This window comes from Macrobrachium rosenbergii, chromosome 47 (assembly GCF_040412425.1).
Source record: "Macrobrachium rosenbergii isolate ZJJX-2024 chromosome 47, ASM4041242v1, whole genome shotgun sequence".
NCBI lineage: Eukaryota > Metazoa > Arthropoda > Malacostraca > Decapoda > Palaemonidae > Macrobrachium > Macrobrachium rosenbergii.
In genome coordinates, this window is record NC_089787.1 from 37,308,797 (window position 1) to 37,452,975 (window position 144,179).

Here is a 144,179-nt window from a genome sequence, read left to right on the forward strand (position 1 = left end):
TATATATATATATATATATATATATATATATATATATTCATACATATAAGTATATATATATATATATATATATATATATATATATATATATATATATATATATATATATATATATATATATAGATATATATATGTGTGTATATATATATAAATATATATATATATATATATATATATATATATATATATATATATATATATATATATATATATATATATATATATATATATATATGAAAACGTACCAGCTTGTCCACATGGAAAGCTTAGGTAAAGAGGAGCACATTGTTTTTTTCAAGAAACGGCGCATAGGTTATCATCTTCATCGGCACCAATACTTGGAACTCCGACACTCATTCTTTCCTGTGCTTTATCTTCCCCAAATCTCCATTCCTCTCCAGCCTCCCGTCTCAGTTCTCACTTAAATAGACCTGGGTCTTTCAACTCTCCTGGTGTCCACAGGAGTCTAACTGACGCTATTGCGTTTTACTTTCCCTGGGGCTGTGAGAAGAATATGTACAATAAGTTCCAAAAGTGAAGCTACAAATTTCAAAATTGATCGTACGTCCAACTCTCGTGGGGTTGCCAGTTAGTATACTTCGAACGAAATCCTCTGAAATTTGTAGCTTCACTTTTGGAACTTACTGTACAAGTCAGTTCCATATCACATTCATCATTATCTCATCTACATTCATGTCCCTTGTGGTATTATTTCTCACTCTATTCTTCCACCTGACTCATTACATTCTTCTTAATGCTTATTTTCAAATCCATTAAATCGTTTATATTTTATTTCGTTGCCATACATGATTCATGTCCTATGGCAATGCATATCATAAGATGTATGTATATTCCTATTCCCAATATGCAATTTCAATTTGTTAGACTTCCAGATTTCATTCAGCCTGGCCCTCGTCTGGTTTAATCTTTCATTAAATACCAACTTAAGAGAACCTGCGCTGGAAATCATTCGTCCTACATTTCTGTATCTAATGCTATTTCTTCTAATTGTTCTGACTCTGTCCTCGTAAGTTCTATTTTTCTTAGATCTACTTTAAATTCACTCTCTGTAGACGTATGCAGCATTCTATTAAGCGAGCTTTGCAAGTGATGTGGTGCTTTGCTGACTAAAGCAGCATCATACGCTTATTTTAAAGTGTCTTAGGTTTCCGTCTGTACCCTTGTTTAAATTTTATCGTTCATCTCCGACCGCCTTTTTTCATTATTAAATCCTTAAGAAGGACAAACAGCCCAGGTGAAATAACATTCCCTCGCGGTACTTGTAACATCTTATTATTTACTGGCACAGTTAAATATATATATATATATATATATATATATATATATATATATATATATATATATATATATATATATGTATATATATATCTACATATACATATACATACATATATATATATATATGTATGTGTGTGTGTGTGATTGTGTTTGTATGTGTATCCTAATAAAGTTGGTTCTAGGTATTACCTTACTGTTCTATGTAGGTATTTGGGAATGAGTTTGCTAGCCCATGACCCACAAAAGTTGACCAACTACATGGTACTTAATTTACTGCTAAGGTAAACATGAGCATAGTGGATGGTTTCTCTCGGGATCGATACAGCCTGTGTGTTTTGTGTGCATAATTATTTGTTTAAAGTCTCGTGTTCGTTCAGTGAGCACCAACGATTAATTTTTTAACAATACAAAGTTTGGACTGATTATTTGCACGTCTGCTGGGTTCCACTCGGTATTCGATTACGTAAATAATTAAACACAAAGGACAGACAGCTTTCTCGCACCATTTCCCGGGTAGCTGACAGTCTTCTAAAACCGCATTTGACAATAAGTTTTTGCAGATCGCGATTTACATGTAAAACATTACCTGCAACCCCTAGCTCTTCATTTACACGTTCGCTAAACGCTTCGAGATAATCGTGCATTACTAAAAAATTTCCTTTTAATACGATGTTTTGAGGAATGCAATTATGATATTACATCTCAACTCAAGGGAAATATGCCTCTGTATTTTTATAACGTGCTGGAATCAGACCTGGATAAAGGAAGGGGTTAAACTTCAATGATCATTGGTAATTACCATGTGTCGTTGGCGGCATGAGCTCTGATGATCCACACTGAAACTTGCAGCAAACATTTGACGTCTGGTGGGAGAGGCAATCGATTATTAATGACAAAAATCAGTCACCTCTGAAACATTATGACATATATCATTATTCTGTTTTCTTTCGTTTCATCTGTTTTCCTTCCATATTATGATTTCTTTAAGTTGAAATGCAAAATTAAAAGGAAACACTGTAACCTCAGCCTTTTATTACTTAGTTTAAGCATTTAAATTATATACAGTCATTAAAACATTTAGATCATATTCAGCCATTTAAATATTTAAATCATATACAGTCATTTAAACATTTAAATCATACGCAGTCATTTAAACCACATACAGTCATTTAAATATTTAAATCATATACAGTCATTTAAACATTTAAATAATATGCAGTCATTTAAACATTTAAATCACGTACAGTCCTTTAAACATTTAAATCACATACAGTCATTTAAATATTTAAATCATATACAGTCATTTAAAAATTTGAGTCATACACAGTCATTTAAACATTTAAGTTATGTACAGTAATTTAAACATTTAAATCACATACAGTCATTTAAACATTTAAATCACATGCAGTAATTTAAACATTTAAATCATATACAGCTATTTAAGTATTTAAATCATATACATTCATTTAAACATTTAAATCATATACACAGCCTTTTAAACACTTAAATCATATACAGCCATTTAAACATTTAAATCATATACAGCCATTTAAACATTTAAATCATATACATTCATTTAAACATTGAAATCATACACAGTCATTTAAACGTTTAAATCATATACAGCCATTTAAATATCTAAATCATATACATGTCATTCAAACATTTAAATCACACAGTCATTTAAGCATTTAAATCATGTACATTCATTTAAGCATTTAAATCACATACAGTCATTTAAACATTTAAATCATATGCAGTCATTTAAACATTTAAATCATATACAATCATTTAAACATTTAAATCATATACAGCCTTTTAAATATTAATCATATACAGTCATTTAAACATTTAAATCATATACAGTCATTTAAACATTTAAATCACCTACAGATATTTAAACATTTAAATCACATAGTCATTTAAACATTTGAATCATATGCAGCCTTTTAAACATTTAAATCATATGCAGTCATTTAGATATTTAAATCAAATACATTCATTTAAACATTTAAATCATATACAGTCATTTAAATGACTGTCGCCGTTGCTATGTAACATTATGTTCCGTATTGGAGACGCTTTTTTGTTTACACTCTTTGAGCTAAAAAAAAAATTGTCTTTTGCAACGTTGTTTCTGTTGGAGTCCAGTTCGGTCATTCACTTTTTACCATCTCGTTGCATATACATATACACACACATATATATATATATATATATATATATATATATATATGTATATTATATATATGTATATATTTATATGTGTGTGTATTTATATATGTACATATATATATACATGATATATATAAAGTATGTATGTGTATATACACACATATATATATATATATATATGTACTGTATATATATATATATATATATATATATATATATATATATATATATATATATATATATATATATATATATATATATATATATATATAGAGAGAGAGAGAGAGAGAGAGAGAGAGAGAGAGAGCTGAGCCAGAAGTTTCTTCAATTGCAGTTGTGAGCCCGCAAATTGTCCTTGACCTTCGATTTTCCACTTGAACTCTTACCGAGTTTATTCAACTTTAACATGAACCTAAAGCTATAGTTAACAAAATGAATGACAGGATCATAAGATTTTGAAGTGCATTTCCATAATAAAATTTCATGGTATTTTAAAAATGGAATCGAAGATGAGACCTGTCACTGGTATTTATTTATTATCAAGAAAGGATATTGTAATTGTTTCAGTTTGATCTTTCGTAGGCCTACTTTTCGAAAATTTCATATTCCTCTAAATTATTCGAGACTTTATCCCATATACTTTACAATCCCAGTTTGATTTGCATTTGTTTTTACCGTTTTAAAGGCTTATCGAACAACTACGTTTATGCTGAAGTGAAGACGATCTCGGTTTTACGTACAGGAATGGCTACCTCACAACCTCATTTACTAAACGCGTACGTTCTGTACATACATCTCTCCACAGAAATGGGTTGTCGTGGTAACAGTCTTATGTCAGAGAGGAAGAGAGATCATATCTGCTTGCGCCAGCGCAGTAAAAGTCAAGTCATACATCTGGTTCTGTATTCAGACAGGATAGGGAACGCGTAATCGAAGAACTGTGGGAGCACACTCCCGGTAGAACCATCCTCCACTCCCATTCGGCGTCATCCCAACAGCACCCTCCCGTCGCAGTCCCTCCCTCGCTGTCTCTGTAGTTATCCCTAATCCACAAGCCCCACCAACACCTACGTCTGTCATTCAGATTACCACTCATTTCCCATTGTCCCTTTTATCCATTGTGCCGTGTTTTTTCTCTCTTTGATTGTCCTCCATGTGAATTAGTAGCTATTGATGCTTGTATTTTACTCTTTTTTTTTAATTCTTCATGAAAGACGGTCTACATTTGTTAGTATTATTCCCACCGTGGCGTCACATGAATTCGATTTTTTTACCTTTCGTTTTTCCTGTTCATTGTATGTTTTCAAAGTGTGTAAATCCGTATTTGTTTGTGGCTGCATTGTACCCAATGTATATATTGGAAATAAAGTTTATTATTATCACTCATCACATGCATTCTCATCTTTATTTTCCTTACCTGCTCCACGGAACTGTTTTTACAGCCGCAGCTTTTGGACACTCGTCATGGAATATCTACCATGCTCACACACTGACAAGTAAACTCATGCAAGGAGATGCGGTGTTAGTCATTGACAGGATCGATCTGTGCATTATAGTACTTATCTGACCAATTATCTTTTTTTAATTTTATATCCGCTTCTCTCTCTCTCTCTCTCTCTCTCTCTCTCTCTCTCTCTCTCTCTCTCTCTCACACACACACAAAAAGCTAGTTGAAAGGTGTTTTCTCGTCTGGAAAATAAATGGAGTATGTAATTGTTGCTGTAATGACAAGGCCAAACACTTTAGGAATCACTACCGTGTACACGTGGATTTTCTGGTTTTAAATCCGAATTCTCTCTCTCTCTCTCTCTCTCTCTCTCTCTCTCTCTCTCTCTCTCTCTCTATTTTACAGTCACGCACACTAATGCATGTCCACGCTCACAAAAGCACAATGTGCACAAGTACACGGTCGAGCCTGCATACTGCGTTTGTAAATGGCGCAACATGCCACTCATCTGCACGCGTATTACTTGTGTTTATTCACCCATCTGGTTTTTCTTACTTATTTACCTATAAATTTTACAGTATATCTATCCATCAGTGTATTTCTCCACTCCATATACACAGTCTATTTCTATCTTTGTTGTAATCAAGCAAGCAAGATTGAAAGGAGAATTTATATTTATCCATTCATCTGTTTCATACCTATTCATTCATGTACATTGTCTATAGTTAATCTATTTCATCCCTATCTCATTATTGTAAGGAGAAAGAATGAAAGGTAGTTTATTTATAAATATATCTATCAGTTTTATTCTTATCCACATCCGTATTTTATACGAGTCCACCCATCCGTTTTATTCATGCGTACCTGATAGTCCATCGTTCTACCTCATATCTATATTTGGATTAAGGCAACACGCAGGACAGAGGAATTGATCTGTTAATGCATTCATACCCACATTTGTATTTCATACGAATCCATCTATTTGTTTTATTCATACTCACCTAACAGTCTATCTGTGCACCTCATAACTATATCTATATTTGAATTAAGGCAACAAGCAGGACTGAAAGAAATTTATCTACTGACAGTCTATCTATTTTATTTATACCCACATTTGTATTTTATACAAATTCATCAATCTGTTTTATTCACACACACCTAACAGTCATCTATCTACCTTACATCTATATTTGAATTGTGGCAACAAGCAGGACTGAAAGAAAGATATTTATCTATTGATCCATCTATCTATTCTATTCATAACCACATTTGTATTTTATACAAATCCATCAATCTGTTTTATTCACATTCACCTAAAAGTCCATCTATCTACCTCTATATTTGAATTTTTTATTTATTGATACATCTATTTATTTTTTATATACCCACATCTGTATTTTATACAAATCCATCAATCTGTTTTATTCACTATCACCTAACAGTCCATCTATCCACCTCATAGTTATATTTGAATTGTGGCAACAAGCAGGACTGAAAGAGATGATGCGAGAGAGGGGAGATCCGAGGGAGTGACTGCTGCTGCTGCAGGAAGTCCTTTATAATCTGAAGGTGAGATCAAGGGGCAAGTGTTCAGCCCAGAGAATGCCTCCCTTCACTCCGGCGAGATTACAGGTACCCCCAGTGTTTGCGCCCTTCCTTTAGCTACCCAACGGGAGGGCCGTTCCCTTCCCCCACCCACCTCCCCCATGCACGCAGTGACTAAGGTAATACCTTGAGTCTAGTGCCCCTCGTAACCACAGAACGAAAGTTCTCTGTTGCAAGTGCGTTTGGTCTAATCGCTCAGAGGCGCTCGAGAGTTCATATTTTGTCTTTTCGTTTCCGCTTCAATGACGGGAGTTGCCACAACTGTGAATGCGAATGATGATTATTGAGTGTCTATAATTATAGAGTTAGCACAGGTTTTGGCGAAGTGTCCCGGTTTGTGACAGATGAGGCATCTACCTTCACTTCCGTCTGTCTGCTTCTGCGTAGCTGTATTCTTAAATAACCTCTCTCTCTCTCTCTCTCTCTCTCTCTCTCTCTCTCTCTCTCTCTCTCTCTCTCTCTCTCTCTCTCTCTCTCTCTCTCTCTCTCTCTTGCATACATGCATACGTGACTAAAATTTATAACCCATACTATCTATCTATCTATCTATCTGTCTATATATATATATATATATCTATCTATATATATATATCTATCTATCTATATATATATATATATATATATATATATATATATATATATATATATACTGTATATACAGTATGTGTGTATAATAATCTTCCTCTCTGTAGGAAATTAATTTTTGAGGTTTTTCAGTGAGTTTAAGCTTCACTTCTAAAAATAGTTTGCCAAGTTTCATGTAAGCAATTACAGAGGGAAACTTTAGTTTGTTCACCAATCAATAGATGGCGCTGCTGGCTTTTGCTTTTTTTTTACAGTTTCACTCCTTGCTTTCCTCCTTGGCTCTCCTCAAGGAAAATTGTACTCAAGAACAAGGTGGAAAAGGAAGGCAATCAGGAGTCAGTCCTGGTTTTATACAATTTAGTACTGGTTTTTGTCTGGAAACCAGCAACCTGCCTTCATTTCTTGACTCGATTAAACTCTACATTACTAAGCACCCTCCATTGCTAGCCAACCTCCAGGACTACTGACATTGACCTACAAAGTGATCACTGTTATCTACTCGCCTCCTTGGTCACCAAAACTGCGTTTCATTCCTACAGCTATTCCATGGTAGCTATCACACAAGAATTGAAGACCATTCTAATGAAGCAAGAGTCCAAGGATATGGCCTCTCCTAGCTCTGTAAGTTCCCAGTGATTGTTACACTATTTGAAACTTGAACAGAGAAATGTTCAGAGATATTTTCATATAATTTTGTCCAATTCAAAAAATCTCAATAAATTATTTTCTCCTTTTTTGAATTTATTGACTAGGCTGGCTTCTTCGGCTTTTTGGTTAAGTTCCTTATATTTTCATATAATTTTGTCCAATTCCAAAAATCTCAATAAATTATTCTCCTTCTGAATTTATTGACTAGGCTAGTTAGGCTTTTTGGTTAAAGATTAATGGCAGTAGCCTATAGGTTATTGTGTATTACTCCTACAGATTTTGTAGGAGATTTTCTGAAACACACTGGAAGTGAGCTTCATTTTTGGCTGGTGAATAAACTGCTAGGTTTTATTTTGTATGTCTTATTCCCACTTATTTGTCTGGCAATGTTTTTGAAAGTGTGCATGATGTTTGTCAAGCGGGTATTTGCATAACTAAACACGTAAACTCACTTGATTATAATCCTTCAAGTTACTTGCGTTACTTTTTTTTTTTACTCCATGCTGAATCTGAGTCTTGAGTGAAGAAATGAAGGCAGGTTGCTAACTTCAGATTACTTGACCAAACATAGATTTGGCCTTGATCGTAGCCAGCGTTGGGCAGAGTGGTTGCTTGGCCCACCCCTGCAGATTTGAGCAGATAATTTAGTAAAATCACAATCATTACTACCTACAATAAAGAAAAGGCATAGTACGTACTCTGTGACTGGAAACGAATACAAAGTGTCAGCATCGCTGTATGAAAATATATGAAAAGTTTTTGTTTAGGTAAAATTTCACACCATTTTTCCTGACTAACTAAAATCCTGGCATCCAATTTTCAGAAGCTCGCTGAACCAAAGATATGAGATTTGTTCATTTTTTCCCGTCAATGTCCCGTTTATTTCTCATTTGCGGCTGTCTGCCTGTCTGTTCTGTGCCCACCTAAACAGTTGGCAGGCAAGGTAAATAAACCAAGCTATGTATTCTTGGAACTGGAATATGAAATTTAGGCCAAAGGCCAAGCACTGGGTCCCCTGAGGCCATGCAGTGTTGAAAGGGAAATTGAGAGTAAAGGTTTGAAAGGTGTAACAGGAAGAAAACCTTTGCAGTAGCACTAAAACAACTGTTCTGGGAGGATGGAAAGTAAGATGGAAGAACGATAATATCCACAGAAGTACTGGAAAAGGAATGGAAAGGGCAGCAGCTAAGGGCCTAAGGGACGCTGTCAAGAAGATTAAGTAATGCCTGCAGTATAGCTATATATTCTTAGAAAAATCTGAGTCACTCATTTCGTAATCAACGGGTGTAAGTCTGACGACTTTATGCTAACATTGTCTGGAACCTTGGGGCAGACCTTATAAGTTTCGTGTTGGGGATAATGCGTCACAATGAGACTAAAGAGGCTACCTGACTGAACATCGCTATTCCTGTAATGCCTCTTGAAAGGGTAGAAATTTAGGTTGATGTTCCATTTTAGTTGGAGAGCATAAACTGAACACCTGAAAGAAATTATACAGCACCGAAGCTAAATATAGATGGTGAAATTCGTTTACAAGCGGGAAATATATTGGAACTTAGGATTGTATGTATGCATGTATGTATGTATGATGTATGTATGTATGTATGTATGTATGGTATAAATATCATTCCATTACCAAGAGTGAAAATAAATGATTGGCTCAGTCTTTTATTTTTTCCTTGTGGTAATGAGTGATATGTAATTCATGTCAGGTGTTATAAATATATATAAATATCTATATTTCTGTATATAAATACATACATGTATGTATGTATGTGCGCGTATACATTTCAAAAACGCTTTCACGAATACCAGCAAACTCGCGGTTGGACTAATAATCGCATTCGTCGTAAGTATTACAAAGAGTCAGTGACCCTGATGTTCATGTTGGTATTTTCGTAACGCCCGCAGTTTTATTTTTTATTTTTCTACCTCGTAAATAATGTACAATAGACATTCTTCTGATTACCTTAATTTATTCATGTCTTCCTTGTCCACTTATTAGTGGATATTAAAGTTCTTATTTCTCTCTGCATTGTTAATTATAGCCAGCAGGCGTTCAATGACTTCATTCCTATTTAGTCCTAACTCCTTTGTTTTAATAGGTGGATATTTCCGTTTTCTATTCTCTTCTTGGAGAAATTAGAATATAAGCAACATATTTTCTTTAGACATTCGGAATGTTTGTGTTCCCTGGGTTAAATACCTATGGTAATCCTTTTTTTTTTTCTCTCTCTTTCCCTTCTGTACTTTCAAACTTGAGTTAAATAACTGCGGAGGAATGTGACTTAGAAAAGACTCACAATATTTTTTTTCTACGGTGTCATCTTTCTGCTCCGTGGGAACGCGATGGGGCGTTTTGGTTGTTAGACAGTCATCGGGATTTTCGTACTCTCTCTCTCTCTCTCTCTCTCTCTCTCTCTCTCTCTCTCTCTCTCTCTCTCTCTCTCTCTAAGCAGACAAAATTTGATATTTGAGTTGTTTTATTCTCTTTCAATCATTAGCAAAATTTGATAGCAGAGTTTTTACTTAATTTGTAAAAACCATCGCAAAGCTGTAACCATATTGGCAATAGTAAGAAACACTTGTGTTTGGTTCACCGTTGTTTTTTAGTTTTATTTATTTTATTGTTTATATTTCCCTTCTTCCTATTAATATGCTTTTCCCTCGCCCTTGATCGCCTTTCTCTTAATCCATGCCTATTATGATGATGGAAAATGATACTGTCAAATAATACATGCCCAGTAGGGGTTAGTGTCGTCAGTGCACCTCACGGGTTGAGTTGTATGCATTACTGAAGATTCTTTACAGCGTTCCTTCGACCCTTGGCTGCAACCCCTTTCGTTACTTTTACTGTACCTCCATTCATATTTCGTTCATCTTGCTATCCACCCTGAATGACTTCTTGGGTCTCAGAGCTTGGCCATTGGCCTAAACTCTAATATCCTCGCTGGGCAAGCGGGTTCCGTTCCCAGCTACCACTATGTTGGCCGCGGGTTCGAATCTCCGAGCGGCCAATGAAGAATAAGAAGAATTTATTTCTGGTGATAGAAATTCATTTCTCGCTATAATGTGGTTCGGATTCCACAATAAGCTGTAGGTCCCGTTGCTAGGTAACCAATTGGTTCTTAGCCGCGTAAAATGAATCTAATCCTTCGGGCCAGCACTAGGAGAGCTGTTAATCAGCTCAGTGTCTGTTTAAACTAAGATATACTTAACTTGGCCTAAACTCTATATTCCATTCCATTCCTATTGGAACCTACAGATTCCACCTTAGACGTCATCTGAGTATCTTACCCAGTGACTTTCCGCCAGTGACCTTTCAATTTAATTTTCCAGTTCACCAACTTCATTCTTCCCGCCTCGGAATCAGATATTCCAAGATATTCCAAGATATTCCAAGCCCATGGAGGAGGCGACCTCTGCGGGGGGTATCAGATCAATCGATTCTCACTTCCTGTGTTGGCGTTTCGCTCGGGTACGCCCCCGCCTTATTTTTCTCTTTTCATCTATTCTTTGGTTTTATTTCATTTTCTATAGGAATACGGAAGACCTGATACGTTACTGTCTGCTAGAAATATATTCGTTTTCTATACGTTCGGTTTATGCATGTGTTCGACTATGTATGCCATGTATAGATATTTTATATATATATATATATAATATATATATATATATATATATATATATATATATATATATATATATATATATATATATATATATATATATATATATATATATATATAATTAGTTTTCAGCGTAAACAGCTAAAATCTTATCTGTCAGATTTGCTAGTTATAACAAGCACTTTTTTTTTTATTAGCTAGCCTTAACGACATAACACCTGCGTACCGCCCAGTGAGGATAAATAGGATGCAGTTCTATTGCATTTTTTCATGAGTGAATCTCTTGAAATTTTTCTTACTAGAAAGCATCATTTGGAAAGTATCAGCTGGTTTTTCATATTTATTAAACTCATTATCAAGGAGAGAGAGAGAGAGAGAGAGAGAGAGAGAGAGAGAGAGAGAGAGAGAGAGAGAGAGGTCTTTCTAAAAAGCGGCTGACTTATAACATTATCATATATTTCTATTCTTGTGTATTGAATTTCCTTTACATTGTATACATACACACACTCACAGATATATATATACTGTATGTATATATATATATATATATATATATATATATATATATATATATATAAACATGTGTATTATCTGTTTATGTATGAATTCATATGTATATATATAGGCCTACATATATGTATGTGTGTATCAGTTTCACTTAAATATTTAGTAAGATATTTCAAATCCTGCTTATTATTTGTCACATTCAATACGACAAATCCTTTCTTTCCTTCTCCATAAATTTACATTCTATTCTGCAAACAATTGATCAGCAAGTTTGTAGCCGTCCGGTTGGTTCTAACAAAAAGCATGAGTTGCAAGATCACGAATACAAAGACTTAGAAAAAGAAGAAGAAGAAGAAGAAGAAGAAAGAGAATTTGAAATCCTCTTAACCTTCGTACGGCTGACATGATCAGAGTGTCGGGGGATTTTTGTCGAGATCCATGACGTCATAAACCGGCCGAGTAGGGAAGACAAACAAACGCCACTGTCAACATTGCCATTAATGACTCATCTAGCCATTCCACACACAGAGAGAGAGAGAGAGACAGCGAGAGATAGAGAGAGAGAGAGAGAGAGAGAGACAGCGAGAGATAGAGAGAAAGGTGTTGCTTATCAAGCTAATATTTAAAATTCAGTTGAAGTTTTGCATTAATGGATAGTTTCGAACTTCATTAAAACCGTTGGACTTGCATTAAAATGAAACATTACTGAACCATTAGACGGAGAGAGAGAGAGAGAGAGAGAGAGAGAGAGAGAGAGAGAAAGTGATCCTGAAATTCAGCTGAAGTTCTGAAATTACACTTAGTCAGTCAAAGCATGAAAACAAAATAGCAACGATTTCACCTCAGAGGAACATTTACTTTGATCTTGCCAAATCATCCGATGATAAGTTTTACACATTTTCAAATTTCATTTTTAATAGTACTTTGAGTATCTCTTTCCCAGAAGAGAAATTAATTATGGAACATCCATCCCTAATGTGAAGCAATTATTGCAAACAGGAAGGAAATAAGTAAGTGACTTCCGAAAAAAATAATTAATGTAACATCATGGCGTAAGATAGAACAGTAACGTTTAGTCTAATGTGATATTTATTACATTCTTGCTAGGAAACTTTCTTCCATTCTAAACCATAAACTAAAGAATATAGATATTTTTTCTCAGTGGAATATGAAAGGAGTTAATTACGATAAAAAAAAAAAGTCTAGAGTGGAAGGCGTGTCTCTTCAGCCTATTCGTGTCGAGCTTTGGGAATCGTGCGTCAATCCTAATGCCGTCATGATAGGGGTGAGGCGGAAAAGAAAATCCTGGAATCTCTCGGATAGTTGTGGGCCACGCAACACGCAGAAAAAAAACACACAGATATATAGGCAGATATATACAGTAGATAGGATATATAGATACGAATGTGTGTGATTTCTTAAAAGTCTGTTTAGAGCCAGAGCTTAGCATTAGACCCTTGTTATCTTAGGGCAAAAAGCTTGAAATTATTGCATTCTATTGCTATCGAAAAAATAAACACATTACCTTTAAACCGAGTCCTTTGAAACACCATCTTCTATAACAAAACAAAGAAACAGACTGAGCAGATTACACTGACGACATCCATAGCATGAGAACAAAATGCTATCTGCGCCTGCCCACTGACCTCAGCCATGAATTCTGATCATGACTGCCACCGGTTACTTCCTGGGTATCTTGGCACTTTCTTTATTCCTCTCCGTCTACCCATCATCTGGTGAGAAGTTATTCACTTCACAGCCATCGGAATTCGATATCTCTTTTTCGAGCCTCGTTACTTTAATAATGATGACGTAGTCGTTTCCCGATGACGTAATTTTCTCGAGATGCGAGGGGGCAGATGTAGCGGCTCGTGTGGACGGCCTCCCGGTGCCTCTTAGTGATCGATGCAATGAGCAAGGCCGTGTAAAAACTACACTTATGCTAAAGCGCATTGCGGGTGAAATTGCTGATGCACAGAGTTCCTTCTTAAGAATAATATTCCCAGGTAGAGGGAAATTTTCCTCCAAGGGCACAGGAGTTTGGGGACGACCCAGCATTTGCTTTGATGTGCAAAGAATCTTTTTTTTTTTTTTTTGACGTGAAAGTTTTTAGCAGAAACTGTTCATCTAAAGAGGACACATTCTTTGCTGTAATATACTAAACAGATTACATGATTTACATAAATAATACCTCAAAAAAAGGGTCATCGGTCTAAATGGAATACGGGACTGATGGCAGTTAGACTGAAATCCCTCCGAGATTATCACTGTACTGAGTCATTCCCGAGCGCTCCTGAGAATACTAAGTAGTCTTAGCAACAGCCTGTTGCATCCCTATCAGTGTTTCGTCCTATTTATGAGTAGGGTATGGTAACCTCCCTAGGCTTAACTCCGAGAACAGGTTATTGCGTAACTGTTAATGTTATTCCTTCCGTTGCTACACTGAAACAATATCTGTAAACTTACCAGATGTCAATGGCTTGCTATTGGCATTTCACTTTTTGCCATTTAACCGGTAATATTGATCTAAATTTGATTTATATGAATATCATGATAGCTCCAGCTAAAGTTTTGTTTGCAAGTTCAGCACAAAGTTCCTGTGTTTTTAACCGAGAGGAAGAACACGATAAGGAAGCATTGGAAGTCTCGTCAAATATAATCCTCGAAGCTTCGGATAAAACATGCATTCTCAAATATGATTGGCGTTAGGTCAACATGCACCCCAACTCAATGGAAAAGGAAAAAAACATTCTAAAGCGGATCTAGACTTTAATGACGCAAGAGTGTAATTATAACATGAGGTGTATTTATACTTGTATTATTGTCTAACACGTAAACAACATTTTGATTAATTTAGCTCTCGCTTTGACGTATCTTCTAGTAAAGATGATCATTACACTGCATTTTCTAAAAGTCAAATTTCGTTAGTCTATAGCTTCCATTTCTATTAATAGAAAGGAGATTTTAATCTCTCTTTTTCTGTCTCTCTGTCTGTTTGTCTGTGTCTCGTTTGAGGACGAAGTCACGCCTCTTATTTTTACATATCTAGATCCCCTATGTATTCAATGCTTGACTCCTAATTCTTTTTGTAACAACATGTTCCTAATTTCAGTTGTTCACAATTAAAGGAAACATTTTTCGCTTGTCACCCTTATGTAGCTTTACTTCAGCGAAAATGTGTAAGGGAAGTTGCTTCTCTTATGTTTGACCCACATCCGGATAAAAGAGAAGCGAAAAGCGCATGGTGATCGTTCTTGCCATGTAAAAAAATCCACCTGGTCTGTACAAGCGGCTATGAGTAATACTGAGAGCCTGAAATCCTAAAAATGTGTAAAAGCGTGATTAAGCAAGATTCTTTAATTAAATAAATTAAATAAATTAAAAGACTTAAAGGTGGAGAGACTGTCAATTGATATTTGTCAAACAGCGCCTCAGTAGAAGGGTTCCAACAGAGAATCGGAAGAGTTGAGATCAGATAACCAAGGCCTATCACCTTCATTCATTCAATGAAACTAGTTTTAGTTTTTACACATTATATATATATATATATATATATATATATATATATATATATATATATATATATATATATATATATATAATATGTGGGTATACTGTTTCTATATATATATATATATATATATATATATATATGTGTGTGTGTGTGTTTGTTTTGTTTGTAAAGAGAGAGAAAAATACAAATAAAATATGTTTATCTTTATATAAAAATATATATGAACCGGAGTACATTCATACATTATGCTACAAATTATGCTTTTATGTGTAAATAAAATTTGAATGCATATCATTCTGATGCGACCGCTTAAATGTACATTTAAACCTTCTACGCAGGTAACACCTGGCGGCTACCTTTAAACCTTGCGGAATCCTATCACCGCTTTCTTAAGTTCCCTGTTCCGATACCGAGCATTCCAGCGGTGAAACCAGCTTCTCCCGCCGAAACCAGCTTCACCCGAGTCCGTCTTCTCATGCAAAAAACATGACATCTACCCCACCCACACCCATACCAGGGCATATGGACGGTGGTATCCACGATACCCCGCATGGATACAGTAAAATATGCATCCACTCATTCTGTTAACCCTTTATGATACAGTCGTTTGGACCAAACTGCTCGGTTCCGGAACATAAGCCTAACGCTCAAGTCTCACCTTGCAACGGGCTGTGAGAAATATAATCCGTCACTGTAGTTCAAGATTCGCGTAGATTAGCAAAGAAAAGCGAATTGTCAATGTGTCATTCTTGAATAAGATAAATATATTCTCGGAATTTATAAGGGACATCAGTTTAAATAGATTTCAGAATGAAACAAATGACCGCCTGGAAGCGTTTGGTACGAAAAGAAAACTTACAAGTGTTGGCAAACCTAAATGAATTGGGTTCCCCATATCTTTTGTTAACTCTAAGATTCTTTAGTTCCTGATTCCCAAATACAAAGTAAAGTTAAGGAAAAAAGGAACCGCATTGATCTTTGTTTCTTCCATTTTTTAATCCATCACTTTTTCATTTAAAAAATGGTATCTTGCACCACCACTGACTTTAGAAAACGGTTCCTAATAAACTTTTTTTTTTCGTTGCACTGTTCCTGCTGAGAATGAAGTTACCACATTCTTCCGCATTCAGTTTTGATGTTATTGTCGACACTGGTGTTGTAAATCTTGAATGGATATTTTCATGCAATTTTTCCAAGATATACTTGGTGTTTTCAAGTGTTAGAGCTCTAATATTACTTCAGTCTTTCCAACCACAGTGTTCTAACATATGGACTGTCAGTCATTAAAAGAAAATAGAATATTTTTAAAGAGTATTTTACCGTTGGAATGTTACTTTGCTATAGTGAACACATTCACTTTGGTAATGTACTTAGAGGTCTAAGTGACGCCAGTTTCACTTACCTAGTTATGCGTTGCTTCTTTACTTCTCCTTTTTCACACAGTATTTTGGCTCTCCAGTAATGCAGCCTCAAAATCTTCCAAAAAATATTTGCGTAGCAAACCCGTGATTTGCCACAGAGATGATCGCATAAGAAAACCTTTGATCATCGATGCGATTTTGTTTTCAAAACATGATTTTCGCTTCAAAGACCGAAATGTTAACGGATGAGAGAGGATGGACTCTTCAGCTCAAACATCTGTCGAAAGTATGAGAAAGTATATTTCTTCTGAATCCTTCTTCATATATATATATATATATATATATATATATATATATATATATATATATATATATATATATATATATATATATATATATATATATATATATATATATATATATATATCTGATTAACCTTGTTCTTTCCGTTGGTAAATGTTTTCTGAAAATCAACAAGACATTTATTATTATCTTCTTTGACAGCTTGATACCTAGGCTTCTTTTCAAGTTGTATTAGCTTTATTTGAGAGATCTGATCATAAAACAACGCAAAAAAGGAGCATATTACAGTTGCCTCACAGTATCATTGCAAAACATTTCTTATATAAAACCTTTGCTCATGCGGTGGACATAGCATTCTCTCTCTCTCTCTCTCTCTCTCTCTCTCTCTCTCTCTCTCTCTCTCTCTCTCTCTCTCTCTCTCTCTCTCTCTCATGGAAGCAGGTTTCCGAGAAAACTGGAAAGTAACATCCTAACAGAATATACAGATGACAGCCGGAATAGCGCTCGACACCAATGCATTCACCAAATCGCAAGCAATAACGTTGCACAGTATCGTTGGAAACAACGGGATGCCGTTACTGGTTTTGCATTCAATCTGTTCTTGGTCCTTCTGGTGTCCTGGAATCTTTCGTTCGCCCTCCTCCACCCACGGACGCTGGGCGTTTAGCAATGCTAAGCATTCGGGGATTCCTCTTTGGCCAGCTGCTGTCAGCTGCGACCGCGTGGGTTTGGGACCTTTAAAGCAAGTTATTCGTGAGTTTCGTTGTAGAGGAGAGCTCGAGTTTAACTGGGATAGAAATGGGTGACAATTGCCCAGAGCGTGAGAGTTAGATGCACGTGGGGAGAGAGAGAGAGAGAGAGAGAGAGAGAGAGAGAGAGAGAGAGAGAGAGAGAGAGAGAGAGAGAGAGAGATTTTAGTCTTATGTGGATGGGAGGATGTCCCAGCTTTTCAAGGAAGAATATCCACAGTAGAAAATTACAATAAGCAATTAAAACTACGAATAAATCTTATAATACACTTACGAAGAGAATGCATACGATTTTTAAACTGGCATGTTATGCAAACGTAATTTTTACACTAGACCATGTGAATGAAGACCCCCACCCCACCCCAGCGGTAAAGTTTTCGAAAAGGTTTTGCTCCGTTTGGTTTTGAAAAATTCCAAAAACTATTATTGTATTTTGCAATTTTAAGGAAAATAGTCCATGTTATAGTTATCCACCAATCATAAAGTCCCATTCCGTATTTTCTATCTTTTATTCAGTTACAATTTTCGGGGTCCCAAGAAATGGACAGTTATTAGAAAACAACAAACATTATCAAGTTGTGTTTTTGGAGATCTTTAAAAAATTCCAAAGATTATAACTGATAGAAGGTATCTTACCTTCGAGTTTTTTTTTTTTTTTTTTAATAAAAGTCACTTTGGAAACATATAGACGAATTGCACATCACAAGACAACGAACAATAATATCTGCGTCATTCAGGTTAAGTCTGTCGATATCTCAGCAGATGAAATAGCTCATCTCCTGCTTTAATATCAAATAGAAATAGCCATATCAGGTGACTGAAGAGGTTAGATGAAACTCTAAACGATTCAGAAGACTGTCGCTCCGTCACCAGGATGAGAGAATACTCGTAGGAAGAAGGCGTTAGTCTCATTGAGCGCCCACCACCCTCCTCTTCCCTCCGTTGCAATGACTCAACCACTTTTGGCCGCTGGTCAATACAACTTACCATCCTCTCCCAAGATGAGACTCGTTATTGAAAAGCAACTGCCCTCCCGGGAAATTTTCGGATGATAATTTAAAATTGTTACGAATATTGACAAGTTTCTTCTTTTTTTTTTAACCAGGTGCGTTCTTTACAATAACTTCGATTTGGATATCGCAATATTTCAAGGATTTCCTAACCTTCACTCAGGGTTAAGACGCATAACCAGTTCTTCCTTAACATTTTCTTTTGCTTTTCCACTCCAGTATAAATACGGACGACTGCAGTTTGGCCACGAAAGAAGCAAAACTAATCCCAGGTGGGAGGGAAACTCGTTTGAGCAGAAGCGAAACAAATGAAACGACATTCCAATGACGAGGTCGGGGGAACAGGTAGGCGTAATGTGTTATTGCGGTCTCAAACTTTCACACAGTCTTGGGGACATCGCGTCTAAACAAACGCTCTTTAACTCCGTTGTTTGTTTTCGTCTTACTACGCTATTTTGTTTGTTTGGCTCACACTACGCTTATTGGCCAGCTTCTGTCTCTGCCAAAATTCTTCGAGGACGCTCTATCGCGTGTGATTTAACCGCACGCGTATATTTTTAATGACTGTTCCGTAATGTGCTCTACGCAGTCGTAGATACGTACTTATGTGTGCTATAATTTATTACAATTTTTCTAGACAATTGTTTATATATATATATATATATATATATATATATATATATATATATATATATATATATATATATATATACATATATATATATAGTATATATATACTTATATACATATATATATATATATATGTATATATGTTTATGTTTATATATGTGTGTGTATACATATATTAAAATTAAGTTAAAGTCCTCCTGGGTCTCTGTAGGCTTATAGGGCAGGCGCTGATCTCCTGTTTCTTAGGCCGACAACCAGTGGGGGGAGAGGTCCCAATGCATATATATATATATATATATATATATATATATATATATATATATATATATATATATATATGTGTGTGTGTGTGTGTGTGTGTGTGTGTGTGTATGTATTTATAACAGGAGAGATACCCCGATTTCGATTTAGGATCGATTAAAAACGCATTAGGCATGATCCGTCAAAACCTACAGTGCCTTTGCTAACATAAGCATTGAATTGAGTACGGGAGGAAGGCGGGGGCGGGGGCTAGGGCATGGAGCTGCCTGACTAATGAATGCGTCCACAGTTTATGAACTGGGTTCAGTAATGAAGTAACTTGAGAAAAGTAAAACACGGGGCTGCGATGCAGATTGATTCTGGTTGAAACTGAGATGACACCCTGTCTACTAATTAGACTGTTGTGCAGAATATGGAATGAGGAAACAAAGTCTGATGATTTGAATTGGAAGTTATGGCAAAGGTAACAAAGAAAGGAGACTTGACTGAGGCATTGCACTTACGTTGCTTGTAATAATAATATTTTATATGTTTATTCTTAACAGGCTGGAGAAAGAATATTAAAAAGCTTGGATATGAACAACCTGTTTTTTTCAGAAAATGACAGGTGTTGCATGGATCAAATATTTGTGCCAATTCCTATTTTGCAGAAGTGTACTGAAATTCAACAACTAAAAAATGAGGCGAAGTTTCTCCGGCGCAATCGAGTTTTCTGTACAGCGTATATTCAAGGCCACCGAAAATAGATCTCTTTTCGGTGGTCTCGGTATATTGCTGCATGAGCCGCGGCCCATGAAACTTTAACCACGGCCCGGTGCCGGCCTGTCCTATATCGTTGCCAGGCGCGCGATCATGGCTAACTTTAACCTTAAATCAAATAAAAACTACTAAGACTAGAGGTCTCCAATTTGGTATGTTTGATGACTGGAGGGTGGATGATCAACATACCAATTTGCAGCCCACTATCTTCAGTAGTTTTTAAGATCTGAGGGCGGACAGAAAAGATGCGGACGGACGGACAAAGCCATCCCAATAGTTTTCTTTTATAGAATACTAAAATCCCCTCTGGTGGCTTTGTTGATTACGAGAAGGATTTTTCAGAGACTATTAAATTACGTAAGGTACTGAGTCGCTATGGCAATTCCGCTAAATATGCAAAAGCAAATTGAAATTATCCATGAAGTAGATGCAATGATAATTTCGATGGAATCTTGTCAAGTGAATAACTGTAAAAAGTGGAGTGCTACAGAGAAATGATATGTCACCTTTACTGTTGCCATTCTTATTTATTTTAAAAGTTAATGGAGACGGTAGAGGACGTTTAGACTGGAGAAACGATAGAAATGGGACATACGTAGAAAATGCAGGGGACAACTGTTTTAATCAGCTCAACACCACAGGCTTTACAAAGCTTGCTGAATAGAATGCCATACATATCTAGAGAGATGGGAATCAAGATAATCAAGAAAAACAGAATAAGAACGGAGTATACACAAAGGGATAAAAATAACAATGAATGGGGAGAGGATTTATAAGCCTGAATTTTCCAAGTTTTTAGAAACAAAGGTATCCAGCACAGGCCCTTTTGAACTGGAATTCAGTGAAATGATTGAAAAACGCCCGTCCAGTCAAACAATGGGCAGGCTGTATCAGAATATGACAAAGAAACTATCAAAAAGACTTTGATCGATTTGAAGAGAATATCAGGAGTAAGATCGCAGGATATTGTGAAATGATACCATCAGGAAAATTACGAAGATCTGTGTGTAGACGGGTTAATGACGAAATGGTGATGGAGATGGCTTGGACGGGTCCTTCGCACACCCCCCTGGATAAGAGGGCGTGATAGTGGCAGCAGAGTTGCTGTAGCAAGGCCAGCGAAAATTTAGATGAGAACTGTAACACTAGAGATTAGTGTGTATAAATGTGTGTGTATATATATATATACAGTATGTGTGTATATATATATATATATATATATATATATATATACATATATATATATATATATATATATATATGTATATATATGTGTACATATGTACATATATATATATATATATATATATATATATATATATATATATATATATATATATATATATATAGAGAGAGAGAGAGAGAGAGAGAGAGAGAGAGAGAGAGAGAGAGAGAGAGAGAGAATATAGCTAATTCAAGTAAAACTATGAAATAATTAATTGAAATATGAAATAGATGACACTCTGAAGAGGAATACGAAGAAATAAAATTACTGCATTCAAAGAGAGAGAGAGAGAGAGAGAGAGAAGCAAAGAAACTAAACACTGAGACAGTGACTAATTAAAACACGCAGCAGAAAACCTACTGTAGTTTCCTTTTTAAGTCCACGAAAATATTTTGGAAGCGATGCGTCACTCATCCCGAGCCACGCCCACCTTTTTTCCCCTAGAAGGAACGAAAGCAAATGAGGCTTATCACCTCATACACTTTCCTAGCCCAGGCCCGAAGCAACCCGGAAAATGGAAAGTTACGGTGATTATCCCGAGAGGGGTCAAAGTTTGGTCTGACCTGCCTGCCACGTTTCGGTAACAAGGCCATTAGCGTTTTATGACCCATAATATCGATCCTTCTTTTTTGCAGCCGAGGTCTGTGGTGTCACAGTCAATGATCTAACGTCCTAATCGGAAAATCAAGAAGAATCATTTCATCAGATATTTGCATCGGTTACACCCGTAGCATGATGTGAGCGGACATTTTTATCAACTTCCGTCAAGTAGAAAAGTTTAAGAAGATGATGAATTTCAATTCGATAAAAATGGCAGGTGAGAAGAAGCAGAATTCAATAAAACAGTGAAATAACTTAGCCCACTTATTTATTATTATTATTATTATTATTATTATTATTATTATTATTATTATTATTATTATTATTATTATTATTATTAGAACATAAACACGATTCCTATTGAACAAGCCCACAGGGGCCACTGACTTGAAATTCAAGCTTCCAAAGAAAACTATGAAACAATTCAGTGAAGTATGAAACAGACGAGAAATATTAAAGAAGAATACGCAGAAATAAAAGTGTTGCTGAACTCACTTCAATGAGAATCAAGTGAATTCACACGAATTCCTTCCAGAACAGAAAGAGGTAAAGAACAAACCTAAGCTGGAACCACGCACAAACCTTCTGCTGGAAACAAACCACAGATAATTTATAGAATGGTCAACAGGTAAGGTCATTCAATTAAGGTATGGTCGACGTCATTAAGTGGGAGAAGTCAGTTCGTTCTTTGTTTATTTATCTAAGGAAGAGCTTTTTAAAATGATTAATTAACTAATTGTGTATTTTTTAAAGCATCTTATTTTTTCAAATCTTGAAATCTATTTTATTTTGTAAAAGGAAAATATGTAATTTACTCAATATTTTAAATTAATAATTAGTTTCAGTATAAATTTGTTAAGCTATTAATGAGAGAGAGAGAGAGAGAGAGAGAGAGACCTGGGGGGAGGGGAGGGGGGGGCGAGGAAGCGGGTTTTACCTCTCACAACATATTATCACAAGACTCCAGAGCCTGCATCAGTTCCAAATATGCACAGGACAGAAAATCTTCAAGCAAGAGAACTATTTTCGGTCAAATATTCCCAGTTGACAGGTTTTGATAAAACCGGTTTAATCTGATCATATTGTCCTTTTTTACATGACCTATAGGCAGCTAATGACGTCGTGACGTCATTGCCTCTATCGGTCTACCCTTACCTGGCCACTGAGCCGATTAAGATAAACACTGAGACTATGTTTGGTAAGAGAGATAAATCAGAGAAGAAGAAGAAGAGGAGGAGTAGGAGGAGGAGGAGGAGGAGGAGGAGGAGGAGGAGGAGGAGGAGGAGGAGGAGGAGAGAGAGAGAGAGAGAGAGAGAGAGAGAGAGAGAGAGAAATTAATTGTTTCAGGTTCATCACGTGGATTTTAGGATTTCCTCTCAATGGGGAAGAATCTATTGTCTATCAATAAACCGTTTAAGGTGAAACTTAACAAGTAAAGATATTTTTTTCATTACCGATGAACTCTACATAGATTATCGACAAGAAAAGTAGGAAACAATAATAAGAATAGCACGAACTATAACAAAACAATAACTAAAAATGATAAAAACGTCACGGAGGCGATGATACACAACACAGAGAGAGAGAGAGAGAGAGAGAAGATGAACGAAAAAAGAAACCACGCTAAATGGAATAGCCTAAAGGCAATTCGCAGGTCCAGCAGGGGAGAAAAAATTATCCATAAACGGTGTGCCTGCACCCTCCGTAACTGGCACACTGCAGAGATAAGTCACAGATAACTGGAGATTTAGTCTTGCGGCTTCTTCCACACAGATAGCTGTTTATAGGTAACAGAGCTTCAGATACGTGGATACGCACAGCTGCATACTCGTGGCTATTATTGACTGTTACATGAACTGTATATTCAGGGCTGCTTCATATAGCTGAAGTTTTAGACCTAAGATTATTTACCGTTAGCTGGAATTTTAGACCCTAGGCTACGTATAGTAAATGGAACTTTTGACACTATGGGTACTTCCAAGTAGAATGAGCTTTAGACCTATGGCTGCGAAAATGTGGCTGGAGCTTCAGATCGTTGCCTACTTACAATAACAAAATCAAGATCTGAAAATAAAGCTTTAGACTCACTGCTATAAATTTTACAGTTCTGAAGAATGAGCTTACGAAATATTTCCACTGCCCCTATTTATTCTTTTATACAGGAGCTTCACTGCCAGTCTTTTTTTTTTTTTCTCGCCATGCAAAATTTCCAAGTTTTCCGTTCAGCGGGTTAAGTAAAAGTACTGAAAGGCCCTAGCAGCCACTCTCATAATGTGACATAGAAAACTGTTATAAACAATGTAATCACTTCGAGCATAATTATAAAGTATTTAGTATCTTAGAACTAATCACCGCGGTCGACTCTTGGTTTAAAATTTCTTCGCGTTATTTTTGAGAATATGAATCTGTACGCTACCGGGTAAATGGTGGCCATGATTACTGTCTGCATAAGAGAATAAACTAAAAAAAAAAATTATATTCTTTCTAAAAGGACAACTAACCTAAATTTCTGGTCACGCACTTGCGTGTTATCAAACCTGAGCCTTGTTTATACGATTATCACGATTTTATAATCTTCATTCTTTGCATTTTGAATCAGAATGTTTTAGAAAAATGTTACAACAATCTAATAAGCTTTGCTGAAAATTTTCAGACATAGAAATTACCAGCGTGCAGTGGACAAGTTTAGTGCTGAACCTTAGCAGTACATTTTACTATCTTCTTATAAGCTTTTTGACATCAAATATTTTTCACTCCTCAGGGCTCATAACAAGATGCCCAGCGTCTATAATTACGTGGATTTTAGCTTTGTTTAACAATCTACAGCCAACCTCATATCGATAGCCAATGGTCACAAGATGAATGATGAATTAACATGACCATTCCTATCATGAATAAGGAGGAATAAAGGGCAAGAAATTGTATACTTATTCAGCAAGTGGCATTTTCTGACCTACTGTATGATTTCCAACAAAACAAAAAGATGAGAGGAGAAAAACTTCATATTAACCTTCTACCTAGAAAGGAATTTTGTGTAAGTATTGCAGGAAAAATGATATTACAGTGTTACAAATAACATATTTACAAACAGTACCTCAATGTTCTTAAATCTTCCCCTGACTTCACATATTACTAACATTGGTCTAATGAATTCCATCTAAGGTTTCCGTTAATGCGTTGTTGCACAAAAATGTATAAGATAATAATAGACTACATTTTTTATAGATTGAAAGACAATGATACAAGTCTGTGCTCAGCTTGGAAATATCACAGATGTTTATAACTCATTTTCTGTTAATCATTCCCTCTGAATGTTTATATTTCTGTCTGTGAGCCAACTCCCGCCTACCCCACCACACCCTCTCTCTCTATCTCTCTCTCTGCCCAGAATTATTCTTTACAGTTGTTGCTCTCAGTAGGTTAGCTGTGCGTTGCCGGCTCTTCCTTCGTCACGAATAATGGCCGTTGCCGATATTCGAAACTACCTTGCGTGTAGGTCAGGAGGGAGGGGCTTTCGATTCGAAAACTTCACAACTGACCCTTTTTTCGTTTACCAGACTTGGGACTCTTTTACTCCTTATAGGATTCCTGAGACCGTTATGATGTTTGATATTGCTTTTGTTTGATATATTTTATTTTGTCCACTTGAACATTCATTTATCTTCTTCTTCTTCTTTATCCTCAGCTTTTCCCATCTTTATATGGGGTCGCTGTTTGTTATTAGTCTTCTCCATCTTCTGCGATCATGCACCATTACATTCATTTATCTGTCTCTAATAAATGAATAAGTAAAGGAACAGATTAGTCAGTATATATATATATATATATATATATATATATATATATATATATATATATATATATATATATATATATATATATATATATGTATATATATATATTGTGTATATATGCAAAAAGCGAAGTTTACTTGTAAAATACCAAAAGAAAAATTAGAAAGATAATATGGTGCTGGCCAATGTCACCTCTGAGCAAGATGATATGAGTCTCACTTCATAGTTTATTTGTTATTTGTCTTATTGATTTACTTTGTCATTTATTCATTTATTTAATTTGTTCCTCCTTGTTATTTCTCTTTCATAGATCATTCTTTTCTTCTCAGTTTCCATAACAATGAAGTAAAGGTATCCTTGTGTACACTGATGAAGAAATAGATTTGAACAGAATGATAGGCAGGATATCTAATTACCCTGATACTGAACGCCAATCAGCCTGTTTATGATAAAAACAAAAGAGAGACGTAAAGTATGTCAGCTTCTTAAAACATTGTCAAAGATATTCCCCATTCACCTAAGAAGCTTAGAGATAATGTGGCACTTTTGAAAAAATCACTTGTATGAAAGAAATGTCTCGAAAATAAAAGAATGTGGATCAAATCCCATGTAAGTCTTGTGACAATTTTTCATTAGTCAAGCTGGAAAAACATTGAGAGAGGAATATAATAACATCAAAAATATATAAATTATGCACATAGTTACAGGGGCAATTTTCGTTCAAGTCAGTGAAAATAATTATGCCATCAGTTTGACACGTGCTCAAAGGTGGTTTATTTTATCGATCTGTTAGGAAGAAATATAACTGGAATCAGTTTGTGAAAAGAAGTTTCCGCAAGGGATATTAAATCTGAGCCATTTCTTTAAAAGTAATCGGGAAAACTTATAAAATGTCAGGGAGGCAGTTCGTCAGGTCTTAATGGCAAAGGTGTGGGCTCACCTGGTCGAGACAGCCGAGATTTGTCAATGGAGCATTGACCTTTGTCACAAATGAGGTGACGCGTCCCTCTCCTTCTTTTAGGTACTAATCATTTTTCACCCTCTTGTACGATCATTTGTACTGTCTCCTTAGCATGTGTAATGTAGATTTCTTTCATCAAATATCTGTTTTCTTGAAGGTGTCTTAATTAAAGGCGCGTACTTCGTGCTTCATCGTGGTATCTGCATATATGCAGTGCGTGTTCAAGTGATTCCAAGCTAACTTACATCTCTCTCTCTCTCTCTCTCTCTCTCTCTCTCTCTCTCTCTCTCTCTCTCTCTCTCTCTCTCTCTCTATTTATATATATATATATATATATATATAGGCTATATATAGTGTATATATAAATATATATATATATATATATATATATATATATATATATATATATATATATTATATATATACAGTATATATATATGTGAATTTTATCACATCACCGTGATTCATATACAAGCATTAGAAAGGGAGAGAGAGGTATATGTATACATACATAATTACATGTATGCATATACATTGCATTATTCAGTAACATGTTAATTTATTTCTAGACTTACGAATTCACTAATGAAAAAATAAAGACAAATCTATTTATACTTACGTGGCAACAGTTTCCCACGGTTACAGGACCAGACGTGTTGATAACTATCGCCATATCACTGCACGCCCTCAGTGCCGAAGGTGAGCATGTTGCAATGGGCATTCACGATTGGACACGGCATCTTCTGAATGGGCTTTCTCTCTCTCTCTCTCTCTCTCTCTCTCTCTCTCTCTCTCTCTCTCTCTCTCTCTCTCTCTCTCTCTCTCTCTCTCTTTCGCCCCTGTGTATATGTTGTGTATATGTGTATCTGCTTACGTTTGTGTATGTGTCTATTGCTAAACAGGAGTTTTAACGTTTAACGTATCGTTGCTAAGTAACCAGTTAGTTCTTAGCCACGTAAAGTAAGTCTAATCCTTCGGGCCAGCCCTAGGAGAGCTGTTAATCAGCTCAGTGGTCTGGTTAAACTAAGATATACTTTTTTTTAACGTATGGTACAAAATCGCAATTTCTTGTAAGATGGAAAATCAAATTGTTGCACTGATATTGTTTATTAGGTAATTTCAACAACGCATTTTGTGTTATGAAAAAATTCCGCCGCAAAATCATTATTCTTCATTTCTAACATCTCAGAATCAAAATGAACGAAGCTACTTTTATTAATATCATCAAGTAAATGTGTTCATTAAGAATAAATGGGACACCTTTCAAAACGTAAATGAACCACATGGTAATGTTAAAACAGTGGATTATTAAAAACCGATTTTTCCCCAAAAATCTCCGATAAAATGAATTGGCAATTGCAAGGAAATATCAACACCTACCACAATAACGTAGATGACGGTAATACCTTCAAGCATGCAGTATTTAATGGTCACCCACGACTGTAGTCTATCTTAATAACTATATTATCTTCATACTGAACGGTTTATTCATCAGGCTTTAATAGTGTTGTCATAAACAATATGTATATCTGCATTTTTATTTACATATATATTATAACAAATATATAACAAATATATATATATATATATATATATATATATATATATATATATATATATATAATATATATAATTTTATATATAATGTATATAATTTTCGTGTTTACGTCTCTATAGTCTATATAATTACAGCGTATCTCGCAGATGCTGCGGGTGAGTCAAGAACTCGAGAATCAACCGGCCAGAACAACCTTTTTGTTACCATTCACCTCAAGATTGTAGAATGCTCCATTTTCGTCTGTATCCACTCAGCCATTTAACCTGTCTCTTCCTACAAGGCGGCTAGGCGGTGACTAGACATAATGTGAGCATTCATGCCCGTCTCGGTGTCTTCAAATGTGAAGTAAATAAATTTCTGAGACATCCCCCTCTCTCTCTCTCTCTCTCTCTCTCTCTCTCTCTCTCTCTCTCTCTCATACACACCGTTTTGACAGTTTCTTTAAACAAATCAAATTTTGACTCGAGTTCCGATGGCAGCAGACGACTTTGTTAACTCCGACAATAGTACTATCTCCGGCTGATAATAAAACACCGAAACTGTGTCGCCAGCTAATATCAAATCGGTCAGGCAACCGGTGCCACCCACCAACGAGATAAGTTTTCAAACAGGATGCATTGTCGCCAAGATCTTGTGATTTATTGATTTATGCACGCTCAAAGTGTGCACGCGCCATGTGCATAGCGATGCACCAAGAGAAGATGTTGTTAACTTTCGTCGCATTCCCTTGCCGTTGTTAAAACAAGTCAGACTCATCTTACCATTCATGTCCTAATCTCTCAGAAATTCATTTATGAATCTTTAACCAAACTGTGGTTCTATTGATGGTTAATTTTTATCCAGCGTGGCTAGAAAATCATTCGTGTATCCTCCCCACTCTTGCTTCTTTTCCTTTTCCTTCCTAAACTCATAAATGTTACCCTCTCGCGCATTTGAACCACTGGTTTTATTCTCTCGCCGAAGCCAGGCTAATAAATCTGTTACTATATTTTCAGTTCGTCCTTTTCAAGTCTGTAAGTGTGTAGATGGTTTCTTTACATCACAGTTTGAATGTCTTCCTTATGTCACTTTTTCCCATACCTTTTCATATTCGTACACCATTTCATTACTCTAAGGCCGATAGAGATTCCTGATTATCCTTGCAGTAGGCGTAGCGCACCTATTCTAAATGTGTCCTTCAGGTATCTATTATGCATCCGTCTCATATTTTACTGAGCATCAGGTCCATATTAACTGGTCAGATCTGTTGAAGTGTCACATACTTTCCACCTGGTTTTGAATTAGTAGTTAGGCGCCTCCTTTATATTTAAGACGTGTTGGTATTTATGGGCCAATTTGCAAAACGTTCTTCAAAATGCAGCCGAAATACTGTTAAACTTCACATGTCCTTACTTTAATGGGACTTCTTTAAACCTGAATTTATTTTGTTGCGAAACCTTTTAACAAATCATTGCTAGGACATACACTGTTACATATAAACTAATAGCATTTTGGCAACAATCAGATAAATGATAGAACAAATGATGCGTTGAGCTAACACATTTTGAAAAATATATTGAGAGAGAGAGAGAGAGAGAGAGAGAGAGAGAGAGAGAGAGAGAGAGAATATTTATTTTAGAGGAATCAAAGATGAACAAGTATGATAATGATAACTGTTTCTTGTGCAATTCTTTGAACAATTATCCATTTGTTTAATCACCAAATAAGATATTTCGCTCACTGTTGCTCTATAAGCAAAAATATCATTGATGCTGGATCGCTATTAAGTACTTTTAATGAGTTAATATTTTAAGTTACTTCAAGTTTATTACTTCCTCAATTTTCTCAGAAAAACTGGACAGGAAGTGTTGCGTTGCAACTTGTTACAATTTCTGAAGGCGTAGTAGGTTAAAATAACAATTCCATGTCGTTAACGGTGAAATGTATTGATTTTTTAGACAAATGAACGCCAAAATACGACGGAGTTGGTATAAGGAAATTATAAGGAAGCCGCTCCTAATGAATGGAACGGTGTACAGGTGACGGTATAACCGGGAGTGACTCACCCCAGGCCAAATGACGTCATTCTTCAAGGGTCATCCTGTGGTTGCAAAGCAATGCAAATTATTTTTGCTGGATGATATAAATCAAAATACTCGGTACTAAAAAGAACTACGGCCTATAAATACGAAGAGCTGTATTAAAATGCATGTCACGAGACTTTCAAGATTTTAGAGTCTATTTTGCAGGATTGTGATAATTAGGAGTACTGCAAACAATAGATAGCTTAAAATTTGTCGAATATATATTTTAATGGCTCATTTGTTTTCAATATCTTGATTAAAGTGCGTATAATCGAAAAAAATGCATTTAGTCGATCGTATTTTGTTTTGTTTTCCTTGGTAGAATCGAGGAGTCTTTCGTCTATAGTTTTTGTTGTAAACCTTACATCATTGGAACGTAGTTTTGGTCATGAGAATATGGCGCTGAATGGGGAAAGGTCAGCCCTTTCAGGGCTTTCCGACCTCAGAAAAGAGAAAGCCGAAGAGAAAGAGAACCTCTGGTGAGTTGTTTAGTTACTAGTGATGAATTGTAATCCAGAATTACGGTGTGAAATGGCTCTGAAAGGAAACTACTGGATGACAGCTATGGTGGGAGCGGCTTTCGTCTGTTGACATACCAACCACATTGAACATCTGAACAACAAATGAACGAGTTTCCTCACATAACGGTGGCTATCGAACTGTGTGAAGTGGTATGCTGGAAAGTGGCGCTGAAACATCATTGTGCTTTGATGAAATTGCCCTTTGTTGTCAAACATTCTCACAAAGGATTTACGAGTTGTGACGGGAAGAAAGGGGCGGAAGGCGTTCGCAGGTCGTATTGCTTCTTATTATGGTTTTGATTTTCCATTCGGTGAACAACTTATTCGGTTTGACGGCGTTCGGTATTTTCCAAGTCGGTATTTCTTAGGTAGAAGTCGTCAGCGCTCGGCAGGTTAGGCGTAGCATATTCGCACTAAGTAGAATCTCGGGTTCAGAAGTCACTATTCAAGTCTTAAGTTGCCGGTAGCTTAGGCAGCAAAGGTGAAAATGTTAGTGTTATCCTTTGTCCAGTTTAATGATTGATAAGTATGCCTAATTTAAACACTAGCCACTAACCCTGCTAATAATTAAGTATGCCTAATTTAAACACTGTAGCTACTAGGCTAGGCTAGCCCAACTAAGAATTAACAAGTATGCCTATTTTAAAAACTACGAGCCCAGCTTAGAATTAACAAGTAGGGTGTATCTAATTTCAAAACTAGTTACAAGCCAGTCTAGCTGTAAATGGATTATTCTTGTAATACAGTGTAACCTTCTTACAGGCTAGACTTGCACTAACCTAGCTTATGCTTATGATGTTAGTGTAAGCTTTAGTATGGCAGGCAAAGTTGCTTTAGGTATATTAAGCTTACGTGTTAGTAGGCAGAGGCTAAACCACTGTTCATTATGTTTCCATATCAAGTGTCGCCCAGCATTTGATGGGTAAAAACAGTTTTGCTGTACCCTAAGCTTCATCATGTTTCCCATCTCCAGAAAATGTGGTCACTTGTGCATTTGTTTAATCCAAGTTGAGTAATCAGTGTAGGGTACCTTAAAGATATTTCCTTATTGAAAGCGAAGGGGTAAGTTAACCCATTATCAAGACCCGGGCTACTGTAGGAATTAAAAAATTTTTTTTGGACCTCTTCTGCTTTTTGTACATCATCAGCTGCTGTTCTAAATTACAACCCTAAGAATTAGAATTCTTAGGGTTGAACAGTTCATGTTTTGTATTTCCCATTTCATTTTCCACATTTTGTAATAGGTTAGTTATGTTTTTCCAGTAAAAATTTCAATTTTTTTTTCTAGAGTTTAGACTATAACTTCTGACACTACCCACTTTTCCTTGTACAAGTCTAGTAAGATTAGGTTTCATTCCTTATGCATAATAAATGTAATGTTAGTCTAGTAAGATTAGCTTTCATTCCTTCTGCTTAATAAATGTAAACAAACAAATCATAAAGCTTAATATGTGTGTATAATTGAATTGTGATTTGCTGAAAGTTTCAGTAGGGTACCAAATCTAGAAGCTTCTTGTAGGCTTGTAAGGTGGTAACAGAATTGCTTTAAGTGTGAGGTTTTAAACACACTGAAGTCGTAATACAGTTTCATCCTTGTTTTAACACATTTCATAATAATAAAACCATACAATGCCCAAATTATAAAACATTCAGATATCAGGCTATGTATTGTACTCACCTAAATGGTGTAGAGGATGATGAGTACTGTAAATTGCGAAGTTACAAAGAATTAAAAGGTTCTTTTAACATTAGCTAGCTTACCCATCTGTTAACTCCCAAAGCTTTGACATTTTGTTAACAGTACAACGTAATGAATTTTTATTCAGTGTATTGTAATGTTAATGCATTTCAGTGTTTTATACTATTATATAAGTATCATTCAATATATTAATATACCATACTGTACTTTAAATGGAAAACTAAGAGGCAGGAGGCCAAGTTTATTGAAATTAAATTTTTTAATTTTAAAACTTGAACTATTGAGTTATTTTGATCTGTACTGTATTGTTTGGTTGTTGAGGTATGATTGTTTTGCAAAATATCTAATTATTAAAACTTTAACAATAATTGTAGAAAATACTTTGATAAAGTTATGAAAACAATGAGTACTCTACATTAATTATTATTGGAAAGTTATAATTGAATAAAAGGTGCAATGTAAAACATTATTATAATACCCTGTAGAAATTTCATAACCATACCAAACACAAATAGTATATAATTGGAAAACAAAAACATACAGCAATTATTTCAGACTAGCCTAGTCTATCGAGGATGGTGGACAAAATGCACCAAGTGTCAGTCTGATTGCAGTACTTTTGAGACTGGATGCACTCATTACAACCCCCCCCCCCTTGAGTATAACAACAGTAATGGGAAGCAAGTTTTTGAGCGGGAGAATACCGAAATCAATGGTTTAAAGGGCCACCTCCTAACTTAACCTAGGAGTCCAGGCTCTACCTGACTGCAGCTTGGGGAATAGGAATCTTTGTTGTATAACCTGTAAGTTGTAGGCTATGTGCAGTTTATATTTCACAGTGACCATCAAGCCTATCAGCAGAAAAAAAACAAAAAATTATTTGGACCACAATATGGGGGAACCTGCTGTAACCAGATAAGAAAAATACCTGTTTGTTTGCATAGGAAGTCTTTTGTGATTCTTGCAATAGGTGTGTGGTCTTGAGGAATGTAACTTCAAAGTGAACTGTAGTAATTGAGTTATTTGACAACTCCAGGTGCTCATTGTGTACAAGTGACTCCTGTGGTGGTGTAAGTAAGAATATGAGCAAGTAAGTGCTGTATTTGACAACTCTTGGTGCTCATTGTGTACAAGTGACTCCTGTGGTGGTGTAAGTAAGAATATGAGCAAGTATTTGCCAAGTAAGTGCTGTAGGCCTATTTGACAACCCTTGGTGCTCATTGTGTACAAGTGACACCTGTGGTGGTGTAAGTAAGAACATGAACAAGTATTTGCCAAGTAAGTGCTGTACCTGTTACTGTTCTGTACGTCTGAAGTTCACATGTTACTTCTGTCATGTTTTTATTATCAGAAATTCAACTTGTGGGAACTGCTTTGTGAGCCACTTCAGTAGGCTAAGGTCCTGGAAACAAGGCTAGAATAACAACAGTGATATTTTTTCCATCAGTAATCTCTTAGTCACAGTGCTCTGTTATGTAAATGGAGGTTGTTAGATTATAATTAGGTTAAAATGGGTAGACTCTTTAATTTCCTAGCATTCAGCTTGGGTCAGTATCTTAATGTTGTATCCAGTCTGAACTCGCAATAATCCTTACTAATCTACAGTGGTGGCTTATACAAGGTAAATTGTATCACAGTCACTCCTGAATATGTTGACAGTTGTGAATTATCTTGTAATGTTTTTACATCGAGAGATATGAAAGAATTGGTGTGGAAGCTGTCTATGGCTGTTGTTGGTAATATACAGTTGCTCTTAATCCTGTTATTAGCCCATATAAATTACAATTAATCAGTTCTGGAGATTTTTTTTTTACATTGTTTTAAAGAAAAAAGGATTGCCATATATATGTAGAGAAAGAAAAGTGGTTTTCATTGCCTTTATTCTAGCTTTGTCCGATGCTTTTTCACTAAGGTGAATAACCCCCAGCTTATACCAGGATTATTATTTTTGACTCCCTCAGGAACCTGGCTTTTTTAAATTTATAAAATTTTTTGCTTTTTTCAAGAAAGTTTATTTTTTAAATTGTATTTTTTAAAATCTTGTTGGCTGTAAGTGCAGTGGTCACAAGACAAGTACTGTATGAAGAAAGTATATACCGATGGTATCTTTATATTTCGAGAGTTTTTTATGTTATATCCATATTACAATGTTCAGAACAAAGGAACATGTGAATTCAATGCCCTCAGTGAATCCCAGAATAACAGTTATGGTACTGTATTCATATTTTAGGATACTATGTTATTGCATATTATAAGACATTTTGCATTAAATGTAGGAGCTTTGAGGTGAAATCTGAGGAAATCTCTTCATATTTCAGGGCAAACTATTCTCTTGTTATTTAAGCATTTATTAATGTGATGTTTAACTTTTAAACAACCATTTAAGAGTTTTGAATATTGATGCAATTTTTCTCTATTTCAGGAAAAAGATCTTAGGAGAGGTTCAGTCAAGTGAGCGCAACAAACTTCCATCGTGCAAATCTGTTCTCGTTTTAGGTTAGTTTAATTAACTTCTTTTTTTTTTACTAGTGGGAAGGTTAGGTGTAATTTGTTTACTTGGAGTTGTTTTGGATGCAAGTTTCTTTGGAGGGTTCTTATGTTCATAAAATGTTCCAAAGCACAGGTTGATGGTGCAAGTGTCAGCCCTGGTTTTTATGCAATTTATGTCGTCAGTATACGAGCAGTGAGCAATGTTAATTGATACCTAGTTTACCCCCTGACGATTTTATTTCCAGCATTCCTTGGTCAGTGCCCTCCTGAGATATCGAAAACTTAATTGAGTAACACCTCTTTCCATCCATAATGAGGTAGACATCTACATGTGATGTACAGAGACAAACCTGGGATAAGTCTGAAGGAAATGTTAATGCTGGTTAGATGGGGATATGTCTTCTGGTTACTGAAAGTAACTTTAGCTGTTTTTTACTATTCTTCCAGAGTTACCATTCTAATCCAGGCTCTTGTCAAACTCTCATAAGTTGTATCACTATGATTTTAATTTTTGACCATCAAAGTGCAGACACTACTTTTCTCTCAAAATTATTCAAGAATTAAATTATTGCCATACTGAGAAACATGATCTGTAACAATGGAGAATGTTCACTCTCAAATCACAATATTGTATACTAAGTGGTTAATGATATTAACTGCCTGGTTATGGTGTATCATGACTTGTGAGTCTTTTGTGATTTTGGGAGGGAATGTTGCATATGACAGAAAATGACCATCCAGAAGAAGTTATCTTTACTTTCTTTCTATGTATTGATTTTTATATTTGTAGTATCAGTAATGACTTTTGATGACAACGCTAGATACTGCGTGCACGGTCTGGGTTGATATTCTTGTTGGATGTAGATGAGGTATGAAAGCTAATTAATTCTGAGTCATCAGTTTATCTTCCAGTTGAAATAGTTACTTGATTGTCTTAATACAGTACAGCTGTTTAGCTTAGCATAAGAAAGAGAGATTGTTTAATTTGTTTCAAACTGTGGCCTGTGTATGGTTTCACTGTGATGCTGAAGGTTTTAGTTCCTTTCCTTTCTTCTCTTTCATTATTGTAACAGTTAAACATTTTTTAGTCCTCGGGTAGCATTTTTTTATTTTGTCCTTTTTGTTATACATGTTATGAATGATAGTAATAATTGTCACATTTCTTATTATGTGTTAACAGTAATTTAAATATGAGCTACATGTTATGAATGATAGTAATAATTGTCACATTTCTTATTATGTGTTAATAGTAATTTAAATATGAGCTGGCTTTTTGGCAAGGTCTGGAAAATAGAGTTAGCATCTTTCCATTTGAACATAGTGATGTTTTCAAAAGATGAAGTGCTTTAGTGAGATAACAGTTCTTTGAGAGGATATTTGAAATTTTCAAGGTTTTCTTCATTTCACAGGTGAGAATGAATCTGGGAAAACAACATTGGTTGCTAAACTTCAAGGCAATGAAGATCCAAAAAAGGGCTCTGGTCTCGAGTATGCATATATAGATGTTAGGGATGAATATAGAGACGGTGAGTAATATGCTTGGTTTTATTTTATCCATACAGTACTTAGTTTTAAGTATTAATAGATACCAATTATACTGTAATTTTTATAATACTTCATAAAGCATTGAAATGAGTTCTTTTTGTGCTCCTAATTATTGTAATGTGGCTTAATTGATTTTTAAAATTTTCCTTATGTGAGCGAGGTGGTAAATGAAATTATCTGCAGATGGCAAATATTGAATAGCATTTTTGTTTTACTAAGTGAAACTCTTGTCATCTTTTCTTTATATTCATTATGGTAAGTTCTTATTCCTTGGACAGATTATTTCATGTATCTTAGGTGGCTTCTTAATTGTCCTAAATGGGGTCCCATACCATATAAATTTTGCACAATATTTACCATTGCACCAAAAATTTGGATTGCATACAAATTGAAGGCATCTTGCATAGCATTGATGCAGGGATGTATTGACGCAGAATATTGCATCTTGTAAAGCAGATTGTCAAGGGCCCCCTTAATATGTTGTATCAGTGTGTTTGTTTATTGTTCTTTTGCTAATGGCAGAGGAAGGATTTATTTTTTAATAGCCACACCAGTCACTTAGCTGTCATTTCTCTGTCACAATACTTGATAATTGTATACAGTACCCATAGTTCTAAGTTCATTTAGATTAGTCATGCTTTCGAAACTGGAAAGGTGTTGTTATTTTTCTTTTTTGATATTTTCCTTTTTTTTTTAACGAAGTTACTTTTGGAAAACTTTCATTAATGTTGAGTTATGTAAGCATTATATGTATGAGTATGGGATTATGAAAGTTACATGTAGCAATTTGTTTCTTTTGAGGAAATTATTAATATTTGTGATACTTTAGATTATTTTAGATTAATTATTGATATAAAAAGACCCTGTGAAGTTAAGTGAAAGATTGCTTGGGAGAGAGTGCATTGTTGGTAATTCAGAAGGTGTTAGTCATTGGTTAATTTTTATTTTTCTGCCTTATATCTTGAATTATTTGAAATCTTGTCATAGATTATATATGAAAGCTACTTTTTTTTATATTTAGCTAAAGTTTACTTTTTCCAGAAATTAACGTTTCTTTTGCCATACTTACTGTAGGGTGGACGTTTCATTCAGTGGGTTTTATTATATGTTTTTTATTTGTTTTTGTGTTCAACCAAGTTATTGATTTATATTAAAGCTATTTTTTTTTTATATTTAGCTAAAGTTTGCCTTTTCCAGAAATTAACGTTTCTTTTGCCATACTTACTTTAGGGTGGACGTTTCATTTGGTGGGTTTTATTATATGTTTTTTATTTGTTTTTGTGTTCAACCAAGTTATTGATTTATATTTTCTTTTCTTACCAGACCATACGAGATTAAGTGTCTGGGTTTTGGATGGTGATCCTAAGCACGCAGAGTTATTAGAATTTGCGGTTAATGCTAATAACCTGGAACACACATTAGTTTTATTAACTGTTTCAATGACGACTCCGTGGGCTATTATGGACCAGCTTCACACATGGGCAACTACTTTACAAGACCACATAGACAAGTTAAATATTGATCCTGACAAGTTTAAAGAACAACAAGATTTGAGTAAGTACAGTATGTGTTTTTTTGTGTGAATGTTTACTGCTTCTTAAAAGAGTAGCAAGTCCTGTAGGACAGTTGTGTGTGATTAGAAATTGAACCCAGATGTCTGGTTTAAATTGCATCATGGTATTACTGTTAATACTAGTAATAGTATTTAATAGCCCTTTAATTAATTTTAACAGCTGATATCCATTCATCAGAAGTCTTGCTGATTTTGGTTGCTCATAGATTAGGTCAACTTTGCAAACTAAGTTATGGAAATCATATTGATACTGTACTTACGTACTCAGTAATTTTAGTCGTATAATGTGAAGATTCCAGAGGGATCATGAAATACTATATTATACTATACTACTATACAGTATTCAGACCTCTTGCTCTCTTTTTTCACCTTACTATAATTTTTTTATATTCAATCTTGGATTCATGGGGTAAATATATTTATAAATGAGAGCCTCCCTTAAGAAAGTCAGGGTCTTATTAATGGTCACATAAAGATGTTAACCACCTTCAGAATATGTTATTGGTAAAGTGTTCTCCTTCTTTTACAAAGGTATTACTCTATATAGTTTTATTGGTTTCTTATGTAAGAGAAAGTGTTTGGAATGTTAATCATTCTGATTAGATGTTATCACCCGTGAATAGGACATTCCTAAACACGTTTTTACACATCAGAAATCTTAAGGGAAAATAACTGAAATTTTCTCGCTGACTTTAAAATGCAAGTAAGGGTTCCTCTTGCACATTATTACAATGATTCTTAGGCATGCTGATATTTATTTTAAATTGCTCAGTACCTATTTCCAGTTTCTTTGTAATTTTCATTTCTTGTTCAAGACAAAATCTTCTAGCCAGAACTGTTGGAGTCTAGTAAGGACTTTGTGAACTAATTGAATTAATTTTAAAAGTAATGATAATGAAAATGACCAGTTTTTGCTTATTTTTTTAAATGCCAGGGGCTCACTGAACCCAGAATGTACTTAGGATGTTTGGATTATTATTAATATATTTCTTTACTGCAACAAAGACTACACAGTAACATTTTTATGCACTCTGAGGTCACCTGAATAATTAATCTTAAGTGATGGACGAAAATTTGAGTTACTGTACATCAAGTTAAAAAATTTGGATATCCAAATAGAAGGAGATCAAAAGGAATAGGTGATAAAGGAGACAGTAATGCATCTGCAGTTTGAAGGAATGTTTCAAATAACTTTCATGTTGTCAAATTTGTGCTGCCCAAAGCATACTGTTTCAGGAATGGAATATCTTGAGAAGTTTTTCATCATTTGTTTTGGCAAAAGACCCTTGGAGAATGAAAGTACTGGTTTAGTGATGAGACGAGTGTTCTGTATTCAATTTTGGAAAGTATACCAGCTGTTTTAATACTGTTAGTTACAACTTGAGGTGCATACTTAATTAAGGTAGAAGTATCTGATGAAGTGAGTAGCTCTGTCAGCCATTTACTTTTCAGCTTGGAAAAGAATACAGCTGTTTTAGTATTGATAGTTACAACTTTAGGTGTGTACCATTAAGGTAGGAGTAGGAGCTCTTTCAGCCTTTTGCTTTTCTTCCTACTTAGCTGTCCAACTTCTTTAACTTTGTTCAACTTCCTTAACTTTACCCTGCTACACTTTTCTATGTTTATTCAAGATCAAATACTTTGGGTGACCCCTGTAAAACTTTAGAAATGTGAATTATTTGCCTTGTTAAATTACTTAATTTTAATAATAAAAATATGTTGCATGAATAATTCTTTGCCCTCATACTAGTTTTTGACTCATCTTTTATTCCCTTCCAGTGACAAGGTTATGGCAAGACTATGTTGAACCTGGAGATGAATTAGAAGCAGGGTCTCCCATGAAACGGTCTTCACGGAATTTGGAAAATGACGACGAACCTGTTTTACCTCTCCCAGATAATGTCTTAACTAGAAATCTTGGCCTTCATGTTATAGTAGTTGTTACAAAGGTATGTTGCCTTAAGATATAATGCTGCATCTTTGTGGAATTTTCAGTTGTATATGTAATTAACAGGGATATTTCAGCAGTTGGTGGTAAATTTATATTTAACATTTGTTGTGATTATTTCACTCCTTATTTTTAAGGTATAAAACTACTCTCTGTGATTAAGGTTTTGAAACTTGTTGGTGAGAAGTAGCTTGAATAAAGGCAGGTTTCATTATTATAAGTATGGTGTGTTTTAGATATTAGATTTGGTTGAATGCATAGTTCTCTGGACATAGGAAAGCAATTCTGAATGGAAATGTAATTGGTAGACTGTGTGCTTGGAAAGGATAATTTAGAAACAATGGAATACAGGCAGTCCCCGCTTACCGGTGGCATTTGTTAACAGCGTTTCAGTGTTATCAGCAATGTCATAAATAACTTATGGTAACTGTGTAGCTCAGCACAGGACATGGAGGGGTTGGGGATTAGTTTGCCTTGAGACTTGGTGGGGGACGTATTGCCCTCAGTATCCCATGACATCTTTTTATTTATTTGCTCATAAATATACCCAGGGATTGCCTTTGGTTTTAGTTCTTATCTTTTATGATTGTATGTTGGCTATAATTGTAATTTGGCAAAGAAATATAAGAAAAAACATGTATCCCTCAAAAAAGTTACTGCATCTCCCCATCTCAGTAAATCTTGTAAATATTTTACAACAGATATACATTACTCAGAATTTGTTACTGATTTTAGTTCTTATCTGTTATGATACTGTGTGAGCTGTAATTATAATTTTGCAAAATAAAATATAATAAATGATTAGAAAAAACATGTATAACTTGATAAAATTAGCACATTTTTACAAGTGTCTTGTAAAAGAGGCCCCACACAGGGTTGTGAATAATCACTCGACTTTCTGTGAAAGGTAGTAAAAAATTTTAGAATTTTTTTCTTACATCATATGCATTTGCATATCTTCCTCTTTCCATTGATGTGTTTATTTTTTTAAATTGGCCAACCTTAAAGTTTTCCCTTGTCTGGGGTTGTGTTTAATATATATTTAGCTCATCCCTTAAGGGTTAAAAGTTTTTATTTGACCTTGTAATTCACTGCTGGAATTCATCCCAATCCTGAAGTTATTTTGCAATGTTTTTGAGGTCATGGCCCTTTTGTCCTTCCACCTACTTTGGTTCTTTCAGGTAGTATATGATTAGTAGGGTTGTGATGAAACTTTTTTATTACATGAAACTTTTCCTCAAATTAACACATTAATTCATAGTTGAAGTTTTTAAATCTGCTGAGACCAAAACTTGTAGGTTTGACCGGCTGTTGCCCTTATCCACAGAATAAAAAGTAATATATAATTCATGATTTTGTATGAAAAATTGTGCTTTGTGTAGTAAAAACCTTTTTTTTTTCTGCTTTCAGACCGACTATATGACTACGTTAGAAAAAGATTTTGATTATAAGGAAGAACACTTTGATTTTATTCAACAGTCAATTAGAAAATTCTGCCTTCAGTATGGTGCAGCCCTCTTTTATACATCTGTAAAAGAGGATAAAAACTGCGACCTGTTGTACAAGTATCTAGTCCATAAAATATACAACTTTCCCTTCAGAACTCCAGCACTTGTTGTAGAAAAAGATGCTGTATTCATGTAAGTATCTGTTGAGATATGTATTTTAAATAATGAAAATGATAATTTTAGGTAGTGTGTGATAAGAATTATGAATTTATAATATGTATACAGTATTTCCTGGCATTGAAGGCACATCACAGTTTTGGCTCTCAGAATTTGGAGAAAAAAAAATAAGCAGAAAATAAGATATGAATTCATGAGATGATGTCTTTGTTTTGGTTGGTATGCTGTCTGCATTTTACTTTCTCAATGCTTCGAAGTACTGTGGCTTGAGCTGGTACAGCATATTGATTTTTGTAGTGTCATTTTTAAAAAATATTTGGTTTTATGTCTCAAGTTCACTGATATTCATATTTAATAATTTTCTGAAGTTGACATACTAGCAAACTTGAAAGACTTGAACAGGTTACCAAGTATTGTAGCTGGTACCAACTTCTCAGCTATATGTTTTGTTAGAAATTTTCTTGGCTGGTAATGTTTAAGTGCGCAGATGGATGGGGCTACAGTTAGTGTAGTATATTGGAAATAAAGATTCTGATAGTATGTTATCCCAGACAAAGGAAAATTAAACACCACGGCAGGAATTATTAGAAATACAGAACAATATCTTATTCCATAGATACAATTTGTTAAAACACCACATGAATATGACATTCCAAACAGAACAGAATAAAAATAGAACAGATTAAAATCCACACAATAGAGATATCACAAATAAGAAGACATTTTAATCAGGAAAACCTGAAATTAATCTCCACATAGTTACAATTTATAAAAGTACCAAGCAAACGTGTTTAATTATGATAGTGTTGATGTAGTGAGATTTGCCGATATGGGCATAATTCTAGTGACTAAGTTTATTTTTTATCTTTTTTTTTATGCCTTTAGTGTATTTAATATTTTAACTAAGTATAATTTATACACATTATTCAATAGCAGGTAGATCCAGGAGTTCTAATTACTATTTAGCAATGATAAGCTTCCATGGGGATTAGGATAGGCTTATGGAAAATGAAACTTTGGCTTCTAGGATGCACAGTAAGTTTCCAAGACTTGTATCATAAAAGAATAAGTGTTGTCTTTTGACACTGGGAAATATGGTTCACGTTGCTTTATGATATTAAATATTAGTCAAAGAGAAGAAAGCATTTGCAATGCACAGTGTATCCTGCAGAAAACTAAAGGTTTCAAGTCTGCTCATCAGCTTCATGTTGCTTTTTAATTGCTGTTTTGACCTAGAATTATCATACCATGTATCTATATACAAATATCTATTAACAAGAGTTTTAAAAAGTAAGATGCACAGTGCCTATAATGATTTTTCATTTCAGTCCAGCCGGATGGGATAATGATAAGAAGATCGCCATTCTATACGAAAACATGCACACTTTCAGTCCCGAGGACTACTATACAGATGTAGTGGTTAAACCTCCAGTTGTTAGGAAGGCAAGTATTTTTCAGTTACATCTTTTTATTATTTAGACTTGGGAAGGAAGAAATGGGAAATTGAAAGGTTAGAGAGGACAGAATCATTCAAAATTCTAGTGATTATTTTTTATTTTTTTTTTTTTTTTTTTTGCATCATTCTTCATTTGAGGGGATTTTCATGGTGGTTATGTATTTTGATTGAGAATATATAGAATTTGTGGAAATAACCTAAGAACTTTGTACAACAGTATTAACCCTATCCCTTATTATCCCGAATATTCTTGTGAGTAACTATGATGTATTCTTACAATGACGAGAATACTCATTCATACTTGTAAAATATTCCTACTTATTTTTGTCTTCCCAATTTTACTCATTCTTTGATGAATTCCCACATTCTACATTTCCTATCCCCATAGGAAATGTTTAGTATGCATTTTTGTCAATAGATAGCAGTGTGCCTTGTTTACTTATGAACTAACAATGTCAGACACTGCCTCTGCAAAATTCTCTCCAAGTTCATAACTTTCAAGGCATGGAAAAAATACTAAATTTTGAATTTTGCACGGATAAAAATTTTATTTTCTTCGTTTTGCTCTCCAACATCCAAAGTAATTCTGTATAATATTGCATAATTTAAAAATACAGTGAAAATACAAACGTGGCATATTTCAAATTTAACATCTTAAGTTTTATAAATTTTTCAAGAAAAATTATGCACTACAAATTATACAGAACAACTAAAAAGGTAATTTAAAAAAAGCTGCTTGATTTTTTACATATTATTGCAGAAAACCTGAAAGGGAAGGGGTTAAATATGAATTATTTAGTCATATTTAAGAGTTTAGTTTCCTCAGTGGTAGTCAGACTAATGTTGCTACAAGACTTAAATTGAGGGAGTTGCAATACCTTATACAAGCTGCTTAGTTGAAGATCATAAGCACTGATTATTTTTCCAGAAAATTGAGAGAAAGGGGGTCGGCTGAGATTAATATAAACCACCTAGTTGCATACATTCTTTTGTATGCATCAGATATGTATTGCATTTTGCAACAGAATTATAGTTTGGGAGATTTGATTAAAGAAGTTGGAAGATAAGGCTCCAGTGAGGGTTGTGTGGTGTATCACTTTTGATACAGTTAGACTAATGAGTTTGCTAACGTAGTCAACTGCTTTTGTGTGTTTCTCCGAGTATTTTAGTGTCAGACCTAATAAGAATTCTGGGAACCCTAAGTTATTAAGAAACATTTATCATCAGTTTGTTGTAAATGGATGTATATTTTAAATATGTAATAGTTTGATTTATGGAATATAATTTTTAATGTCAAAGCTTACAAGGTGAATAATGTCTTTTCAGTTTGTAAAAATTTTTATGCGTCAAATGATAATCATAAGCATTTGTGTGCCTCGCAGTAATTTTGTTTGTTTTTGTAGGCTGTTGCAAGAGAGGTGGAAGTTCAAGCTGAAGACGAGCAGGCATTTTTAGCCAGGCATCAAGCACAGCTGCAGTCTGGAGGCACTGGCTCGCCGAGTGTTCCAGCTGGTAGACAAGAATCGCCTCTCAGACAATCTCCAGCTGTACAGAGGACTAGTGATAGAAGAGTTTCCGCTACTAATTCTCCCAACCCAGTTGGCTCACCAAAGAAGGTAAGGCTTTTATTACATCGCCTATCTCTGGAAACTAAAAAAGCTTGCGTCTTGTATTTGTCAAGCAGAATGTTGTCTCTGTTGTGGTCTAAGGTGTTACAAACCACCTTGCGTAATGTGCTCATATTTGCCGCCTATCAGGGATAGTTCCTCATTCTTTCATATTGTAGTTGTCACTTACATTTAATTTTTTTCCCCCCGTGGAAAACATCCAAGTCATATATGTAAGGATTTTTCATATGAATTTTTTTGTAGTCGATCTCATACAATAGGTGAAATATTTGCATGGCATTAGCCAGTGACTGAGCAGTTTGTATGTTTTATAGATTTAAGCTCTCCTTATGTATTGGATAGAACATATGTTTTTTCTTTTTAGGGTTTGGAAGGTATCCTTCAGTTAATACATGCACTATGACATTTTTACATTTTGATAGAAACTGACCTCTGGGTAAAGGCGAAAAGCTTTTGTAACAGTGTTTTGCTTTTATTAATTGAGTTGTGTTATAGGGTATTATAAAAAATTATGTTGCTTTCTTTGGTCGTAAAGTATATCTATCTATACAGTATTGTGAGTGGGTGTCTTGTGTCAGTTTTTTGTCAAAAAGTTAAATCCCAATACAGAATTTTACTTATGCAACTGATTGATCAGGCATTTATATTCATTGAGTAACCAGTTGGTCATGAAAGGGATTGAGTTTATAAAATAGAAACCATAGTTTAGAATAAGGTTGCAATTGGATTTTGCATTTGGTTAGAATAAGAGGGGATAAAGTAAGTAAATTCTGTAAAGATGGGAGCTTTGTTGGTAATTGTTAACTACTTGCTATAATTTTTGGGTATGGCAGTTTCTTCAATATCATTTTGACAGCATTTCTTTCCTCAAAGCCCCATTAATCCTATGTATGCCAAGTAAGTTTGCCCATAAAGTCCCAGGTTCACCAACCTTTTGTCTGTCAGAGAGAAGATATCTTACACAGGTGCTCAAGCCAGTGCCATAGTAAGTGATAAAAAGAGGGATTTGATCATTTGGCAGATACTTTTAACTACTAGCCTTGTTTGACAGCACCACTTATCTGGTGTTGTCTCTGTGAGTAATTATGGGAGTAAAGTTTTTGTTGTGGTTGTCTCCGTAGTTGTTCACTAGCCATAGTTGTTCTAGTGAGTTTTGTGAATTACTCGCTAGTCAGAATTTTATGAGAGGTCTTTTGATCATGGTAGTTTATTGATTAGTAAGAACTAGCTCCTTAGTTAACACCAACAAGCATGGAGGAATTATTTTCCAATTCTGTCAGTTCCTTGGGGCAAACAGCTGACTGCATAAGATTAACAGGTAATCCTGTCAACTGTCACAAGATTCGAGTGTGTAGAGAAGCTTGTGGAAGTAATCAGGCATTGCAGGCAACTTGCAAGCTGATGTAGAGCAAACAGTAAGAAGGTATCCATGGCTGGAAGGCAAGGCAGGTGTAGAGTGGGCATGACTGGCAGTGGCTCCTTGCATAGGGAGAGTGCGTGGCTGGTAGCAGGCTGCTGTGCAGGAGTGGCAAATAAAGAGGAGGTATGCCATGTAATTGGATGGACACCATTGTAGGATGTCTAGTTTCTGGACCATTGTTACCTTTATCAGACCAGAGTAATGTCAGTAAATAAGCAACCAGTTGTCACAAGCCTCACAGAATGTAACACTGCCTGCAATGGGAAATTCAGCAAAATTAAGTAGAGGCAAGAAAGCATGACAGACCCTACCTGAAATACCATGGCAAGTGTGATGAGACATATTGAGTTGTATTGTACAGTAATTATAAATTATACAAAATCTTGTACAACACGAAACAAACACCAAATATGATAGTTAATTACAGAAAATATCACATTTCATATAAAATACAAAAGATAGGCAACAGCAGCTGTAATTTGAATAATATAAATGAAGTCATACTGAAGCTGGTAGCTAATCCTGGGAAGGTAGCCCAAAGTATAGATACAATATATACAGTACTGTTTTACAATAAAATGGCTTTTTATAGAAACTGAGTAATCCCAAAATAGCTTTTAACAATGCAGAATGTATACAGGTGCATAAAGCAAAGTGTTTCAAAGAAAACTTCCCTTGAGCATGCTTAGTGAACTCCTAGGTCCTTGCAAATACGAGACTCGTGCTATATTCATTCTTCTATAAATAAGTTCATTGTTAAAGTATAGTTTGTCATTACAAAGCTATTGTAAAATACCTAACTCACCATTTAGGTGAGAAGACTAAGCAGATGATGTCAAGATAGTTAGCTGTAGCTTCCAAAAGAAATGAGTTTGCAATTGCAAAATCTCATTACAATGGGTGTTTCCATAAGTATTAGTCTATAGTGAAAGATGAGCTCAAAATAGGACTCTTGCCAAGCACAAGAGGTGCAAAGGCAGGTACTCCAAAAAATATGTGCCTTTATAAAGCCAGACAACTTAGGAATGAGTCTTGAGGTGGACCCCCTACTTACTGCAAGAACATGGCTTGCCATGATGGCAGATTTCAGTGAATATAAATCCAGAGTCTTATGAGTGACATAACAAAGGTAAAACATGTCAAATGTGTTTCAGCATTGCTACATGCTTGCTCAAAGGATTGTAGAGAGCTCTGAATTGTACTTGAAGGCCAGAAAATATGAAAGAGCACAGACTTCATGTTCATGAGTTTGGTAAGGTATGAATGCATCAGAATAATCCTGAGTAATTACTTTTAACCAATTATAGTTTTGAGATACAGGCTGATCCTTACAACTGGCATGCAGAAACATGAGAAGCAAAAGGACAAAAGATCTCTCTTTTGAAAATGATTGACGGGGACCAGTGATTGGAGCAGGAAACTTCCCCCGAAGGGGCATGGAGGCCAAGGCAATAAAAAACACTGTAGTTAAGAGTCAAATCTGAAAGAAATATACGCAAGGGAGGCTTGCAAGATCTAGCAAAGCTGCACAGACAATCACAAACTTTCTGGGATGTTCGTCATCTCAGCCTCCTACCTAAATAATGATTGAGGCATAAAGTTATTAGTTAGATTGTAATAAAAAACTTCTTATATTGGAAAAATTTTTCCTTACATGCCCTTTTGATCATGTAATGAGATTTGCCATCCCATCCCATGATATTTGCTGCTTCACCTACAGCTTATTGAAAAAAGCAAGTTGAAGGATTGACACATGCATGTGGGTTCACACGTTTTCTTTGCAGTAGACTAATGTACAGTCTGTCTGACAGCCAAAAGTCTGGTGAAGCAGTGTTTTTGGGACAAACATTAGGCTTGTATGTGATTAATGGGTTTTTGAAATAAGATATTTTGTGTTGAGCACTGATAAAGAGAAAAAGAAAAGCCTTAAGATGATGATACAGGTTGTTTGAATAATTCTCTTGTAGATAAGAAACTGTCATCCCAAAACTTAGTGTAGAGATTTACTGGCCTGAGGAAAAAATCAAGAGGGGGGGATTTAGCCTCAATGTGGTATAGAAAGGATTTTTGTTGGGTCCAAATGATAGATGTGTTACTGACAGTGCAGTAAGGTACAAGGCTAAGGAATTATTTTAAAAAACTATGACTTGCCAAACTCATTGAACCTAAGATACGGGTTGAGATGAACCAGATTGTTGCTTGGTTAATATTTTTTTTTCTCTGCACAGAGGAATTCATTTTGAGAAAGGGACTTGTTGACATTGAATAAACTCAGACCAGTGTACTTGGAAGTCTTATGTTAGTATTAAAGTTGGTTAGAGACTTTCAGTGGTTTTAGGATAAGCTAGATATCCTTGGGATCAAATGCTGTTATGTAGTTCAAGCTCCCCAGTTGTATGCTTTAGGGGGTAATTTAGAATGAGGATATGTTTTACTAAAAAAGATTCAGGACTGGGTAGAACCATTAATGGTTGTTTCATTGATATTTTTGTATTTTTAAAATTTACATTATAAGCTCTGTGTCACTAATAAGAAGTGAGAGCTTGAGATGAAGATACTAAATCTAAAACAGTTGATAATGATTCTGTATATAGGCTAATCCTGTAAATGGAGTATGTACATAAGATGTAGCTCAAGTTGGCTTTTTAGCTTTAATTAAGAAAGAAAGAATATACGAGAGAAACCCCCTTTTTTAAATTAATTCATGTTTTTAGTAAAATCAGCTATATACTTCTATGGTATTGAAAATGTATTCAAGTGACATGAATTTTATTATTGAATAGTTTTATTTGCATATTGTATATTTTTATTCTTTACTATTTTCAAAAGGTTTTACACCTGTTTGAATAGTTTAGGATGTATTTATGCAGATACAAGGTATCTATAGTGGTGTTAGTATTTCACTTGCAGCAAAGTGCACTTTTGAGTATTATGTTGATTTGTAGTACAGAAGTATCTTTATTTAACAATGCTAGTTGTCTCATAATCTCGTGTGTACTCTGTCAAAGCTGTAGCTTATAGTAATTTTATCTTTCACTCATGCTTGTAGATATGGAGGCCGCCATCTGTAAGTGTGCATATACTCTGCATCGGCTTAGTATATGTATTTCATTCACTTTTTTTCAATTCTTGGCAAACTGGCTTGATACACTATTTTCGCTGAAATTTTTGTGTTGCTGCTTTGTAAATCTCAGGGCTCTCACGTGCTTTTCGAAGGCTTATTTTGTGATTTCATGTTGCACTCAATTTTGTTTAATCTGTTATAGCTGTATGATTACGTTACAGCCATTTGTCAGATCTAAAATAATGCTGAACAGTGTGTAAAATATTGGAGGTGAATTTATGTTAAACATAGTTGATGTTATGAAGAGAGTGAAAGGAAATCTCGGGACAAGATAAAATCATTTTGCATTATATGTATTAAATTTTTTTCTTCTGGTAGTGGGTGTACCATTCAGTCACCATTCATTCAGGAAGCTGTAAAATCTATTTCTATGATTTATCAGGTTTTTCTTTTTTGTGTGTGTTTAAATAGATAATGGAGGCATATCCAGTTACAGTAACATGTATAAAATGAAGAGATTGGATGAAAGGATAGAGGAGACAAATAGAAAATGTTGAACCATTAGAGTACTGTATAATGAAACAGCTTACAGTTAAATCAGGCCACAGGATCCTATTTTATGATCCCATGGGCTGGCCTCTAGGATATGTTCTTAAACTGAAGCAAGATTTGGAGCAGGAGGAGATTTGAAGTTGGTCAGTCTAGTGTGATGATGAGGAGGAGGAAGAATTTGAAGGAAGGAAATAAGTAAAATAGAAGAAGTGCAGTTGGCGGTTGAAGAGTTTCCGCAAAGAACGTTTGGTGAGGGTACAGTAAACCATGCAAAATGAACCACAGGCAGTCCATCTACACTGGAAAACTGTATAGAACTCATTGGAACTTGAAAATAAAATAAATAAACTAGAGAGAAAAAAATCAGTGAATGGCTGAAGTCCTACTAGTACAGGACAGGTGTAAATTGATGAGGAAAAAGGAATTAGTGAATAGCCCTCTCAAGGGCAGGAGTCAATTTTGTGTACTGCAGTGTCAAGTTGAGAACCCTTTGGGAAACATTCAGTAAATTTGAAGGAAAACTGTCTAATGAATAAGTTGATAGCTTGTAGAAGTGGTAGGGAACGGGTCCCTTTTTCCCAGGAAGTAAATAAAAATTAACCCAAAAGCCAGGATTAAAATTTTTTTTATTTAAATGATGCAAGTGAGATGCTAAGCCCTTAGAAAACAAAATTAATAGAAAACAAGAGTTGAGTGAAACTCCTTAAAAAATTTGACTAAGTTTAGTTGAAATTTGTTAATAGGGTGAATATGCATCAAGCACTGTTTTGATTTATAGCTGAGCAATTTAGACTTTATTCTTTATGATTTGAAGTAGATATATTTTTATCCACTAATTTACCCTATTTAATTTATTTAACTTCTCTTGTGTTCTTAAATTTGAAAATTATTTACTCTTGGAAATTAATATTTACTCATTGGCCTCTTAAAATTATATACTGCAAAAGAGGGAAGTAATCTGATATTGGTTTTAGCACCCAGAAGTGTAGGTGTAATATGAGAAGTGCAGAGATGATGATAAAACCGCCCTGTGAACTTGAAACAGATATACATAATTCAAGTATGGAGTATAAGTGAAATTTAAGTGTATAAGTGACATAGATTGCACAGTATAGAATAGGTACTCTTGACTATTAATATAATTGACTTAGCCACCACATTCTGTGGCATCATCTTGTTAACTAACTATACCTGTATTAGTGTAGTAGAGTGCCCAGTTGGAATAGCTAAACTTTTCTATAAAATTGAAATACAATTATGCATCGCAAGCATGTAAAATGACTAGTAATAACAACTAACAACTATTTTAGAATATTAAATTCTCCAATTTCCTATCAAAGATGAACTTAAAGTAACATTTACAGTATTCATAGAAATAAGTAAAACAAGTATTCAAACTTTGTGAATATTTTAATTAACCCTTAAACGTGGACTGGACGTATCGTAAGTCGACTAAAATTGTCTCTCGGGTGACAAGCAGACGTACTATACGTCGACTACAAAAAATGTCAACCTTCGGTCAACTTTGACTCGACCGAAATGGTCGAAAAACGCAATTGTAAGCTAAAACTCTTACATTCTAGTAATATTCAATCATTTACCTTCATTTTGCAACAAATTGGAAGTCTCTAGCACAATATTTCGAGTTATAGTGAATTTTTGAAAAAAACTTTTTCCTTACATCCGCGCAGTAACTCGGCCAAAAATTTCAGAAATTCTTTCGTCATTTTGTCGTAATTTTTGCACCGTTTTATATTAGCTGTTACATAAAGTTTTATATATGAAAATCTGCGCAATTTCATGTAAAATACAACAAAAAACAACTCTTGGTTGTAGCTTTTATCAGTTTTGAAATATTTCCATATAAATCACGATGTGCCAAAATTTTAACCTTCGGTCAACTTTGACTCAACCGAAATGGTCGAAAAATGCAATTGTAAGCTAAAACTCTTACATTCTAGTAATATTCAATCATTTACCTTCATTTTGCAATAAATTGGAAGTCTCTAGCGTAATATTTCGATTTATGGTGAATTTTGAAAAAACTTTTTTTACGTCCATGCGTGGTAAAACATCTCATTCTTTCGTCACTTTGTCGTAATGTTTGCACTGTTTTATATTAGTCGTTACATAAAGTTTTCCATATGAAAATGTGCCAAAATACAACGAAAAATAACTCATGGTTGTAGCTTCTATCAGTTTTGAAATATTTTCATATAAATCATGATGTGCCTTCTGACAACTTTGACTTGACCGAAATGGTAGAAAAACGCAATTGTAAGCTAAAACTCTTACATTTTAGTAATATTCAATCATTTACCTTCATTTTGCAACAAATTGGAAGTCTCGAGCACAATATTTCGATTTATGGTGAATTTTTGAAAAAACTTTTTCCTTACATCCGTGCGGTAACTCAACTGAACATCTCAGAAATTCTTTCGTCACTTTGTCGTAATGTTTGCACCGTTTTATATTAGTCGTTACATAAAGTTTTATATATGAAAATGTGCACAATTTCATGTAGAATACAACAAAAAATAACTCATGGTTGTAGCTTTTATCAGTTTTGAAATATTTTCATATAAATCACGATAAATAGAAAAAATTCAACCTTTGGTCAACTTTAACTCAACTGAAATGGTCGAAAACTGCAATTGTAAGCTAAAACACTTACAGTCTAGTAATATTCAATCAATTACCTTCATTTTGCAACAAACAGGAAGTCTCTAGCACAATATTTCAATTTATGGTGAATTTTTGAAAAAAACTTTTTTTTATGTCCGCACGTTACGAATTCATGCATCATTTTGTGATAATATTTTCTCTGTGTTGCTCTGATCATTTTACAATTTGTTATATACCAAAATCATTGCAATTTAGTGTACAATACAAAGAAAAAAAATAACTCTAGCTTTAACCGTTTTGCTCACAGCGCAATTTGTATACAGTTATACTGTATATGACATTTTTTTTTGCGATGTCATATATTTCAATATTTATATATGATAATGATATTTTTTTTCATTTCTGATGGTTGCATACTAAACTTCAGGCAATGTCAAAAAAAGGAGCCAAAAATGAACTCTTAATCTTAAAAACTAAGCGTGCTGTGATTTTTTGAAAAAAACTTTTTTTCCCCTTCGACGCTAACTCCCGAATGCCGCTGGCATACGGCAGACACTTTCGTAAATAGAGGCTCGGCGTTTAAGGGTTAACCAAGAGAGAAATGTATTATGAACCAGCTTATCAGTCAGAAGCCGACAGTTAAGTAGACAGTCCCTGCTTTCCAAAGAGCAAATTACTGCAAAATTTTGCCAATAACACTAATGTCATACTAGCTGGTATATTAAGAAAAAAGTGATGGATGTCCTAGTATGTCAAATAGAAATTTTCCTTTGATATTGGTATCTGAAAATATTTTGTGGGTGTACTTAATTGTTAACTTTAGGCATAGTTTATAGGATGTTGCTACTAACTCCATGCCTTAAATGGCATGCCATAGGCAGATTCCTGTGTACTATCTTGTTGAGGACTACGATATATTTGTTCTTGGAATTAACATTGTAGTGAACATTTAATAGATAAAAAAAGCTAGGTATTTTAAAAATTTTATTCTCAAGGATCTAAAGCAGTCATGTGTGTATTTCAGAAAATGTATTAAGGTATTTCAAACTTGGACAATTTCTTTAAATGGCCCCCTTGTTCATTGGGGCTCTGAGTGTTCCACATTGGCAGATGTAGTAACCATGGCATCTGTGTATTTTCATAGTTTTTAATTGCATTTTAGCATTGTGTGTGCAGGTTAGTGATTAATAATGTTGGATTTAAAAGTAAGTCCTGTTCCTCGTGATCCTAAAAGTGACTTGGATAACCATGAACCATTGAAATTCAAATATGCTTTTGATTTTAGTGAATCTTACTTGATATAAGAAAGTTGCAAAGGTTTGTTTTGTATGTGGTGAGTAATATCTCCTCTGTGAAAGTTTGTCACTCCATCATGCTTTTGTCCATTAACCTTGATGAGTTCTTTGGGAGCCCTGACATTTATAACTTGTAGGTTTTTACTGCAGTTAAATCCTAAGAATATAAAATAAGGCTTATTTTATCTTGAATAGCTAGGAGGTAGAAAGTCAGTAGGTCCAGTTGCCTTCCTTTTTGATAAAAGTAGATTATGACCCAAGTTTTAAATAATTGCGTGTGAGTAGCACTTTGCCATGCACATTTTTCCTAATGAATTTAGAATGAGCACCTTTCCAGTTTTGTCAGTGTTTTTCTCTTAATAGTATCTTAAGCTGCAGTTTTTCTCTATATGTACTTTTTTATAGCTGTACTAATTACAAGTGTAAGTCTCTTACTTTATGATAGTGTCTGCTGTTTTTTGTCATGCTGGTTTCCACTGAAAATAGTTTTAGAACTTTAGATATCTCTCTCAATGGTGATTGTACTTGATGCTGTTAATGGGGCATTTATATGTATAATGTGTTTTACACAGAGCCTTCGTATGAATTTTAAAATGGACTATTTTTTCGTTTGGAATTATCGTTGATAGATCTTAACAGGCATTTTGTTTGCTGGCTCCCTTTGAGCCTCTTAGATATTTGAATAGTATTTTGTCTTCACTGTGTGCAAATTGTTTCCATTTATGTTCTCAACAACCCAGTTAATCATATGTTGCCTGACTTTGATGCAGTGAAATCCCAGTTGCACTTGCCCAGACCTGCTTATGATGCTTTTCTTCTCTCATACTTCAGTGTTAGTAAGGAGACTCACTGTTTTAAATATCACTGATCTTCACAGAAATGCTGTTTCTGCTTTATTACCACTCGGCTATCATTTTCCATTTTTTTTTATTTTTTTTTTTATTTTATTAGATTATAGTTTTCATTTGTGTTAACATTTTTTAATGCTCATTTTTTTCATAGGTGGTAGGTAGCTCTCTGTTGCCCTACTATTTTATTTTCCAGTTCGTCTTGATTCCTTTAATATTTTTGGGAATATTCATCCTGTTTGTCAGTTTTTACTATCATGTTAGGCTGAGTTTTTGCATGAAAACATTTTGCACTAGGCTTGTTATTGCATAGTTTCCCCATGTATTGCCTATTCTTTGTTAAATTTTATATTTGTGAGTCTTGTAATCTCTTTGAAGTTTATTGTGATTTTACATATTAGCATGCTATGCTCAGTAAGTTTAGGCCACTGAGCCACGTTGTGTAGAGGCCTTAGCATGGTGTATATGTTATTTTCATCATGCGACTTTCAGTCATGCCTTAGCGTACTTGTCAGAATCTGCCTTGAGCAGATGCCTCTTCTTACTCTTCTACTTCTGTTTATATCTCCTGTAATCATCTGTTATTTCTATTGACAATTTGGTTTCCCCAGACAGCTCCTCAGCCTAGGCCATTGTCTCCTCCTCCAGTGAAGAGACAGAGTTGCCTTTAGAGAAGAGGAAGAGGGTTCCTCTTGTACTGCTGTCACTTCTACCTCTGAGGGCTTGCCTTTTTTTAAGATATTCACTCACCCTCTTCCACTGCATTGGTTTCCAGACCTCATTTGTTAAAGAAATTAGTGGGTTCTGCCTTCTTAGCTCACCTTCAACATCATTTTTTTTTTTTTTTTTCCTGCCATGGAGGGAGTAATTCACAAGTAGTTGTGGTGAGCCCTTGGCTCTTCCACGATTGTGTTGCAGCCATTGTAGGAGTCCAGTGCTCTTCTCCCATGAGTCTCCTGCTGTTCCTTGACCTCATCCTCCACCTTATGCTGTTTGGGATCTAGTTTCTTCCTTCAGCTCTTGCTGTCATTAATGTCCCCATTTTGCCTCCCTAGGAGTTTACTGCTATTTCTTCAACTGTTGCAAAATATCTATAAAATGTTTAATACAAATAAATCTTTAATACAAATTAAATAACTCTGTCTTACAGAAGTGTGACAATTAAACAAGTTAATCCTGTATACATAAGCATAGTTGTTTTCTCTCATAGTATTGAAGTCGTTCCGTATTCCTTTTTGCTATAAAGTATATTTATATAAACAAACAGTACCTGTAAAGTAAGAAGAAAGCCTTATTATTAACCTGTTAAGCATCACCGACGACATATCTTGGTCGGCTGCATCCCCTATCAAACCACCTTCAACGGAGTAACACATTTTACCTCTTTCAAGGCTGATGCGCTACTGAATTCAGTCCGATATGCAAATTGTAGGAACATCAGTTGGTAATACTATGAGCTAAATAAAAGGTAAATGGCAACTTTTTTGTAAGGGAAAGACAGTCTGACAAGAGGACAAGGACCTCCACCTCCACTGCGCTTCTGGTGTTCATTGATAAATGGCCGATTTCTTTTTGTTTGATCTCATTCATCCCCCATAGTGAGCGATCTAAAGCGAAAGAAAAATCTTTTGCCTAAAGAGATATTATCAGTACTCGTTGCAGAGAATGATGATGACTTCGATAAAAGGAAATAATGGTGCTTTTTCCATAATCAGCACAAACCCATGGAGTTACCTTTACTTTTCGTTTACCCAAAGGTGTTAAATTTAGTATTCAGGATAAGGGAAACCCTGTGGAGTTTTGTTAGAGTTTTTTTAATGACAAAGTCATGGAGCACATTGTAACAGTAATGAACAGATTTTCCATCCAGTTTCTAGTTGAATAAATAGAAAGTTTGCCTACAATATCACATGCACTAAAATATGACACAAAAATGAAATGAAACAATTCATTAATCTACTGGCTCTGTATCAAGGAATGGCATTCGAAAGAATTTTTACCCTTTAATGTTTCATGCTTATAATCTTTAGGATATAAAAGTGCAAAATAAATTCTTTCATCTTTTCTTATTCTACATTATTTGTTATTCTAATATCTTTATACAAAAATCAGTATCAATGTAAAAAAAGAACACAGGAAAGCACAAAAATCAGCATAGACCAAATAACCACTATGCAAGCTGAAAACGTTATGATATGGGAGTGGTGACATCTCTCATAAAGGACACTTAACAGTTTAATTAAACTGCAGGACAGTATACAGTACAGTATTGCAAAGTGAAATTACTGTTTACTGTAAGCATAAACATGTATTCATGCATGGGTGATGTGCTTTGTCCCTCGCTCAAACTCCCAGCATTCCTTTTGGCGCCTGATTTGAAAAACAGTTTGGCATTCAAATCAGAGGCGAAAACCCTCAAATTGATATTTCCATTTCACGGCGATGTAGCTTTAAGTATGATATACCATGGTCTCTTATCTCGATGTGCTACTGGAATTTTAAACCTTGAACACCCTATACTACTTAAGAAGCCTCCATTGCTGAAGTTAGGCAGAGTGGTGAAGAGTCTTCATCCAGTGTTACTGATGTGCTTTTGATGTAAAGGTGTGGTATTTTTGGAGATTATGATCCTTTTGGAACCAGCTCAAATGCACTCTTTCCATGGAAGCCATTACTAAGGATGCTCTTGCCTCCATTTTTGCCTGCTCCAGTTTTGTGAATTGGTAAGAGTGAGTCCTTGGTGGCACCAGTGCTATCTTAGCACATGATCTCATGACGACATTGCCATTGCAAAGGTTTGTCGGATAGTCCTTTGTTTGGTCAGGGCACTTATCATGCACATCAGCCTTACCATATCCACCTTAATAATGTCATGCTGAAAAAGAGGAGATAGTATCCAGGTCGCCCTCTGGCTTCCATGTCCCTGCTGGCCATCAGGAGCTCCACTGCTAGCAACCTGAATCCATAGTCAAACCCTAGCTTTCACTAATAACAGAAGTTGCCGTATTGTTCAGTTGTACCTCAGTCAGTGTCTCAGGCCTTCACCCGTCATTGTCAGCTTCCATCATCCTTACAGTCTTGAAATTTATGGTTGTCATAGATCTTTTCAATCCAAGGTTCTTTGTTACATTTTGACCCAGCAGTGAAAGTTGATACCAGCTAAGTCACCAGGCAGGGTAGGAAGAAGCTATAAAAGTCTGCTCCTCTCAGGTTGGAGCTAGTCTCCATAAACACTATAGTTCTTAGAAGTAGATTGAAACAAGCGTTGGGTCATCACTGTTCTGCCTCTTTTTTCTGGAGGGAGGGTAACATGCCCCTTTCAAAGTACAGGCAGTCCCCGGTTAATGGCGGGCTCAGCTATCAGTGATCTGGTTTTTCTGCGCTTGTCTAATGACGAAAATCATCGATTTTTGGCGTTGATATGCGCTGATTTCTGCTCATCGGCATCAACAATCGGGTATTTGCTCTGATACATACCTAACAGAGGTGCCAGTCTCCAGTTATTGGCACCAATAAGCACCAATAACCTGCCTGTATTTGTTTGTATTGGTCTTTCCTTTACTCTGGATTCTGTGGCAGAAACTTGATCCTCTGGTACCCAAGGCTTGATAGTTGCTCCTTTTGCTAATCTCGCTCAGTCTTATTCCTCTTCTAACCAGGATGACTTGCCATTGTTAGTTGAAGAGTATTTTGTCTTATCAAGTTATATCTAATATGCAACCAAGATCACCATCCTTCTTCCTGTAGGATTCTCTCATAGGGGCAATTAGAAGAAACAGATGTCAAGAATCCAGTTTCTTCAGGCTCTTACCAGGTAATTTTGAGAGCCTGCAATGAGGTATAAGAAGTTGATTTATTATGCTTGAAGGTAAAGGCGCATGAAGTGCTTACTCTCTCCTTTTTGTAGGTGTTTAATAAACCTGCTGTGTAGCTTTCAGCCATCCATGGAGAAATTTCTCACGATCATTTGGATGTTTTCTCGCTATGACTGATTGTTGACAGGCCATGTTACTGATGGAAAGGAGTCTCTCTGCTTCATCATTCACCTTATCATCTCTGGCACTTGTTTTAGGAATGACTTTTTCCATGTTAACAGTCTTCATGCCTCAGGTTGTTGCTCTGTGCCTTTATTTTCAAGGTACTTCCTGAGTAGAAACTGTTATATTTTTTACTATGTGCCCCATAGAGGACCTCTTTGGGGACAAATTACAGCTTTGGTTTTTACACCATGACTTTTTGTGGCTGATTGATTTTATTATCTTCAGTTCCCTATTATCTAACCTTTGATCTTTAGCAGATGGTTACTTGTTCCTCCTTAATTACTATTTTGGCAACATATGATTAATGGGGTTTTAATGAATAATCTTAGCTTGTATGACATAACATGTTCTTCAATAAAAACCTATTAATCATAGGGTTAGTGCCCTTTTTCTTTTCCATCCTCTCAGACTGAACATTATCTGGAGCTCATGGAGAAGAGTATAGTATCATATGTTGGTCTGGCCATGCACATTATTGCTGTTCAGTCTTGAATGGTGTGTAGGTTGGTGGGATAATATTGCATGAAAGTAAGGCATTGTATTATCAGTGTGTTTATTTAGAAAAATGAGTTTGTTGGAAAAACTTTTCACACAGGTTTTATCTGTTTGGATCTGTTTTTGTAACCAGTTGGAAGTTTGTGTTTAAAGGTTTTGCTCTCTCTAGCACAGGATAATCAGGATTATAAATATTTGGATGGCACGACAGTGGTTATTTCCAGCTTAAAGCCTTTTGTACAGAGAAGTATTGAGTATGGCTAACTATATATATCTGTATTGGGTGAAAGTAAAAACATTGTTAGAATATAGAATTTAAAAAAATTTCCATATTGGATTATTAATAAATATTAAGCAGGCATGATTACCAGTGAAAAAAAAGAATGCCTGTGCCTTGGAGTACTAGTTGCTTGTCTAAAGTAGTTCTTGAGCAGTTTTAGGAATTGCTGTTCTTATATCAAAGTTACCTCAGACACCATAATGGTTTTGTTCTGTTGAAGAGCAATTTTGTTTCTTTTGAAGTAATTTATTTGAATCACTCAGAGTAAACTGTTTTAAAGCTTATGTCCACTTGAAAATGTCACTTTAGTTTAAAGGTTTTTGGACTTTTTGAAACGTGCATTCTTAGTAAGATGTGATCTTGGCAAGCTGTTACTAACAACATCGTCAGAAGTATGTTTGCCAGAGACAAATATGTTCTGTTTTTCCCATTAAATTTCTTATCTAACATATTTGATAGGGCCCTGAACTCTGCAGCAGAGGGGACTAATTTCTCATAACTAACATTTTCTTGACTCAATTAGAAATATAGTTTGTATTTGAATGTTTTACAAATACTCATTGTGCTTTTATGCATTAATTTGAAGGGTTCGTATCAATACCTTTGGAATGTGGTTTTTCCTTTTGTTTGATACAATTTTCTCTTTTGAAAATATTTATCAGGTTAAACTCATCCAAAATTAGATAAATTACAATGTACTTTGTTTTCTGGTTGATAGTGTTTCTGGCTCTTATGGATATTGAGTTTGATTAATGTAAAAGATAAATGGGAACTTCAGAAGGTTTGAGGATAGGGGAAGTAAGAATGATTAAAAACAACTGACTTTTCACAGTGTCATGAATTTGTGCTCCTTCAGTAGTCTAGGCAAAAACATATTCGATTATTGTAGGTGAGAAACAGCAGCTAAGCTCTCATAACCAGGTAATCATGTTGACTGCTGAACATAGCACAAAGCTTTTCCATCCATTGTCAGTTTCATTTTAAAAATAAAACTGAAAAATGCTTTTTTTCTAGGAAGGTGCTTGCAGTGCCTTCAACACTTGTCAGTTCAAGCGGAACAAAATGCTGGCATATTGGGAGTTACACCCGAAAGGATAGTTTTATTTTCCTTGAAACATATGAATTGACAAACTTTGCTTACATAGAAGATGATAAAGTACATGACACTGGTAACAAAACACACAACTTTAATTTCTTGAATGTATGTTTAAGAATACAACACGATTTTTTTTTAAGCTTTGGAATTTGGTGAATCGAGTAAAAGCAGTCTTGAACAGGCTCAGTGTGTGGCACTTCTTTCAGCATTCTGTTGTGATCACTGTGTGAATGGTGTGTAAGTATGTAAAATGAAGAGTGCTTTTAGAAAATAAAAAAAAATGTTTCATTGTAAAACAGTAAAAGCTGTAGTCATATGCCTTATATACAGTTGAGTGTAAGGATATTTTTCTATGACAGGAACTAGTGGAATATAATATTTAAATCCACTGTTCAGATTTTTAAAAGGAAGGTAAGTTTTTGAAAAGTTAGAAATGTGATAGGCATTTTTTCTCAGATTTTATTCTTATTACTGTATATTTCCCTCTCTTGTAAGGATTTTGTTATTTAAAATGTTTTATGTAATGAAAGATTTTTGTCTTTTAAATAGATTGTGTTGCAATTAAGGCTCAGACAAAAGTTTAGCCTTTGGGAGTCTGATGGGTGAATTATTTTTGGGCCTTGAGAAAGCAGTTAGTATGTTTCAGGGTGATGCTATGCTGTATAAGGGGAAATGATAAACCTGCTTCAAGTATAACCTCCTTTCATGGAATTCCATGCTTAAACCTATTTAAAAGGACATTAAATATGAATTGCCAGATGTGCCTACCAGTAATTTTTATGATAAAAGCTAGAATTTTATGTATACTTTTGCACTGCATTTAGGCTTGAATATTAGATCTTAAAGTGTTTATACATGGAGTCATTTTTAAAACACTTCATGGTACGAGGTGAGTAATGGAAGAAAGTATAAGTTCCTTCTCATGATAGAAAGTCAAATGTAAACTGGTTAAGGTTGCATGCCAATTAATACCTTTCCCCTTGTGTGGAGTTAGGCAAGTTATCTTCAGGTAAAGGTTCTTTATTTGATGTTTAGGAAACTGTAGGACTGAGTTTTTCACCTTACTTTTCCATCTCCCTTGTAGAATTGTGAAGGTTTTGTGTTTAAAGGGCATTCATCTTTTAATGAAAACTTATTGTCAAATGTAAAGTCGTCATATTTTTCCTTTTATGTTTATTGCTAGTTCTTGATGTATAAAAGTTTTGTTTTTGATTGTTCCATCTAGTAGTTTACATTAGGGTTTTCAATGGAGTTGACTGGGTAAGTTTTTATAATAAAGTAGTAATTGTTGTACATTTCCATGAAGTTTAGTTAACTTGAGAAGTTGATGAGAGGATCATTATGTGAAATTCTTCCCCTTAGAGTCCAGTGTTGGTTTCCTTAACAAAATACTCCTGTCACTACAGATAGAGTCAACGAAACCTGGCGTTGCTGGAGCAAATGAAGGTGTCCTTGCTAATTTCTTTAACTCGCTTCTAAGTAAGAAATCAGGAACAAATTCCCCTTCACCTGGAGCCATAAAAACCAATGGTATGGGTAAGTACCTTACAATACTTTCTGGCCTTTAGATGTATTATTTTTGCTCAAAGAGTTTAAATAGTTATGCATTGCTCTGTAATGGTTTTTACAGGAAAATTTTACAAGAAAAAAATCGAGGATAAATGTTTCCAATTTTTTATTGCTTTGTAATCCAGCTTTTTTTCCGCTCTTGTACAATGGCCCAACGAGTACTGCCTTTTAATCTGGTGACAGCCACAGAAGTAACTAAGCAACCTTCGTTAGTGTGTAGTTTATTTTGGGGGGATTAAATATTGCTTTTTTAAGCAAGGTTTGCTCCTTTTATTAGATAGAAGAATTTTTCCAATAATTATAGTAGCTAATTTTGTCTATGATGATGGTAGGTTTTAATTTTTACCCTTTTTTGATGAATGTTTGTAGACCCTTAGAAAAAGTACTTTTTTTTTTATTTCTCTCTTACTCTCTCCTCTCACTCTCCCCTCTCTCACATAAAACTTAGTGATTAATAGCATACTTTTCCACCTCTAACATGTGACAGTTTTCTTCAGAATAAATTATTGGTGGAAATTTTAGATAATGCTTAGTTATAGTAAAGTTCTAAATTTGCAAACAATAGAATATCACTTTACTTGTTTGGCCACAAAACATGAATTTATGTAAGATTTCAAAGAGGGACTCCCAAATATTGAGAAATGATTTGTCTGTATGTAATTGTAGTCCATCCTCCCCCCCAGGTATTGTTGATGCGTGGGATGAGGAAACATTTTTTTGAGGAGTTGATACTGGAGCTCCAACCAGTTAGATACATCTTTGTTTCCCCCTGTTGAATTCCCCCATCCCTCATTTAGAAACCATGCTGCTCAAGTACCCCATACATTGAGGAAATTCCCCCAAATCTCCAGCTCAAGGGCAAAGCACCTATAATAAAATTGAAATCTGCCAGAACATTCAGATATGATGACCCAAGACCCTTAGAATTTCAGAGGTTTGCACTTTACATTCCCCAAAGATTATTAGGAAAGAAAAGACAAGATTTGCTCTGAAAATCACATTAGCACAGGTTGCTTGGCATTCTCTTGCATTACAAGAATTTTGTATGAGAAGCACTTTGTAGAATTTGACTTGAATAGTGTCATGACATTGGTACCCTTAGAGCAGTAAGTGAGGACGCTTTAATAATGCTACTGTAGAAGAGCCATGCAAAAGCTTTAGAAGTACTGGTCATGAATAACTTCCCAAAAATTCTTCACATTCAAACTCTCGGTCCGTAGGTTTATTAGGGGTGCAGTCATGTTTTGCTATGGCTGAATACTTTTGTGAAAAAAATTTTCTTTTCTCATGATAATAAATTATCCTGTGTATGAAAATATGTTAAACTGTAATCTTTCATTCCTGTTATCTAGAAGAGATTATTTTAAAACTGGGTTATTAGTTTATTAATTTGTTCTTAGCTGGGATCTGTGTAGATAAAGTATTACATTATCTGTACTGTTCAATCTTGCATATTTTCCAGTGATAGGCATTTTTTATTTTTATTAGATTGGGACATCTTGGAAAATAGTTGCAAAGATTTTTTAGTGTAGAGATTTTTAGCTAATGCCTATTTTTCAGTGGTAACAGAAAAATACAAGTGCTGTAATGTAATCCTTTACCAGTGGTATAATCAACTCTTCTGTTGATTGATTTTCTGAGAAGTTACGTAGATAACGGAAAATAATGAAAATTGTATATTGCCTTGGTTGACAATCCACGGTGCCTTAAAGCTAGCTTCTTGGTACAGCAAGTAAAGTATATATGATTCTCATAATGATCATTTACAACATGTCTTTTGTTCATGAGTAAAACCTCTCTAATCTGGATTAGCATTGGGTGTTTTATTGGTTGTTATTGACATCTTGGCAAAATGAAAGAATTTTGATGTGAAGGATAAGTTTCAGTACTTTTATTTAATGAAGTAAAGATATAAACATTTAAACTTATTTATACAATAAATAAACAGTTAAGTAAACTCTCCAAAATATGTTAATAAAGTAATACAGTGAACTCGGTGATTACTGTTATTTAAAAAAAATCATAGGCTCGTCTTCTGTATTTGGATCTTGAGTGGTTGCTACATATCACCTGCATGATATAAACTGTAACATTTTTAATCAGTGGGTCGCTGATCTTGCCGAATTTCTCTGCAGTATGATTTTTCACTTTAAATTTGTGATGGTGCTTGCTTTGATTCTAAGTAATGACCTCAAAAGCATAAGCATGTAAGTTTGGCCATCAAAGGAAATCCAGAAATCTTAGGAACTTAGAAAATACCATTTTATAATCTCCACCCAAGAATAATAAAGTGGGTAAGGTGACAATTGTGGTAACAATTGTTACCACAAAGTTATAACTTTGTGGTAATAATTGTTGGGTTTGGTATTACTTGGTATACTTTAGGCTATGGGCTACTCTAGCCTGTAGTTATGAATCTGTGGCCTAGCTTAGCACAGCCTAGTCTTGGAAAATCAAATAATTTGGCAAATCCAGCTTTGTGCATCCCCTGTATTGTACTGTGTTTATTAGTGAGATCTTACTGTACTTGTATGTTCCTTTCCAACAAAATTGGGGGAACTTTGTTTCCCTTCTTTTTGTCCATCTGCTGTGCTTACCCTGTCATAATAACTCTCCCCACACTGTTCAAGATGTTTTGGTCTTACTTGGTAAATAGGTAGATAGTCACACAGATATCCATGAAGATGTGTCTGTCTATCCATTATTGTACACTTAGCGTATTTTTATGATAATGCAAGAATTTTGCTAAAAGATGAAATTATGGGGCCAAATTCCAAAGATTTTGTACTCAACTTTAGTCTTTGCCATAACTTTTAAACCTTAAGAGATAGTGTCTATATTATCAAGCATATTTCACTTATGAAGTCCTTTCATTTGACCTCAAGGTTAGTGACCTTTTAACCTTGATCATGACCTCCATACTAAAAATCTTTGCCACAAAAGCATCTAAGCAGGGAAGAATTGTCAGAGTTATCTACTTGAGCAAGAACCATAATACTAGTTTCTTCACCAGTTCATTATTCGGAATGCGTTTACTTTAGTAGGAAATATATTGATTTACCAGTGCTCTCAGAATGCTTATTTCACAATTACAGTAATTTTGCTACTTGTTGAGATCAGGATTACTTTTTTTTTTTTTTTTTTTTTTATTGTGTTGGGCATTGATATACTGTACAGTGTAGTGACGTTTATTGCTATTAGATGCTGCCTTAAATTGATTGTGAATTAATGATTTGAGATTTTCCTAGTATTTGAAGTCCCATGTTGAAAGCTCTCTCGTCTTTCTTTTTTTAAATCTTCAGCTGAAGATTATAAACCCAATAGAGCTGCAAAGGGACAAGTTATAGGGAAAGGTGGATAAATAATTAAATATGAGCAATTAGAAAATAAAACCGATGCATCTGAATTCAGGGGACATCCTCAGGAATGATTTTTCTCCTCAGATATTTGGAGATCAGAATACTCCCCAACTGCAGTAGGCAAACTATACCACATTTTAGTTATAGCCAAAATAAAACTCTTAGCAAAGTGAATAGTGTTAAACCAGATATTAGGAAACAAAACACTGGTTGCAGCGTCAGCCTGCTTAGTGTTGCAAGCAAAAACAGCTAAGTCAGGTAAAGAAGAGTGAAGAGGATGTCTGTTGTTTTAGTGCATTTCATGCAAAAATAATTAACTCACGTTACATCTATGCCACAATTCAGCAGTAAGATTTGTCAAAATAAACTTGACTAATGACAAAACTCTGTCCAAGAGATGAGAGTCAGCACCCAAAGTCGACACTGGAGACCAGTACTCCCAACATGGAAGAAGAGGAGTTAAAACACTTCAAGATGTAATAACTTCATCACAAAACATTTTCGCAAGATACCAACTCTATGAGAAGCATAGGAATTAATAACATATATATGCTTCACAAAAGTCAGTTTTATTTCATAAAAGTTATGCTTTCAATCTTAAGAGAGTCTCTGACATTTAAACATGAATCAGGATGCACTGGCAAAGTGTTCTGGATTAACAAAATGCCATACTGTACTTGAAGTTTTAGAAGGGTTGAGCTTCATGCCCCAAAGCTTACTCCACTCATGAATACATGCCAGTTCCTTTCAAGGATTCTGCAGTCGCAGACCTAAGGCAGAGAAAACGAACAACAGCTGGAGGAGTAGCATCATCGGCAAACCTTTCTTGCTAAAACAAGAGGCTATTGTTGTTGAAATATAATGTTTCTGTATGAACCTTTGGAATTCTATCATGCCAGAAAGTTGTACGTTAAATTGATGGAAGAAATGTTGCATTCATCAGCAGTTTCTGTGATATATTTTTGTTGTTCCAAAAGATGCCATTATTTTTTATCATAAAACTCTAAAGGTTGCTTTGTATTCAGATGAACACTGGTAAAGAATCATGAAGTGCATTAATCCGGGCTGCTTTCCTTATTGGGGCATGTGGGCTTCTAGCACTCAGTTTTTGCAACAAGAGTTTTAGTATCTGTTTTGGTAACATTTGCCCATTTCTGCTCTTAGGTTAACTTACTATTTCATTTGCCTGGAGTTCCCAGTTTCCCTTTATAGGGTTAATCTTATATCAGACTTGGTTCTTGAAATAATAGGTAACTTTAGAATTTATTGATTATCCAATCTCAGATTTAGTAAAAGTAAAAATAGGCCTGTTTTACATACACCTGCACAAGCTAAATCTTGTTTACTGGTATTGTCCAAAGCTTGTGGCCAGGTAGAATATGTGATAGCCCCTCACAGGCTGTAACCTTGGGTAGTGTTACAGTGTTCTGCATTGTGACAGTAGTTAAGGGGATGTGCTGCTGTAATTGTGAATATTTTTAAAAGTCTTTTTTATAATTTTTTCCCTTTTTGGTGATACTCTATGACCCATGGTAACATATGTTACACAAAATAACTTGAAAACAAAGCTTTCCATTATTTTCTATCTTCACTCCCATTGCCCAATCACCAGGAGTACTAGTACAACTTTAATACCAGTTCATTCTGTATAATATTAGAAAAAATATAAGTGAGTACAGTTCATTTGAGAAAATCAGGCATCTTTTACTTTCTGAATTCATGTGATCATAAGGTGTAATATAATTACATAATTCATAAAGTTACGTTTGTTTTTAGCCTCTATCTCATACTCTTGGATGGGTCGATATCATACTGTGCTAGGCCCGCTTTCGATTCTCTGGCCTGTCAATGAAGAATTAGAGCAATTTATTTCTGGTGATAGAAATTCATTTCTCGGTATAATGTGGTTCGGATTCCACAATAAGCTGTAGGTCTCGTTGCTAGGTAACCAGTTGGTTCTTAGTCACGTAAAATAAGTGTAATCCTTCGGGCCAGCCCCAGGAGAGCTGTTAATCAGCTCAGTGGGTCTGGTTAAACTAAGGTATACTTAATTTTTTAGGACACATTTTGCTCAGTGGCTTTGATCATAATTAACTTACTTTTTATATTAATAATAGGAGAAAATGGCTGTAAATAAATTCATTCTAGGAGAATCTGGCATTTTTGCTTTTTATTATATAAACTCATCCTTTATGGAAAAGGGAGGATCTAATAATTGGAATGTCATGTGGTCACCTACACAGAAGCTTACCATCGCAAAAGAATTGTGCCCGTTTGTTTATGGAATATTTATGGTTTTGCAGAAATCATTAATTATGCTACAAAGTTAGGATTAAACCTAATGCAAACAGACTCTTTGAAAAAAAAAAGAAAAAAAACATTGCATTAAAGTTTAGCTTTGGTATTATATTTCATTTGTAGCACATTTCACTACCGCTAGTACCATTTCAACAATCAATATCCTTACACCAACAGATGGTATGTCTCTTAGCCAGTAAGTTGTTAAATACTGAGATGTTAAATGCTGGTTGTTAAATACCTCTTACTTCTACCGTGATGAAAAGAAAAGGAATAGCAGTGCAATTAGAGCACACTGAAAAAAATATAACAAAAACATGATTACATGACATAATATCCTTGTTGAAATGTGAAATTTGCATACTAGTCAAGGATATTGGGACACAACCATGGTTAGGAAGGGGCAGATTTGTAAGTAAGTTATTTGGAACTAGCAGTAGAATTTGAAAATGAAAAAGTTCCTAAGTGAAGACCCCAAGAGTTGGGCCTCAGGGAAGTCAAGATTAGGCAGAAAACTTATAATGGAACTGGCAGTAGAATTACAAAATGAAAAACAGAGTTCTCAAATGGAGACCATGAAGAACTAACACTCAAGGAGGTAAAGAAGAACAGACAGGAAACTTATCAATCAATAAAAAAGAAGTATGGCACATTCTGATACTGATGCCTTTCAAAGTACTAATTATTACCTCAGAAGAAAGAGGACTAGGCACCTTGTGTTTTCAAGGTAAAACTGAAAAATATGGTAAAACCTTTACCTTATGTACAATTTCATTCACATCTACTTTTTTCCATCCTCATCTTATCCATCATTCTTGTGATTTCCTTTTATTGACCCCCCCCATGGTCTGTCAAGAAAAACTTTTTTTCACAGAGATTGAAAGCGGTATGTTTACTGTTAAACTTAATTATATTAACCACATTCTTTTAAGGGATGTTAACTTGCCAACGCTTGGATTGAGTAACCATATACAATGCAAGAGATAAAGAGGTGGTGAAGAGAATCATGCATTTTGGTATTGCGTGCAGTTTTAGCCAGGTATTATAGCTATAAAAGTTTTAAATGCAGTCATTTTGAGGTGTGGAATGGATTAATCCATTTTACATTATAACTTAGGGAAAAATTTCTCAAGCAGACAAGCAGATCTTATGTAAGCTTTAATTACCAATTAGCCAGTTCTACTAACATTTCTCTGTGTTTGTAGATTAAGCTGCCTTATGCCTACATGGGTTCATGATGACAATGCCATCTCAGCCACTGGAATTTCTTCGACCTTCCACCTTTGTTATTCAGGACAGCCCTTCCCCCCATCCCCTTTTTCTCTTCTGATTCCTGTGGATAACTTAGGTGGTGACAAATTAATGAGTGCTTCAATCTGTGAAAATTTTTAAACAGAATACTGTTGTAGGAGATTATTGAGAAGTTTGTGCATTACAATGAGATTTTTAGTAAGATTAATTAAAAAATATGTAAATGATTATGTTTTATGTAAAGTAAAGCCAATGTATCCTGAGTTCAGGTGTAAGTGTTGCCATATACTGTAGTCATTTATGGCCTATTCAAGTGACGTGAATGTTTTTCCATGTAATTCATTCAGATATCAAGGCATGAAGTAATGGTTATCATATGATACACCTTAATACTCCTCTTTATGCCATTATTGCACATCATAGGATACATGCTGCTATGAAAGGGTTAGAGCAAGTAAGATGTGACATAAAACTGAAGGTGCTCAGAAAACATTTTGTATTGTTATTGTGGCTTTGTTCCTCAGTGCTTGCATATTCAAACTTACAGTTTGTAACCCAAAACTGTCCATAAACCAATGCCATTCTTCACTTAACCTGACCTGTACTAGAGCTGATGACAAGTGGAAGGTGGTGAGGAAGGTATAGAGGAGAAGAAATGCTATTATTTCGAATGAGAGTCCCTTTCATAAAAACAGCAGATAAATGTGCTCTGTGGTTGTTATAATTTATACAATACAGTATGTAGTGCTCAAAAAGCGCAGTTGAAGCCATAAAATCATATACCTATAGTTTAAAAAATCCAATATTATCTAACATTAAACTAATGCTACACAGAATGAAACAAAAGCACATCAAAATTATAATGTGTTGGAGTCCATCTCGTGGGAATTGCAGGAAATGAAAGAGCGGATTTTGCAGGAAACGAAAAAGCGGATTTTGCAGGAAAAGAAGCAATAAGATTACCCACCTTTCAATTCCATCTTCCAGTCGAAGATTGGCTAAATGCAATTAACTCAGTGTATGGGAAAAATGGCATCAAAACTGGAATAATACCACCATAACGAACAAATTAAGGACTATTAAAGGTGCTGGCAGAGAATGGCCATCATCTTCAAGAAATAATAGAAAACAAGAAGTACTTCTAACAATTTGTGATACATGTTAAACACAAGTATCTGTAAAACGTATTTTAATGGAAAGCCAGAAATATCGACACCCAAGAAACTTACATTTTAAAATAATACAATGAAAGATATTTTAAGTGAAAATAACAAACTTTCTTCTGAAACAATTATAAAATTTTTACAATACTGCAACCTCTTGAATAAAATCTTAATTTATGATAAATAAATTTTACATATAAAATTGCTAACTAATCCTTTGGACCAGCCCTAGAAGAATTCTTTTACCTCAGTGGTCTGGTAAAATTACTCTGCTGTCATTATGGAGGTTTGCAGCACAGTTTGCTACAGCTTTATTGGGGTGATAACTTTCAAGAAATGTTTGCGCTTCACATTTAGCCGACATTTTTTTCCACCTCAGCTGCCATATGTTTGTGCTCCTTCAAAGGTCCTGCAGTTCTCCTATGGTGAGCTCTGCTTTCTGCTCCTCCACCAACTCTTCTACATCATTATCACTGACCTGCAAGCCCATGGATTTGCCCAGACACACAACAGGTTCAACTTCAGAGCTTTGAAAGTCCCTTTCTGCTACAGCATCTGGCCACAGTTTTCTCTAGGCAAGGTTCATGGTCCCAAAAGAAACATCCCCCTAAGCTTAGTTGATGAGGTTTATGCAGTTGTTAATGTTGAAGTGGTTCTTCCAGAATTCTCATGAGTTTCAGCTCTGTACTAGAGATTACTTCAAAGCATCTGTGGATTAGTGCTTTGGTGTAGTTTCTAGAAAATAGAGACACCTGTTGGTCCATGAGCTGGATGAGAGGAGTTTTCTTTTGGGCAAAGTACTTACTGTTGGGAAATTAAACTCCTCCAGCCACTCATCCTCCAAGCCATGAGGATGAGCAGCAGCATTGTCCAGCACAAGAAGGGACATCAGAGGCAATTGATTTTTCTCAGGGCATTTCGCCCTTTATGCTAGGGCCAACCACTTCATTCACCCACTTAATAAAAATTGCCCATTTAACCAAGCTTTACTATTTGGTTTCCATATCACATTGTTTATACTCTTCAGTACATTATTCTTAAAAACCTTCAGGTTCTCTGAGTGGTAAAGAAGCAAAGGTTTCAGTTTTAAATCCCTATTTGCATTCCTTCAGAGTAAAGGAATGAGTCTAGTCCTTCATTGGCATGTGCCTTGGCATTGACTTCACCTTTTGGGTGTTACATGTCCTGTTTTGCTTTTTATTTTTTTGGAAGAAGCTTGTGTCATCACAATGGAACACTTTAGAAATAAAATAATCAGTTTCTACATAGTTCTTGAACTCGTATAACATATTTCTTGGCAGCATCTCTGCTAGAACTGGCAGCCCTCCCTGTGCTTCACATGACTGACTTTGAACACTTGAACCTGTATCAGCACCCATTCCAGTGGTGTTTTTCAAGAGATCAGCATGCAGTAGTTTTGCCTTTTCACAAGTAATGGCCTAAGAAACACTTTCGCTGGCTGTTTTTTATTTATCCAAATTAACAACACTTTCTCAACCCCTTCAGTATTCTGTGACCTTTGCTTTGTAACAACTTTCGCTCCCTCAGCAACTTAAACTATTTTGATGGTCTGCTCACATATTAATATTATATGTAGAGATTGTAGAGTTTTGCATGTGAAACTCCTTAGCCAAATCAGTGTCCCAGACACTGCTTTCAGATCTTGCCACGAGTTTCTTTTTACTCTATTGTTTTTCTATTCTTTTTTGTTTGTTGTCATCTCTTACTTTCTTAAGCCTCATGATGAGTTACTTGTGCTGAAATCACCAAAAAAAATTAAGAAATACAAGAAAGGTTAGTGGAGTCATCACTAAGGAAGAGCTGTGTGTAAATTGGCCACTTTCCCTTTGTTTTAGGAAACATGCACACATGATGCATCTCCTCATACATGTTCTTACCAACCATGTATGTTTGGTCAGGCACCGAGTGAAGTGGCCAACCACCAAGCTATTTTTTTCAAGTATATAAATACTAGATTGTTTGAGTTCAGAGCTGTTCACATACCAAGGTACCACAGTGTATATATGTTGTATGTATATACAGTATATATACACTTTTTTTTCTGTTTGTAAAGGATTACAGTGCATTAAAATTGGCTATTGATGTGATTGCTGATGGATTTATTTTTAAAGGCATTAGGAGTAGCTATGTAAAACTATAACTTGTTACAGTACTTGGTTTTGAAAGTTTCCACAAAATGCATAGTCTCAGGGCTGGTTTGGTATAATTAGCCTGAGAGTTAGTAAGGAGAGAGAGAGAGAGAGAGTGTGTGAGTGTGTGTGTGTGTGTGTGTGTGTGTGTGATATTGGTAGAATTACAATAGTGTTATTAGAATGTTATATGAAAATGTTATATATTTTGAGATGTGCAGACCATGAGTCAGACGACTAAGAGATATTAGTAAGAAAGTACATTCATATACCATGTGCTATTAATTCAGAAGAAGAAAGTTACTGTAATATTAAAGTACTAGATAGATTTATTTTGTAAACTCAGTGTTTGAAAGATAAACAAAATTTGATATACACATATTGCCTGTTAATTTCACTGTATATTAGTATCTCAAACCCACATTGAGTCCTAATTTGCAGTCCACATGTCCCCAGACATGTTTATTCTAACGTCTTGTAGGTGGAAGAAACAGAATAGCGGGAAAACATGTTTAAACATTCCTCCCTTTGGCCCAATGGTTGGTAGTAGCTATTTTTCTCGTTTTCTGACTGTTTTCAACACTACTGTACTTCCAGAAGTTCCTCTGTTTTCAACACTACTGTACTTCCAGAAGTTCCTCAGCTTTTCTCCAACTTTCAGAATAAATTTTCTTCATTTACATATTCTTCATTTTATTTTCATGTCATCAGTTTCCTGTAAGTACCTCTGGCTTGTATATAAAATTCTATGTGGTATTGAGTAATTCTCATTTTAAGTTGTTGTTCATACAGTGCTAGGAGATGAATTGCCATGTAACCCCATTTTTGTGGCCAAATATTACATCAGTTACATTTCCTCAGACTGGCCTTAGTTGGTGCCTCTAATACAGTACTTTATTGTATTTCAGTCATATAAGTGTTCTGCATTTCTGCATAAATAGTTTAATTATTTAGGAACTCATGTAACTAGTGAGACTTTAAAAGATCAGGATTTTGCAAACATGTGGATGGATTTTGCTTATTTTTTAAAGGAGAAAAATGAGATTAAGTGCTTTACGTAAAGAAAATGTAATGTGAAAAGCCAATCTTGAACTAAAACAATTTAGTATAAAATTGTTACTTTTATTTTCATTAACTTTTATCAATGCAAAAGTAAAAATATTTTAAAATGCTTGGATAATAGGTAAAAGTAATTAGCTGATATACTGTACATGTTGAATTTACAGAAAAATATTGTAATGCCTGTTGAAAGAAAGTTTGAGAAAAAGAAGCAAAGAACTTTAAAAATAATAGATCCCTTATTATGGGAGACTTGGAAATATTGTCTCCCTCTCTGTCTCTGTTTCTCCTGTTATTGGGTTGACGGTATTTCACCTGGTTATTATCAAGGAGTGTCAGTCTCTCGACAATATTTTCCACTCTGGAAGTGCTAAACTGCCTCAGCGTTTTCCCACTGACGGGTGACTGGACTGTCTTGTTCTTGCCTCTCCTGCTCTACCCAGTAACAGGAAGCTCTCTAATACTAGCTACTCTTGTCCTCCTGTGCCTGTTTTGCTCAGTAACTTGACACTCTGTACTGGCTGTTCACCATCTGCTCTTGTCTGTTTAGTGATGTCAGATGGCCTTTCACACCTGGAAGACTCTTTTTGTGTATGGTTAATGTTCATGACTTCTGGGCATTTTAAACTTTCATAACCCTTAAGGGGAAATTTGAAATTTGAGCCATTTTTATTATTAAGCCTGGAGATACTGTCCTTGTTTGGATATATCACCAAGTGCAAACCTCTTGCTTTAATCTCATGGGCTTCAACTACTAAATTCTGGACACATGATTCCACTGGATCCATTGGACCCACACAAAGGCTGGGGCTCTCAACTGTTTAACCACCCTTTTAAATTGCTTTGGACTGCAAGTATCAATGGATTTGTCATGAAACAAATATAGTTTTTGTAAGTTAAAACTTATTACAACCCATCAATCATATACAAGTGCCTTTGTCAGGAAACAAATCAAGTTTTTATAATATAAACCATTTTTTTTATACAAACCCATCAGTCATATACAAAGTGCCCACCTCTTGTTGCTATGCTTTTACTGTATCACATCCAGTCCACGAAAAACAGTGAGGATAGTTACTAGCTACCAATGGATCAAAGTCACTTGTACGTGAACATTCACTTTTAGCTATTATACATTGTACATTATACATTTTATGCGATGCAAGAATATGTGCATCTGGGGACATTCAGACTGCAGATGAGACCTCTGTGAATTGATGGGTTTGTATGAGAAAATTTTGTTTATAAAAACTATCCCATTGTTTCTTGTGGAAAGTTAGTGCAGTATAACATTTAGCTTTCTCAATAATTGGTTCTCTGTAAATGTTTATAATGTTTAGCATAGTCATTGAATTTTGACAAGATTATAGATGTTCAAGGTTGCTTTAGAAATATGCCAAAGATTTTTCAATAGTAAATGGAATTTTAGGATGAAGATGGTTTTTCAAATGTTTACAGTTTTGAATTAACTAACAGTTGGCAAAGTGATATTTAGCATATTCAGAACTTCCAGCCTAATTTTGAATACTTAGCCTCCAAAGGAAAATTAACTTTCTTCAAGGTTGCAATTGTGATGAAATTTATATTTTTTTTTAACTGTTCTAAATACTTTTCAAGTTTGACATCCAAAGTTACAAGGTAAAAACAACGTACAGCTGCTGATATTTGTTAGGTGATTGTGTTGTCAGTTGGCTGATGACTCCCCTTCCCCTCCTAATTTGAAGTAGTCTCATTCTTAACATGTAAGATGGATACGTTTTAAGATTACCACCATTTCAATAAGTCTTGTAGACATAGAGTGGTTAAGAGACTCCCCTTCCTCTTCCTAATTGGAATTAGTCCCATTCTTAATTTGTAAGCTGAATGCCTTTTAAGAATACCATCATTTCAATAAGTCTTGTAGACACACAATGGTTAATGGACTCCTCTTCCTCTTATTAATTTGAACTAGTCCCTTTCTTAATTTGTAAGATGGAGGCCTTTTAAGAATACCACCATTTCAACAAGTTGTGTTGGCATGCACTGGTTAACAGGTACAGATGAAAAGCAATTGAAAATTGCTGTATACCAAAGCCATTGCTATATCCTTTATCTGAAAATGTCCTTAAAATTACCTGATTGTATTGAAGCAAATGTGGAGTTTATTAGTGAGTCCTTTAAGAATTTTTGAATTTTTAGTTGCAAAATTGTATGATCATTGAACAATGAAATACTACAATCAATTGATAAGTTTCAGAGCTTTTAATATGTATCTTTTGTGTTTGTTTTACTTATGGATAAAGGATATTTTCATTTTTATGGGAAAAATTTATGCCTGGCCAAGCTTACATGTGCAACACTAAATATCTCCTGATATTGACTTCTTTATTATGGGGAATGAGATAATAGTGCTTTGAGATTAGAAATTTTTTGTCTTGGAGATAATTTTTTTTTTTGGGGGTGGGAACGGGGGGCAAGATGTTTTAGTGCTGTTTTTTTTTTTTTAAATGTTGGAGATATGATTTCATACCCCAGATGTTGAAAACTTTGGGCCATTTTTTTTTTGGAAAAATGTATTGTTGAAGAGGCTAAGTGGTTTAAAAATAAAAAATATTGAAGGTTACACTTGTATTGACCAGCAGTTATTTCTTTGTTTGGCAGCACTTAACTATGTTATGAGAAGGAAGTTTTTCTTGTTTTCAAATAAATAGAAATGCTTTTTACATTTGGTCAAATTTTATGGAGGATTCCAAAAGGTAATATCCCCAGGGAATGTGTTAATTTGTGTAAAAATTTGTTTTAGTTTTTTGTTTTCTGAAAAGAATTAAGAGAGCAAAGTTTCTAGTGTATGTAGCCAATGAAATCTTTTATGTTGTTACTAATGGTTGAACTGTACAATATATTTGATAGTACAGTATTCAGATTAAGCAGTTGAGATGTGATACACAGTTAGTCCATCTTCTATTGTAGATTATAAAGTAGCTTTTTTGTAAAAATTTGTTGACTAAAGGAGAGAGTACTGTTCACAACATTGATAGTAAGGAGTTCAACTTACCAGACTAGCTAAAAATGTAAATGAATGTCCTCTTTTTTTTTTTTTTATTACTGGAAAGAATTATTTGGAGGGTATTATTCTTGCTGATGTTCTTTTTTATAGAGAGCTTATAGTATAGTATAGTATGGTGAATGTGTGCACACAGATCTGTTTGGGCGTGGATTTCATTGTTTTTAAGAGCCATTTCTTACTGGTTGTAGTAATTCCTTCAAGTGTTTACTCTCCTGAAGTGTATAATGGGTATGGTTATTTTTCATTTATCAGTATTTTATTTTTAAATGTTCTTAATTACAGATTATCAAAATGGTAGCCTAGATAATAATAAAGCTATCATACAGATATAGTAGAACTTTTTAGAAATAAGACAAATTAAGGCATAATTTCAGTGCAATATTAAAGAGGAAAGATTTTCCAAGGTATTTATTTGCCTAGAAACATCCCCTGTAGATTTGGGATTATTGTTTTTTAGGGGCTTCAGGTAGTTACTCTTGGTCACCACAAACTAAGCAGTTAAATCATTAGTGAATTAATAAGATTTTTCATAAACTCTACTAGTATCTACTCAGGTACTTTATTTTTTTATTAGTTTTATAGTTTTTTTGTAGTGTCTTATTTTAGATTTTTGATAATTTTTTTTACAGATAAAGCTGCCATGCGATCAGATGCAGCTGCGGAACTAGACCGATTGACGAGATCCAAAAAGCCAACAACAAATAATACTGCAGAAACAAACAATTCCTCTGAATGTTGACCTTAAAGTATCTATACTGGCTGAACTATTGAAAGTCTTTAGTGCCTCAGGCCCAAGGTGTCTATGCACTATTAGTGGCTGACATAAAGTTACAGTGTGTAACACATGGCATTTGGGGCTGCCTACCCTTCTGGTAATTATTACCAGAGTCTCCCCTGGGTTCTGTAGGGGAGATATGGTTGGTGTTTTCATTCCTGTGTATGATAAAAATATTATTACTGTACCTTCACAAGGTACTAAATGCAAAATATAGAACTACTGGTACTAGCAGCTAAAGCCGTTGTATAAAGACTTAAGAAAGACTTGTAAAGCAACTCTTGCCTAATTATTATATATGAATGAAGCAGTGTGCCTCTAAGCCTGTCACAACCACAAGAATCTGTCTGGTGGTCAAGTTCTGGCATGTGTGTGTGTATATTAACCTCACACAGCATTTGTGACCTTGGGCTTAGGTGCACTACATCACCCAGGCTGTGTAAGGAAAAAACCAGCTATTGAAAGTATAAACTTTCAAGGGGGTGGGGGACAAAGCTGGTGGGGCGTGCGTTGTGTCCTGTATATTTTCTTATTTATTTGTTAATTTTATAAACACTTGCCTCCAATGCTATTACTATATCATGTCTTAATGCTTGTTACCCTCAGTGTTTCCAGTTAAGGCTAATCACTTTTTAAGATTTTATGCAAAATTATTTTTAACTAAAAAGGGTAAGCATCGCAAATTAAAGTTGCTTCTCAGGTGTGTCACGTTACGAACAGTGTAAGCCGAATCTTGCATCCTCAGAATATCATTTTGCCCATCTGTGATTTATACTGATTTCTTTAGCAGCTTTAGATGCTTTATTATAAGGGTCCCTAATATTTTTTATAGAGTATTTTGGATTTTGTACAATTATGATTACTAAGAATTTTTTATCATTTTCATGTCAATAAAATCTTGATTTCTGGCAGGTCTGACTTACTGTGGCCAAGAAAACACAAGGGCAAATGGTCTTTTGTAGCTTATCCACAGAGGATGAGGGTCAACAAGCCTCAGTATATAAATGGGTATTGTTAAATTACTCAGTTATCAGTACTCTACATGTATTACTAATGATTTAGATGCAATGTTGGGCTTTTGGTACGAGTACGTGTTGCCCATTTATTCTAGAAAAAGGAATGTAAGTTAATGCAAAGAGATGGTATTTATATTTCAGTGTTAACCATCATATCCCATTGGAAGTCCAATATTTTAAACCTAAATGCCAAAGCTTGAAATTTTTTCTGTGTATATATATCTTTAACTATTAGTTTCATGACTAAATAAAATCTTTTTATTCCTCTGTTATTAAGGACTTACTTCTCTTTTGATCCCTGACAGTAGATTGTTACCCCTCTGTGCATTTCAGATGCTGATGAACAAGTGCACTAACCATTTTGATGTATTGTAAGCTTATGTTTTGAAATTGCTTTTAGTGGTGGAAATGCATATACACTATATATTCCGACATTCGAAGGGTGCCCTTGTTCCAGTACAGGTGAATTGCATAACAGGTGTACCAAAATACTTATTTATTTGTAGGGAGCCACAAGTGTGATAAGTTGTGCTTGGGCTAAAGGGGTGGGTAATTGTACGTGTTTAGAGGGACCTTAATGGACATCATTTGTAGCAGCTTTAATGAATGGAGAAAACTTAAAATATGCCAGTGAGAGGGATATGCTACTGACTTTAGAAACTGAAGTACAGTATTCATAATCTATTTAGCCAAGTTATTTTGTTTACAGCAAATGCAGTTTTACTCAAAGGGTACCCAAGAACAAGGTTCTCGCTTAATTTTTATCTTTTTAGAGCAACAAACTTATATGGGAAGCACAATTCAGAGCTGTATTTGCTCTAAAAATAGATATCTCACTAAGGTCCACATGCTTGTTGACTTCCATGAGCTTCATTTACGTAGAATGAGTATAATATCATTGACAGACAAAACCTGTTAAAGGAGTATGAAATTATTACCACCATTATTCTTGGCAACAGTACTTCATGGGATACCAGACATAGTACCTAACATTTTGGGAAGTACATAAGATTCTTTGGGTATCATGTCTGTATAAGAAGAAATAATCTCCTAATGTATATTTTTTTATGTTTGCTTGTTTTGGGGACCTCTTTTTGCAAGTGATTGGAAAAATTATAACTTAGAATATGGTGATATAGAATGCCAGATTTGTTATTGTTTATATGAAATTACCTCAGCAATGTTCTTGTTATAGTCTTATTTCCTCTCTCTTTATTTTAGTATTTTCTTCAATGAAGGGTAATATAGGCAAAACTTTTAAAACTAGTGTTGCTTTCAAGAAACTGATCTTTTGATTCTGATGAGACCAAACGATCATGGAAATTGAGGGTAGCATTCTTTCAGATGTTTTGTTGCTAAAGTATTGCAGTGCTTTCAGTATGTTTTCCATGAAAATTTAGCCAGTTAAATTTTTCTTTGTATTATAGGATTATTTTCTCAGTTCGCCATAGTAGAAAACTGTAAAATATGGAAATATAAAATTTGTGATAACTTCAACATTGTTTGAATTCTCTTACAAACCACAATGCATAATTTCTTGTTTTGGTGCTCATATGAATGTGTTAACAAAAACACTTTTTTTTTTTTTTTTAAAGGACATACTACATTACTTACTGTCTTGAAGAGTCATGTTTGTTGCAAAAAACCATGAGTGTAGAAGTTCATCATTGGTTTGTTACTAAACTGCCAGCAATTGATGATGACAATGAAGTCATTTCATACTACTTCAGTAATCATGAACAGCATTCAGTTCATGATTACTGTTAAATGAATATCTGTGCAATTACATATTTTCAGTGTCACCTTTGACCATTGTGGGCTACCTGTGCCACACCTTTACAGTACATACTAATAAAAGTTGTGGGTAGAATAACTTACAGGTCAAATTTACAGACCTGTTTCAGAGATGAATGTTAAGGAGCAATGGAATGTATGTTTTTCATTGATACATTGAGCGTGTGAATCCTAGTCATTAGGTCTTCATTGGCCTTGTTGAGTACTATTATGCAGCCTCTTATGTAATCATATTGTATTAAGATCAAATTGTTTGTACTATACTGTACATTATTTCTCAGTTACCTCCTCTCCCGTAACCCAAAAATGAAGTTATAGGTATTTTTTCATCTTTTTGTAATTATGGATCTTTTAAAATTTAACTTTGCATTCTTTTATTCACATGATTTAATATCCCATAGAATGACTAAAAAAATTCATTTTCTCAGTTAACCCAACCACGGAAGCCAAAAATTCAGTTTTTGGTAGTTACCCATCCTTTTGTACTTGATGTTCATAAAAATTTTAATAATTTCAGCCTACTTTTTTCATGTAGTGTAGTGTCCTATAAAAGTATTAATAAGTCTTGAGATTTTTAAAAAATCATTCACCAGCAGGATTGATCATTTCCATTTTTAGATGGATGGTTAATTTTTGTTCTTTGTAATTTTAAGATTTTTCCATTGGAATCAATATTTAGCTAACTTTCCATTTTTATAGTTGTTTTTTCTTACCCAGAAGGTTAATAATTGACCAAGAACGCTGATGAGTTTTATTCTTATTTGCGTTAAACTACGTAATAATAATGTACAAAAGTTAAAATCCTGTTTTGGCACTAAAAAATTTTACAATCTTATATCAGACAACTGATATGAATTGTGTAGTTTTGCATATCCTCATCTTTTACAGAATTTGAGTAAGAAACTTTACCATGAGCAGTGTTGCACCAGTCTTGAATTTTCAGGATTTTAAAAGAATACCATGCCTGGCAGATGAAGTTGATAGTACAGTAATCCATTCCCAGATATTTTGAATTGGGTTTTTCCAGGAGAGTAACTAACCCTGAAGATGATCTGAGGTTTATCAGAAGAACTTTCTAGGTACTAAGCATGATCAGCTTTGATAATCTTATTCATGGGTTTTTGGTAAGTACAGTATTCATTTTGTGACTTTACATAACTAGAGTGTGGAACATTATTAAGCATACAGTATACTTCATAAGACTGGCAATGGTGAAACTTAGAAATAGGTTTTTTTATTCAGGGTCTTAAGATACTCCAAGTACTCGGCTCATAATGGCTTCTTTGGTTTGAAAATGACATTTCTAATAGCAGAATGTGAAAGGGCTGTTTATCAAGTATCAGTGATGTCATAGGTATCATAACCTCTTATTTTTTATAATTATGGCACTCACCATATTTCTCTCCTTGGTTTGCCTAGGGATAACAAAAAAACAATGTTATCATGGCTTTCAACTAAACACCAGTGGCAACAGCTAAGTAGCTCAAGTTGAGCCTAACTTACAATGGATTCTAATTTTGGTAGGTTTATCTGTGCAAAAGATAACTAAGAGAGAAATTTTATACAGAATTTTACACACTGAAAGATTCAGAGATGGTTATTGGTTGGATATCTAGAAACTTCAATCTATTTATCTAAATGTAGTGTTTAGCATTTATGTGTTTTCATACAGTTAGATTATCTTTATTGTACATATGAATTTCAAAATGGTGCATAATGTTTGACTTGCAAACCTTTCATCTGCATTAGCCCAATTCACAGACTTCACAAATTGTAACCCCTCGAAACTCATGCCTGTCTGTTGAAAGTTTTTTTTTAAGCATACAAGCAGATGTACAGAAGTCTCTCTCTCTCTCTCTCTCTCTCTCTCTCTCTCTCTCTCTCTCTCTCTCTCTCTCTCTCTCTCTCTCTCTCTCTCGTGATCCCAGGTTTCTACAGCCGGGTCTTTCTGGTGGGGAAGGCATCAGGGGATTGGAGACCGGTCATAGACCTGTCTTCCCTGAACCTTTTCATCAGGAAGACTGTTTGAGATGGAAATGCCCCACACAGTTCTAGCAGCCATCAGGAAGTCCGACTTCATGCTGACAATAGACCTGAAGGATCCGTACTTTCAGATTCTAATCCACCAATCATCTCGCAAGTTCCTCTGCTTCATTCTGGGAGAGACAGTGTATCAATTCAAGGTGCTTTGCTTGAGCCTTTCTATTGCCCCACAGGTTTTCACAAGTGTTCATCATAGTTTCAATCTGGACTCATTCACACGGGATATGCATCTTGAGATACCTCAACGACTGGCTGGTCCTGGCAAGTTCTCAGGTAAAGCTGATTCCGAGACAGACCGTCTACTCCTATTTTGTCACAGCTTAAGAATAGTGATGAATTTGGAGAAGTCAGATCTTATGCCCAGCCAAAGAACACTTTACCGGGGCATGCTAATAGACTCAACAGTGGCGAGGGTCTTTCCATCAGAGCCACGCATCGACAAGTTCAAGACCATTGTTCAGTCTTTCCTCTCCAGACAAAAACAACCAGCATATCAGTGGCAGATCGTTTTAGGTCACCTGTCTTCCTGGAGAAACTTGTTCCTCACAGATGACTCCACCTTCAATCTCTTCAGTGGAGGTTGAAAGAGTTGTGGTCCATATCAAAGGATTCTCCCTTCTTCAAAGTTCCTCTCCCACAGGAAGTGAGACAGAACTTGGCATGGTGGCTGGATGACAGGAACCCCCGGAGATTCTTCTGTTCTTAGACACCTTGAATGAAGGTTAGTGAGGACACTTGGAAGACCTTCTGACTTCAGGTGTATGGGATCCCCAAGACAAACGGCTTCACATCAACATCCTGGAGCTAAAGGCAGTTTTCTTAGCCATTCAGGAGTTTCAGGAGTGGGTGACGGGGCACTCCGTGGTTCTAATGTTTGACAGTACTACAGTAGTGGCATATGTCAACAAATGGGACTAGTCTCCCACCAACTTCACGAATTGACAGTACAACTACATAATTGGGCAGTGACTCCCTCAGCCGACCTTTCAGCCAGATACATTCCAGGCAAAAGGAATGTAGTGGCAGACAAGCAGAGCCGTCAGGGTCAAGTGTTGGGGACAGATTGGTCACTACACCTGAAAGTGGTGGAAAGGTTGTTCTATATGTGGGGAAGGCCATTGGTAGATCTTTTTGTGACCAGATACAACAAGAAACTGGAGGTGTTTTGTTCCGTCATCTTGGATCCTTGGGCTGTGGGAGAAGACACACTGCAACACCCTTGGGACAATCTGGACGCTTACACCTTCCCTCCCTTTTGCCTGATTTGTCAAGTAATCAACAGAGTAATGATCTCTCAGAACCTCTGAATGACCCTGGTGGCTCCCTTGTGGCCACACACCGAGTGGTATCCTGACATTCTTGCCCTGCTGACGAGAGAGATTCGCCCCTGGCACATCTTTGCCAACCGCACATCAAGAGGTTCCTCCAATCAGCAGGGTCCCTATCTCTTCATGGTTGGAGATCTTTTCTCGCAGAGCAGCAACAGAGATGTCTGGCTATCTCAGAAAATCTTCTACAGCCATGTACCAAGAGAAATGGGCTATCTACTGTGATTGATGTCCGGTCGGAACTTCTATTTAGCAAGTAGCTGACTTCCTCATGTTCCTCCGTAGGGAGAAACGAATTCTGTGTCAGCCATTAAGTGATATAGGGCTGCTCAAAGGCTAGTTCTGCATTTGAAAGGGGTAGACCTTTCCTCCTCATGGGAGAGCTTTATGCTCCTCAAAATTTTCGAATAGTCCTGTTCGCCGAGAGAGCTTAAACCTCCTAACTGGGATTTAACCCTGGTCCTTAGCAGCCTCACTCGTGCACCATATGGACCCTTATGGGGTTCATCAGACAGAAATTTGACCCTCAAGACTGTTTTCTTACTGGCCCTAGCCTCAATGACGAGAGTAGGGAACTCCATGGCCTCTCCTTCAATGTTAAATATTTGAAGGGTTTGGGGTCAGTAGCCTTCGAATTTGTCCCGGAATTCGTAGCCAAGACTCAAAATCCCTCGGTTCCCAATAACAGACTTGAATCCTTCTTGATCCCCTCCCTGAGAGACATTGTTGATAACAGTCCAGAGGCATGAGAGACTGTTGATAATGATCCAGAGGAATTACTTTTATATCCTGTTAGGGTTCTGCGAAGCAATCTAAAAAGGACTTGAATCTCAGGCGTGAACGAGAAAGAAGTGTCCAAGAACACCATCTTTTGGCTACATGAAGTAATTAGACGGGCATACAGTACCTCAAATGCAGATGCCAATACAGTGCATACAAGAGCTCATGATGTTAGGGGCTTTGGCCCTTCCATCGCTTTCAAAAAGAACCTGTCAGTTCGTAGGGTATTGAGGGCTGGTACATGGTTTCGCCAAATGATCTTCACTTCCTTCTATCTTTGGGACGGTGCTCATAGGTCCTTGGACACTTTTTCCTTGGGTTCAATGGTGGCCGCTCAAGTTGTGTAAATGGATAGCAGGACAGGTTTTATATTGCCTAAGATGTTGGTTATGAAAGAGAGTGAATGGGATGACTGGCCTTCTTCCTTTCTCTTTCTTCTCCTCTTCCGGCAGGCAGGGGAGAGATGTGAGCCATCATTTGCTGGAACTGGCTAGACACAGGTGAGTGAGCAACTATTCTATTTTTTATTATGATTGTTCCTACTCAACACAAATTCTAAAAATAGAAGCTAGTCTTACCCTCTCTCTTACAAGGGGAGAGAGGTATTGACAAGAGAACAAGGTTGGTACCTACTGTGAGTTCTGCTGTCCATGACAATTACAGGTTCTTTTTCTAACTCCTATACACAATGTAGACTGGAGTTCCCATTGTGTCGAAGCCCAGATGTTTGACTGTTGAGTAATCTTTCACTTAACAGATCAGCGGCATACACCACCTTCCTACATTCTAACAACTGACCAGGAAGTGAGCCGAACCACCAGTTGGTTCTAAAGCTTATTTTATCCTCCCACCAAAAGCAAGTCTCACCATGTGTAAAGACCATAAGGTTTGCTCTGTGCATGAACAAATGACAGTATTTTTCATAACTTACAAACCTGAGGTCTTTACATAAATGGCCTACTTGAAGCCACCCCTCATACAGTTACCTGGCTTAGAAGATAACTGGTGTGTCTTGGGGTATACGAGGGGGAAGAGAGGTCAGGCTCTGCCTACTCTTTCCCCATTGGCTATCACTCAGATGCTACCAAACCTTGTTCTATTTTTAAACCAGATCCAGCTAGTGCTTTGAGATTTTCCCCATAAGTAAAGACCTCAGGTTTGTAAGTAATGAAAAATACACATTGATTAAAAATTTGTCATACTGTCAAAAAGTGCTGTAGATCCTGAAATTTAAATGGGTATAAGTGCTGTCAGGCTTTGTGTACTTGACTTACATGTTGTAGATGCGAAACAAGCAGTCCTCAAGAATAGTAATGATCCAGGCCTGTACTGTAGTAAGGGAGGATGTAAGAACACTCACACAATCAATAAAGACTGGGCCCAGCATTTGGAGAAAAATGGTTTATGACTGCAATATACATACAGAAAGACAAAAACACAGTTGTTAGTCTACCTTAATTTCATTGTGTTACTTTTATCATTTTCATTGCAAAATAAGCTCAAAGTGGAGGACATGTTGGAATCGGATTACATTTCACAAGATATTTGCAAGTATTTAAGGGAGAGAGCAAGCTAGTGACAACTTTGTCTACTTGAGTCACTTTGTAGATTCAGGCCGAGTGCAGACTAGGTAGTAATGTGCTCATCAACATTATAGCAGTCGATCAAGGATAGTTTGGAATACAGTATTTAGAATATTTTTTTTTTTAAATTTCAGAAATCTGCAAATCTATTTCATTTACGTACAACTACTATAGTTAACCAAACCCAGGACAGGTCACAGAAAAATAGGTTTACTCTTGACCCACTTCTCACTTTGAAACTTGTAATAGAAGAGGATTTAAATTAAAGTAAAACTAACGCAATATTTTTGATATCCTAAAAGGCTTATCTTACTACCTAGAGATAGACTGTTTTTGTTTGGTGCAAGAAGAAGAAAAATTTGAAATGGTATCCTACTGGAAAGTGTTTTGAGTGGTATGTTTTTCCTCATTACAATAAACAATATTACAAATTAGTTATTAGTACAGAAATCAATGTTAATTTTACCATTGAACAAAGTATTAACATTTAGTTTTGTTAAGGAGTTATCTTTGGGAGTTTTTGTCTTGTTCACTCTTTTGATTTCTTATATATAAAATAAGTTTGTCATTAAGTACTGTAATTCAGTCTTGAAGAAGTCTTTGGTAGTAGACTGTCATTTAGTTAATTTTCCCCTTGTTTTTTAAAGTACATTATCTGAATTTTAACATACCTTAAACTTATTAAGTTTGGAAGCTAAAAGACAGAATTTCTTGACAGCAAGACTTCAAATTTATAGTGTATCAATCATCATCATAGGAAAGGCAAGACTTCTGGAGTGGCCTCTTTGAAAAACCATATGTTGCTGGTATGGTCACAAGTCTTCTGCAGGTGCTGAAGAGGTATCTTGGGTCGTAGAAGGAAGTAAGTGCAGACATGAAGTTCCCTGTGTCTGGTAGCTACCTTTTAAAGTTTCAGGGACCTTCCCCACATGTCAAAAACACCTTTCACACCAAAGAAATTATGTCCCAATGTTTAAGACCAGGGAATCCTAAAGACTTGAGTAGATATACAAAAGAGTGGGGAAAAAGCACAATTTGCTTTATGGATTTATAGCACTAAGAAGAGCCATAGACAATTTGTATATAGTATTTAGAAAGAATGCAGGACAGAAAAGACTGGGAAAAATTCATTTCATGTTAGAACCATGAAGGGAGAAGCTGACATAAAAACATTGTTGAATTTGGGAATACGTACTGTACAGTGTTTGAAAGACACATTGAAGGAAATTGCCCTTGTATATTATATATGTGAAATTTTTCAGAAGCCTAGTATCCTAGATAAAACAGACTATGTGCTAAAGTAGAAGTTGCAGAAGCTAAGATCTGCAGGAACAACAATGCTATAAAATGAAAAAGTAAGTAATTGATGTAGGATTTAAAAAACCAGTTTCTCAGAATTGCAGCCTTGTTCAGAACAAATGATGGACAAATTTTAAGCCATTCTTCAGAAAACATGATGGTCTGTTTGAGTGCTTACAGAAATGACTCGAGTATCCATTGGTTGTCAACGTGGTGAAAATATAATAAGAATATATTCCAGCAGTAAAGATGGTGTAGATGAAATTCAATACATTCAAGAGTATACTGTACATCCTTGAGAAAAAGTAAAGCAAATTGAACACTGTGTCAGTGTGTTCCTGCTGACTTGAAAGAGCACTTTAAACAATTCCATGCTGTGCTGTGTCTCTAAACCAGTTTAAGAGATATGAAAATTAACTGATGTCAGAAGACATAGCCATTTCTGTGAGATTGCTAGTGTCAGGTTGATAACAAAAGCACACCTTATTGTAAATTTAAGATATGAAATATTTAAACCTACCTCTAAATAAAATTGAGGAACTCAAAGAAAAACCAGAGAAAATTTTATCTGACATTTAATAAAAGTCTGCAAGAAAAAACCTGGCATAATTCGGAAAAGAATATGTTGACAAGTTGACCTAGGTTATATACTAAGCTTGGTTTCAGATTCCTGAAGCTAAAAGACTACGAGGTTAACAAGCCAAATACAAGTAGCATTTTATTGTTCAGATTAGTTTCAGACTCCTGAAGCATTCATACCCAGGAGATAAGGATTAAATTATTTTATATATACCTGTGTAAAGGAGTGTCAGGTAGTTAAGAATTTATCAGAAGCAATGGAAACAGGGAGAATGCATGCAAGTTAATAGGAAGAGATTTATCGAAAATATATTTGTTACTACAGAGCAAATAAACAAGTACGGGCAAAGGAGGATCAGTTCGAGCAACCCCTTAGGGGCTATTGCCATCAGTTCACCTCAAGAACCACAATGTAGGTATTACTCAAGATTCTTTGAAGCTGCAACCCCTTTCATTGCCTTTTACTGTATTTCCATTCATATTCTCTTTCTTCTTACTTTTCACCTTCTAAAAATTGTTTCATAGTGCAACTGCGAGGAAGATGTTACACCTTTCAAACCCTCTTTACTCTCATTTTTTTCAGCACTGAATGACCTCATAGGTCCTAGCACTTGGCCTAGAGTCTAATTTTATATCCCAATCCCAAATAGATTGAACAAGGAGCCCAATGACAGAGGAATAAGTTATGAATGATAGAAAACAGGTTAGGGAGGTAAATTCTAGGAGTAGTAAGTGTAGAGATATACCTGTCTCAAAATTATGAAAACGTGAATCTTCAGTGGAGGAATACAATTTGCTGAAAGGTATGTCTGAGGAAGTAAAAGAGGTTGGGGATAATAAATGGATGAAAGTGCTGTATGTAGGAATTACACGTTAGAGATGGGAATATATGCAAGAATGTTCAAGAGGATTAAGAAAGAGGCAACAAATGAAAAAGGGAAGAGGAAAGTAGAAAAATCTAGAAGGAAGAGGGAACCGTATGAATAGTTTAGAAATCTATGGGGAATGCAAAAGAGAAATGAGAAAAAAAGTGCGATAGTAAACCACCGTGAATTACTCTTAAGCCTACCATTAAACTGTATGGAAAAGAATGGAGAATATATCACAAGCGCGTTTTGTGGGCCAGGAAGTGAATGTCTTCACTCTCGCTCCGAGCTAAAGATTACTGGTATAGCAGAGTCGAGATTAGGTTTAGGTGGTTTGGGCCTATGGTATGGATGAGTCAAGGCCCCAACAGGTTTACCTGCGTAGTCCCACCTTACAGGCAAACCTGCGCCGGGATGCCTGAACGTTAGTGGCGGACTTCAAGAGCGCTTTTAGTGGACCCCTGTTAAGGATACAGGGTCAAGAAGGAGGCAAAAGATTATGAAAGAGGATTTAGAGAAATCTAGTGGATTGAGACGCCTTCGGGGTATTTCTAAGTATTAGCTCCGCCCGAACTGTATACATGGGTTCTGCGAATATGAGAGGCATTAAGTAGCCATATGCTCAAGAAGGGATTGGAAAGGGAAATCTATTATAAAAGGAACCATACTAACCTAAAGTACCATACCCAACCTAACCTAGTAGGCCATGCTACTTAGTCGGGAGCTCCATCCCCTGCAGCCCCGGTGAAGGAAACCCATTTTACCAAAAGTTCCCCCATAACACTGCTCATGCGCAACAGCAAAAATATAATCAGTTCTGAGCTTAATTACAGTCAGGGAGACCAAAATACTATAGAAAAAGTAAATTAACAATACCGACGCGGAGCTAATACTTAGTTCTGCCCATAGGTTCACAGAATAAAGAAGAGGAAAAGCCATACAGCACAGAATGTGGAAGAAAAGAGACGGAAACTTAAGAGACCAATGCAAATAAAACTCCTCTGGACCAAAATTATCAATATCGAAAGAAGAAATTGAAAATCTATAAAAACTATATGGTATTAAGGAGACAATAAACGTCAACAAACAAGAAAAGGAGGACGAGCTAGGGAGCTGTTTCAAAAGGAAACCCTATATACTACTACTACTACTGTTGTGCATGGCACGGTTACGGTAGTAAATTGCCTCGATAGTGATGTTCTGCACTATGTTCCGTTGTTGTAAGTATCTGTTTAGCATATTGAGCAGCTGTTCAGAAGATAGTGCACCGGGCCTCTTCACTATGACTGGGTACGACGGCGTCATTGCTTAGTATATCTGTTAGGCCTATTAGTTGAACTGGGTCTGGGCTCACCCTCTTGTTAGGGTTGCCACCTCCAGCTCAGACCTAATTGTATAACCTATGGAGGAAAAGTTATGGCGACCGGAGCGAACCCTTTCAGGTGGGGCATTTTGAGGCTATGTGCGGCTAACATGAGGGTGAGGAAGACAGGTTTCATATTTGATGAGGACTGGAAATCATTTCTAGAGTTGTCAGTGAAGTGACAAGTCTGTGTAGCCTAGAAATTAAAACCAGACCTAATGGCGTGTTGTGACGTAGATAATGAAATAATATATGTGTGTATAACATCAAGTTTATTTTATTCCTTCAGAACTAAACAAAATAAAATGCAGGATTGATTTTCCACTGCTAAACTAGGCTACGATATCGATTGAAAAGTAACATAATACAAATTTTCAGTGAATCAGGGAAATCGACTATGGATATCGGTCATTCCCAGGTTTCCTGTTCTTTCCATGAATATTTTGTGTTGCTCCTTGCTGCAGCAAGAAGCCTTTTATCCTTTGCAAGGGTTGTGAGAAAGCACAACTCTGACCTCAAGCCATCCCTGGATACAGCTTCCTGAGTATTGTACTAATTCAATCAACATAAAAACAAGGTAGAACTATATAGTAGCTCCGCGGCAGCAACTGCCTTCTAACTTCTACAGTTTTTTGGTTGCTAATTATGAATTTACCTTTAAGTTTTGGCGCTCGAGTGTAGTTAACCTGTAATTAACCGGTGAAGTCCATCCAACAAGGGGTTTCCATACGCGATCTTCACAAGACAGAGCACGGGTACATCTGTTTCGAATGGTTCATATCCCATCCGGCAAGTGCAATAACTTGTAAACATGTGGGTACCCCCCCCCCCACGGGTTAGTACTAAACACGGCAAAGGGACATTCCATTTGGCTGACAACAAACAGATGCACTGCCAGTATCAGAACCCCTAAAAGTGTAGAAAAAACCAGTTGAAAAGGTAAAAACAGGCGCGGAGCTAATACATAGAATTACTAAAAACAGTATACAAAGCATGGATGATAATTAATAACTAATGGGGTAGGGGGGTGCGAGACAGACCCCTCATCGCTCACTCGCTCGGGAGTCGTGTTATGCCACGTACTTTACACATACCGAAGGCAGCCATTGACAAAGGCATAATTTTGCAGTCTAGCAAGATTGACTGAAAAATATGCTCACGTAATTTTGAAATAATGATGTTCTGACAGCCAAATACAGAACTAATGGTGTTCTGTACTGGTTCAGTACAGAACACAACATCTCACTCTTCAACACAGAACGAATCTGTATTTTACAGAATGGGTGACAACCCTACTCCAGGTCTCCTGGAAGTAAGGTAAAGGGTAAAGAAAGTGTGGTAAGCTAGTCATTTTTTCATGTTTATGATATTTTCTGTCTTGTCCTCATGTTTTTGCATTAGTACCATGGGGATGGTACTAAACACAGTGCTCATTTTGCTCATAAACTGGTAGGTCTAGTTACCGGACCAGATGGCTCAGGAGCCATCTGGTTCAGTAAACACAGGCTAAGAATTATCCACAAGCAATCATAAGAACTCCACAAACCACCTTACTGGTGCTTAATAGCAGGAACAGAATGACAGGAGAGTAGTGCTGAGTGGCACCACTCACGTTAACTGGTACTACTTAGAAAGAGTTACGTTCCGGAGGAATTGTCGATCAGCAAATTAACATAACTTGGCAAGGTAAGTTACTTTTTGGGTAGATAATGCTCACTGGACATCTTTTATTCTATGCAATTTTTCATTAGGAGTTATTATTAATTAGTTGTAAGAGGGTACTATGGATTTAGGCTACAAACTACCCATACTTACAATGATTAACGCTCGTTTTGGTAGCAAATTAGCCTCGACTAAAAGTTTAAGAGGTATTGGACCCTCCCCCAGCTATATCCTATTATATACTCTGAACCATCATTGTATTTTGAACTTGAAAATATACTGTACTTTTACCATGTTCTAATGTGTGTTCTGAACATTTCTGACATTCATTTTGTTAGCCAGTGAGCAGTTTCAGAAATAGCCCACAGTAGTATATCCTACAATTCAGGTGATTACAATGGGAAAGTGGTTTTTTGGATTGGAAAAAAAATTAAGTGAAATTCAAGGACTTGAATGCCAGTGACAATTCTTATTCGGATCCAAGTAAGTTTATGGTGTAAACATAAAGGAGAAGGCCTCGTGAAGATATATAATTCTTTTGGCTAAACAGTATAGAAAAGGGTGTATATCATGTAGTACAGATGAGAGAATCTGAGAAAACTACCAAGATAATGAGAAATTTAAGGCATTTTGTTCAAGTTTTAATTTAATCCTAGTGGCGGAAACTGTAGGACGCCATGTTTAGTATTAGCCCCTGAGGGATGAAAGTTAAAATATAGACAAGATACAGGGAAATCTCATCTTGGGCACTGCATTATATATACCATTTTGTATATTGTTTAGCCAGAAATTATATTAAGAAACTATATATTTATGCGGCTGTCTCCTTAACAATTACCATTTATGGAACGTTTACAAACTAATATACACTAGAGTAAGAATCTGCTGTCCTAGGTTAGGTTAAGTAGGGTTTGCAGTGCCCTAGGTTAGGTTTGGGGGAGCCTATGCCTATGTAAGGATCTAGTTTATTGTTTACTTTTACAATGAAGCATTGAAGTTGCTAGCATTTTTTGGCAGTTTACATTATGTATTCAAAAATTGCTTGTGATTTTCAGTCATTTAAAATCTTTTTTTTATTTTTCAGGATGTTTGGCTTTAGACAGTCAATTACAAGATAATCAGAGATCATGTTGAGCTTGAAACTATGTAGATCTGAAAGGACTCTGCATATGGTTGTCAGTAATACTTGTTTTTATTACCATCACTTATTGTCTGGTATCCATACAAGTATACCCCTTATCGTAGAAAGTTCAAATTCTCACTGTGATGGTAGCAATGGAAAATTAGATGTATTTATCAAAGGAATAAAGTTAAGGAACAAACGTACTAAACTTTTGAGTGACCATCAATCATCTGTTCGATCTAGAAAATTATTAAAAGGAGGGAGACCAGAGGTCTCCAAAATTAAGTTGCTTTCAGTTGGAAGTATAGAAAGCAGTGGGAATGCTAGGACTAACGTGCAAACTAAAGTGTGGGATTCAGGCACACAAAGAGATAGATCCGCATTAGAGTCTCTTAGTGGGGAAGTGGAACAAAATGTGTGTACAGAAGAAAATTTGGTTAAACGTGATATATCCAGAAAAGATGTTATAGTGAGAAGTCTGAATCAAGAAAATATTAAACCAGATGATAGTAAACTCGCAAGCAGTTGTACCAAAAGCGAAATGACCCAAAGGACACGTATTCAGGAAGACAAAACGAATGGTAAAGTGCAGAAAAGTGCAGTCAAGGTTTCTGACAAACCATGGAAAATTACAGTTGAAGAGCAGTTAATGTTAACTCAACTTATCAGTTCTGGCAGAATACATGAAGCACTGTCCCAGATTGAAGATTACAAAAAGTAAGTGTTCATTCACAAGTATAATCACACTGATATTGAAATACAATAGCTGCCATAGGATTACTGTGCTGTAGTAGTTATAGATAGTAGGGAGGATACTCATATAGGGAAGTCTATTTCAACACTTCAATAACTTTTATCAGGTTTTAGCAGATTTCAGAGGTACAATTTGCCATGAAATCATTCGTTATCTGTACTCTTCATCGTCTTTGCTATGAATATTCAGTGATTGTCAATATAAGGCTTAAAAGAGAAATTTTTTTAATTCATACTCATCAATTTATATCTGCCTAATCCTGCAGTCAGCTGCTCTGTAGGACAACCAAAAAGAGGAACCCTCACCTGGCAGGTATCCCTCCGGGCAGTGTCTCTTAATACTGTATTGTAGTTGAATTTACATAAATTTCTTCCTATGCTCACTACAAAATGTGCGGGTCAGGAAATGGGTGCTTTTTAATATGTAAACTCATGGGTTTGTGTAAAAAAGTATATTGCAGTACACTCCCTGAACACCTGAATTAGCTCTGGTTACCCACCAGCCCGAACTATATCCCCGTAACTGTTACCCACTAATTGGGTAATTAACTGTCAAATTACCAACGCTTACGGGAAATCTTGTCAAGATGAGTTACCTGAAGCACCGTTGGCAACGCTGCTGCAAATCCCAGCCGCGCGAGGCCAGGTTCCCCAGTTGCTTTCTGTTCGCCTTGGTGCATGGATGTTTCCTGCTTCAGGCAAGCTTTTGGTTATTAGCCCGACCCCTGTATACTGACTGTATTGATATTGGATAATGACTTGGACCGGATTTTCACCTTTTTCTCCTGGATTGTTCTTTCGCCTGGCATTGGATTTTTTTCTCCCATCTGGACTTTGGCTCATTTTGGACTCGCAATGGATAGAGTGGATAAAATGACTACAGCTACTGCGACCAACACCGCTACTGCTGGAGATGCTGCAACTCACTGATTGTGCACAGCTTGCAAACGGAGGATGAGTACCCTCAAACACGATGGACATTCAGTTTGTATAGCTTGTAGGAAGGTGCAATGTAGCTTAACTTTAAGATGTGATGAATGTAGGTTATGGTCAAAAGATCAGATGGAGGATTATGTTAAGCATAGAGAATCTCTAGCTTCCAAGAGCAAATGTAGGGAACCAGCTGTAGAAACTCAGAATCTAGATAAAGAAGCTATAGAATCAGAGTTTTTCAGGAAGTTAGAAGATAAATTATCAGCTAGCATGGCGAATTTATTTTCTAGTTTTATGACTAAGTTATCTGAATTCAAAGAGCAAAATATAAGTGATAGGGAAATAAACACTAGCCGTTCTTTTTTCAGCTCCCCTGCCTGTTCCAGAACCAGCCCTAATAGGTGCCGGGGGTCATGGAGAACCGCAAACCTCGAAAGTAGGATCTCCCCCCCCCCGGCGCGGAGCAGGCAGTGTTAGCAGCAGATTTCCCCCTTTCTTCGGATAGTGTAAGTTCAGAGGTAAATTTCTTGATAGGATTGACACCGACAAATAGGGATAGTGAGGTAGCAAAGAGTGTAGGAGAGAAGTTGAAGGTGCTGTCTTCTTCAGGGGCAGGTGTAATTAAGGTTCTGGGATCTCTGTTAGATCCAGCAGCGGTTCTGTTTCCAGCTGCAGTCTCCATGCAACAAAATGTTGCTAAATTGGTTGAGGAGGATGTAGATTTAGTAGTAAGTTTGTCAGATTCAGGAAGGTCGGAGGAGTTCCCTTCCTCTTCAAGAGTTCCTTTTCCCTCTGGGGATAAAATTTCATCGGTTGGTGATGGTAATTCATTTGATAGGACATTAAATGTAGCAGAATATAATGCTAATTTATTGGGTCTTTCCAAAGGGTATAGGTCATTGGTCAGACAGTGTTTTAATATAGGGTTTTCGAATATCCATGATCATGTAATGAAGAAATTCCCGGAATTCACAAGTGATGTATGGCAAGATTATCAGGGAGGACCGGAATCTGTATATTTTCTTTCTCTAAAATCTCTAGCCTCTTCTGTAACCTCAGAATTTTCCCTATCCTGTACGGCTTCCAAACCTTCCGCTACTCTTTCTCAACCTTCCCTTTCGGGCCACCTCTCAGGGAACATTCCGGGTGCCTTGTTAGTTCATCCGGCATCTATGCCATTAGCAGGTTTGTCTTTGGTGCCATCTGCGGCGAATCCTGTACCCTCACAGGCTTCTGATCTAGTTGCTGCGGCAATTGGCGATGCGCCTGCCGCAGCGTTTAATGCTGCAGTTCTGATAGTTTCCACAATTCCCCCGGTACCTAAGATGTCTGGTGTTTTGTCTTCTGTTTCTTTGGGTTCAGTACCTTGTAATCTTCCTTCAAAATCCTTTCGAGTTCAGGGCAGCTGGGATGTTCTGTACCTGCCCAACATTGTCGGCAGTAGCTCCGGTGGTAACTCCGAGTGTGGCATCTTCCTGTCTTCTTCCTTCGGTTCCTGCTTTCTCAACTTTTCCAACAGGTTCCTGTGTCCCTCCGGCTAAGGCAGTCTATGTAGGTTCGGGTTTGATTTCAGGTAATCAGGGACCATTTCCCTCTTCTTCTTTAAGTAGGGGACCTTCTGTTCTGGATCCCCAGTCTCATGTGACTCTGCTACATCCGGTTTGCGTGGTGCAGGTGTTGCAGTCTCTCCGCTCTCAGGAGTGGGCGCTGTCCGCCCAGGTTTGACCGATCCAGGTGTTGCGTCATCGTCTTTGGAGGGTGCGGGGTTTGCGCAGCCTATTTTGGTGACTCCCAATATGTTCGAGACTGATTCGTCAGGCGTCCCTATTGCGCACCCAGGTGTGTCGTGTTCCAGATCATCAGGTTCAATGTTTGCTAGGGGTCAGCCTGTCTCATTTCCGGTTTTGGCTCAGTTGGACCATTTCAACAAAGACTGTTCCTGTGAAGAGGAGGATCAGATACCGGAGGCTAGTATTCCTTCGGCCAATGAGTCTGAGTACAGACAGATGTTGGACTTATCCACTCGCTGCGCTGTATCCACAGTCCAAGGCTCCAGAGGAGCCGATACAGCATAACCAAGCTATGTTCGAGTTGCTTTATGCAACGAAGCCGGTGGTAATACAGTCACCAAAGAGTCTAGTCTGGTTTGGCAGGGTCGAGCAGGCTTTGAGAGAGGCTGACAATAGGTTGGCATCAGTGATAGGATCGGGTAAGCAGGATTCAGCCTTGCTTCCTATTTGGAAGGGCTTTTATAGGGTCACAAGTAACCCTTCTGCAGGTGTTAGGGTGCCACTGAACAAATCAGCAGAGGCTCTCCTATCTCGGGTTCCATCATCGAACCGTCTAGTATCTATCTCGGCCAGGGAAGCCAGTATCTTAGAAGACCCCTTCCACAACCAGTCAGAGGCGTTATCACATACTATGTGGATGTTATCCGGTCTGATTCGACACCTCATCATGTCAGTTTCCATGGGGCTTGCTCACCAGGTGAACGTTTCCACAGGATGTACTACGTTCTTAGGGAAGAAGAGGAGGGACTTCTGTCTGAACCACCTGCCTCCTCATTTTCCTGACATTCATAAGAGGGCACTGCTGAGGGCTCCATTGGTGCTCAGCAGCAGTTTGTTTAGAGAAGAAGACATGTCGGCGATGGTCAACTTTGTGTCGTGTACATCTGCAGCGGAGTTGCAGCAGGCAGTGATTAGGGTCGCAGCGCAGAGTGCCAGATCCCGAAGGGGTCTAGAATGTCTTCTCCTTCAAAGCGCTCTCGCTCTAAGTCTCCGGGAAGTTCTCCCAAGAGAGTACAATTTTCTTCCAAGCTTTCCAGTTCTGCCTCGGATCCGAAACCTTCCAATCGTAAGAAGGATTTTCGGAAATATGAGACATTCCCTTCGCCTGCACCTGTAGGAGGTTGCCTTGCCCCTTTCTGGGACATCTGGGAGGATTGGGGTGCGGAGAGTTGGGTAGTGGATGTCTTTAAGGAAGGGTTACAGAGTCCCATTTCACTCTCATCCTCCACTATCCAACTCACCAGTGCATCTTCCCAGTTACTCCCCTTCTTCCATCAGGGGGTTAGCTTTGGTGGCAGAGATCCGAGCCCTTTTAAAGAAGGGAGCCTTAGAGCCCGCTCTCCCTTCTCTGGGGTTCTACAGCCAGATCTTTGTGGCCCCTAAAGCGGGAGGATCTTGGAGACCTATCATAGATCTCTCGGGTCTCAACAAGTTTGTAACCTCAACGAAGTTTCATATGGAAACTTCCCAGTCGGTGCTGCGGTCGGTCCGGAGGGAAGATTGGATTATTTCAGTGGACCTCAAGGACGTGTATCTCCAGGTTCCGATTCATCAGGAATCTTGGAAGTTCCTTTGTTTCTCTGGTCCAACTGGAACATTTCAGTTCAAAGTCCTCTGCTTTGGTCTGACCACAGCACTTCAGGTATTCACGAGGGTGATGTCTCCTGTTTCGGACATCATGCATCGTCGGGGCTTCCAAATGATAAGATACCTCGACGACTGGCTGGGTCAAGCTTTGTCGGAAGGCGAGACTCTGCTGGCAAGGGATTTTCTTTTGAATCTATGCCAGAAGTTAGGCATAAGAATCAATTTCGACAAGAGTTCTCTATTTCCAACGCAAGAAAAGACGTACCTGGGAATGACGATTCAGATGCGCCTTTTGAGGGCTTTCCTGACAGAGGAGCCGGTTCTAGCGACTTCAAGCCAGCTGGAAACTTTCATGTCAAATAAAGTTTAACCTGTGAGCTTATGGAAAAGCCTGCTGGGCTGGATGGCCTCCCTATCCTTTCTTATTCCAGGGTCTCATCTCCAGATGCGTTCTCTGCAGGTGTGTCTCAGGAATTGCTGGGACTTTTGGGAAGAGAACGCGTCAATAATCTGGGGCAATTCTTGCCTGAAGGATCTTCAGTGGTGGTCAGAAGAACATCATCTGACCACTGGCGTAAGGTTGGACTCCCCCCTTCCAGACGTATATCTGTTCTACCCCTTTTCAGAGCCAAGAATGACTAAGTCACTTCCTCTGCTTTGCTCTTTTGTGACCCCCAGTCTATCATCTGTGATGCCAGATGAGGAAGAAACTTCCTTATGTCCAGTCAGAACTGTCTGTATGTATTTTCAAAGGACTAGGAAAATTGGACGAAATGCCCACAATCTTTTTTGCAACCCTAGGAAGCCTGATTTACCCTTGTGAAAGAATGCAGTGTCTTGTCTGTTTAGCCCTCACAGTCTGGCCTAAAATATATATTAAGCACACCCCTAGACCAGGCTAAATTTAAGGATGGCCAATTTAAAAAAAACATCAATGGCAAGAGGAAAATATGTACATGCGCTTGGTACAAGAAAAAAATTCTTTAAAAAATTCTGTACCTTCCACAGGAAGTTGAAGGTAAATATGTCCAATCCTGTGCGCGGCCTCTTTACCAAGACAGTCGTAAAAAATATGCTAATTTTACCAAGTTATAAATGTTTTTTCTAATTTTTTAAAAATTTTATTTTGTAAAATTATAAATACAGCTCACACAGTATCATAACAGATAAAAGTAAAATCAGTAACAAATTCTGAGTATATTTATTGTAAAATATTTACGAGACATCCTTGGATGGGAGTGGTGGACAACATTTCCCTTCGACATTTCATGGCAAACTGATCTCTCTCTCCTGTACTGGCTAGCTGTTATAGTTGCCATAAGAGTTGCCATGAGTCATTTATGGTCCAAGGAAGTAATCTGAACACTTCCCACAAAATTCATTCAAACTGTATGGCACGAAATGATGATCATCAGAGCACAATAACCGGAATTTACCCTAAAACTATAAATAGGGTTAAGGCACTGGTCAGAGAGGCGCACACAAATCTAGACTCTACTTTTTTAACCTCTGCTGAAAGTAAGATTTCACGGTGTGCGAACTGTAGCAACCACTTTCAGTTTCCCTAAGAAACTTTCTCTGGTGAGAGTTGTCAGTGTGGCAAAGCAGAGGTGTAACTCCGTATTTGCCCCGCACTAATTTGAGAATTCAATATGAATTGTGTTGAGCTCTTTTGCTCCTTCTTAATTTAATGCAGGAATCACGTATCATAATAGAGAGGTAAGATTCATTTCATAAACATAAATTTTTATTTTTATAAGATATATTTTTTAAATACTACCTATCACATATTACCTCCCTACTTATGTGGACAGAAGAAAAAATGAATGGAAAACTATAGACACTTAAACCACCCAAAAGGGGTGGGTCAATAGACGGTTCAAGCTAAATGATTCTCATCCTCCCGCCTGATGCGGGAAATACAGCTATCCTAATAGAGAGGTAAGTATTTAAAAAATAAATTTTATTATAAACAATTCCACATTCTACATTTCCAACCAAATATCTGTTGTACCTCACAGGTTAATTTTTAGATAGTTATTAAGATAAAAACCTGCACCAGGATATGATTGAAATTTTAAGAAATACCCTAGTAACTGCAAATCCTTTTGTTTTCAGCCATCCCATTGTTATTGGTAAAATGGTAGGTAATATTCACTAAAACTAATTTCAAAAGACATTGATGCATGTAATGAAATTCCTTGTATAGACTGTAGTGAATCTTATACTGTATAGACTTTATATGTAAATCGCATTCATTGAGAATAACCCAGCATCAACTTTCAATAGGATACAGGTAACAGACTTCAGCTATGTTCAATTCTTTTTCAGTTATCGATTTATCCTTTCACTAGTGTTTGCATTTTTACAACCCCATCCTCTGTCATCATCCCACACTCCATTCATGTTCCATTTTTGTATCCCACAGTTTTGCATCTGCTTCTACTGCCCTTCCGTGCGTTACTCCATCTACTGTAAACAGCCCTAAGGAGTTTCCATGCCCTTGTTCCAGCCCCTTTTTTTATAACAAACCAGTTGCACTCATGCCTACAAATTGTAACACGTGCTTCACCTCCATCATAAAGATTTTTGTATTTATTCCAAGAACATATTTTCTATACATTCATCCTCAGCACCCTCCATATAGCCTCTTGATTGATTGTAACAAACTTTCTAGAGCAATGTATATCACATAGCATTTTGTCTTGACTTTCAAATTTATCACACAACTTTACACTAGATCCACATAACCTCTTCCTTGTCTAAACTTACACTGTTCTTCCCCAGTCACTACTCATGTTATCTATCTTAGTCTGCTTTCTCAATCAAACCCTGACAATACACTTTCCTTTGGATACTCTAAGTAATGGTATGTCCATATAATTAGTACAGCCTCCACTATTACTTTTACCCTTGTGCAAAGGAACAATTGTTCCTTTCTCCCAATCCTTTGGTACTCTTCTCTCACTTTAACCACTGTGATGCAGCAGCTCACTCATAATCCCATTACTTCTGGTTTCTTTCTATTCTACAGTCTCTTAATTGCCTTCCTAAGGTCCTCAACAATCACTCCCACAAGAATTCTCATTTTGGCCTCCTTAAAAAACGAATCTTCATAGTTATTTACAGTCCTGCCGTACATTTTGGATGTGTTTCTTATCATAAGGGTTTTACAATAAATGCACATTTGTCTTATTTTACTACACCAGGTTTTAAGAGTTACATACATGTCTTCCTGAGTCTTCATAGCCAAGGGTATAAATGCTATCTCAGTCCTAAAATTCCCAGTGAACTATTTCTTTGGTGCAACTGCTTACTCCATCTTACCCTAATACTATTTGGGCTATATTATAAGTACAGGAATGGGTTGATGTGCAACAAATGTAATTATTTATGATTGGAATTTTTTTTTCATTACAATTTCATAGCATTGCTTTTAATGGGAGCTCCATCTTTCCATCACCTTCAGTTATCATAGTTAATTGTCCAAACCACACAAGGTGAATCAGTTAATCACTGGTGACCCAGGAATCTGTGGGTGTATATTCAAAGGGATCTGTTGGCTGCCACTCTTGTTTGTTGAACAGGAGGCATAAGCTATATATCTGAGATTCCAAGGATCATGAAATTAGGCTATGTTATTAGGGATACTGCATTTATTTTAAGTGAGGTGCTGTACTGGACTCAGATATCTATTTTTAAATATTGGGAACATGGATGAACATGTTTCTGTGCTTAATTATGGTTCAAAGTTAATTTCATGTAAGAAATTCATGTACTTTTCTAAGCTGTGTTATATTATGTGCATGGTTGGGTAAAATGGTGTGATAATGTATTTCTTATTTTCTTATTTGTTAATTTCATCATTACTGGTAGTATTATTATGACAGTGATTAATTTTTTGTTTTCTGAATATTTTGCAGACAAAATAGGGTGGTGCCATTCAGATTATTCCGTTACTTTTGTGGATGTGCGTGCACCCAAGGATTAGTAAACGAAATTTATAAGGTGAAAGAAGTGGCCGAGAAAATCCATCCTCTTTTATATAAAAAGCACTTGTGTTTTGACAACTATTTGGCAAGGTAATAAAAAAAGAATTGTTTTGATTTTGCTTTAAAACAATAAAATGTGGTTTAAATGATTGCTAATCTGTTCTTGCATATATCCAGTCCTTATTGTTGATTTCATGTCAGTCCTACGTAAATATAATCCTTGATTTGCTCCCATTTGAACTCATTACTTTTACATACCCTTTTCAAGCATCTGTGCAACTCCAAGATACTCTATAACTAGAGGAAAGAAGAACCCCTCCCCATAGTAATTGTCTCCTAGGCCAAGGTCTAAACCTTCTCCACCAGTACTCCAAGTATTCCAGGTTGTCAACATTAAGAAGGGTACCCATAATATTATAATATAAATTATGCTCTTGGGATTCAGCATTGTTTTTGCTCGGAAATATCGCAGGTCTGTGCATACAGTATTTCTATGATACTTATCTATTGTGTAGGAGCACATTATTCATTAAATTTTCTACAAATAACAGTAGTCGATTTATTAGATTATTGTGAAGTTACTTTTGTTTTTTCCAGTGCCTATTGTCACCGTGGAGACTTTAGTAGATCACTTGAACAGCTTCTGTCTTTGTATCATGAAACTCCAAAAGGAGCCAAAAAGTTAAAGGATGCTGTTTCCTTCATAACGTTCAACATCTTGAAGTCCAATAGAGAGGAGAATGAGCAGATGGTGTGTACTTCTTTCCTCCCTGTTTCTGTGTTTATGTTTTGAAGAATATATCCTAAAGATTTCAGTGAAATGGCTATCTCAGTTTATAAATTTTTGCAAATAAACCGTTGTTGTAAGTTATATTTCAGAATTATATCATCATCATCATCCTGTCTGCTTGTAATTTGTTTGTTAGCGCAGGCTGTTTTCATTGTAAGTGGTTTATTTTTTGCAGGTTTTTCTCTTTACAAACTCGAAATTTGCAGTTTATTATTTGTCCTCTCATATGTGCTGTGAGTTGTACATAGTTTACTTCGTCAGTGTTTATTTACATTTGTTTCACAAACTCATGCTGCTTACAGTAGCCCAAATTCATGGTCTTCCCCAGACAAGTAGGTGCATATAGATAGGTAAATGTATGAGCCCTCCAGATTCATGGCTTCTTAGCATTCAGGTACTCACATTTCATGCACATGTGATTTAGTTCACAACTCACAAATGTTTCCTTAGACTATTTAGCTGTTTTCACAGAGGATTGTCTTAACTTCTGACATGCATCTCTATTATCATTTTCATATAAATATATGGTACTGTGATTTTACTTGTGCATTGTGCAAATAATTGTATTAACTTTAGTTACACATGTGATTTTTAATATTACCAGGTTCAGTTTTTCTAAGAACTTTTTCTTTATTTCAAAGGAAGAAATAATGCTTCTTTTTGGATAGTGCTTTTTCTATGATTATATTTGGTGGACAGTGGAACCTCAGATCTTTCCTATAACAATTTTCTTTCAAATCAATAAATTTTTCACAAATTAGAATCACGTTTCACACTGAAGCCCATCCAACTTTGCAGAATGGTTTAGCTAAATACAGATAGTGAGTTGTTGAATACATTAGTTTAATTTACTTTGTTTGCCATGATTCGATATGAGTTTTGGTATCGTATGATCTGCCTGGGAATGGTAGATAGAACCCACTGAAATCTGGATTTGGACGTATGAAACTTCCAACTGATTTAATGATTTAAAATTTGGGTATCATATGATACATTTGCAAACAGACTTTGAGTACATTATTAATTTGTTACTGAATTTTATGCTACTGTCAGTAATATATATTTTACTGGTCATGATAATGCAATATACATGAATTTTTTTTGTTTTTTCTGCATTTTTGCATAAACATACTAAGTAAGTTTATAGAATTTTGGCTTTTTTATACTGATGACTAGTATTAACAATTAAATATGTCATGTATTTGACCTTGCTTACCATTTTAATGTTTTCAGGTTTTAAAATTTGCAGAAGGTTTGGCTAAAACTGAGAGAATATTGTACCCAGCATTATCAGTCTGGCGTTTTTGTTTTTGCAGCTCCCTGTATCGACACCAGATGGTTAGTAAGTTCAGAAACATTACCGATTACAGAGATTTCTATGTATTATTTTTAGCAGTATATGATATTGAAGTTACAACTTAGCTAGTAAGAGCTTTAGACCATTTTTTATTTAATAGAACAAAAAATTTCCTTAGAATTATAAGATATAATTTCGTAAGGTCACTGCACCTGAAGCTATTCAGTGGTAAAATTATCGTACTCAGTCATATTTTAACATTAAGTAAAGAACTGTATGCTCAAGGTGGGTTGAAGGTATTTTCCATGTCTGAATTTTAAAATTATGATCCTGAAAGGCTAAAGATCTGTAGAAGTTGCAACATGCATGAGTATGCTTTAATACCTTCGTACAACTTAACACTTGGCACTTTTATTGAAACAGATCCCTTAGGCAACACTATGGAGTTAACAGTTTTAACACAACCATTCCACAGTTTTTTGTAACTAATTTCCATGATCTGATTATTGCTTTCAGTTCTTTCATTATAGTTAGGGTAGTAATAACATAGCCATTAAAGGCAACAACTAACCTGTAAATATTGAGGACAGTGTTGTTTTCTGTCAACATTTTTTTTTTTTTTCCAGATTGCAAAATATCTGGTTGAATCCTTTCCAGAGTTAATTGAACTACTGCCTCAGAAACTTGAGGCAATTATATCTAAATCATACATTGAAGCCAACTTGGATCTTCTGCATCGAACATTTCAGTTATTATTACAAAATGAATTTACTCCTTTTTATGCTTCAGCTACATCTGCTTTATTATATCATCAGTGTAAGTACCAAGGCTTTCTTTAATGTTGAGTTTGTTAACTGTGGTAGTCACAGTTGCAGATTATTTGTGATAGTCCTCTTTAACACCCTAACCAGAATTATTTTGGGAAATGTATCCAAAGAGACTACTTTTTTCATGACTTTGAAATTATATTAAAGGGTTTTAGGATGATGGTTAAGGTATATTTGGTGTTTGAACTATTAAAATGGGCAGCTATAAGTGTTTTTAGAGGGGAGTTCTTTTGTGTTTGAACTATTAAAGCAGGCAGTTATAAGCATTTTTAGAGGGGTGTTCCAGCTTATCACGGATTTTTGCGTAACGCGGGTGGTTTTGGTCCCTAACCCCTGCAGTTACCGGGGACCCACTGTACTGTATAACTATATGTGATTACAGTTGTACCTCGGGCTTCGAACTTAATTCGTTTACGGAAGGCTAGTTGAAATGTGATTTGTTTGAAATATGAAACAAATTTCCCCAAAAGAAATAAAGGGAACCAGGATCATTCGTTTCAGCCCACCCCAAAAGTCCCCCTTTAAAAATTTTGCTATTACTAATGTGGTCAAAAGTTAAATTAAGATTGTAAAGTAATAAAACAGTACTTTATACAAAGTAAAATTTTAGAGCAATTTTGTTTCCGTGGAGGAGCTAAAAATTTGATTTACAAACTGTGGTGAAAATGGCACGTGGCTGCTGGGATTGTGAGAGGAGAGATGGGATCCCCTTGAGGAAACTGAAATAGTTGCAGTAGGCAAGGGTTGATAAAGTCAGTTTTATTCACATTTTGTAAGGATCATCAAAGGAATCAATAGTGTGTGTGTCTGTGAGAGAGAGAGATGTGTTTCATGATGTGGGGATGAGTTACTTTTACAGTGCTAAAAAATCGTAAAAGCAGGTGTCACTTGATAGGCATTTTACCGTAACAAAAAGAAGTGATTCAGGCGAATCAAGTGTAAGTGAAAGAACGGACGAAATGTAGTGAAAGAGAAAAATCGTCAGAGCCTAGCCCCACCTAGGAAGTCAGAGGGAAGTGGACCCCTGTCTCCCTCCCAATAACCAACAACCATCCCCTCACTCTCCTCTCTACCATCTTATTCAGCACAGTCCCGAACGCTCTCTCAAGTAAGACTCTTTCAATTTTTAGTGTCACTGTATTGTATTTGATTGTTTTTATATTTTTTCATTATGTTAAATTTATTTTGAAATTCCCTTCTTTTATTTTTTTATGTGAATTATTACTGCTTTTACATACATACAGTACAGGAATATTTTTACTATCTCTTCTCTCCTCAACAGTATAAACGCTCCCTCCATCTCAAGTCAGCTGTGCATCACCACAGTGACATATGATTTGTTCATCTTTTATGTTAAATTTTATTGTGAAATGCTTTATGCTTTTATTTATTTTGTTGAATATGGTTATCAGTAAACTATATATTGTGCTGGTGCTTATGTACATATCTGTAAAGGAAAAAACATGTTAATACAGTTTTTCTCGTGACGCGGTAGGACGTCAAGTATGAATATAAACAAGACAAATCAGTCGGGTCGAAGTTTGAGTATTTGTTTGACAAATGACACAAAATTTCTTAGAAAATTTTGGTCGAAAAACAGAATGTTTCACATAAACGTTCAACAAACGAGGTACCACTGTAATTGTTGGATATCTTGAAATGTGCAAGTTGTAGGCTAATGAAAAAGTTATTTGTTATGTTTCTGACTTTGCCTGTTAAGGAGGTCCAGACCTCTGGAGGTGCTACTGTCGTCATCCCTATCACTTTCCCTAAGCTAAGGGGTTAGTTAACATGAGGCATCTTCTCCAGATATTTCTATCGAAATCATCATCCTCTGCTAAACCCTTCTCCAGATTCTCCTTCACGTTATCATGACATCAAATCCTTTGCTTTTCTGTCGACTTTCTATCCCAACAGGTTCCATCCAAACCCTTTTCACTCCTTCCTCTTTAACTTGTTCCACTTTCCCAAACCATCTCAGTCTCAATTCTCTTATCATATCAGTAATCTTTACCTCTTAATTACTTCTGATTTCTCCATTTTCCAGACTCACACAGGAAGACCCCTAAAATCCACCTCAGCATTCTCGTTTATATCTGCTCCAGCTTCTTTCCTTCCTTCTTAAAGCCCATGTTTCAGAACAGTACATCATCAGTGGTCATATTACAATACAATAAATCTCTATTTTTATTTACAGACACCACCCTACTTACAAATGAGTTATGTTCCGGAAGGCCATTTGTATGTTGAATTGTTTGTAAATTGGTTACTGTACTCTCCATGCCTATTTGAGTAGTATGATATAAAAACAATACACTGTACATACACAATACACTGTACATACAGTACTGTATGTGCAGAATAGGTGAGCAAAACAAAATTTGAACTTACAGTGGCAAAGGGGATCGCTTTGAACACAATTTTAATTTATGATCCTGTTAGTTTGTATCTCTGAATGTTTGTAAGTAGGGTGGTGTCTGTATGTAGTTTATTTTGCATTTTTTTTCACACACTACCTCTGTCACCTCCCATTTCCCCCAAGCTGCTTTTATCCTGCTTTCAACCTCAGCTCCATACCCTCCCTCCTAGCTTAAAGTAGATCCTAAGTACTTGAAATTCTCTGCCTGTTTGAACCATGCAGAAAGCTGAGATGCTAGTATATAGTAGGAAAGTTTAAATAATGTAAGATATAGTAATGCAAAGCAAACTACTGTATAAGGACAGAAGATTAACAAAATATTGGAACAGAACAACACAGCTTTGTAGATTATTTATTATAAGATTATAGATACACAAGACCAGGGAAAAGTCAGCAAAAATGCTGTGGAAAGAAGAGGTCTAGGACTTAAGTGGCAACCAAAGTTTCAGTAACTTGTTTTCAGATTTTTCTGAAATTTAGAGGAGAGGATGGTTAGTTCTGCATTTAACAAAAGAAATATGTTGCGAGTTGCTATTTGCATGCTGGTTTAAAATGCCTGAATTTAGAAGTTAGTAAAAGGAAACCAATTTCTGTCAACAGTTGTGGTCTCACACATTTTTATATCACTTACACTAACAAATATGAGTTAATTAATTGAATGATTTCATACAATATCTTTAGATTTTTACATTTGTTTTCAAGGAATTATTTAAAATTTTAACTATAAGTATCTTCCTTCAACAGGTGAAATGGGTGATGTGGCAGGAGTAAATCAAACCCTGAAATTTGCAATTATGTTAAAAGTGTACTTGAAGCCTTCTCAGATTCAGCGATTTCTTAGTCTCCTTGCCTATCGCAGTAAACCAGCACCAATGCTGCTTTTGGAAATGAAATACAAATTCCCTCCAAGACCTTTGCCTCATCACACTCCAGAATTCCAGTACAAATTTTAACCATGTTAAGTATGTTTCTTGTTTTTCAAAGGTCAACACTGTAACATGCTTGATGGCAAATACATTATTTATATATAAAACAGGCATCATTACTTTTTAATCAGTTTAGAATAGCAATGAAGTGCAGAATAGCGGCTTAATTAGTACTGGTAAACTAGTACTGTAGTTAGAGATGAATGACCCTAAAAGGCATCTCACCTGGAATCACTCTTGGTCCTTAACTCTGTTTCTCACAAATCCATTATATTTATAATAGCTCGCAGATATGACTTCAGATGTTGAGCACACTACATTTTTTAAATTAGCAGAGGAAAGAGCATCACTGGTGCCATGTGCACATACGTATGGAATCTTGTTTTCTAAATGAATAGCTGCATTGGTTTTTTGCGTGTCTGCTGTACGTTTACTAGCTTGCTGACTTCATCAAACATTTATTGGATTTTGAGTAATTTATAATTGCCAAAAGCATCATTATTATTATCAAGTAGGTTAACCATGCTGCTGAGCTAATTTATTTAACTCTAATAGAGCTGTCCCAAATGATTTGTCTTTATTAATAATAAAGGTTAGACTTAATATATTAAATCACAGCTTTTTAATAGATGGAGGTTATGGCATCTTAGTGTTAATGCCTCCACGGTGTGTTGGGACACCACAGAAATTGAAACTGCTTGAACCTCATGGGCTCTTGTCCTTAGTTGGTTAAACTCACGTCACCCAAGGCACTTCAATAAGCCCTCAGGATGATGTGTTTGTGTGGCATCGCTGTTGTATTGTTTGAACTGATATCTTCATGACTCTAGTGTTTAGGTGTGCCCCTGTATAAGGATTTCATGACTGCTTGGGGCCCTAGGAACACAGTATGAAGCTTTTGCAGATCTGTGTACCTCTGTTGCTTGTCCATTGTCTAGACACCTCAGGTTTGCAGATCCAAGGCATGGTCCCCCATTTATGGTTGTAGGTTTCTGGGAATACAAGAAAATCCAGGTCCAGTTTCTGGGATTACAAGAAATTCCAGGTCTAGCAAAACTAAAGGGACTCTTTTTGCAGGTTGTCTTTTTGTCTTCACTAAAGCAGTTATATCAAGATGTCCCAAATGACTGGGACTGGTAGAATTTTGGACATGGATGCACTTTGTTTTCTGTAGTTGGAGGGAGATGATGTTGAACCTGCTGGCCGGAACCAACTTTTCCATGTAAATCAAGAGGCCAATCACCACCTGCCATGTTTTTGTGGTAGGGAAGGCTCAATCCTTAAATGGGCAGAGAGCACACCATTATTTACATAATCACCTGTCCCCTCTACCTAATTTTCCAAAGACCATTCAATGGAAGAAAAGGAAGGAGAAATACCTCCCAAGGAAGGAGAAGTAACTGGAGGAGGCCTAGACAAGGGAGACGCAGAACAATGAGAAGTCTGAGAAACATGCATCAAAGGAGGAGAGAACTCTTCCCAAGTTGGCGCCTCTGACATCCTCTTGTGCTGCTTCTTCTTGGCAAAGATCCTCCATTGCTCAGGAGACCAAGAATGACACTCAGGATAAGGGTTAGTTATGTTACAAGCATTAGAGCTGCATCTACTACAAGTTGAATGGGGATCGGTCTCAAAGGAAGCAAGAAAACGCGAACCAGGGTAGTTGTCTGCATTAGGACACTTCCTCTGAGGCTTACGGGAACTCTCAGCTGGGTTTTGGGAGTGCATATCAGAAGCCAAAACACACAAAAAAAATCACTATACACAAAAAACACAACCAAGAAACATGGGCAATAAGGAAAAACCAGCTTTAGGAAAAAGAGCAAAAGAGACGACCTCCTCTTAAGGTGGTAAGAAGAAAACTAACTACATTATGGGGTTGAGGTTATGTCGCTGGCCTCTTCTCCATGCCAGATGCCACCAAACAATTCCTATTGTTTTTACCGGTTTCCAGCTGGCACCAGAAGATTTATCCTAATGCTATGACCACAGGTTAGTTAGCTATTAAAAATACAAATTAATTAAAAAATTTGTCCTTTTGTCACTTTCTGTCCTCTGATGCTTTACCTTTCCCTGCAGTGTCTTGCTTAAGTACACTGCTTCCAACCCCCGGTTGACCCAAGTATTCATAATTAGAGAGGGTTTCCAAGTTCTTGAGCAATTACAGCAATGATTAACCAGTTGGACAGTACTACTGTACTAAGAGAACAAAGAGCAGGGATGAAAAGTCAAGGAAACTGGCTTAAAGTTTGCTGTATAGGGCACCATCTCTCCTGTTAATAGTTGATGTATTCTCTCTCTCCTTTGCATTGTGTATCATTAATTTATTCCAGTTTTGATAAAGTTAAAAAATTATAAATAAAATATAAAATATGCTCAATAATCTGTCATATATATATAAAAATCGATGTACAGTATGTACAGTAAACCCCCTGTATTCGTGGAGGATGAGTACCACAACCCTCCACAAATAGTTAACATCCCCCCCCCTCAAAAAATGCTTATAACTGTGTATCTTGAAAGTTCAAACACCAAATGTATACCTTAAACTAGCATCCTGCATTAAATATACCTTTAAACTATTATCCTATTACTGTATTAATCTTTGAAATGGTATTATTATTATTATTTCAGAGTCATCTTAAACATTATACCCATAAAAATATATAGCACATACTTCTAACCCTTCCAGCCAGTAACAGAGAGAGAGAAAAGTATATCTTTCTATCAACCATTCTCCCTTTCTATCTATGTATCCATCTCTCACATTCTGAGTATCCTTTGGCGAGAGAGAGGGAGAGGGTGTTTGTTTTTACATACAGTATTATGACAAAGAAAGAGAGAATAACTGTAGAGAGAGAGAGAGAGAAAGTTATTCATACGTTAGATATCAAAAGATGGAAATTCATGATTTATGAAGGAAAATGAGAGAGAGAGATTTTTCAGTATCCTTGACCATCTGTGGGCAACATTACCTCCCTCTTCATGGTGTATGTCAATATGTCAAGTTAACTGACAGGTACTTGCACCCCCCCCTTGCTCTGAAGATTCTGAGAAAAAGACTGGGAATGATATGTATTTGTTTAAAATTTTTAATACTGTAATGTACTATAGAAAAGCAAAAAGCTTTACTGTAATTATAGCATGGAAATATGACAAAAATTAATAACAAAGTAGTGTCATATTTATGTATAAAACTAGTATACAAAACAAATAAACATATGCTACTTATGCATAAAAAAATAAATCTATGAGAGAGAGAGAGAGATGAAATACAAAGAACATAATTTTGATTAGATGAGGAGGAATTTTTCAGAGCCTTAGATTTTTCAGTAGCCTTTGACCACCAAGTGGCAACATCTACCCTTTCAGTCAGTATGTCAAGATATTTGACAGGTTACCCCCCCCATCCCTCCAAAGCTTTTGGAAAAAGATGAGGGGAAAGAATTTATATTGAACAAAAATCTCACTAATTCACTAAGTTTTCTTTAATGAATTGATATTTGGCTGTGTACATTTAGTACATTAATATTAATATTTGAAAATTAGTAAATCATTTATGTATCATACAAAACAAATAAACATGAAGTTTTCATAATAAAACTGATATTGTAATACTTACCTGAACACCTGAATTAGCCCTTAATCCCACTAGCCCGAACAATTCTCAGTTACCCATCCCACTATAGTGGGAATTTTAACGGCCAGCGTTACCAACGCTGCAGGTAAAATCTTGTCACTTGAGCTACCATAACAGACGGTCGGCAACGATGACACAGGTGTGCGCCGACACGCCCCATTTTCATCAATTGCTTTATTCAAGGTCAAAATTGATGTGGGGAAAGGAGGATGGGAATCATTCAGGTGTTCAAGTAAGTATTACAATATTAGTTTTATTATGAAAACTTCATATTGCAATACACTCCCTGAACACCTGAATTAGCCTGATTAACAACATTTAGAGGAGGAGGGATCAATTCTATTGCATGCCCCTTTGACAACTGCAGAGATGGTAGCTCACCAATCTGCTCTGCATAAGATATCCATTTAGCCAGACACTCACCATATCAATCAATGGTTTCAGTGAAGATACATGTTGGAGAGTACTTTGATCGACAGTCAGGTCAGTACTCTCGGCTAGGATACCTATCTAGCTAAACAGTCACCTTATCAATCGTTGCTTTTGGTGATGAGACATGTTGGAGAGTACTTTGATTGCCCGTCAGGTCCGTACTGTCTCGGTCCGTCGACCTCCCATGTGGTTCTTCAGAACCTCTCAGGTATGGAGGAGTACGGTGACCTCCCATGTGGCTATTCATAGCCTCTCATGTATGGAGGGAAATAAAGCAGTGTGCCGAGCCGCTGATCCTCCGGATGTGGTCCGACGATCGACGAGCGAAGAATAATCTCGGTGCCGACGAAATAGCCTAGCCTACTAGAGTACCCCCTTGGACTCTCGTAGGGAAACTATCAAAGACTAAGATACTTAAAACGTACTAAACTTAGTTCATGTGATTATATTATCACTGTTGTCTAAGAATTCTAAAGACTAAAAGGAATTCCTCTATCTGGTTAACCTAAGAATCTCCTCACTAAGCGAATACCGCATCAGCTAAATAAACGCCCCTAGATAATAGACGTCGCTGCTAACGTGGACTAAGAGAATAACCCCCCGAACCTCCGCACTAAGCGAATACCACCTCAGCTAAATGAACACACCCTAGATAATAGACTTTGCCGCTACACGTGGACTAAAAGAATAGCCCTCTGAACCTCTGCATTAATATCATCTCAGCTAAATGAACGCACCCTACATAATAGACTTCACCGCTAAACGCTGTGAGGTGAATCGAACATCTCTAAGTAAAATGAGTAAACACTGAGACGGACTTCCAAGCAGCTGCTTCCAGAATAGACAGCAGTAAATGATTCCTGGGAAAGGAAGATAATTGGACATACTCTGAATACTGTGCGGTCGGGAAAATACCGAGCTGAAGACGACGAACAACCACCCTGAGAAGCTTGGGAAATCTCGTCCCTCCGAAAGTAACTAATCACATTCTCTGACAGCAGACGGGAAGGATTCGCGGAGACACAACTGTGTGTGGAAGCGGAACGAGTTTTGCAAACTTTGATAAATAGACTTTAATGCTCGCACTGGACATAAAGATATCTCCGCTGGATCACCAGTAATGAACACTTGCAGATAAAGAACTTTAAACGAATGAGGCAGATTTTTAACCTCCAACTCTGTCTTCGCTGCAAATTCCAGAAGACAGACAAATATGAATCATTCTCGCATAGAAACCCAACCTAGAAACTGCCTGAAGCTCGCCCAACCCTTTAGCTGAAGCTAAAGCCGTAAGAAAAGGCAACTTCTTAGTGTCTTAACATTATAGCTTCAATAGGTTCGAAGGCAGGGGAAAGCAAGATAAATATTGAAATACTTCTAATAAGTCCCACGAAGGGGGCCCGAGTCGGCAAAACAGGATGTTAATCTTAAAAGAACTTAATCATAGATTATCTTACTTCTTGAAACTTCAGAAATGTGGAAACTAAATTACCGCTAATCGTTGAGCGGTAGTCAGTAATAGCCGAATACAAAAGACTCTTGACTTTCCGGAGGAATAAAAGAAATCCGCTCTTTTGGCTATGGAAGGTCTAGAGATAGAATGACCTTCCTTACGACACTAACTTCTATGCCATTTCTAGCTGAACCTGGTAAGGCTTACGGGTTGACTTACTCAATCTAAAAGAAAACTATTTAGACACAGCTTTAGGGAGTCCGGACTGTTTAGTGGCTCTCTCTACAGTTGCCCTGCAACTAGGTCCAGCACGCAAGGGTTTGGATAAAAATAGTAAGAATGCGGTCGACTAAGAAGAAGTTTCGCATTGGTAGGGACATCGGAACTTCCGTAGGGAGCTCTAGGAGTTCCGGAAACTAAGCGTGTTATGGCAAGCAGGGAGCTATTAGAGTCAAGGTTGTCTTGACACTCTCCCGCAATTTCCCTATTAACTGATTAATGAGACCAGATGGAGGAAAGGCATACACTTGCATGTGATTCCAACTTGTAATGTCACCATGGTGACTATCGACATGGGGACACCATTAGAGAGAAATAATCCGGAAGACGATGGTTTAATCATGTCGCGAATAAGTCGACAGTTGCTGGCCACTTCCGGACAACCTGACATATTACTTCCAGAGTCAAAGTCCACTCCCCCCGCAATACCTGAACGGGAGCGACTTAGCGAATCTGCCCGTACTTTGAGACTCCGCTATAAATTGGGGAAGAAGAGACACTTTTCGTTCTTCACACCCTCTCAGGACTATGTGCTATAGTATTGAGTTCTGTTGAGCCTCTTCCCCCTCCGAGTTCTTCAGATACGACACAGCAATTACGCTGTCGCTAAACATAGCCACTACTCTGATGCACACCAAGACTGTGAACAACTGAGGGCTTCCTTTACAGCATTGATTTTCCTGAAGATTTATTGACTACTCTTGTTTCCGAGGCCTGGATTCCTCCAAGGTTGTTTCCCAACCTTGATCTGAGGCATGTGTGTACAAATGAATGTCAGGAAGAGGGGAGTCGATAGACCTTTCCCCTGTCAGATGCACTTCTGACTACCACGAATGATCCAACAGGCAAGAATTGCTCCTGACTATAACTGCGTTCTCATTGTGGAAGTCCCAGCGATTCCTGAGACATACCTGAAGAGAGAGCGCATCCGGACACGAGACCCTGGAATTAAAAGAGAGAGAGAGAGAGACACTCTCCCTAAGAGGCTTCTCCGAGCTGGTACTTCTATCTGTTGAAGGACCGATTGGACTCTCTCTAGGGTTGTGAAAACCCTCAGAGGAAGAGGGAATCCTCTTTTCAGAGTATGTTAAGAATTCCATAGAATTCCCTCACTGTTACTAGCTCCTCTAGAGAGGAGGCCGGGATCAAACAATCGTCTAGATACCTCAACACTCTGTATCCTCGACGATGCATAATTGCCAACAACGGAGACATGAGTTAGAAGAAACCATGTTTGTCAAACTGGCTACATTGTCATCCTCGAACAAGAATTAGCTAAGGCTAGTGGTGTTATAAGCAATCCCTATTATGAGTGTCTGGATACTGAGGGGGAAGATGACCAAGATAGAAATTTTGACTTTCCTGCTCCAAACGTCGTAGATGAAGCCAAAGCTTTCGCCTGGTGAGCCAGAACCCTCGAGATAAATTTATTATGCTGCCAACAGCCACGGATCCGAAGAGACATGGCTGTCACTCTTTAGAAACCCGCATTACAATAACTTGACCGCATCCAGAAAGAATGTGCAAGAGCCTCAGTCTGATTGTGCAACACATACTCGAAGCACCTGCTTCCCTAAGAGAAGTCCCTACGAGCCAAGACGACGCCAGAGACTTAGACAAGATTGCCTCATTTGATTCATTGAGGGGCAACCTGACACCTGTCAAAGGATTACCTCGAACTGTGTAAATGGTCCTACTCGGAGAGAGAAGAGAAGAGTGCTGTCTATTAGAAGCAACTACCGATGCTAAGCGAACGTCCACCTACTCCAAAGCCTGGCTAACCCGATCGAACCAAACCAGCCAACATGAAAAAGAGGCAGGAGCTGGCTTAGTGTCATAAAAAAAACAAATCAGGAGGTCCAGAGCTCTTGCTTGAGGGTACGAGGAAGTAACATACTCAAGCCTGTGTCCGTAATCGTTACTGCTGGCAAGAGGACATTCTAAGTCCGTCAGAATCTCCTGCACCTACGGATAAGAATCCTGTTCCGCAATGTTCGAACGGTCTAAGACCGACAAAGGAGGAGGCACTGAACGAAGCCCTGGACAACGATGAAGAGTCCGCAATCGGACCAACCTAACCAGAATGCTGCGCACCCGCACCTAATAGGGTACCCGGAGCTGAATCCGCATAGTTGGACCCGCCGGGAAGAGAAGGCTGAACCGATAAAAACCCGGAGCCGATTCCCCCATTACCAAGGGGAAGACGAGTAAGAGTAGCCAAACCCACATCGTTAAATCTTGGGGGAGGATGCGCAAACGAAACTGCTGCGGAGGGACAGAAGAAGATGAACGAGGGAGAGTTAAAGAGGTAGAAGCTACCCTGAGTTACCGCTGCGGAAAATGCAGGCGATGAAAGCCGTGGACCGCTTGAAGAAGGTACAGCATGTCCTGCCAAAACCGCGGGGCACAAACCCGAACTGGAATCGACAGGAAAACCCTGTGAAATACCTGATACTATCAGAACAGCTGCATGAAGCGGAAGCAAGGGGCTGTGCATACCCGAAGGGATGGAACAAGAGACCCCTGCGGCCAAAATCTGCCGAAACTGGGTTTTCGTCTGTCCGGAAGCTCCTCCTACCTGAGAAGACTGTACTGAGGAAGGAAAAGGCAGGAGGCATAGGAATAGCAGATGCATAATCCCTCAATAATCCTGAAAACATATCCAACATGAATTCTGGACACTACTGTGTCCCATACTCTCTAATGTTAGAGAAAACATTCGAGAATAAAATATAACCTCTCGCCATAGGTCTATACCCGTCGAAAAACCCTGCCATCCGTCTTACAACCCGCCACATCCAATTGCAGGTCCCCCTAATTACTTTAGAAACCGAAAGGACACACCATAATCCGCCTTACCAGATGGAGGAGCAGAGAATACAGGGAAGGGGGAACTACAGTAGGAGATTTAGAAAACGGTAGGAAGTGAGATAGAGGCGAAAGCAGAAGGATTCTGCCCCACCATAACTGAAACATTGACTTGAGACTGAGCCAGATGAGCCAGATCGAAAGAAGAGATGAAGGAGAAACTCTTGTCAGAGCACAAAAACCACCCGAACCTGAAACTGGAACCCATTCAGGAGAACGACACTGCACCGTTAATACCTCTCCTCACTACCAAACCCAAACCTATCCTCCTTTATCACAACTAGATCTTGATTCAAACATTATCAACATTAAATTTATCAATACTACAAGGGGGTTGGGGGAGGGGGAATCCTTCACTGCCTGCTCCGCGCCGAGGGGGGCCGGCAGACCCTACCCACTTGGAGGCTTGCAGTTCTGCCATTGCCCTCAGCACCCGTTAGGGCTGGTTCTGGAACAGGCAGGGGAGCTGAAAAGGAAGAAGAATTAGACATCCTAATACTACTATTAGCCCTATCTGAGAAATGCTGAAGACTAGCTATGAATTTTCCTTACTAATTGCAATCCTATCCTCTATCTGTTTGACTACCTTTGAACTCGCTAAATCCATCAACTGATCTGTAGCAGAAGTCTGAGACACTTGAGGCAACGAGAATCTGACCGACGTCTGCCACCCTTACTAGCCAAAGACTTGCGATGACGAATGTAATCATCCCTCTCTTGTGCCTTCCAATGGGAACATTCATCACAATGAGTCTGGACATCACATTTAACTTTCCTACATACCTGACGGAATGTCTATCGTGTCTCAAGGTACTCATCCGTCTTTGCAGGAAGAAGAAGCGATGAGCGCCAGCGTCCACCGTTGTAGGCAGTCGAGGCTGACGTCAAAGTTGATGGCATGGCAGAAGGTGAAAAGTCCATGTTGTACAATAGAGACCGGGAACCAGCGAGTCCAAATCCAAAAGACGTTCCACGTCAAAGATATCCAGAAAATCCAGGAGAAAAAACCGTTAAATACAATCCAGGTCTTCACCCCAAGTCCAAAATACAGAGAGAAGTCAGGCAATAGGATTAAAACCTCACACTGCAGAAGGAAACAACTTTCCAGCAGCACGAACAAAAAGCAATTGACGAAAATGGGGCGTGTCGGCGCACACCTGTGTCAGTGTTGGTAACACTGGCTGTTAAAATTCCCACTATAGTGGGATGGGTAATTGAGAGTTGTTCGGGCTAGTGGGATTAAGGGCTAATTCAGGGGTCCAGGGAGTGTATTGCAATATATATATTGCATATGCATAAAAATTCTCTCATCTCAGTAACAGAGAGAGAGAAGAATTATTTTTGAGAGAGAATTATTTTTATATTTAATATTATTTAATCTTATTACACTCAGTATCAATATTTGAAAATAAGTACTGTAAAATGAAAAATTGATTAAAACATGAAAATACAGAATATTGCTCTATGAAAAAATCTGCGAATGGGTGAGTTTTCCCACGAATAATTTATAGATAGCTTCCACAGAAAATCCTGTGACTTGTGAGAACGCGAATCTTGGGTGGTCTACTGTATGTTCCAGCATAACTGAAATGCATCGAGCAGTTTCAACCAAACTTGATATATGTATGACTTACTATCTAGAAAAGAATATTGTTGGGGTAAGACATCATTGGCACCAAAGGGGGTTGGGGTGGGAAAGGGGTGACATAAAAATAACCGAAAACGACAGTTATTAGTGTCTAATTCATAGTTTTTGAAGTCGCCGAGATGAAAGTGACACTCCCAATGCCCTTTAGCCCAAGTTCAGCCCCAATAGGGAGAATGTAACACTCATGATGTCCTCTTAAGTCCAAGTTTAGCCCCGATAGGAATGGGGTATGAGAAGGGGTGAAATATAAAATGTCAAAAATGCTGGGCAATATAATTGAAGCAACTATCTTAACAAGAAAGGGGGGCGGAAAAGAGAGAGAGAGAGAGAGAGATTTGGTCAGCTAGTAATAAAATAGTAGAGTATATCAGCAAATATAGTACACTGCATATTTGCTCAATGTTTTAACCAGTGATGCCTAAGTTCAAATAGCTTTAAACAGGTTTTGGACAGTGTAAGGATTTGGTAACTTTTTGTGTGCCATACTGAATAAATAAGAGTATTGCTGTAATATAGCTTTTATAAGCCCTGCACGCATACACAGACGCATGAAGATTTGAACAAAATGGAAATTAGATTTTAATTGGGAAATACCCTAAAGGTAGCACAAAACTGGTAACCAATTGCTTAGTATAATACCAGCAGATAAACACCCTTACATACTCGCATGGTATGCATATGATACTTATGCACAACAAAACTTATACAATGAAATAATGCTATATAACAAGAGAGAGAGGAATAAATGACTGATTTTCACAGGATAGCTAAAGTGGTTCTGAGTTATACTAACAAGCCTTGGGTATTTGCTAATTATATGGAAGCCAGACCCCTGAACTGTCCATTGGTTGAGGTATCATGTAATGATCTGAGAACAGGTTACTATGCTATATTCACATGTTTTTGGTAGTTCTTCCATCACCTCTCTAAGCCAGCAAACAGACTTACTTGTAAATTTCTAAAAATGGCAATTATCTTTTATATAAATAGATACCTATGAACACTAAATTCCTTTACTGTATATAGTACTTTATCCATAATGTATTTAAATTAACAGGTCTCCAGTTATAAGATTTCAAAGGTATGGAAAAGGCTAATGTGTGCTTGAAAACTTTATGTATACTTTAGCTACAATACAGAATACCCCTCACTACATATGTAGTGCCAGGTGAATGAGAAATATTTAGTTGATATAAACAAGCTGGCAATATCCATGAGTACAATGTTTTAACATTGAAAAAAATGCTGGATTTAATGAACACAGGGATAAAAAAGATAAAATGAATCCCAACCTAAGCCCTTCAAGGGGGAACAATTAATTAGAATACTATAGATGCTAGATGACTGGAAGATATAAAGACTGGTAAGGTTTTTCAAAGAAAGAGGAACAAGAAGCCTAATCTAACAATACTTAAGAAATGATAGTTATCTTCAAAATCTGTCTAACGTTTTGTATGATAACACAGGATACAAATTAACTTGTGGCTCAGTAGTTTTCAAATCTACTGCTTTTGGAACAATAAATATCAAGGCCTGATGATATACAATACATTTTTAAATAACCAGAATGAAATGAGAATTTTTAAAAAGGGCATGTAATATAACTATCATCTTAATCTTACACAAAACACTCATCAACAGAGCAGAATTTAAAAAAAATTATAATGTAAAGTCAAGTGACCAGGTCTGTTTATTATCTTTGATGTGAAGGAACAGGATTTGATCACTTTATTTCTAACACTATAAAGTGGTAACTTTCTTATTGCAATATAAACATAAGGGAACATACTGACAACATGTCCTGTTACAATTTGCTTCCAAAGCAATGGGTTATTTTAGTCATACATTGCAAACAACTTTTGAGTTACATCTGCAAGGCATGGCATACATTTAATAACTGGGTTGTGGGACACACCAAATACCTATGAGCACAAGGAGCATGTCCATTTGTAGAGTTGAGCCCACCCTATTTCAATGTGATATTCAAATTTGTACAGATGTAAAACCAATACTTTATTGTAGTTTTGATTTACCTGAATCTATTTCTAACAATAATGGTTCTAAAATATGCCATCCATGAAGTTTATGGTTGAGTAAAATCATTTTATTATTTGTCCTGACAACCAGTAACAATTTTTAATTGCATTACCCACCCATGGTAACTAACAGAAGGCAAGAGAAGCCCAAAATGAGCCTACACAAAAATAAAAACTAAACCAAGATACAAACTCAATTTACTGATCTCCTAGTAAGTCAGTGAAAGATTATCTGGGCTACATCCATTATCATTTACCTCATTACCAAAATCAATAATTTGACATTCCTAAAACTTCAATAAAAATCATGAAACAAATATGGATCACATACCAAAACCTTTTAAGGTTATATAATTGTTACATTATCATACCTGTTTCAGGCATCAAAGGGTAAAATGAGCATTTTCTTAATGTCTATCTTTTGAGCTGGTAATTTTACTTCTATAATAATCTAATTTCTTGGAGGGTTAAACAAACACTAATACAGGTATAAATACAAACAACAATATGCACATTCAGTCATGATTTCAAATTGTTTTTCAAGAGGTTCAACTGTTGTTTGGGACAATCCAAACAAACATCAAGAGATCACATATCTAAAATCCTGCTTTGTTTCCATTAATCTGACTTAATTACTAATTTAAAAGTAAAGTTATACATTTTTAAAACAACACAAAAATACACCACACACAGTAAGGCCTCACTGTCTATGTTATTAATAATGGATCAAGGTTCCACATAACATGGCCATATTACACAAAGAAAATCTGAGGTACGTTGGTGATGGGTTTCAAATAAACGATTGGTCAGGCAACCTACTCTTATAAATTTATGCCACGCCACATCAACATTTACATGGGTATTATCTAAATAAGTAAAATGTTTTTCCGAGTTTGACAGGGGTTGCCTTTTGGACTTCCTATCATTTTAAAATATAACACAGTACTTTAATTGGGGATTTCACGTAAATGTTTATGTATTCTTAACTTCATGCAACTGAATTCAACAAACACTTTCTGAGGCACAGGTAATTAAAAATATTGCAGTTTATTCCTCCCTGCCATGTTAATATCTCCCAATTTTGAATACACATATAACTCATTCAAATCTTGTTATTCACACAGTTTGCTTTCAATCTTAAATTAAAAGTACAATATAAGGGAAAATATACATGCATATACTGTACTGTATATTCAAAATTCTCTCTTACACCAGTTTAAAATGCTCAAACTCTAGTAACAACAGCTATTTCAAGAAAAGGTGAGGCAATTCTGCATAACAAAAATTCAAATTATAAGTAATAAACCTATAAAACCATAAGGTAGGAGCCCTCTTGGGTTATAGTAAACATATAAAAGCCAAAAAGATAGAAAAAACAGTGAGACAGTGTTTATAAAAATCTGTTTAGGCTATATTTCACAGGTTGATTCACATATATATTTATTGACCATAAACTTGGTGAACTCAAACTTCTGGCTATAAAGCATGAGTAATTTTGAACAATTTTAAGAGAAAAATAATATCAAATAAGTATGAAATGCGGAAGTTAGTGTCATATTATCTAAGCTATACCATTTGGCACTTGGACATATGACAGTACCATATCATATTATCCTTAACATCAGACTAATTTGCAAATACAAATCTGATTGTCCTATATTATAAAGATAAGGCGTTTAATGGAGTAATTGCTGGAGGGGACGATCACTATAAACTTGCCTTAAAGTATTATCTCTGAATAGGGCTTATAATGCTGTAACGTAAAACATGAATCAATAGAAAAGGCAGCTAGAATAATATAAGACACTGCAATACAGTAATGAGGAATAATACTAATAAGTGATGGGCAGTATAAAATAATCACTGCTGTTTTTCAAAGGAAGTAACTAAAGAAACATTTGTTGAAAACTAAGGGACCCCCCTTTGTCCATGGCATCAAGAGTATGTTGTGTTCTGAAGTTGAAGATGGCTTACTTTTTAATACCCTAATTCAGTTATACTTTAACAAACTCCTACTGTATAAAAAAGAAACTTTTTCAAAACCAACTAGGCAACACAACTGACCCACAATAAATAAATACTTTCAGCTTTCATTCAAACCATCCATGGTACAGGCAAAATACTAAATTTATCCCTTGGCTCTTCCTGGAAATGTGCCTCTGTTTTTTGACGTACAGCAGAATATTCATTATTTCAGATAAGAAACTTTTAATAAGACGAAAATCTCTTACATTGCTATGAACAAACCATTGAAAAAATCGATGATTTCCAAATTATATGCTTATTGATGATTTTATATTTTGTTTACAGGTCAAAGACAATTTGAACTTTTCACAGTGATGTAAACACCACAATTAGTTTGCATGACTAGTATCATGATCAGGCATATTTCCTAAAAAATTAAATTATAGAAATATAAATTGAAAAAAAGGGCAAATTACTTTTGCAATCCATCTAACATCCGTTTCACTTTTCCAAAGACACTTCCAAACAAAACACATTCCAGACAGGAGTTGTACAAAAGTATCTGTCATTAACACTTAAAAAGACATGAGAAAATACATATGCAATACAAAATATATGAAAATTCTTGAATTTTTGAGCTGACTATTTTATGTGATATTTTCTTACTGCAAACAGTAATATTCACAACTTGTCCCTTAAATCTATGAACCGTCTACAAAAGCCCAATAAAGCATATCAAATACAAACTAAAATGTAAGCTTATCATAGCAGAGGTAGCATGCAGATGTATTTATACTTTTTGTAAACTGAAGTAATATAAAATATAGAGGGATCTAATAATAAAAGACTTAATATAAGGGTATCTGTAAGCATTTTTTCAATATATGATTCATATACTGTATATTCATACTACACATACTAAAGTGGGCTTGCAAGTAAAGGTTACAAGCATAAATCCTTAAAAAGCATCGTTATGGTCAGACATTCAAAGTACTGGACTCTACTGACTTTGAGGGCCATCAATACATGCATGTTATGAAAATTACATGTTATAACGATTCAACCAGAAGTATTATTTCCAACTGCACTACAAAAATTCTTTACTCTACACATTAATAATGCTGGTAGGTTGTTGGTTTAAAGTAGTCACATGAACATTATGTTAATTTACTAATCTGGTGAAGTAGAGAAATACACACTCAATTATTTTGTTCCAGTAAAATGGTTTCTATCAAGAGTCATCAGTTTTGAGCAGTAATATGTCCTGTAAAAACTTTACTTTGCCTCTGACTGTGGTAAAGGGGATGCACTGAATTTAATTTACACTATGCAAGGCCAAGGCTATTAACCTACACTGTATGCATTGTCAGTGCTTCCACTAAACCTAAACATTTCTTTTCTCATTTCCTTACAAGACATTTTTATAAACCTTAATTACAATTAAGGTTTTCATGTACAATGGGCACTTTTTCAGTAAGTACCATTGAACTCTTTGTTGCACACAGCAGTACAACCATATATGTGTATCATAAACTTTTGCTTTGTTGACTAATGGGATACAGGCAGTCCTTGGGTTACGACGGGCTCGACTTACAACGTTCCGAGCTTATGACGCTCTTCAAATATATTCATCAAAAATTATTTCCTGGTTTATGACATGTTCCGGGGTTATGACGCTTACAACGCCAATCCGACAGAAGAAATATACCACCAAAACGGCAGAATGGTCAAAATTTGGAGATTTTTTTTTTATGAAAAACTCAATAACAATGCAGGTTACGCCATTTTCAAGACATCCAAAGAATAAAATAAGGTTAAATTACAATTTTCAACGATTTTTCAGCTTATGACACAGCATAGGGATGGAACCACCGTTGTAAATCAGGGACTGCCTGCTATGCTAATTTACTTGTACTCTGTCTTTCCATGTCATCCAAGCTGTTGCATAATTTTTTCTTGTCATCCTCTCAGAACAATATCTTCTTCACAATCCAGTGTGTCTTCAAGGTCACAGAAATATTCCTAATTCCCTGTCAGTTACCGTAAGCTTTTATTTTGCTTTTCGTAATTTTCAGTATTCATTTTCATTCGTTTTTTTTTTTTTTTTTTTTTTAATTTCTGCGACATCTTCCTCTGTTATAACAATGTTATCTGCATACAGCACCTTGTGAGGGTCTCCCTTTTTGCACTTCTTTGTAGCCTCCACAGCCAGATGATGAAAAAAAAATGTCAGGATGGACACCAACATTTATATAAAATCCTTTGGACATTCTGTATTCTCTAGATCTTGACTAGCTAGCCCTAGGTAGGTAACCTGATATTTTCTCCACCCAGCAAAACCTGGTTTAGCTTGTCAGAGCCATGGACACACACAATCCCTTTTCGAGGGAGTGTGTGTGTGTGTGTGTCAAGCTGCACTCTCCATAGCTAGTTGAGATACAGGGCCCAAAGTGCTTTATGAGGTGGGAACAAACCCTGATTACCAAAATACAGTAACGACATACACTTACAATACATGTTCATTTGAGACTTTTTTTTTTTTTTTGTGAAACAAACACAAAATTATTTTTGAATTGGAGATTTTTGGGCCCAGCATAAGGAACATTAAGAACAAAAGACCAAGATGAGGTATTCAGTCTGACGCATAAGTACTACTGTAAACATAAAATGTATACTTCATCAAAATAATCCATGTTTCATAAGGTATAGGCATGTATATGCCCATTCAAAAAATGTAAAAATTGTATAAACGTAAGTTTAGGTCTTTTTTTGGCTTCCTTTGTAGAACTTATTCTATACACTAGGTAAATGTGGTGTGGGCTACAGAAGTTCTTAACTATCCATGGTCTGTGCCACTACAGGCATGGGCAGTGCCTCACCTCCTACACAATAATAAAATTTTAATCTTTATTTTATCCAAAAAATTTTCATAAATTCCAAAAGATACTTACATTGAATTCATGCAATATCTAGTATAAAAAATAGGTATGAAGTTCATTTATTTTTATACACTTACTATGTTTTTACATTTTTCATCACCTCACTGGGTCGATTCCATCCCAGGTTACTCAGTAAAGAATGTATCAGAAGCTTAAATATCTAGGGCTAGTATTATATGAAAACTTGGATTCTCAGCACTAAGTTTCCTTCTGACTTCCAAAAGTTGTCAATTTAAAATATTTTGTAATAACATAATGTAGTTTTTTGCAGTGACCCTTGGGCCATAAGCTGCAGTGCTGTTTTCCTGTCACGTTTTACTTTTCATTCATTCAATTTGGTCTCTTCCCACCTGGTTGTACAACTTCTTCAGCTTTACTCTACTATAATAGTGAATAAACCCCTTGGGCAAGCCATCTTGAGATATAACTCGCTGGTCTTATTTAATAATAATACATAAAATAAAGATATCTGACCTCAAATGTAGCAATCTTCTTCAAAATATTTTTTCTTACATTCCTTACAACAAACTAAAAAAAAATATACAGAACTTCCTAAAAATATATTTGTGCATTCATTCAAGATTCCTTATCTTCTGGTAACACAATTTTCATTGGGTGAGGATGAAACATATACCTGCTTGCTCTATACAATCACCTTGATGTTCCCAACATACCAGTATTTGCTATTTGAATTGCTATAATTTATAGTTAATTCATGGTGGATACACTTGTATCACTTACAATTGAAATTAATTTTCAGAGCTGTTTTTCATGAAATAACTTTTATGCTCTTTTATGGTCATGTCCCATTTATGCTGTCTCTTCATGGGTATTCCTTTTTTTTTTTTAGAGTAATTTAGAGCAACAACCAACAGTAAGTTAGGCATTTCTTGATACTATTAGTAGGTGGTTACTACTTGTAACCACCTACTGTTTACTCTTGCTTTTCTTCTTGACAAGTTCTCTAAGTATGCAACCTTGAGTAGAATGACAATTTAGATAGTGCTGCTTGTAAAATGCTTTTCTCACTGGTGCTAGTCTATACAATTCCTTACTGCTAACGCTTATGTCCTATGTATGCCAAGCAGTCTGGATTTATACATAATTTTTCTTTGGTATTGCACTTATTTGCTTACTTAAGAGTAATAATTTTCATATGATCTGAAATCTTCAAGTAGTGAACATATACTAGCACCCATCATATCACTCAAGAATATGTCTCCTATGCTTAACAGTATTTCATATAATGATAAACACCAGAAAGACTGCAAGATAACTCACACAAGAACTTTTCATGTACAGATTTGATAATTCTAATGTAATGCCCTGATCCTCAATGTGGATATCATTTAAGAAAAGGTTCCAGAATTGAAGTAAAGTAATTTTGGGGTACAGGCTAAACTGCACCTTTCCAATTGTCATGCTGTAATGATGGCAGAATTACCACTAGATTACTTTAAACTTTAACAAACAAGACTAGAACACCTCTATATCAGTAATAGTCCGCTGAATGTATGAACCACACCAGGAAGAGGAGACACTCCACTTTAAAGTTTCTCTAAATTAAGTAACCAAAGAAAGAAATTATATACATAAGGAAAAATACATAAAAATTTTCTGGTTGTTAACTAAAAGGTAATTAGCAAATTACAAGTGAAGAATATTAACAATACAAGAATAAATATATAGTGCAGTTGTAACTTTTATAACCCCATGAAATGGCAACTACTAGTATCAAAACTTTCATTAATAATAAAGATAGACGCTGAACTAAAGCAAGTCTACAGCAACACCAAATTATAAGAATGCTTAATAAAGGCCTCTAGAATTCATACTTAAATACTGTATGACTTAATACCAGTACATGCATACTGTCCCTTGACTGGATAAAAAAAGTGAAGCAATTCCTTAAAAAATATCACGGATCTAGTAGTGGTCATGAATATCTTGAAAATTATGATGACACTAACTCAAAGATATTGAATTCTCTGATCATGAATATGTAAAACAAGTGTCAACAATTTCTGCTTGTAATACTGTCTTTACGAAATCAGCCTTTAATACAGTTTACATATTCAATTATCTTTCAAAACGAAATTATGAAATTAAAATTTTCTTACCTTAAGACAACTGTAATAGCAACCATAATGAGTCATATGCAAGTACTTTGTTGTAACATCTTAAAGCATATTACGTTCCTCATAATGGGATGAAACTTCTTTTTAACTTCATATTCTAAATACACAATAACAGTTACATTAAGGGTTCAACATAATTGCCAGGGAAAAGTCCAGTTACTCCATTCATGACACCCTCCCACCAGCCATCATCATTCTTCTTAAGAACATAAATGACAGCATTTTCAGAGAACGTGAGCTCATCTTCTTTATCAGCGGTGTAATCATAAACTGCAATAACTGAAAAAAGACAAGAATTTTAGAAGGGTCAAATCCCTCACCTCTAATACTGTATATGTAATTATAGTTCATCTCCCCAAAACCATATATACATAATCAGTCTATGCAGTCTCAAATTTATGAAACTGAAAAATAGCAGTTAATCAAAATATGAAAGAAATAACAAAATTTTAAATTTTATTTCAGATTTTGCCTTGCCTGCCTGTCTAGACTGGGCAATTTATTTCTTGTCTACTGATCCCCAAATCTCCCATCCCATTCAAACACTTAGTCCTTTAGTTGCATTCATGGTGTTAAGAAATTTAACAAACAAGATGGTGTCACCATAAGATATAGAGCAAAAGCAGTGATACTGGTAATCCTGCCCCCCCCCCTCCCCAAAAAAAATCCCATAAAGGGCCCACCACAAGTGAGATTAATAAATTGTTGGATCTAATGCACAAAGAAAAAATCGATTGCTGAAGTGGCCAAGATGTACCAAAAGGTAGTCTCATTAATTCACTCTGATTAGGAATTTAAAAAAATTTGTGCTAAGTTGCCTGTGCTCCTATACTGCTAAAGATACATCCACAGTGAGTGATAAGACTCAGAGAAGATGAAGACAGCATTATTTTTGGAGACAGAAGACCAACTAATAAGAATGGCTGATATATTCCAGTATCACCACACTTAAAAATTTATGAAGAAGCTACTGTCAGATTTCCAGTAACTTAAGAAATGAAGAAGCTGACTTAGTGAAAAGAATACCTTCTCTTCAACTTGATGAGATATAATTGTCTTGAAGATGCTGGCTTAAAAATCATTCACAAGTGCATGGAGGCTGAATAAATTTAAGGTATGCAACAAAATGCAACACAATTGTCCTGAAGATGCTGACTTGAACATCATTCACAAACGCACAGTGGCTGAACGGTTAAAGGTATACAACTGAACAACTTTGGTACTATGTGGCCAAGTTGTGGGTCATATGATCAAGCCATGCATTATTTACCAAGCCAAGAACCCAAATGACTTCAGAACAGAGTAAAGCAGCATCCTCCTATGTTCTGGCAACACAATAAGAGAGAGTTACATCCATTCTATATTCTGAATAATTTCATCAGTGTTTTCCCTGTAGAGGGGTAGTGCTGTCAGTGCACCTCACGAGATGCACCATAGGCATTATTTAAGGTTCTTTGCAAGGTCCCTTCAGCCCCTAGCTGCAACCCCTTTCATTCCTTGTACAGTACCTCTGTTCATATTCTTCTCCTTCATCTTACTTTTCCACTGTCTCCTAAAAACTGTTTTATAGTGCAACAGCAAGGTTTTCCTCCTGTTACTGTTAAACCTTTAAAACCTTTTTACCCTCAATTTCCCTTTCAGCACTAAATTACCTCACTGATCCTAGCACTTGGCCTTTTACCTAAATTTTATATTCCATTCTGTTCATTAATGGGTTGGAATTCCTAGTGCTAATAACATATATATGTATATGGAAATGTCAAATCACAACATGAATCTATTGCTGCAGCCACTTGACCAGAGAATTCAAGCAGTTTGGTGTCAAAAGAGAAAATCTGTTGATACAAATAAGGATGAAAGTTTTCATCAACACAGAACTGGAAGAACTTATTAAATCATCAACAGAGGGAAATAAACACATGGAAGAAAAACCAGCATAGTGGACAGTAATGGAATTGTGAAATGCATTTATATATACAGTTGGACCTGTAATGAAGTTGAGGAGAACTGAGGTCAGTGTCTGGTATGTGATTTAGATGATAACCTAAAAAGCATCCATTCATAAAACTGGCAGATGACAGTGCTACACAAAATTGTTTTGAAACACAAGGCTACAGTTCCTCTCTAAAGCAGTTCTTCATACAAACTTGTTAGGGTACAGAAGACAACAGTAAATCCAATTTATGAAGGCATACTTGACTAAGGGGTTGTGTTCTTTGATAAAGGTAATACTTTCTTGTTTCTTTGTTAATTTCCCTAGTATTTCTTCAGTACTACACTAAACTTGTATGGAAATGCATTTTCTGTGATTACTGAAGAGAAACCATGAGTCTGTGAAACTGGCAAGATTCAATATCCTGAAGAGAAACCATGATTCTGTGAAACTGGCAAGATTCAATAACTGATATAGGGGGACATGGAAAAGGGCTGCCTTCTGAACCTTCATGGCATGCCCTTACAGATGTCCTTTTTTATTTGTTGATGAAGAAGTTAGTCACAAAAGTAGCACAGAGAGGATACTCCATGAAGCAGAAACTTTTCTTCCCTCTTAAGTTATCTTTCACACACACACACACACACAGAGAGAGAGAGAGAGAGAGAGAGAGAGAGAGAGAGAGAGAGAGAGAGAGAGAGAGAGAGAGAGAGAGAGAGGGGGGGAATAACTGTATGATATCAAAAGATTGAAATCCTTGAGCTTCTGAGAGAAACACTCTGTCCCCTCCAGCCAACATGTCAAACTGTCGAGTAAATTGACGTTTACCCTCACCCCTCCTTTCTCAAGTCAAGAATAAAAAGACTGGGAGTCACTATTTGTTCGTTTAATCTTATTAAACTTAACATTAATATCTGAAAATTAGTACGTACTGTATACCATTATTTTATCATAAAATGTACCCTCTAAAAATGCTTATACTATCATCCTGAAACACTTATATATCATTATTAATATAATAATTTTTTATCATAGAAAATGTATTTAGTCATGAAAATAACATCCAAATGACTAATTACTGAATTTTTCCTGACGAAAAAGTCCACAAATTGCTGAATTTTTTTGGGAATAATTTATAGATATGTTCCACAGAGAATCCCACAAATCGGTTAGTCCGCAAATTGTGAGAATGCAAATACGGGGGGTTTACTGTACTTTAGAAAATAAGTTCATTTTACATTTTTGCTTTTTCAAAAATCATGGCCTTGGAAACACTGCCACCAGCCATTTATCATTTATCCAGGCCAACAACAATTTCTCCTAATTCCTTGAGTGTTTAAGACCTCTTTTTTGCCAGTTTTGATTCCTTTAACAAAATGTAGCTTTAATTTCATCTTTTTTTTTTTTTACAATGGTGTTCTCTTTTCTGTGCATTATTTTCATTACAGGTTTACAATCCCTTAGCTGACATTCTAAAAACCCATTTTTTTTTCTTTATGGAGGATAAAGTGTTGTCATAAGTTTCAAGATTGACGAAATTGTGCTGTCATAAGTTTCAAGAGCAATGAAACTGTGTTTAGTGTACTCTCGTATCATCCAACTTTCCAAAACCAATTTTTTTAAATCAGATTTTAGGAAGGCACATCGTACTTGAGCTACAAAATGTGTGTGAACTGTTGGCCCTGGTAAAGCTGTTACACCTTTAGACCATGGTTACACCGATAGTATCCATTTGCAAAAGTCAAACAGTGCACTTGTATTTAAAGTAATGTTAATTCTAAAAATAATGATGTTTTATTTAACCTATTCAATTATATTGTGTGTATAATCATATTATCGTATCATAAAACATGATCAGTCAAAAACAACAGTCAATTATGTCTTACAGACATCATCACTGCTATTACCGTTAAAAAAAAAAAAAAAAAAAGTGCTTCAGAGGTACATTTTTTGTAAATTATCAAAGCTAGTTAAAACTGCAGCTTGCATTTACTTATAAATGCAGTAAATTCTAAATCAAGAAAAGCAGTGATTTCCTCAGTTCCAGACAATGCTTTCACCAGTTTCAAAAAGTTTTGCACATCATTCTTTTTTTTTTTCAGCCACAGCTTGAATCCAGTTATATTTTCTTTAGACATTCTTATCCCTTTTGTGAAAGATTGATAAAAAGCATTTTATGTCTACTTATAGAAATCACCGCTGACATGTTTACTTACAGAAGTCACCACTGACAACTGGCACATTTTTAAAAAGGCAATGTAACGCAACTTTAATAAACGTACGATCATTATGGTAACTAAAACATTGGCAAACTGTTGTTTCTCGATTCGGCTGTTTATGTCAATGCTTGCTGCTGTTTATGCCATTGTTTTGCATAGCCTAGCAAGTGGTTTTTAATTATAAGTAATAGTAATTATCTGACAGGCCAAAAGTTAGGTAAACCTGGCTAAATGTATGACTATTACATTAAGTCTATCAAACATTTACTTTTAGGCAAATACTAACTTAAGATGTAATGTGCATTATCAGTGAAACTGTCTGAAAATGTAACTGGCAGAGTAAACCTAGCCTAGGATATTCTAACAACAATGAAACTCACCCAAGTCATGATATGCACAAAAATAGCACAAAAAATAAAAGATATACTGTAATGGACTAAGACGAATTCTGCAGTGATTGAGGGCTACTCAGTGACTAATACTAAAACCTTTGTTTGGTGTGGAAGAGGAAATCGTCATGGAGACTCGAGAGCCAAGCAAACAACGAGCACCAAGACAGTTTTTTCTCATCAAAATGTGTCAAGTACTGAATTCAATGAGTTCCAAAGCTGATGAGTACCAAGGTTTTCTATATATATTGGAATAAATCAAACAAAAAGACATTTTGAATCCTGAATAAGATTATTTTAGGTACTAGGCGTGCAGAAATAAGTTAAACCAATTAGAAAAATATGGATGAAAAATTCATAATTTACAAAGGAGATAAGCAAAGCTTTAATAAATTCTTGGGGCAAAAATCTAAGATGCTTTGTAAGCTGATTGAAGAAATTACTTGATTACCACCAGGGATGCCAATGTCCTAAATTCATGCCTAGCCATGTGGCAGTGTTCTTCTTGAAAGGTCTGAGTAGTGCTTAACAAACAGGAGAGGATATGAATTGATGAGGTCATGTCAGAAATATATGCAATAAGCTGAAATAAGAGGATGAATAACTGAAACATGGAAAATATAAAAACAGATGATGAATGGATGACTAACGAGATGCCGCGCAAACAAGTGAGAAAATTCTACTTAGACTTTTGAACAGCTGAAAAGGAGGTTGGCTCTTACCTGTAATACAGGTGACTTTTTTTTTTCCTGTCTGACAGGGACATTTGAGACTGCAAATGTGAGCTATTTTATTGCTTATGAAGTTGTGATTAAAAAAACAATGATTTAATTAAACTAAATACATACCTTTTTCTAAGTAATGCGGAGGAACAGCTGGAGGTACAGAGCTTGCTGTACGATGAGGAGCAGGGGTATCATCCACTGAAAGCATCAACAAATTTATAAATTCCTCAAAATCCATTTGATTATAAAATTTCCTTATTAAAGCCTGGACAAAAGTAAAAATAAAACTACTATAATAGTAACATAAATATAGCCATTGGTGTAATAAATCTGTTAACACATGTAATTGTAAAAAACAAAATGACAATACTTTTTGTCCCCAGAGTAGGGCATTAGTTTTTGTCCACAGTTTTCATACTAAAAATTTTTTACTACTGTGGGTAGTATACCATTAAATATTGTCTTTTTACCATAATAAGGTCTCTTTCCTAATATCTATGGTTTTGCTAAAAAGCATATACCTGATAGGTCTACATGCTATGAAATTTCAAAACTTGGAAAAATTCAAAAGCATTAATATACAAATATCAGACCTCCTTTCAGTGAGCAACTTATGAACTAGATGGGAGATTCTTTTTGAAATAACCTGCAATACTGAGGAAGTGTTTCACAATAGATGAGGTCACAGGAACCAAGACAAACTGTACTGACCTGAACATGCGCTGGCATGTTCATGCATTGTACATCTTTGTCCACTAATAAACTAAGCTTGCAAAAGACCCCTCCCCAACAATTTACACACAAGGCAAGCATGCCTTATCATGTTAATAATGTACACATTTTCTTACAGAACTAGCAAAAAAGTACGGTATACAACCTTACATAACTGATACAAAACTACCTAGCTGGTTCAAGATATTGTAAGATAAATATATAGACGCACAAGTCTTTTAATTACAGTATAACAGAGAATGGTCCTAATGAACTATCTGCTTCGCTGAAATTTAACATTTGTGATAATGTCAATGTATTTGTGGGTCACATAATAAACGTAAATGATGGCTTATAATACATGTCAAATTACAGCACATTATAATAAGTATCACAATGATATACAATACTTTTTACCATGTACACAATGACCTGAGATAAAGTACACATCATTGACTATGAAGCTGCCATTGACTACCACCCAATTATGAGGCAAGTGAAAACTGGATGTTACTGGTAAAATTTAATGTTTCCAGCCATTTCCTTACCATTTCTGTATCAAATATTCCTTTAGACTTACCAATAATTTTCTAAAACTTGAAAAATGAATTTATATTAAACTGCCATCAATATTTTGCCAGAGTGGATACCCCTCTTGTTCTTGGAAATCATTCTACAAACATGCACATCACATCATTCTATTTAAAAAAAAGGCACTATACACTTGAAATGTCTTAGTTTATAAAGCAAGGTTGTAATTTTCTACAAATAAAGGCCATTTAACATCTCCAGTGAAATGATAGTTTTCTTAGACTACTGAATTTCATTTTTATATCTTTGTTGTCTCCTTAAAATTTTCATATTACATTTGGTTAGTTTATTAAACTTGATCCCCTCAGCACAAATAAATAAAAAGCCTTAAAAATTCTTTGAAAAGATGAACTGAAGATCTGCATTTACAGAGTTTTTTAAAGTTTTGGAGTACATTACCTGATTATGTAACTGGGGGTTTACAGTGAAAACATTATCTAAAAAGAACAAATACTCTCAAATTATGAAGTATATAACTAGGAAAGCATTCACAAAAGACATATCCTTGAAATATATGAGAGAAAGGTTGTGTTGGAGACTCTAAAATTGGAAAAAGCTAACAAAATGCTAGCAATATTGCTGTTATGTAAAAAAAAAAAAAACTGAATTGGATACTATTTGAATAAGTATCTGAGAACAAATGATGCCTACATCAAATGGATATGGGAGTATTTATTATGGGATGAACTGAGATGGAAAATCAAATAAAAGGCCAGCCATTTTAGGTAAAATTAGAATAAAAGATTGCAAAAATTCCAAAAGAAATAAGAGATATTTCACATTTTAGAGGCAAAATGTATGAGGGGTTTACCACTGTAGCTAATGCAATAGTCATAGCTAATGCAATAGTCATAATTTTCAACCTGTATTTGTGGGAATTTCAAGCCTGATATGTTAACAAGGAATGGGAAAAGAAACTGAAATAACTCCATGAAAGTTGAAGTGGAATACAGTGCAGATCCTCTAAAATTCTGATCAACTTGTAAGCAAGAAATATAAAGCTTTCCCCAGATGGATCTATAATAGTACTGCTGTACTGTATACATAAAAAAATGGATGTTTTAGAGAGGTTTAAAGAAACTGGTCAGAGATAGATATATACATCACAGAGGATGACATTCAGTTTCTAATAGATACCAAGCCATATGCTCTCAGATGATGTTTTTAAACCTCAAATTTGTTGATAAAAGTGAAATATCTGGGTCCAATATATTTACACATTACAGAAATGTCTGAAGGAATATCATAAAAGGGAGAGTGAAAAAGATAATTTTTCTTCAGAGTATGGAATTGCATAAAGGTTCCCTTATCACACTCAAGAGATTATAGTCACTTGTATAGATTCCAAACAGTATTCACGAGAGTGCAAGCAAACTATGAAGGAGACAGAATGGAATCGTTTACTTGTAACCACAACGAACAAGGCACCTCTGAAATAAACAGGTTTTGACACAGGAAAGTCCTATTTTTGATAGCTGCTTTGAGTCCTCAAAAGAATCTCTCTCATGGTCCTCCCAGGGTCCCCTAAAACAGATCAACCAATCTCAAAGAATTCTTTTCTAGTTGGTCTCGGCCAGAATATTGCATGTTGGCACAATGACAAAGTATAAAGCATTCAAGACAAGAGGGCTCTACCTTTGTCTACAAAACTACCCAGGTTCTTTCTTTACCCTCTAAACACTGATGTGGCAACAATGCATATGGCAGCCATTTTCCTCATTACTTATGCCACGTCTGTGCAAGATAAGTATTCATCCCATCCCATGCCTTTTCATCAGGGAAAGTGGGTAGGTCTGAGGACTAACAGCAGCTACCAAAAATAGGTTTTTCTGACATCAAAACCTGTTTTTTGATAGTATAGCTGCTGTTTGTCCTCAAAGGAGCTCACAAAAGAAATTGACAAGTGACGAAGTGGCTTAGCTCCTGAATAAATCAATCCCAACAACCCAGATCAAATTTTGGTCCAAGGTGAGGTCACAAGTTATCAACCATATTCTTTATTCCAGATACCCATTAGGGTTTGGCAACAAAGAGTACGAAACAACACATGAACTTGTATATATATTAAAAAGTAGTTCTAAGGTACTTACCCAAATACGCTGGGTCCGGCTGCGGGATTATTGCACCTTTCCCAGCAATTTCTCAGCATAACCACTGCATCAAGATGACCTCCGTTTTCTGCCAAAGCACCTATGGGGACAGGACTTACCATAACACCTATTGATACACAGTGAAATCAAAATTGCTCAAGCTCATGGCAATACTGATTCAGGTAAACTGCCTCTGATGACCACCCTGTATACTTGGAGACTTCTTTGAAAGACACATTTCCGAAGAAAGCCAACGATGAACTTACATTTTAATGAGGGACACTAAAATAATTCTCAGCCAACCTTGAGAGAGTGGTTTGTTTGTGCTAAGGTGTAGGAAAAGCGGACCATATGGAATACCTGCTGTGACATCTAGGTAAACTGGGAATTATGTTTTATCCAAAATACTGAGTTCCGTTATCAGAATAGGGGATTTTCTCTTTGAAGGGTTTTCATTCTTGGCCAGGAATGATGGGCCAGGAGATTATAATAAGTGATGGCTAGATTTATGAGTGATGTAACGTTGTCCCCGTCTAAGAGAGCCAAGTTCACTAATCCAAGCTCATAATGCCAAAGCAGTCAAGAAGACTTTTTGGAGCATATGAGTTGCAGACATATTGGGTCCACTGAACTGAGGGGATGACATGAGTCGAAGCACTTTATTTAGGGACCAGGTAACAGGAACCTTTGCAGGAGCTGGTCTTTGCAATACAAAAAAACTGGAGAAGGGAGTAACAATTTCTATATTGAATCAATTCCAAAATCATAAAACAAGGGTTCTGACAATGCTGCCTTGTATGCCATGATTGTTGTAATAGCAAGGCACTTGTCCTCAAAAAGATCTATAAGAAACTGTAAAACTGTTTCAATAGAGATTTTGACTGGGCTCAGCATGGATGTTATCAAATTACACTTACCATATGGACTGGTAGTGTCAGACTGATGAAGTCCATAGTTTTTGCACTAGATACCTAGCAATGTTGGGTGAATAATCTTCACAGCAAAACTAGACTTTAAAAATCTACACATGAAGGTCTCGGCTCAGAAAGGAGAATGTGTAGACAACTTTCCTTCCTGTCTGGGTTAGAACAGTAGATGCTAATGGAATCTATTTCTTCACCCTTTGTTGAAGTAAGCAGTTCCATGGTCAAACATCCATCTGGTCAAGGCTGTTATATCCCTTAACAGAGAATCTGCTATGAGGTGAATTGCAGTCAAGCACCACTTCCTTGCTCTATCCATCCATTGGATAGACAGCCTTACTGCATTGAGGGGCTGAATGTGAGCCCAACCTCTTGATATAAGACACTGCAGTCATATTTCCTAGAATGAATAAAACGTGGGTCCCTTTTGGAGGTTTCAATTTTCTGAAGGACAGAAAGACAGACATTAACTCCAGGAAGTTGATATGACACTTCCTCAGAACAGGTGACCAACTTCAAGCTACCTAACGATCTCCTAATGGCCTCCCCAACCTGTCAAAGAGGCATCTGGGTGTATTATCACTCGTATGAATGGTGGAATCAGGTCGACCTGTTTAGCTAGAGTTCCCTTCTAGGCCCACAGCTCGAATATCTTCCCAACTCTCTGGCTCCTCAGATGAAGGTGATTGTGAAGCCTTTTTCCTTGCATGTGAGAGCCAGACTTTGTTTACATCCTTTTGTTGCAGTCTGAGGATTGGCTCTACCACAGATGCAAACTGTAAAAGGCCCAGCATTTGCTCCAACTGTCATCTGGAAAAATTGGGCTCTGTGAGGAGCTTTTTCAGGTCTTCCCTTATTCTGGTTCGAATACTGGTGGAAAGAGTATCCCAACAAAGTCCCAGCTACAGAAAATGTCTGCTGGGTTTAAGGTGGGATTTTTTCCAATTTATTAAAAAACATTTTGACCACCACTGTCAGTTTTTGTAAGCACTCTTCTCTGGTTACCCCCCCCCCAACCCAGCTTAGCCAATCAACTAGGTCGACCACCAGTTTAATTCCTTCTTCCCTGAGTTGATAGACAACTATTCCTGCTAATTTTGTAAAAATCCTTGGGGCAACATTTAACCCGAAAGGCATGACTTTGAATCTGTAAGTTTTCTCCCCTATCCAAAACCCTAGGTATGGATGGAAGGGAATGGCAATAGGGACGTGCCAGTTCTGTATGTCTCTCAGATCTATAAAGACAGTCCAGGTCCCGTGTGGAATAAGCAAAAGTACTTGTGCAACAATAATCATCCGGATACTGTGGCAAAAAATGTGTTTGTTCAACCTTGACAAGTCAAGGGTCACCCTTTGTTTGGAGGAATCCTTCTTGGGGACACTGAAGAGACGTGCTTGGTGGTGAATAAGTGTCTGTCTTTGTGGCTCCTTTTAAGAGGGCCTTCTGCACATATTCTTCCAAGGGGGGGTTCTGGTTTTTGGAAAAAACCCTTTAAAGGGGGCAGGAGAGACCATTTTCACCCTAGCCCATTGGAGATAATACTGTGTCCATAAGGGGAGAACTTCCATCGCATGTGATCCTGAAGACGAGCCCAACAGTGTAAGTACTATTGGGCTCCATCTCCTCTCTTGCCCTTAACAGACAGTCCAGGAGTTGATTTTCCTTTCCCTTTTCCCGATATGAGTGTGGAGCGTCTTTGTCCACTTTGAAAGGGGTGCTGTTGCTGCTGTTGACCCACCTTCTGTTGTTGGAGGGATCCTTTAGGAGTGACTGAAGGCTAATATGGCTCCAAGTCATACCGAGCTTTCTTTGGTTTAGGAAGATGAAGCACTCAAGTGTATTGTTTCCAGGGTTCCCATTTTCCAATTAGTGCATATTTTACACAGTTCTATTGTTGGGCTTGCACAATGAGTTGAGTGACAACAGACTCTCCTCCTCCTCCTCCTCCTCCTCCTTCTTCCTCCTTCCTCCTTAAAACAGGTTACACTGATTTTCCTCCTCCTCCTCCTTAAAACAGGTTACTCTGATTTTATCACCGTTATAAATATATTAGGTCACACAAACAATACCTAACTTTCTTGCGGCATTTGCTGAAACTTTCATTAGATGTTTCTGAAAAGTTACACATAGAATAATTGAAGCTTCAGTCATTCAGCACTGTCCCAACCAGCCGAAGGGAAGAATGGGGTGGAAAATCTGTATGAGATCTGCTAACCAACAGTGTTTTAGTTTTACTGGAGTTCAGCCTCATACCCCACCAACTACACCATTCACTGACCAGGTCCATGTTCCGATTGAGGCTGAGGGCAGCTACATTCCTTGTAAGTCAAGATTTTACAACACTCACAAGTGTTGCATTATCGGCATATTGAAAAATCTTGTTTTCCAGTCCAACAACCATATCACTTGTATAAACTAAAAATAACAGTGGACAAAAACCACTACCCTGTGGAACTACAGACAATAAACCTTGGTTCACTAAAAATCCCATCAACAGCAACTTGCTGCTGCCTACCTGTAAGGAAATCTTGAAGTAATCCTAAAACATATCCACCCACTCCAAGATTCTGAAGTTTATAAATAGGACTAAGTGCCTTGTGATTTACTAAACAGCACTAAAATCTATTTGAATTACTCTGCATTCAAAGCCCTTTATCAAGGTTCTCTTGCAAATGGCATGTTAATTGCTTCCTATATGTATCTTGACTATCAGCTAACAATCCTTTAGATTCAACATAATTATATAGTGGCTTCAAAGTAGTTTTTCTGCAACTTTGAAGAGCACAGAAATAATAGAAATTGGCCTGTAGTTACTGCAGATATGCCATTCTAAAAGGAAGGACAAGAGTTGCCCATTCCTTTGTAGAATTATCAGAAATCAGGATGGTGGAGACATATGGCTTTACTTCTGCCACTAACTCTCACTTCGCAAAATTGTGAAAATCTGCCTTCACAAGACTGATTATTTTAAAAGTGAAGGGACAAAAGGTTGGGCTATCCAGAGAGGGTATTGGTTCTCTAAATTTGCTGTAGAGCTATATTTTCTATTAAACTGGAAAAAGGTTACTTCTATGGCTTTCATTGCTATATATTCATTGGTAAGATAACCGTCTCCTTCAGCGGTTTCTGAATTCCTACTGAAGGAACGACCAAGTGCAATTCAGTACAGTATTAGGAAAAGCTGCTTTGTCCAGAAATTCTGTGTTTAACTTCAATCATAATTTTCCTTTCATTAGTAAGGTATTTTCCATCTGATGAAAGGATACACATTGAAGCATCACGCCAAGGGTTATCAGTATTATCAGAGGCGACATATGTGCTGTTGCCACACTGGTGTGTAAAGGATAAAGGAAGAACCTAGGTAGTCACTGTAGACAAAGAGACAGAGCCCTCTTGTCTTGAGTCCTTTATAATTCTATTACTGTCCCAACATGCACTATTCTGACTGAGACCAACTAGACGAGGATTCTTTGAGATTGGTTGGTCTGTCTTATAGAGCCCTGGGGGGGACCATGAGAGTAACTCCTGTGAGGACGAACAGCAGCTATGCTATTATAAAGTAGATGTAAAATAGAGTTTAAACTTGCCCCCAAGCTAACCATCTCCAACTCAAAGGGCTGGCCCAAAGAGTTTGTTCTTGCAAAAGGAATAAAATAAATTTATTTCATATAATATGTTACCACATCTACTGACAAGAAACAACCAAGGCTTTGCTGGTAGAAGATGAGAGAGCAGTCACAGTCATGGCTTTATTCAAAACTGACCTCCTGCTATGCATTTGAGAAACTTTTATAGCTTAGCTACCACTCTAGAATGCTGCCTTATTCTTGGTCAACTGATTCCACTTCACAAAACTACAACCAAAGTACAGTACTAGCTTTCATCTTTGAATAAACTTTTTGGGCAGCCTTTCGCTCTAAAATAGTGCTCCTGCTTATGACAGCGTCTTTTATGATGCCAATGTTGCATCCAGGTCACCAATAAATCTAATTCTAATCCACTGTTGTTTCTATGAATAATCAACAAAAATTAGCAATGAACAAAATTTCAAACTCATAAAGCATGGGCTAAAGAAAATAAAAATGCTCTTACCATGGTCTGTAATCTTGCCATTAGGCATCTAAAATCAGTAAAAATCTTTCAACTCTTAGCATTAGGTTATATGGCTGCTGTAACTCTTGATGTAACTGAAACAGCTAAATGGTGGGAATTAATTCATTGTGGCATTAAAAAATAAAGTACTGTACCTGTACAGTATAGCTAATGTCATAATAAATAAAGCAATACATATTAGATATGCACAGCAAGTTGTGTTGACACTTCCATACAAAGTTTTTTTGGCTTGCAGGATAAACACCTGCCCAGAAATTACACCTTCATTACATTGGTGCTTACACCACTTTATAAATGCACTGTCCACCTAACAACAAAACTAATTTCATCACTCTGTCAACAACGATTTCACAACGCTGGTGATTGTTTTAAAATGAAAAATTCTTGAAGACTCAGTTTAGCCTAAGGTCATTGCTTCTGCATTATAATGATTGTATGTGGTTTTATCTATAATTTGACTAATCCCTCTTATCCAATGTTCATCCAACACTGAATAAGAGGGATGTTTCTTGGGGACTCAAAACTGGAGAAAATGCCAATTGTAATCTAAAGTTTGCCAGTGACATTAACCCACGACAAAAACCATGCCAAACCATGGGAGTTGTTAATCCACAGATTTCCAAATTGAATAAATTTAACATAAACATTTTAAATAGCCGCACAATTACTTCCTCTACATTTCCATCACATTATTTTTTTTTCACAGTTGATAAGCTACTGATGAAGAATATAATGCATTGAGGGTATAGTAATAAAGTGCTTATGGATTTACATCTATTCATTGCAAAATGCCATGTTAAGTAATTAGGGAATCTTTTATATTTAGTTTGGTGTTTAACAACTAAATTTACCTTATTTTCAATACATCTGAAAAATTATGGAACCCCTTCAACCAAATAGTTTGAAACTGAAAAGTAACAAGAGATTTTTATTTTTTACATTTTAAATTTATTTAGACATTTGACTCGGAAATTTAATATTCAATGATTATTAAGTCAAGTGAAATTCAAACATTTGTTTAGGCACTTTTTTGACACAGCAATATAATATAGGCAGTCATCGGTTATCGGCTGTCCTGGTTATTGACGATCCAGTTTTATGGCGCTTGTCTAGCAATGATAATAACTGGATTTTTGGCGCAATAACCGGATTTTCGGTGCCGATATGCGCCGATATCCGCTCATCGGTGCCAATAACCAAAGATCAGCACCGATACACACCTAATAGCAACGCCGATAAACCACTATCAGAGCTGATAAGCGCTGAAAATCTTTGATTTCCAGTTATTGGTGATTTTCGGTTATCATCATGCCATCAGGAACGGAACCCCTGCTGATAACTGAGGACTGCCTGTATTCAGCAACATATTATTATTGCAATAAACCGGAAATTTCAATGATTTATACTAATTGGATGTTTAGTTTACAAGTGGAAAAAATAACGGTTTTGTGATAAGATTTGAAATTGCGCACTGCTGCAGTGGTACTTACAGAGCCTACCTAGCATGGTGTGGATTAATGGTTGTTTTAAACTTGGTTCTACCTCTGTGAACCCAGAAATATATATGTGAAATATGCATATTGTTACAAGGGGATTCCTTTAACCCTCTAACCCCGAGCCTCTATTTACAAAAACGTCTCCCGTATGCCAGCGGCGTTCGGAAGTTAGCGCCGAAGCGGAATAAAAGTTTTTTTAAAAAAATCACAGCATGCTTAGTTTTTAAGATTAAGAGTTCATTTTTGGCTCCTTTTTTTGTCATTGCCTGAAGTTTAGTATGCAACCATCAGAAATGAAAAGAAATATCATTATCATATATAAATATTGAAATATATGACAGCGCAAAAAAAAATTTTCATATATAATTTTATACAAATCGCGATGTGAGCAAAACGGTTAAAGCTGACGGGTTATTTTTTTTTCTTTGTATTGTACACTAAATTGCGATGATTTTGGTATATAACAAATTGTAAAACAATCAAAGCAACACAGAGAAAATATTATCACAAAATGATGCATGAATTCGTAACGCGTGGACGTAAAAAAATGTTTTTTTCAAAAATTCACCATAAATTGAAATATTGTGCTAGAGACTTCCCGTTTGTTGAAAAATGAAGCTAATTGATTGAATATTACTAGACTGTAAGTGTTTTAGCTTACAATTGCAGTTTTCGACCATTTTGGTCGAGTTAAAGTTGACCAAAAGTCGAATTTTTTCTATTTATCGTGATTTATATGTAAATATTTCAAAACTGATAAAAGCTACAACCATGAGTTATTTTCTGTTGTATTCTACATGAAATTGCGCACATTTTCATATATAAAAGTTTATGTAATGACTAATATAAAACGGTGCAAACTTTACGACAACGTGACGAAAGAATTTCTGAGATGTTCGGCCGAGTTACCGCGTGCAGACGTAAGGAAAAAAGTTTTTTTTCAGAAATTCACCATAAATCGAAATATTGTGCTAGAACTTCCAGTTTATTGCAAAATGAATGTACATGATTGAATATAACTAGAATGTAAGAGTTTTAGCTTATAATTGCGTTTTTTTACCATTTCGGTCGAGTTAAAGTTGACCGAAGGTTGAAATTTTGGCAGTTATCATGATTTATATGAAAATATTTCAAAACTGATAAAAGCTACAACCATGAGTTATTTTCTGTTGTATTCTAAATGAAATTGCGCACATTTCCATATATAAAACTTTATGTAATGACTAATATAAAACGATGCAAACATTACGACGTGACGAAAGAATTTCTGGCGCGGACGTAAGGAAA

At 36.2% G+C, this 144,179-nt stretch overlaps 3 protein-coding genes across 23 annotated transcripts in view; 2 read left to right on the forward strand and 1 right to left on the reverse strand.

Moving 5' to 3' along the window:
- The first annotated feature begins 31,030 nt into the window (after positions 1-31,030).
- On the forward strand, positions 31,031-80,066 carry Dlic (dynein light intermediate chain). Of its 5 annotated transcripts, none has more exons than XM_067090650.1 (10): positions 31,031-31,162; positions 35,326-35,399; positions 36,803-36,919; positions 38,262-38,492; positions 40,291-40,460; positions 41,870-42,099; positions 43,413-43,527; positions 44,944-45,156; positions 62,290-62,419; positions 77,408-80,066. In XM_067090650.1, the coding sequence occupies exons 1-10, from the start codon at positions 31,080-31,082 to the stop codon at positions 77,515-77,517; spliced, it is 1,473 nt and encodes a 490-aa protein (XP_066946751.1). In that variant the 5' UTR covers positions 31,031-31,079; the 3' UTR covers positions 77,518-80,066. The 5 variants fall into 5 exon arrangements, with proteins under 5 accessions (XP_066946751.1, XP_066946753.1, XP_066946752.1 ...); XM_067090652.1 differs by having other exon boundaries at positions 31,034-31,162; positions 78,466-80,066; XM_067090651.1 differs by having other exon boundaries at positions 31,034-31,162; positions 62,290-62,413.
- A 9,732-nt stretch (positions 80,067-89,798) lies between these two features.
- LOC136830771 (uncharacterized) overlaps positions 89,799-144,179 on the forward strand; it is a 58,691-nt gene continuing 4,310 nt past the window's right edge. The window contains exons 1-8 of one of the 11 annotated variants that reach the window (XM_067090667.1): positions 89,799-90,061; positions 92,951-93,706; positions 101,976-102,134; positions 102,642-102,795; positions 104,068-104,172; positions 104,758-104,947; positions 108,122-108,339; positions 131,825-131,937. In XM_067090667.1, the coding sequence (XP_066946768.1) occupies positions 92,994-93,706; positions 101,976-102,134; positions 102,642-102,795; positions 104,068-104,172; positions 104,758-104,947; positions 108,122-108,330 (1,530 nt within the window). In that variant the 5' untranslated portion in view covers positions 89,799-90,061; positions 92,951-92,993 and the 3' untranslated portion in view covers positions 108,331-108,339; positions 131,825-131,937. Of the gene's footprint in view, positions 90,132-90,185; positions 90,321-92,950; positions 93,707-101,975; positions 102,135-102,641; positions 102,796-104,067; positions 104,173-104,757; positions 104,948-108,121; positions 108,415-109,380; positions 109,498-117,805; positions 119,135-131,824; positions 131,938-144,179 lie in introns of those variants that run through there. The other 10 variants (XM_067090665.1, XM_067090669.1, XM_067090666.1 and 7 more) reach the window with 10 other exon arrangements.
- Abi (tyrosine kinase Abl) overlaps positions 124,712-144,179 on the reverse strand; it is a 115,106-nt gene continuing 95,638 nt past the window's right edge. For 6 of the 7 annotated variants that reach the window (XM_067090660.1, XM_067090658.1, XM_067090661.1 and 3 more), the window contains 2 exons: positions 133,091-133,165; positions 124,712-127,980 (listed from right to left, as the gene is read on the reverse strand). In XM_067090660.1, coding sequence (XP_066946761.1) covers positions 127,817-127,980; positions 133,091-133,165 — 239 coding nt within the window. In that variant the 3' untranslated portion in view covers positions 124,712-127,816. Of the gene's footprint in view, positions 127,981-133,090; positions 133,166-141,375; positions 141,480-144,179 lie in introns of those variants that run through there. The other variant, XR_010850743.1, reaches the window with a different exon arrangement.

Excerpts from the sequence above, each read along its gene's own strand:
- Dlic (XM_067090650.1), top strand. The coding sequence starts at position 31,080 with ATGGCGCTGAATGGGGAAAGGTCAGCCCTTTCAGGGCTTTCCGACCTC. Across the intron at positions 31,163-35,325 it reads GAAGAGAAAGAGAACCTCTG|GAAAAAGATCTTAGGAGAGG; the intron begins GTGAGTTGTTTA and ends TCTCTATTTCAG. Across the intron at positions 42,100-43,412 it reads GAAAAAGATGCTGTATTCAT|TCCAGCCGGATGGGATAATG; the intron begins GTAAGTATCTGT and ends TTTTCATTTCAG.